Source organism: Sceloporus undulatus, chromosome 5 (genome assembly GCF_019175285.1).
Source record: "Sceloporus undulatus isolate JIND9_A2432 ecotype Alabama chromosome 5, SceUnd_v1.1, whole genome shotgun sequence".
Lineage (NCBI taxonomy): Eukaryota > Metazoa > Chordata > Lepidosauria > Squamata > Phrynosomatidae > Sceloporus > Sceloporus undulatus.
In genome coordinates this window covers 45,390,403-45,534,581 of record NC_056526.1, presented here as the reverse complement: position 1 = coordinate 45,534,581, position 144,179 = coordinate 45,390,403, and the positions used below count along the sequence as shown (strand labels likewise).

The 144,179-nt window shown below is 40.2% G+C and overlaps 4 protein-coding genes across 7 annotated transcripts; 3 read left to right on the top strand and 1 right to left on the bottom strand.

Annotated features, from left to right (window-relative positions):
- Positions 1 to 53,301: 53,301 nt before the first annotated feature.
- Positions 53,302 to 73,591, top strand: NUDT4 (nudix hydrolase 4). Of its 2 annotated transcripts, none has more exons than XM_042470688.1 (5): positions 53,302 to 53,794; positions 65,285 to 65,395; positions 68,616 to 68,660; positions 70,206 to 70,290; positions 71,066 to 73,591. In XM_042470688.1, the coding sequence occupies exons 1-5, from the start codon at positions 53,696 to 53,698 to the stop codon at positions 71,266 to 71,268; spliced, it is 543 nt and encodes a 180-aa protein (XP_042326622.1). In that variant the 5' UTR covers positions 53,302 to 53,695; the 3' UTR covers positions 71,269 to 73,591. The 2 variants fall into 2 exon arrangements, with proteins under 2 accessions (XP_042326622.1, XP_042326621.1); XM_042470687.1 differs by having other exon boundaries at positions 70,203 to 70,290.
- Positions 73,592 to 81,440: 7,849 nt separating this feature from the next.
- UBE2N (ubiquitin conjugating enzyme E2 N) lies at positions 81,441 to 118,428 on the bottom strand. Of its 2 annotated transcripts, none has more exons than XM_042470690.1 (4): positions 118,372 to 118,428; positions 87,907 to 88,153; positions 87,624 to 87,764; positions 81,441 to 85,270 (listed from the first exon to the last, which is right to left on the bottom strand). In XM_042470690.1, the coding sequence occupies exons 1-4, from the start codon at positions 118,411 to 118,413 to the stop codon at positions 85,230 to 85,232; spliced, it is 471 nt and encodes a 156-aa protein (XP_042326624.1). In that variant the 5' UTR covers positions 118,414 to 118,428; the 3' UTR covers positions 81,441 to 85,229. The 2 variants fall into 2 exon arrangements, with proteins under 2 accessions (XP_042326624.1, XP_042326625.1); XM_042470691.1 differs by lacking the exon at positions 118,372 to 118,428 and adding an exon at positions 100,994 to 101,148.
- Positions 106,094 to 111,719, top strand: MRPL42 (mitochondrial ribosomal protein L42). The gene is made up of 6 exons (XM_042470692.1): positions 106,094 to 106,194; positions 106,827 to 106,987; positions 107,094 to 107,154; positions 107,952 to 108,036; positions 110,046 to 110,209; positions 111,584 to 111,719. The coding sequence occupies exons 2-6, from the start codon at positions 106,903 to 106,905 to the stop codon at positions 111,627 to 111,629; spliced, it is 441 nt and encodes a 146-aa protein (XP_042326626.1). The 5' UTR covers positions 106,094 to 106,194; positions 106,827 to 106,902; the 3' UTR covers positions 111,630 to 111,719.
- Positions 118,429 to 130,424: 11,996 nt separating the features above from the next.
- SOCS2 (suppressor of cytokine signaling 2) lies at positions 130,425 to 137,069 on the top strand. Of its 2 annotated transcripts, none has more exons than XM_042470686.1 (3): positions 130,425 to 131,901; positions 132,625 to 132,859; positions 136,044 to 137,069. In XM_042470686.1, exons 2-3 carry the CDS (start codon positions 132,748 to 132,750, stop codon positions 136,499 to 136,501), a joined length of 570 nt encoding a protein of 189 aa, XP_042326620.1. In that variant the 5' UTR covers positions 130,425 to 131,901; positions 132,625 to 132,747; the 3' UTR covers positions 136,502 to 137,069. The 2 variants fall into 2 exon arrangements, with proteins under 2 accessions (XP_042326620.1, XP_042326619.1); XM_042470685.1 differs by having other exon boundaries at positions 132,620 to 132,859.
- The last annotated feature ends 7,110 nt before the right edge of the window (positions 137,070 to 144,179 follow it).

Here is a 144,179-nt window from a genome sequence, read left to right as displayed (position 1 = left end):
CGCGGGGGCTGCTGGAATCGTGGTTCCAGCGGCCTCCTCCTCCTCCTCCCGGCTTGAGAGGCATCCCTGGCTGCATCCCAGGCAGGGAGGCGCGGGGGGGCAACGGGAATCGCGGTTCCAGCAGCCTCCTCCTCCTCCTCCCGGCTTGGGAGCCAGCCTAGGCTGCCTCTCAAGCCGGGAGGAGGAGGAGGAGGCCGTTGGAACGGCGGCGATCGCCGCGATTCTAGCGGCCCCGTGCCTGTTCCCTGCCTGGGATGCAGCCCAGGCTGGATCCCAAGCCGGGAGGAGGAGGAGGAACTCTTAATCAAAGCATCCCCATTTACTTAGATGGCCATCCAGCCTCTTTGACAGCCGCTGGAACTGCTCCTCCCCCCCCACCACCCATACTCACACACTCACACACACACACACACACACGTAGAACCGGGCATTGCTAATTTGTTGCAAGGGAAGGTCATGGTAACATTAAAACCAAGCAGGAATGTAGAGAGGAAACAGTAATGGGCACGTTGTATCGCGATTGTTAATGTGCATGAGCTGGCTCTCCAGCTGTTTACCAGGCTGTCATGACGGGACCTCCCCTTTCACCCCGGAAGCATTTAAGGTCGCAACCCATGCAGGGCACCACTGAGCATGTGCGAGGCGGCCGATACGAATCGGCCAATCCTCATGTTGAGCACCGGTGTGACAAAACATTCTGCACTGAATGCACTTCGCGCGAATGCAGATTGGCCAATTTGAATCCTGCCAATGCGGAAGGACTCCCAGGTATAATAATAATAATAATAATAGGTTTTATTTATATACCGCCCAATCACTGGGAATCCGAGCGGTTTACAATAGAGGGGTTAACAGACAGTTCCCTGCCCACAGGCTTACAATCTAAAAGACACGACACAAAAGGAGAAGGGAATGTCATACTCCCAGGTATGACAGTACTTTGCGAAATAATGCGAATTCGAATCGCCCAGTGCAGAAGACCCCCAGTTCCACACTCATCTGATAAGGGCTACTGTATGTGGCCACATAGCTGTGGCTGCTCCAAGTTTTTTTAGTCCATCCCCATACATGTGAATGTATGTATTTCTGAATTCCTCCCCCCTCCCTCCTCACACTAATGTCACTGTGGAGCACAGTCCACACATGCACACATGCCTATCTGGATTTTCCAGTCAAAATCGGGATAAATCACCCCTTTTATCTCTGGATTAAAGTCCTGAGGTGATGAAAAGGCCCAGATTCAGCACCAATTGTCCAATACATTTGGATAGTTCGTTGTGAAAAGTAGGTGAAGCCTTTTTTATTTGGCCCATGTAGATATGCCCTAAGCCGCTTTATAACTATTAAAGGTACAAGGCACTTCCCTCTTTCCCCCCCATCTGATCACCCTTCTTTTCAAATTACAGGGGATTAAAGTTCTGCATAAAATACTCACTCTGCCTTTACCTAGAGCAGAGGTGAGCAACCTAATCTCTCTGAGTATACTGGAGAGTAATGTCTCCAGATTGAAGGAATGCATTAATGAATGAATGACTGGACCTACAACCCCTATCATTTCAAATATCTGGAAAGCTAAAGGTTCTCCCATCCCTAGCCAAGGCTGAATCTGCACTGCAGAAATAATCCAGTTTGACACTACTTTAACTGACATAGCTCAGTGCTATGGAATTCTGGGAATTGTAATTTTGTGAGACATTTAGCCATCTCTGTCAGAGAAGTCTGGTGTCACAAGAGACTACAATTTCCAATTCTATAGCAATGAGCCATGGCAGTTAAAGTGGTGTCAAACCGAATTATTTCTGCATTGTGTATGCAGTTCAAGAGCCCCAAACCATTCCAAGCTTTGCCTAGATCAGGGATGAGAATTGTCTGGCCCTCTAGATATTGTTGGACTTTCAGTGCCCCTTGCCAGCAAAGCAAGTGGTCAAGGATGCTGGGAGTTGCACTCCAGCAACTTCTGGAGCACCGGATGATTCCCCACAGACAAGCTAATAGACAGCTGACACTACCTGTTTAGCCACCTGTTTGCTCTATTTTACGTGTTCCCAGCTTCCCCTTGCTGGACAGGAAAGGAGAGGCCCACTGTTTCATTCCCACGCAGTGGCTGTCCTGGAGGAAAAGTCTGCATATGCTCCTGCTTTCCAAGTGGACACATTGGAGCAGACAACAATGGAGCATTCCGGCTGTTTTGAATGCACTGGCTGCATGCATCCTGTAGGAAAAGAAGCAACAGCTTCTTGTAACAACTGCAGGGAAGCTTTCTGTGGGAATAGGGTAAAATTTTCTTATAGAAATAAACAATAGCCATTTAAAGATACTACAAGAAGGACTATATGTGGAAAGGACATTAAAAAGAAATGTAATATGTAAGACTGTTGAGTTGTTTTACAATTACATGCAAATGCATGAAGACTCAATGCTAAGATCAGGAACAGGATAACAGGGACTGAGCTAGTCAGGATGGTGAAAAGCCCTTGTAGCATTCATTATCTCTACAATGGCCTCTTGAGTGGAATTTCTTGGGGCCAGTCTCACAATGGCCAGGGTTCCTGACCATCATGAAAAAAAACCTGAGGATGAAATCTCACAACCACAAGAATAAAGCAATATCACAAAATTTTGCAGCGAGACTTGGGGTGAGGCTACATATTTCTTTGCCCTGACAGCTTCCCAAGCTTATCATTTGGCTAGCAGGGAACATCCCTGCCCCCTCTTCCTTGAAAGAAAGTCTGACTCAAGCAATTGCTGTCTACCTTTTACAGGACCAGGAAGGATTCTTTTTTATGTTAATTATCCTGCTTTTTCCATGCCTGGTGTAATCTTGATAGATTTATGGTATGTTGCAGATGTAATCAGCTACACATAGACCATAGTTCACCCAGTTCTTGTGATCCATTTACATCTCCCTTTAAATACTTACAGCAACCAGGAATGGGGAGGAATTATGAGTTGGAAGGAACGCCAAAGGCCATTTAATCTATCCAGCAATCATCCCTGAAGGTTAGCCATCCAAAATTTGCCTAATATCTTCCACCAAAGAAGAATCTATCACTTTCTGAGGTGATCTATTCCACAGTCAAGCAATTCATAATCACCGTAATCATATTCATCACTGTTGCTAACTGCCCTCGAGTCAACCTTGTCTCATGGCGACCCTAAGGATGAGACATTTCCAAGACCTCCTGTCCTCTGCGGCTCTGCTAAAGTCTTGCAGATTCATGCCCGTGACCACCCAAACTGAGTCCAGCTATCTGGTGTGTGGTCTTCCTCTCTTTCTACTATCTTCTACCTTTCCAAGCATTGTTGTCTTTTCTAATTAGTTGTGCCTTCTCATGATTTGGACAAAGTATGAAAGCCTAATTTGATCATCTTGCTTCCAGGGATATTTCAGACTTGATCTGTTCAATGAGCCATTTGTTTGTCTTTTTGGCTGTCCACAGCATCCTCAACACTCTTCTCCAGCACCACATCTCAAATGAGTTGATTTTCTTTCTATCCACTTTTTTTACTGTCCAGCTCTTACGTCCATACAGACGGATGGGGAATACCATGACTTGGATGATTCTAACTTTAGTGCTCAATTGTATATCTTTGCTCTTTAATATATTGTCTAGTTCTTCCATCACTGCCCTTCCCATTCCTAGTTTTCTTCTTATATCTTGACTGCAATTTCCATTCTGATCAATGTTTGATGCAACATATGAGAAAGCTTTTACTATTTCAATTTCTTCATTGTCTAGATTAAATCTGTGTAGCTCCTCCATGGTCATTAGTTTCGTTTTGTTTATGTCCAGCAGCAAGCTTGCCTTTACATTTTCTTCCTTGACCTTCCTCAGTAATTGCCCCAAGTCCCTGATGTTTTTAGATGTTAATATGGTTCCATCTGCATATCTTAGACTGTTGGTGTTCCTTCCTTCTATCTTCACCCCTCCTTCTTCTAAGTCTAAGCCTGCTCTTTGTATGATGTTTTCTGCATACAGGTTGAATAAATAAAGCAACAGAATGTATCCTTGCCTGACCCTTTTGCCAAATGGGAACCGCTCTGTTTCTCCATATTCTGTTCTAACAGTGGCCTCTTGTCCTGAGTATAGGTTTCTCATCAGAGCTATCATAATTTTATTTATGGTCATAAACCAAAATATTAAAAAGATACAAAAATAATACACAGAAAAGACTAGTTTTCATACAACAACTAGAATTCATAAAACATACAATAAATACTAAATACACTAAATTTATGTCAAGCAGCTCTTGCCATCAGGACGTTCTTCTACATATTTATTCCAGGGATGGGAACCATATGGCCCTTTGGCTGTTGTTGAACTGCAGCTCCCAGCAACCCTAGCCAGCCTAGCAAATGGTGAGGGATACTGGGAGCTGCAGTTCAATGACATCATTCTCACTCCTAGTTTAGTCAGAATCTCCTTAAAGCAAGTTCTGTTAAATATGGCCAGTTCTGTTTAATATGCCTTTCTTCATAATCAGCTGTGTCTGGGAGCCCCAGTGTCAGTGTGGTGGTGAATCTATTCTGGGTTTCAGTCCAAATTTTAAAGGAGTTATCCATGATAGTTAACTCTATTCCCAAACAGTTTCAGCACCTTGCATAGTAGCTTTACAGTTTGAAATAAAACCTCACTGATAAAGGAAAACAAGAGAGCCCCTGCAGACGGGCAAAGGCTATACAGACAATCTCCACAGCAGTTGGAGGTGCAGCAGCAAAAGTGTTGCCTGTCTCCATCCTGCTTATTATCCAAGGCTAGATGTTTTAAGCTTTAAAGCTTATCCATGGGCACAGCACCCAAAGGACACCCACAATGTGGACAGCTGGGAACTGTCCTTGGGTGCAGAGAGTGAAGAATAGCAGCTCCTTTGTCATCCATCCACCAGACCCCAAGCAGCATTATGCTGGTTTTAATTCATAAAGGTTGCTGCTGCTGCTGCTGCTGCTGCTGCTGCTGCTGCTGCTGCTGCTGCTGCTGCTGTTGTATGCTTTCAAGTTGTTTCCAATTCACAATGACCATATAGCAAACCTATCATGGGGTTTTCTTGCCAAGATTTGTTCAGAGGAGGTTTGCCATTGCCTTCCCCTGAGGCTGAGAGCATGTGATGTGCCCAAGGTCACCCAGTGGGTTTCATGGCTAAGCTGGAAATCAAAAACTGGTCTCCAGGGTTGTAGTCCAACACTCAAACCTCTAGGCCACACTTGCTCTCCATATAGGTTACAGCAGTATTTACGGATGGGCAAATTGTACCTCTCCAGATATTGTTGGACTACAGCTCCTATCATCCCTCACCACTGTCTAAACTAGCTACATCTGCTGAAAATTGCAGTCTATCAGCTTATGGAAGGCTACAATCACCCACCATATGATGTAAACCCAGTTTCTGATGTCTGCCTCTTTATTGCTGCTGCAAATGAAACAGATTATGAAAGGTTCCAAAAGAACAATGCCAGATTGGATTGAATGAACCAAAATAAATGACTAAATAAAGGAGACACAATGCAAGTGAAGATGTAAACTGATTCAGATTAAAAGGGATGAGGGAAATTCTAGTATCACATATATGCTGGTGGAGGGTGAACTGGAAAAAGATTTTCTATGATGATGAATAACTTGCTAATGGAGTTTAAATTTTATTTCCTGGATTTTATGTCTCTTTGTCTCCCAGGACACACTTAGCCAAAGAAAGGAGTGGCCTCTGCCTATACCTCTGTACCATCTTAACCGAGAACAACAACTTGACAAAATCTAGGTCTGTAATTCTAATATCATTTTCCCTTCCTGGTTGATTTTTGACACCTTTGCCTGATAAAGAAGCCAGTGGAGCTTCAAAAGCTTGCATCGTGTATTTTGTGCATGTTGGTAGATCCCATAAAGGTATCTCTGTTTTGTATATTTTGGATGTTATTGTACTTTGCAGCTCAGTTAAAAGGTCAACATAGCTGCAATGAAAAAGGCAAATGATACAGATTATAATGAAGGGGTCTGAAAATAGACCAACAAGTATCATAACATCTTTATGTAATCTGCAAGGGAAACAGCATATCATTTGGTTTGCACCATCTCAAAGTTCATAATAGAGCTGGAAAAGGCATAGAAAGGGGAAATCAATTCAGTTGCCTTGCCTACAAAGCCTATGGCGTTTTTAGTTTTTAAAAAAAGATGGTTAGGGGGGATATGGCAGAGGTTTATTTTAAAAATAATAATAATACATTATGTGGAGTAAAGAAACAAAAATTTTCTTCCTCTTTCATAAGACTGGAGCCCAAGGTCGTCAAATGAAATTGACTGGTTATAGATCCAAAGGAAAGTACTCCTTCACATAACCCATAATTAACTTATGTAATCAGGATATGGTGATGTGATCATTGGTTTATATGGCTTCAAATTGATAGGTTTATCAATGCTTTTTAACCAAGTAGAGCCTTTCCTCAAAGCCAGTGTACTGTAGTGGTTTGAGTGTTGAACAATGACTCTGGAGACAAGGGTTCGAATCCCTGCTTACTAAAGGAAACCACTGGGTGACCTTGCTCAAGTCACATTCTCTCACCCTCAGAGAGAGGCAAGGGCAAACCCCTTCTGAACAAATCTTGGAGGGGGACACCATGATAGGGTTCCTTTTTGGTTGCTAATGGGAGAAGGATTTTAGCCCCATACAAGGCCTAGGTTGGAAAAAGCAGGCTAGGTGAAACATCCATGTTCTGAGTAAAGCTTGGGAAAGTTATTTCTTGGACTATAACTCCCAGGCAGTTTCCTACTGCCTTCCGCCTTTCCTACAATCATCAACTTTTCTAATGAGTCATGGTCATTCTAAAATTCTGGGAACTGTAATCCAATAACCTGGTTCAGAGAAGGGTGCCTGGGAATATTGCCTGCTGGAATAAAGGAAAGCAGCCTGAAACTGAATGAAATCACTGTTCAACTAGCCCACCACTGTAATCCTCAGCAGCAGCAATAGCTCTGCAAGATTTGGGTGTGGTGTTTTTTAAGCCTTACTTGATATTTCTGATTCCTGGTACTCTCTGTAGTCTACCATCCAGGTACTAATCAAGTCTAATTGTGATTACCTTCCCAGATCAGAGGAGACAGGATGGCACAATAGTCAATTTACCAATATAGGTACCAACATAAAGGGCAAGAACTACTGCTTTTATGGTTTGCATATGGGCTTTTTGGGGGGAAATGCTGTTAGAAAATGTATTATATTGATTTAGTTTAAAAGATATTTTTTGAGCCAGAGAGAGAGAGAGAGAGAAAGAGAGAGAGTTGTACAGCTAGGAAAGGATTAGCTGACGCTAGCTCCAATCTCTCTCCCTCAGAGTGTCTCACTTCTATTCCTATCAGTCACAGCCAACATGATCATCAGCTAGGGTGGATGGAGATGACAGGAGTGCAATGAAGTGCAATGTATCTAGAAAGCACCAGGCTGAGAACTGGACTACATCTTCTAGTGAACCTGGTGACCAGAGGAAAAGGAAAATGATGACATAACAACCCTACTGATTACCTGTGTTGCATCATCTTCTGAAATTACATAGCACTAGAAAACTCATCCTCAACTTTTTGATCTGGGAAGAGAGCCAAGGACTCTCCGCTCTACATTCCGTGTCTTGTTTGTTCACTCATTTCTGTCCCATTTATTTCCATCTTAAGTAAAATCTCCCTGAATGTCATGGGGCCAGCCTTCTCTCCCCCTAAAAGAAGGATTCAATGTTAATTTAGTTAGACACCCATAATTAATGACAGATTTCTGAAAGGACAAAGTAGCTGTTTTTTTCCTCTATGGCATCTGTGAGAACATCTTCATGGTCAGTGAACTATGGCCAAAAAACACAATGACTCTAACACCTTTGTCCTTAGGCATCCCATGTATAAGGATTTACAGAAAACAGTGGTGGTGGTGGTGGTGGTATTCTCTTGTGCCATGACTCCATACATAACCAAGTAGAGTAGTCTTAAACAGTTGTTAACTGCCCTTGGGTCAACCTGAACTCATGACAATCCTGCGTATGAGACATCTTTAAGATTATGTTAGCACACCCTACATACCCTGTGCTGTATTTGGGGTCCCCATATTTCATATTTCATATCTGGAACCAGCATGTTCTTGAGAGATCACAATGACCTTTAGGAACAGAAGGTCAGATTCCTAGGAGAAAAGAAAAGAGACCGGAGGCATGTGAACAATCCAGGTAATAATACAATCAAAGCTGCTAAGTGCTCCTTCCTTCCCCCAAGTCATCTGCATTTCCTCTTGCACCTTGAGACAAAGCATCTCCTTGCACCCAAAGCAATATGCCAACTTCTCTATCCCCTTCTGTGTTCCCATCCACTTCATCTTGTCTAGTTACCCTGGGGTTGTCACACTCCAATCACTTTTTTGTTACTCCAAAGTGAAAGCCATCAACCAGCCCAGAATCCCATTGTCAATTCCTGGGAAAGCCACCAGGTCTTTTTAACAGTGCTAGAGATCATCAAGCACACCCCCAAAGGCTAGTTATCAGATATAAATATTGGATCTCAAGATGCAGCCTCTTCTCACCCACTGTCATACAATTCTGAACACACAATATTAATATAGTTGTCCCAGGCTGCATTCCGCATTATGTTTTGTGTTGCCCTCAGGTCTCCCAGTCTGAGTCACCCCAGCATTCTGTGGTCTACTCATCAGACAGGTAATTATCAACCCACTCAAACCCCCTCAAACTCTGCTAACCTGTGAAGTCGAAGGCTTTCGTGGCCGGCATCCATAGTTTTTTGCGCGTTTTTCCGGCTATGTGGCCATGTTCTAGAACATAGCCATATAGCCCAAAAAAACCACAAAAAACTCTGCTAACCTGTTTTCTATATTTCCATTTTGCTTATCTCTGAATGCTGTGTCTGTGAGGCTTGCTATTGTGTGTGTGGTTTCATTCTGCATATTTTTTAAAGAAAATCCTCTTAATTTATCTAAGTTTGGAATTCTCCTCGGTTATTACTGGTATACAGGTGCAAATAGTCATCCACAAACTCAAATTCCTCAACAGTAGGCTGAACATAAACAATAGTTTCCTGGCACACTACACATAACACTAGTCTCGTGTTAACAGCTCAGTCTCACATCTCCTTTCTGGTTTCCAGACAGCATCACATACATTCCAATAACCCCCTCACCTCATCTACTTATCTTGGCTTTAGGCAACCTGCTTCTTTTTCTTTGTCCCCCAAAGAACACTATCACCTCATCAGCATACCACAAGTTTTGCATTTCTATTGTTATTCACACTTATAACCATCTCATTCATAGTTATAAAGGTCTGTTCCTATGCACCTCATGCATCTGATGGAGTAGACTTAAGTCTATGGAAGTTTGTGCTACCAACTTCTTTCTCTCAATTAGTCTCAAAGGTGCTTTTCAATCAGAAGATACTCTAACCATTTCATTATCTCAGTCTCCATGTTCTTCACATCATGCAGCAGATCAGGAGATCCTGACCATTGTTCCTTAGCCATTGCTATCTATTGGAGATGTTTTACCACTTGGTCTGTCCTGCAGCCTCTAAACTAGCCCTCAGCATTCCAGTCCAGCAGAAGGGACTGTCCTATCAACAAGTCTGAAGTAAAATTAGACCTTCAGTCCAGTTCATTTCTGTACACTGAAGGGAAGAGAGGTGTCACCTTGTCCTTTGCTTCTATCAGCAAAATACCTTGGCTGTCTCTACATAATTATAGCACTTTGATACCACCATGGCTGCATCCTACAGAATCCTGGAATTTGTAGTTTTGTGAGTCATTTGTGCTCCCTGTCAGATAATCCCACCAAAGTACAAATGCCAGGATTCTGTGGGGTGAAGCCATGGCAGTTAAAGTGCGTCAAACTGCTATATTTATGTAGTGTGAAAAAGACCTTGGACTGGCCTATTTCTAGTTCTTTTATATTTCCTTTTGAATCATTTACTATTATTCTTCTCATGCATACTTCTTTTTCAGTCATCAGAGCTGTAGCGTTTTTAAATACCAAAAGAACCCATGTAGTATTTGATCCCTATGGACGTCAGGCAGGCATATCCTTTGCTTTTTGCCCTCCCTGAGGAATATACTTTTAAAGGGGGTATTAAAGCAGTTGGGCTTGAGGGAAGAGGAGTAATCTAGCTGAATTTGAGAGGATGAAGACAACCTGTGTTGTACTTCATGGTTTGACCCACATTTGGCCTGAACAATTCCCCAAAGGTAATGTTTTAAAGCACTTTGCCATAGTCTGAAATATAAGCTAATGTAACATAAGCCACACCAACTGCACGCACAGTATTCATGGATCAGCCTTCTCAAGTGTGTGACTGGCTGGGATAGGCTACATTCGTGTCTAAGTGACAATGTTTGTTTCTGTCAGGAGTTCAGCAGTTACTCATCCAACTAAAAATGGTGCATTGTTTGAGTGGCAGCTGCTAGGTGGTTTTCTACAAGGATGTTCATGAACTGTTCCGGGCACATGTGCACACAGACAGACACATTGCCTATGCAGTGGGCAAGTGTTCATGATCAAGTTGACATCGCTTACATGCCAGAGCATTATATATCAGAGGAACACTTAAGAAGGCCACATGTTAACTACTTTTCAATGATAAGCAGTTATGATACCAGAGAAAGCCTTTGGTATAGAAATCTCAGTTACTCCCCCTTCTGTCCCAGGGTGAGGATTCAAATGACCAACAGGTTAGACTGAGAATTTGGATTTTGTGTTGGATCCATGTGGAATGTGGCTTCGAGAGAGCAGTCATGTGATTGTAACACCACTGCATCCAAGCTTTGTCTTGGAGCTCTGCATATGCTATGAAACTGTGAGGTGAGGTGAGCTGAACACCAAGTCTTAACAGAATCAGTCATGAAAGTCCTTCAGCTGGACCTAGAATCCTTTCAGATTAATATTTTCTAGTCCTGGGAACACATTTTGTTCTTGGCTAACACAATGGTTGTGCAGAATCCAGATGTTAATGACCATTTCAGTATCACTACTGAAGTAGGATCTCAGTGGCTTTTCACCACACACATTTCCCTTCAAACTCCAGGTTTCTGTTGTAAGGTACTGTATTGGAATATCACTCCCAGGAAGTGCTATCATTTACATGTCTCAGAGCTGCATAAGTTAAGAAGAAACAGTTGTTATACTGCATCTCTAGGATCCAACAACAGACTTCCCTAATGTCCTCTATACATCTTGCTAGTCCACTTGAAATTAAGTGATGGAAGTGTTTCATTTTTGTTGTTTTCCCTATAAGTATAAAAACATCAGAAGGCCAGAGGTGAGGGATACTTGGTATGTCTGTGAACATTTCCAGGCTAAAACATGCTGTAACTTCTCAAAGCAGGGTTGCCTAACTTGAAGAAATCAGGCTGATCACATTTTTTCCTGTACTGTAATGTTATCTTCATGCTTGAAATGCCAATCCCTGCTTAATTTCATCACGTACTGTTAAATACACAGGAACAGGGAAAGAGAAAATAGTGAGTGAATTTAGGAGATTATCGCATTGACAAATAACCCAACTGCTCCCAATCAGGAGCTTTCCAACTTTGAAAAACAGCCTCCAAAGCATGGCTGGGACCTGGGATGCAGCGTTGGCGAATTATGTGCGGTAATATCCGCCTGCATCCCACAACCCGCAAATAACAGTCGAATTATTTGTCAATGTGATAATCTACTTAGTGTGAAGAGTGTGAACATTTTCCAATGTAATCCTGTAAGGGAAAAAATATTTTTTAAAAAGTATTATTATTTTAGAAAGATAGTGTTCTATATTCCCTAGAAGAATTTATTTCATGAGAACATAGGAAGCTACCTTTTAGCATATCAGAATTGGTCTATTAAGACCAAGGGACCATTCACACTATAGAATTATAGTACTATTATGCAATGTTACCTGATTGCCATGGCAATATCCTATATCTAATATCCATGGCAATATCCAATATCCTAGGACTGGCAGTTTAGGGACCAGTATTTAGAATGCTCAACCAGTGCCTCAGCAAATTACAAGTCTCAGGATTCATAGGCTACAGCCATACAATTGAATGGCTGTATCCTATAAATAGTGGAATAAAAGTGGAATAATAACGACATAATTATGTATTGTGGCTGGACCCCAGGACAGGAGTGAGCAATCCCAGCAGTTAGGGGAATGTGGAAGAAAATGCAGCAATAGCAATACCTTCTAAATTACCATTTTCCCTTTAGGCAGGAGCACAATTTGTTTTAAATTGCATGTTCCCTACACTCCCTATTTTAAAGTAAACGTGTTCATTAAAGGATGGGATTTTATTTGTTTCCAAAGCATTTGCTGTAGCGCTACTGGATTTTATCAGTGCAGCAGAGCATTTAAAAGCAAAACTGTGCTTTAAAAAACACTCACACAGTGGAGCAAATTTGGCAGTAGCAGGGATCACTGGAAGTAGTGGTGGCAAAAATCAATGTCACCAAATGTCTACTGGGATGTGCACCAAACCTTAGATCTGGTACAGACTATTTCAGAAGGCACTTGATTCTAAATATGAATTCAGGAATCCAGATTTTCCACGCCTCCTGCACTGTGTCACTAAAAATCAACAAACTGCTATAAATTTGTTAACAGAATTGGTTATTTCAATCTTAATAATCCCCCAAGAAGATTATACCTTCTAAGGTTAGGGGAGTGTTTTGCAGGCATTTAGATTAATAAAGAAAGAACTATCAGGTAACTTTTTCATTTCTTGGTAGAACTGAATGAAATTTGCCAAGATACTTGTCCTGCCAAAGTGCAGGAAGTTTTGTGCAAGAGTAGCCTTTAGAATATGGATAAAGAGTCCAAAATTTCACACTTATTCCCCACTTCTTTTTGTTGTCTGTTGATATGAAAAAGATATACAGAATAAAGATTCTCCCCTGCCCCCAAATTTAAGAAACCTGAAAAATTTCAGAAGGATAGTTGCAGAATATGGAGTACAAGTGGAGTGTTATTAGTGTTTTGGCTTATTTCTTTTCATGTCCAACAAGGGAGGGTTAGGCTATTGTCAAGCCCTGTTTGAAATGATCTAATATTTCTTCTTTCCATAATAAGACTTGTATACATTTACAAAGCAGTTCTGAGTGCTATGAATGCTAATTGACTGAAATGTAGTTTTGTATTGAAGCAAATATAATGTTGCTGCACATAACAGCAAGTTTCATGTTGCTGCACATAAGTATGCTTCACTCGAGTCTCTGCCAAGTTGGTATTTACACTTGTAATTCCTGTAGAATTCATTCATGAGGAAAACTGTACAAGCTTATGAGTTAATTATTGTCAGAAATAGAAAGCCCCTGGGCAGCATAGGGTTCATGTTGGTAAGGTTGCAAGAGATGGGAAGGTAGCAAGCAAAGTCATTCTCTAATATTCCTGTAAATCCTGTAAGATTTTAAATACTTTAAGAATCTTCATCTCTTGGAAAAAAGATATGTGTGATACTACTGAGTACACAACATAGGATTTCAAAGTACAAAATAAAATAAATCATTATATATTATTTGCATATTTAGGTTGTATCTTCAGGATTCTGGCTTATTGTCAGTTCAGTATGTTGTGCACAGTACACCATTATGCAACAAACTGATAAATGGTTTTTCTGCACAAGCAAATAGTGTGTGTATGTGTGTGTGTGTGTGTATCTTTGAGTTTCTCAGTTTCTTAGACACACCCCACATGCCACAAGCCAACTGTTGCCACTGCCATGGATCTCTTGCAGAACTTGGAAGCAACACTTCACAAATAAAGATGTAAGGCATTATATTTCAGGGTAACAAGGAGGCAACAATGTTACTTTGACAAATAATATAACATCAACTAATGTTATTAGGTGTGATGGTATAATGAGTACTATTTATTCAATACGTCACAATATAATGATGAGGGAGACATTTAGATAGAAATTGTGGGCATGTTTGTATTTTAATGTGATTTTTAAAACACAATGTAACATTAATAAAGTATTGCTAATGAATGCTATTACTTAGCACTCATTAGTAATGAAAAACAAGCAATTTTTTTTTTAAGAAAAACTAACTCTAACATCAACATGTGTGCTTTAATAATAATGTTTCCTGGCTGTGATACCTTGCTGTTCCTATGCATCTTTAAAAGACCCAGATTTTTTAAATGTACCTACTACTATCATATATAGTTAATCATGCTGCTTTCTTGGAAAGAAAAGAACAAGACAAAATATGACTGACAAAAGAGGCTACTTTACATTCAGAATTAATGGTTTGGGTGATATTCTTGATGTGTTAAGGTTACCTAAAACTTGGCTGCCAAACTGGTTTAAAAACAAAAATAATGACCATAGACCACTTGCATAATTTAAAGGAGATGATGAGGGCATTAAAATAGTTTATGATGTTCCGTATCTTAGATCAGTCACTAATCAGAATGGACACTGCAGTCAAGAAATCAGAAGACTAGGACTTGGAAGGGCAGCTACAAAGGAACTAGACATGATCCTGAAGTGGAAAGATATATCATTGAATACTAAAGATAGGATAGTCCATGCCATCCTAGTTCCCATTTCTATGTATGACTGTGAAAGCTGGAAAATTAAGAAAGCAGATAGGAAGAGAATCAACTCTTTTGAAATGTGGTGCTAACAAAGAATTCTGCAGATACTATGGACTGCTAAAAAGACAAATAAATGGGTCCTAGAGCAGATCAAGCCCAAACTCTCTCTGGAAATACAGGATGACTAAACTGAGACTGTTGTACTTTGGCCATATCATGATAAGACATGACTCACTAGAAAAAGTAATAATGTCTATCAAGGTACAAGACAGCAGGAAAAGGAAAGACCACATTCCAGATGGATAAATTAGTCAACGAAGCTATGGCTTTAAGCCTGAAACATTTGAGCAGAGCAGAAGATGATAAGGTGCCTTGGAGATCTTTCATTCATAGAGTTGTCATAAGTCAACAGTTGACTTGACAGCACTTAACAACAAAATGGTCCAGACAGCCAAACTAGCTGGCCTCCTACTGAATGTCTAAAAACTACCGGCGTGAGCAGAAATGCAAATGTTCCAACTAGCTCTGGTGTATCTAATATGAAACAACTGTTTTAAAGTTCAACCTTAATTATTTTCCCAAAGCACAGGGCTTGTAGAAAACATGTTTTGAGAAGGACTCCATGTTAGTAGGAAGTTATCTCCCTTCTGGCATTAACGGTAGCTTTTTTGCTGTTGTTTTCATTTTGATTGCTTTGCTGATAAAATGAAATGTCCTCATTGCTATGATTTAATGCTGTTTTCTCATTAGATTTGATTGCAGTGGTAGATGTAATTATGAATAGTTTCTGTAGACCAACCCCACACCACCACCTCAATTCATACCCTGCTCCACTTTTTGGAAGAAGGTTGGTTTTGCAGGTGAAATAAAACTGAAGAATATTTGCTAAATCCTTCCATTAAAGGAATGTGTTCTGTCATCTAACCATGTCCAGAAGGTAGACTCCCAAACACACAAATATTTGAAAATCTAGGAGCTGGGCAGAGTACACAGTAGCCCTTCAAACTGTGTATTTCCTCAGCTAGCCTACAGAGACCTCCATCATTCTCAGGTTCCAACATAATCAGAATTTAGAAAAAAGGATTCTGGGAGTTCTAGTCCAAAAAAAAGTAACTTTTCCTGGCTCTCAGCTGGAACAAAATGGGAGTGATCAAAGAGGCACATACAGCCTTTAGGCTGCTCATTTCTTACCTCTGACCTATGCATACCAGTTTTTCCAAAAGCATTGTGCTCCTTTAGGCAAGCATCGGTCTGTGGCCTAGGAAGCTTCAGTCCTATATTCCTGATTTTGTTTTTCAAACAGGGGCCAGATGAAGCCTTAGTCCACATATAGCTCTCATTTTCCAAGCCAACATAGCCAACAACAAGGGATTGTGGGAGTTAAAATTGAAACATCTGGAGGGTCTCACTTTCCCAATCCCCTGCTTTAGAAAAATGAATGTGTTTGTAAGAAACCTTAGCAGAAGCATTATTAGAGGTAATACATATACACTGAAATAGCAGCTTCTCATAACTGTTCTGAAGTTTAACATTACCACTGAGAGGAAGGAGAGCATGGCTGCTTGGTCTGGATCTCAACACAGACGAAGCCCTGATTCACGAGCTAGCTGATCGACAGACAATATATTTTAGCAGCTTGAAAAGGTGTGACAAAAGATGCATGGGATAAAATCTGATAAGGATGTTAAAAGGTTTTTTTATACACACAAGATCCAATACAGGGAGAGGCGGGATACAATTATTATTATTATTATTATTATTATTATTATTATTACTACTACTACTACTACTACTACCACTCTCTGAGGAAGATGGCACCCCGTTCTATGTATAGACATGAACTGGTCTGTCAGTTGGATTATATGTCAACACTGGTTGGTGGAACAATTGTACTCCCTTATAATGTAGCAGCAAGCTAGTTTGGAGGGTGTAGAGGAGAACAATTGCTACATACAGCTCTGTCCAACAGAAAAGAATTACCAGTTACCTCTGGAAAAATGGCAAATGAACTGTTTGCTTCTCATTTTCTGCTGTCTGAATTAGTTGCCTCATACTAGTAGTACACCAGCCCTTAATCAGAATGATTAATTATTCATTATTCATCAGAATGGAGACCACAGTCAAGAAATAGAAAGAAGATTTGGAAGGGGAGCTATGATGGAACTAGATAAGGTTCTGAAGTGTTAAGGTATATAACTGAATATTTAAGTTAGGATTCTCCATGCCATTTTATTTTCCATTTCTGTGTATGGTTGTGAAACATGGACAGTGAAGAAAGCTGATGGGAAGACAATCATCTCATCTGAGATGTGGTTCTGTGCAGACTGCTAAAAGGGGAAATAAACGAGTCCTAGAACAAATCAAGCCTGAATTCCCCTAGAAGCCAAGATGACTGAACTGAGGTTGCTATACTTTGGCCATATCATCAGAAGACATGGTTCATTAGAAAAGACAATAATGCTTGGTAAGGCAGAAGACAGTTGGAAAAAGGGAAAGACCACTTAAAAGATGGATAGACTCACTCAAGGAAGCCATGGCACTGAGTCTGAAAGACCTAAGCAAAGCTGTTGCACAGCAACAATTAAACTGTACTCTGAGCCTGTTGACTGGATTTATTAAAGTAGACAGTGACAGATATGAACAGCTGAGTCTTCAGTTTGAATGACTGAAGGTCATCCGAACAAAGTCAAAAAGCCCACCCAGACTATGCTAAAGCTTGCTTGCTAGAACATAACTATCTAAAAATGCACAGCAGCACTTGACACATAGAACAGGTTAGTTTACAGTCCTGTTTTAGGATTACACAGAAGGCATATACTTACATGGACATATATAGTGACAAAATAAAACCCAAAGATACTGTCAGAAAAAGTGGTTTTTAAAATTCTAGTCTTGTATCAATAGCAGCATAAACTCTCTGTGAAACGACATCAAGGCTCCATTCTCCAGGGAGCCATACCATCCCAAGATATTTTGCTGCCTCAATTGAATCTCAAATGCCTGCCTTCTGCTAGAGACAGCATTGGGGCAGGGGAGGGGGAGGTGGCAAGATCATCTGCACCATTCAAACATCAGTTTTTGTTTTCATTCATCCTCAGCAGTTGCTGGCAGGGGGGTTATGGGAATTACAGTCCAAACAAGTGCCTTTACCAACCTCTGATTGCTCACTGATTTAGAACACATGCTCACTATGGCTCTCGAGGCATCCTTGGTACATATTTAGCTGTATAAGTAACTGTGTACATGTGTAAAGGCTTTGTTCTTCCATTTTTTAAAAAAGAAAATATGTCAGAATTGTTTATTGTGGGTTTTTCGGGCTATATGGCCATGTTCTAGAAGAGTTTATTCCTGATGTTTTGCCAGCATCTGTGCCTGGCAGCTTCAGAGAATGCTTGCCTGGAAAAGAGTTGGATATATACAGTATATATATACTGTGTGAACCTGGGAAGGCAGGAGTGATTTTAATGTGTATTGTTCTGTTGCCAATGGCAGGCCTCAGGGTGGGAGGGTCTGCAAAAGAGGATTAGTGTCTGTTTGATTAGTGCTCATTGTCTGCTGGGAAACCCCTGACCCTGGGAGGTTTCCCCTTTGCATTTGTCCCATGTTAAACTGTTTTAATTGTTGTTTAGTAGTTACATGATTTTTATTGTAGTAATATTGTATTGATGGGAGGATGGGTTGAAGGATTGGGGGTTTAGAGGACTGTTTTCTTGTTATTATTTTCTGTATTTGTATTTAACTCTGCTGTTACTCACCTCAATCCTCAAAAGGGAGAGGCGGGATACAAATAAATAAAATTATTATTATTATTATTATTATTATTATTATTATTATTATTATTATTATTATTATTATTCCAATCTGATGCTTCTATTCTGCACTACTGTCCTGTAATCCAATTGTCCTCCTCATATTCCACATCCAGGCTAGTAATACTGTTGGCTTTTGCCATCTTTATGCTTCCAAGCAGCTTGTCATGTTTCTACCCATCTATGCTATGTTGGTGCCATTTTAAACACCCTGTACAAGCCAAAAGCATACAGAAAATGAATAACCTAGTCTATGTCCAAGGAGGTCCAGATCTGCCAAGTGTCACAAAATACATTGGTGAAGTGGGCCTCTTCTGATGTTCCGGGTGTCTACCAAAGCAATTATCACAAAACAGCAAATATACTAGGAACTTCTCTTGTTCTGACAGATAACGACAGTCTATTGAGGCAAGAACGAAAGGAAGGGAAGATGCTGTTGGTCCAACAACCTGAATGCTATGGGGCTTTGGCCTTCTAGTCTTTTAAAATTTAAATAAAATTTTGCAAAGGGTCGAAAAGGACCACATTTAATGCCTAGGCATACAGTGTTAACAGTGTCTGGAGGCCAATTTTAAGTTTCCCAAATAAGGAGACCAAATTAGACTTAGGAACTGATGCAATCAGTTGGACTTAAATATTGTTTTAAAATGCAACATGGCAAAGTCCTGGAGAGTCTATTAAGCAATATATTTGTGAAGACTCTTGAGATTACCACAGTGACCCATGAATCCCAGGTAGCTACAAGGATTCAAAAACTGCTTTTACCAGCAAAGTTATTTTCTGTTTACCTTAACAGAGATTAACCCAGGCTCATGTTTCCTAATAAAAGCAAGCAAGATGAGGTTGGGTGGAGTCCCTAAGGAATGGTTTCTGATAGGAATTTGGGGGGAAAGTTATGACCTACAGACACAGATGGTCAGAGATCTAAGACTTAAGAGTTGAAAAAAAATACTTTTTAGGCAATTCCTAGAGATACCCCTCCAATAGTGTGACTGCTCCATTTGCTAGTCCCAATGATAATAGACGCAATGGATGAATTGTTGAATGGCAAATCAACAGTTGTGTAAATCCCACTGATTCACAACTGCTGTTTGCTCCAGGTGGGTTTAGCAAATGGATTTAGACCTGAGAACTGCCATCCAAAAAAAGTTACTTTTCAAAGTTCTACTGTGAGTGTTGGCTGCATCCGGATAAGGAAATCAATCCACTTTACATGATTAGTCTGTATACAGAAGATATTGCAGGAACAACAACAAAGAAATCTATGAAACATAGAATGCTCAAGGCCATACTTTTTATTTTATGGGTTATATATTTATGTATTCATGCAATACTAACATCCATTTTAAGATGAGCCTCAGATGTTAAGCCAATAGTCCTTGGAGAAAGTTGCTTGTTGCCTGGAGCAAACAGCATTATGATCTCATCAGCATTAGAAAAAGGAAATGATTAGTCCAGGTACATTCTGTACTGTATTGGCAGTTTACAAGGGTGTCTGAGGATGAACTATAAGTTCAGTCCCCACCCTACAACCACCTGCTATGAACTGTCTGAGCAGTAGCTCTGCAAATCTGTTGCAAAATTTTATTTAAATTTTGAAAGATTAAAATTCAACACTGCATATAGGAAGTAATTCCACATAGAGAGAAAAGATAGGCAGGTAACCTCCAAGTCATGCTGAAATTAACTTTACAATTATTGATTAGACTCATGAATTCAAGATTTAGAAGCAGTTGGTTTATCAGAGCAAACTGTCCCCCAAACTGTTGTACCACACTACAACTTCTATTGTCACAACTGAGACACTGGCTGGAATTGATAGGTAACGTAGACCAACACATAGGGCAATGCCAAGTTGAGGAAGGATGAACTACAACATGCATGACTTATGTTGTTGCTGTTGTTGTGTGTCAAGTTGTTTGCTACTTATGGTGATCCTAAAACTATCTATCATAGGGTTTACTTGGCAAGATATTTTGCCTTTGACTTCGACTTGCCTAAGCCCACCCAGTGGGTTTCCATGGCTGAGCGGAGATTCAAACCCTGGTCCCCAGAGTTGTAGTCAAATGCTCAAACCACCACTACACCATGTTGGCTCTCTGTAAGACTTATGTTCTGTGTTAAATCCACATTCTCCTTGTCCAATTTCTCCGAGGAGTTCAATAAGGAATTTTGGTTTTACAGCAACCTTATAGGATGGATGAGACCAAGCAATAGCAATTTGCTCGGGATTTCCGAATGAGCTTTATTAACTAAACAAAGATCTGAGGGTAGTCTTTAAGCATTTACACCCAACACTTTGACCTATATTCAGAAGTAAAATACTAAGAACAACAGAGGATGATCCACTGCAGGGGGGGGGATCTTACTCTCTTATTTCACAGCTGTTATTTTTCTCTTTCTTTATAATTCAGTTCAGAACCCAATTCAGTTCTGAATCTGATTCCATCTGAATTGATTGAGATCCCATCTGTCTGGCCCAGGGGTAGGCAACCCTTTTGAGCCGGGGGCCGGGTTGCTGCCCCTCAGACAACTGGGGGGCCGAAGCCAAAAAATAAATAATTAAATAATTGTTTAAAAATTAAATAAATACATAAACCAGGACAAATGTAGGACAAAAATTTCAAATGGAGGGCACTTTTTAAATGAAAAATGGAGGACACGCAAAAAATTTGCTGATTTTTTTAAAAAAAAGTTAATATAAATGCATGTTTCTGAGGCTTCTTCAGACAATTGCCCTCCTTGCCCCTGCGCGCGAGACGCCAAAGGCCCCGGTGGCAATCGGCGGCAGGACCGGGCTGGGGCCGGTCCCAAGGCCTCGCTGGGCCGCATCCGGCCCGCGGGCCGCAGGTTGCCTACCCCTGGTCTGGCCCATAGCCCCAGTCTGAATGAAGATTCAGAAATCTGGATTGCCAGTCTTCCTCCAATGTCCTGCACTTGAAAACCAAATCTCTCTCTGTGTATTTTCCTGGTTTATCAGCACAAATTTTCATAGAACCATAGAGTCAGAGGCAGCCACAAATGTCATCTAGTTCAACTCCCTACCATACAAGAATGCACAATAAAAACAGTCCTGAAATTGCCTATCCAAACTCTGCTTAAAAACTTCCAAAGAAAGGGTCCACCACCATCTGAAGCAATCTATTCCACTTTCAAACAGCAGAATAGAATAGTAGAATAATAGAATTTAGTACATTAATAGAATTTGGAAACCTTTCTCTTTTTTCTTATTAAATATATGCATGTTTTAAAATAACATTAAAAGATGATGCAGTACATTAATAATGAATTACATACAGAGTAATGCATAAAACAGTGATACTTGCATTGGACTAGCTAAAATGCACAAAATACTTCATGCAAGCTTTCATTTCACTGGCTTCTTCTTCAGGCAACGATGTTAAAAATCTTACAGGAGAAGAAAAGAAAGCTACATTATGTCTCAGATGTTACTTCTGTTGTCAGTTAAGATGGTTTAGAGGGCAATCAATGCAGGCAGAGACCATTCCCCTTCTTGGACATGTGGAGACTGGGAACAAAAGGCAGTAAAACACAGGAAATATATTTGAAATGACATGGACTTGAAAATTTCAAACTCATTGCCTGTATTTTACTACCCAAGTCAACAGAAAACAGCTAATAGATAATATTTTATCTATTATAAAGTAATTTTATTGGAAAGCAATAGCAAACACTAATATGTACTTTAAAAAATAACATTAAGTTTATAATGTTATTTTTTAAAAGTATATATTAGTGTTTGCTATTACTTTCAAATAAAATTATTTTATAATAGATAAAACATCCAAAACAGATGGAACTTTTATTCCTAGATTGGTCACTGCCTTACTTGGGTGGTTTTCAAGGAGATAACTCTGTCTTCATGTTTCAGCATAAAAGGGAAAGTGGAGGAAATCTGAAAGATGCTGCTAGGTTCCTCGTCCTTTTTTTCTTTTTTATTTAGATGGATATTTTCAAGTATTTCATATTCACCATTTATATATTGAATAAGAAGAACATCCTGCCTGTGACAGATGATTTTCCAGAAGTCAAAACACCATCTCCATAGGAAAGCGGATGTCTTGACAGATATACTGTACATTATTCATAGCCAAAGCATACCACCTGACAGTGTTTGTATAGAACTATACAGAATTATATAAACATGCATGGAAAAATATGTATCGGCCTCAGTTGACATACATTCAGCAAGCCCTCATTTAGAGTAAGGCCAGATTTTGTGAAAGTTTCAGTTTGGACAACAGCTCCAAGACTGCCCTAACCACATGGTCAGTGGACATGCTGGCTGGAGCATTGTGGGATCTGTAGTCCAAAGAATGTAATTTTCCAAGCTGTCACTCTAATAAGCCATGAAACAATGTTCAGGCCCTAACACAAGAATGAAAAAATTATGGGCCTCCAGATGTTGTTGAATTTAACTTTCCATTAGCACTAGTCAGTGGGGCCAATGGTCAGGGATAGGAAGAGGTGTAACTTAACAATATTTGGAGGATCTCAGGTTCTCTACCATACATAAGGATTACCGAATACTGGCAAATAAAGGAACACCCCACTTCTCAACTGGTCCAACCCAGCACCAGCCCATGTTGCTCTTCCATGAAGAATAATATGGGACCTCATCTTACAAAACAACAGATGTTTTTCAAACAGAGGAATCATGCTTTGATACTGGTCATGAGACAGTATCCATCACTGTACTGTACTTGAGGGTAGCAGGCTAGAGTAAGAGGTGCTGGGTACACTGCTTAGAAGACATCTCTGTCCTCCAACATGGGGAATGGGCAAACAGAGGCAAAGAGAAAGGGAAAGCAAGAGAAGCGGGGTTGGTGGGGGAAATGAAAAACGGAGATATAAGAAAAGGAAGATTAGGAATGTAAAGAGGTAAAGAGCGAAAGAAATGACTTGTATATAGATATATGTAAAGGAAGAATGATGATTGTAAAGGAAAATCGAAAGAGTAATATGTAATCTATAAAGGACTATATAGGTTGGAAGTACTAGGATGTGTACAGGGGGAAGGGGAGGGGAAGGGTAAGAGGGTGGGGGGTTTAAGGGGGGAAAGGGAGGGAAGGGAAAGGGAAGGTACAGATAATATGTATGATCTTTTATTGATGAATACTGAAAATAAGGATGTAAAGAAAAGAAAAACCAAATAAAAATAAAATTAAAAAAAAAAGAAAAGAAAAGAAAAGAAAAACGGAGTTTTAAAAAATTCTGTCTTCTTGCCAAAGCTTAAAACAGGGACAAGAGGTCCGGTAGTGAAATAGCGGATGGTGTGTTTTAGTTTTATTCTGGTAAGGCTTCGGTAATTCTTTCCTACTAACTTTCCTTCTTGTGGGCATGATGTCTTTGGCATTCAACCATCATAGCTATTAGTGTTCCCAGATCTCAGATATGGCCCCTCTTCTCCAGTCCTTAGAGCAAGACAGGGTAAAAGTACTGTCTTGAAAAGTAGGTGTGTATTTTCCTCATTTTTAGCCCTGGTGTTTTATGATGCTTATGGTATCATGCTTAATGGTATCACCAGGGGCTGCCCTGTGTAATGTCACTGGGACCCACCCACTGTGTAGTCCTTAGGTCTCAAGTTTTGGTCTTGAAATCTCAAGGACTAGGATGGTACTAACTTGGCAACCCTGGTAGCCATTGATATCTTTATCCTCCATGAGCCCTTCATGGCCTTTGCTTTCAACAGTAGATTAACATTTCAGAAACACACTGAGTGATCCCGTACATATCAATTCAGAAACAAACTTCATTGAATACTCTGGGGTTTAGATACAATAAATGTGCTTAGGAGCACAACCCTAGAAAGAATTTATCCCACCGCAACACCTATAGTATGCCCATTCTAGGGAAAAATACTCCATGCTGGCAGAGGTTGATGGGGCATTTAAAAAAGGCAAGACTTGCCTACTTGTTGTTCCTGAATGAGGAAGTCTGTGTAACACAGAACTCCAATTTCTAGGAGCAGCTGCCATATCTAACACAACATAAAAAAAAAGAAAGTGCCATGAAAAATTTTGTCTGGAGGGGAAAGGCGTGTGCTTCTCCTTCCTGTTTACTGAGGTGTTCCACTAACCTATTTTTCCTTTTCTCTTCCACCTATTAACACAATGATTACCAGCATCAAAGAACCAGTGCATAAAAAATATTCCACTGCAACAACAAAGCTAATGTACAGATATAAAAAGTTATTTGACAGCAAGGCTGCTGAGCACACAGATCACATGAATGCTGTTACTTTCCTTTTAGCAATTTAGAGAATGATATAAAACAGGTACTACTACATACCCTCCAACATTTCACAGATGAAAATGATGACATGTGTGGTAAAATATCGGAGAACTGTCAAGATGGCAAAAGTTGTTAATCAGGGGGACAGAAAAGTTAGGAGAGACTGTGACCATTTGCTTTGCCTAATGGGAAGGGCAAGATTCTCTTCCCTCCTCCCCTGGTGAATTAACTCAGTGCAAACTACTTTTGCACCTTGAACTTAGTTTGGAGCCACTGAAGTATCCAGGAGCGGGGGGGGGGGGGGGGAGTGTGGGAAACAAAGAGAAAGTAGTACACTTTAAAAGAAGGCGGAAAAGTGGGATGACAGAGGATTAATCTGGACTTCACCGCTAAACTGATGGCAGTAACAGCAGTTGATAGGTATGCAAATATTTATGGAGTGCTTCCTAAGGTATGAAAACATTATGCAGTATGTAGGATCTCCATATTTTGCCAGTGTCTTAACCATTTATTGAGCATTATTTATTGAACAATTGTAGCATTGTTTTTTGAACTCTACCATTAAGGAGGAAATTCTGAAGAATCCTCTTCTTTTTTTCCCCAGGCAAACATATGCCTCATTCCTAGAAAATACAGGGATCAAAAGTCTGCATAATAACTAGATATCAAAGCTAGCTTGTTTGATACACATAACCCTTTTCCATATAAAATGACATTGCTAAGAGCCTCTCCTAAGTTTCCATTGCAAAATGAATGTACCATTTGTTACCCCTTTTGTTGCCACTTTCCTTAAAGAAACACTTATTTTGTGGTGAGATCACATGTCCCTAGTGTTCCAACCATGAAATTTTGCCTCTCGTAAGAGAGAGGTGCAAAATTCGTTATGGTTTATTCTAACATATTAAAACAAGGCTGTTGATTAATTTTGCCCCCCCCCCCAAAAAAAAAACCTGACAAGTTATTTTACAGTTACAATTCTACAACATATAACTATTTTTATCTTCTCTATAGGTCAGGTTCTAAAAGTACTGGTCTAATCAATTTTCTTCCTCACCTTCTCCAGTTTCAGGATAGATGATAGTGAATCTGCTAAGCACTTTTGGGATTAGCTATCTGCTGACTGTGTAATGGATGGCATTTGCTTTCAAAGGAGTTGAACATGAGCTCAGTCCTTCTCCATTTTGAATACGAGAAGCTGCTTTCTACTGAGGCAAATCATCCATCCATCCAGTTCCTTGTGGTTTATTCTGACAGGCAACAGCATAGTGTCTACCTCTTGGCTCAGTAATTCCCATCCTAGGGACACCAGAATGCCACCTTCCTTTTATTCCTACAGACTTTTAGATTTGAAGGTTTTTAGGGGATGTTGTATTATTTGTATTGGACTGTTTTTAATTGTTTTTAGTTGCATATTAATATTGTGATTAGTTTAAATTCTGTTTTAAGTATGAGCTTCTGGATGTTTTGTATGTGTTATCATACTTGTTTTAAAATACAAGTTGCTTAGAGTCCAATTTGGGGGGGGAAGAAGCAATACAAATAAAATTAATTAATAATAATAGCAGCAGCAAGGTCTTAATGCTATCCAAGATCCTTTTACCAGGGAATGTTCCTGGGACCTCCTGCATTTAAACAATGTCTGATACCAGGGCTGCCCTATCCTTTGGCAGAGTGAGGTAGCTGCATTGGGCAGCAAATTCTGAACATCATAATAGGGCAGTAAAGTGGCAGTTATTTAGCATGTTATGATTGTGTTTTGAGTAGCAGCAGGAGGGAGAGGGATATTGTGTGACCTTCTTTCTCATATGTCAAAATAAATAGGTTGGCTTTAGGTACTAGGTTACTTGACTAGGAACAGTAGAAATGCACAAAGATGGATTAGAGTGTCCATGGTAGCTGAGAGATTCTTGGAGCTGTGATCCAAACAAGGTAATTTTTCCAAGGTCTGAAAATGCATCATTTGCTGGTCTGCCTCAAAGGCAGCCCTATACACTACCACTGAGTTATGACCTCACCCCACAGTTGCTTGATGTGTAGGATCATTCAAATCTTGGATAGAAAGAACAGAAACTCCCACAGGATTCACTGATATATCCTTCCGTTTCTGTGTACCAGCTCCCTCCTTCCTTCTCAGGTTACCACATTCATGTTAGGACTAGGGCTCACTCCATGTTGAAAGAGTTGATTTCTTTGTGAAAATTCATTACCTGCAGTAAGTTCACAAATAGATGTTTCCAATTTTTTAACCCTTTTATATTACTGACTGCCATAGGATTACCTGAGTATTTAGTATTTTATTTATGGCAGATTCTTTATGGAGCCTTGCCTATGAGTCCAATGTTAGTTTTCTCTGATGTCTAATAGGATGTTTTCTACACTTGTTTTAGGCTTCTATAATTGAAGCCAAGATGATGAAACTGAGGCAATCATACTTTGGCCACATCATGAGAAGGCACGACTCATTGGAAAAAACAATAATGCTAGGAAAAGTGGAGGAAAGTAGAAAGAGAGGAGGGCCATATGCCAGATAGCTAGACTCAGGGCCCAAACAGACAAGCCAAAATAAACCTGCTTTGGCCCACTTTGGAGGTATGCTGTTTAAATGACACATCTTAAGAGGCTAGAAGCTGTGCCAAAGCTGCTCTCCAGTCCTTACGACTGAAGCGTGGCTTTGGCACAGCTTCTGGCCTCTTAGGACGCATGCGTCATTTAAACAGTACACTTCCAAAGTGAGCCGATGCAGCTTTATTTTGGCCTATCTGTTAGAGCCCTCAATTAGGGAGGTCATGGGCTTGAATCTTAACAAGACCTAAGCAGAAAAATGGATGATGCGGGGTTGGAGATGTTTCATCCTTTAGTTAGCAAAGACTCTCTTAGTGTGTATGCAATAAAACAAAGGAGAAGGTCAGAGACAAATGGAGCCTACACGTTAGGAGAATACTTGAATAAGGCTACAAATTCCAGTAGTTGTTCTCTGTTATCCTGCACCTTTTAAAGGCGCAAACATCCTCTTGCCAAAAAAGGTGAATAACTTCATGATGGAGTATTTATTTATTTATTTCAGACATTTATATCCCACTTTTCTCCCAGTAATGGGACCCAAAGCAGATGACGATGATGATCCGTTCCAGTGAGAAAGAAAAACGGGAGGTGTCTCAAGAAACCAGGATGGATGACTAAGGAACTTTCAACCGAGCTAAGTTTGAAACGGAACATGTATAAGAAATGGAAAAAGGGGGAAATCACAAAAAAAGGAATTAAAAGAAATAGCAGGCATGTGTAGAGGTAAAGTCAGAAAAGCTAAAGCGCAGAATGAACTCAGGCTTGCTAGAGAGGTTAAGAAGAATAAAAAGGGCTTTTTTGGATATGTCCGCAGCAAAAGGAAGAAGAAGGAAACGGTAGGTCCACTGCGTGGAGAAGATGGCAAAATGCTAACAGAAGACAGAGAAAAGGCAGAATTACTCAACACCTTCTTTGCCTCAGTCTTCTCAGAAAAGGCAAAGGGTGCTCAACCTGAGGATAATGGAGCAGAGGACAGAATAGGGGAATTTCAGCACAGAATAAGTAAAGAGATAGTAGAGGAACACCTTATTAATCTAAATGAATTTAAGTCTCCGGGACCAGATGAACTCCATCCAAGGGTATTAAAAGAACTGGCAAATGTAATATCGGAGCCATTGGCAATAATCTTTGAAAACTCCTGGAAAACAGGAGAGATCCCAGCAGACTGGCGGAGGGCAAACGTTGTCCCCATCTTCAAAAAGGGGGAAAAAGAGGATCCCAACAATTATCGTCCAGTTAGTCTGACATCAGTACTAGGAAAGATTCTGGAGCGGATAATTAAACAGAGAGTCTGTGAACATCTAGAAGGCAATGCCATAATCACAAAAAGTCAACATGGGTTTCAGAGAAACAAGTCATGCCAGACAAACCTAATCTCTTTCTTTGATAAAATTACCAGCTTGGTAGATGAAGGGAATGCTGAGGATATAGTATATCTTGATTTCACTAAGGCCTTTGACAAGGTTCCCCATGACATTCTTGCAAACAAGCTTGTAAAATGTGGGCTAGACAAAGGAACTGTTACATGGATCTGTAATTGGTTGACCGGCCGAACCCAAAGGGTGCTCAACAATGGCTCCTTTTCATCCTGGAGAGAAGTGACCAGTGGGGTCCCACAGGGCTCTGTCCTGGGCCCAGTGCTATTCAACATCTTTATCAATGACCTGGATGACAGAATTGGGAGCATACAGTACTTATCAAATTTGCAGATGACACCAAATTAGGGGGAATAGCTAATACCCCAGAGGACAGGATCAAGATTCAAAATGACCTGAATAGACTAGAAAGCTGGGCCAAAGCTAACAAAATGAAATTCAACACGGAGAAATGTAAGGTATTGCACTTAGGGCGGAAAAATAAAATGCACAGATATAGGATGGGTGACACCTGGCTGAATGAAACTACGTGTGAAAGGGATCTAGGAGTCCAAGTAGACCACAAGTTGAACATGAGTGAACAGTGTGATGCGGCAGCTAAAAAGGCCAATGCTATTTTAGGCTGCATCAATAGAAGTATAGTGTCTAGATCAAGAGAAGTAATAGTGCCACTGTATTCTGCTCTGGTCAGGCCCCACCTAGAATACACTGGTGCCTCGGGTTACGAAATTAATTCGTTCCGCCATTCCTTTCGTAACCCGAAAATTTCGTAACCCGAAAAGGCTTTCCGTTAGCACTGGAAAGCCTATAGCTGCACTTTGCAGCATTTGAATTTCGCGCCGAAATGAATTTCGTAACCCGAAAAATATTTCGTAACCCGAAACAGTTTTTGCCAATCCAACTTTTTCGTATCCCGGAAATTTCGTAACCCGATCATTTCGTATCCCGAGGCACCAGTGTATTGTGTCTAGTTCTGGGCACCACAATTCAGAAAGGACATTGAGAAACTGGAGCGTGTCCAAAGGAGGGCGACAAAAATGGTGAAGGGTCTGGAAACCATGCCCTATGAGGAACGACTTAGGGAGCTGGGGATGTTTAGCCTGGAGAAAAGAAGGTTAAGAGGCGATATGATAGCCCTGTTTAAATATTTGAAAGGATGTCATGTTGAAGAGGGAGCAAGCTTGTTTTCTGCTGCTCCAGAAAACGGGACCCAGAACAATGGATGCAAGCTGCAGGAAAAGAGATTCCACTTGAACATTAGGAGGAACTTCCTGACAGTAAGGGCTGTTCGACAGTGGAATGCACTCCCTCGGAGGGTGATAGAGTCTCCTTCCTTGGAGGTCTTTAAACAGAGGCTGGATGGCCATCTGTCAGGGATGCTTTGATTTGGATTTCCTGCATGGCAGGGGGTTGGACTGGATGGCCCTAGTGGTCTCTTCCAACTCTACGATTCTATGATTCTATGATTCTATGATCTCACGTCTTTGCTGAGCTGCACTCAGAGCAGCTTACAATTTAAAAAAAAACATACAAAAGAGAGCATTAAAATAGGATGAAATTATTACAGTATTAAAAGAGATCACTTGTTAAAAAAAATAAAATACAGTTTAAAAAAGATAAAAAAACACTCAAAAACACTTAAAAACAGTACAGGATAAAACCATACAATACCCCCAGCCCATTCTTTAAAGACTTTCTGTTTTAAAAGCCTGGCTGAATAAAAATGTCTTAGCCTGCTGCCATAAAGACAACAAGGAGAGGAAGGGAGTTCCAGAGTCTAGGGGCAGCCACCAAGAAGGCCCTCTCTTTTGTCCCCACCAACCCTGCTTGTGAAAGTGATGGGACTGAGAGAAGGGCTTCACCTGATGATCTTACAGCCCAGACTGGCTCATACAGGGAAATATGATCTGCCAAATAGCCTGGACCTAAGGTATCTGTGGCCCGGTACAAATGGGTGCTTTGTGGCATGCTGGTGGTGATTTTAGGGTTCAGGAGCGCACAGCAACTGCACGCTCCTGAACCCTAATACATATGGGCAGCGCCATCCTGACATATTTTGTGCGATGTGTCCAAATGGCATGGTGCACAAGACACATCAACACCATGGCCCAGGGCACAAATGGCACCTTGGTGGTGTCGCGGCATCACATCCATTTCGGAGCTCCTTTTTGGGTGGATTGTTGTTGCGGCCATGCGGTTGCCGTGGCAACGATCCAAAATGGATCCCTTTCTTCTAATCTGTACCAGGCCTAAATAACCCTTTTGTAGGTTATAACCAGAACTCTGAATTGTGTCCAGAAACAAATTGGCAGCCAGTGAAACTGTTTCAACAGGGGCATTGTGTGGTTTCTGTATCCTGCCCCAGTTAAGTCTGGCTACAGTTCTTTGGACCAATTGCAATTTCCGAACACTCTTCAAAGGCAGCCCCAAGTAGAGTACAATAAAGTAGTCCAAACGGGATATAATCAAGGCATGTGACACCATGGACAGATCTGGTGTCTCTAGAAGCAGGCACAATTGCACAAGTTTTATATGTGCAAAAGCATTCCTGGTCACTGCAGAAAACTGTGAACCTGTGTCTTAAGGGGGGAGTGTAACCCCATCTAACACAGGCTGTTTCCCTATTCCCCAATCTGCCTTCCAACTGACCAAGAGCACTTCTATTGTCTGGATCAATTTGTCTGCTTCCATCCTGTCCATTACTGATGACAGCCAGCATATTTAACAACATATTTAAAACAAGACAAGTTTAAAACTATACAAAAATCAAAATAATGGTGTAAATATAATATTTTAAAAACAAACAGCTTATGAACACACTCCCTCGGAGTGCAGTGGAGTCTCCTTCCTCGGAGGTCTTTAAACAGAGGCTGGATGGCCATCTGTCAGGGATGCTTTGATTGAGATTGCCTGCATGGCAGAATGGGGTTGGACTGGATGGCCCTTGTGGTTTCTTCTAACTACAATTCTGTGATTCTATGAGTCAAAACATTAAATCTTAAAATAATTAAAATATCAAAATGCCCTATCTATTTTAATATTTTTAAAATATTTTAAAATATTTAAATAATATTTTAAAATATTAAAATGCCCTGATCATTACAAAGTGCATTTGGGTCATGTGCAAGTGTTCTAGCATGGCCTGACTGTAAAACTATTTATAGCTTTCATATTGGGATTTACAGTGTTTATATTCTTTATATAGTGAGTTGCATGTTTAATTTAATTATCATGTTAACTTCCTGCGTCTGCCCATCATTCTCATCATTAACATATTTTCACCATAGATTCTTTGCAAGCTCTGATTTTTGCATGACAGATACAGGGACCACATACCCAGAGCATGTCAGGAATATTTTTTAATTTATTATTATTGTTATTATTATTGCATATTTTCTTCCTTAGTTTTTAAGAAAAGACTCATGATAAACCTCACTGACTTAATGTTTATAACTACATCTTCTAAAAGTCATATTAAATAAATGATTACACAGTAAGGTCTACAAAACTGCTAAGGGTTTTGAAACCCTGCTCAGTTACTCAATAAATTGTATAGTTTTAAAAGGACATGCTCTACTCACTTGAGCTTTTTCTGTCTTGCGTTAGGAAGAACAGAGTTGTTAACACCTGTTTGCACACAGCAGTTTGGCACTTCAGACTGACTCACTGCACTGTGTTAAATGTAAGCCTGACTGTCAAAATCTTCCAGCATAATGACTTGCTTACCGTGTGCCCCGCTTTCCAAGTACTATCATGAATCTTCCTTGTTGCCACTAAACATAATCTCAAAAGAGAAGGAAACATTTATCTTGAAACCGCTAAATTAAAAGAATCCAGTTCCTGTTCACTGCACAGCTGTGCTGCTGTTGTCAAATTATTTCTCAAGCAGCAATTATCAGATTGAGGATGTAACATTGAAAGCAGGAATATCCAGAAATATTTAAAATATTTGTTATTGTTGGTGGAGCCCCTGATATTGAACACACAATATTCATAATTAACCTTATCAGAAATGAAATACAGTGATCCCTCCACAGTCACTGGTGTTAGGGTTGAAGGATCCCTGTGAATGTGGAAAAACCACAAATAAAAAAAAACTTTATTCTTTTTACTTTTTTTAAATAGTCTTTATTAGAAAAAAAATTCCATATAATTATATATAAAATACAGTTATTCGCTTAAACTGTTGTCTTCCTGGGTTGATATTATATCTTCCTTAGAATCTTGAAGGACTTGAAGAGTACTGTCAAAAAGCAAAGTTGTCTCCTGATCATTGTTAAGATTATTGTTTTACAGGTTATACATACACACACATAAATTAGTTATGATAAGTTTTAAACCAAAAAAAAGTTATTCTTTTTACCTAAGATAACACCTCTCTAGGAATCTCCACGTCCTCCAGTGCAACTCTATGGTCAGCATCTGCCAGATGTTGATCATAGAATCATGCCTAGAAAAGTGTTTTCTTCAGGAACTTCTAGTTTCACAGTACAACCCTATGGTCAGCCTACCACAGAATTGCTCTAGAGGACCTAGAGATTCCTAGAGAGATCATATTAATCAAAAACGCAAATAATAAAATCCGCAAAAGTCAAATCGCAAATGTGGAAGGCCAACTGTGTATCAAAATATATTATTTAGCCATCATTGGTACAGCACTTCGGCTGACTGGCTTCCATTTCTTGTGCTCTTTAAAAGAATTCTAAATTCCGCAGCAAGAAGTGTGAGAACTGAAATCTATATATTGCATATTATGGAAGTATATTATATTTGCTCACCGTTTCCATAATTATTTTCCAAGTGACTACATGAAGCTTAACATGAGAGCATTTTTCTGAGACCCTGATGAAATTACATTTTTGAACAGTCATTTCCAGAATCTCCAAGCCAGCATGGAAACTGGTCATACTAGTTCATGGATCCTGGTAGCTGTAGTCCCAAAATCTGGATTGATATTTTCCATCATCTGATTTTATATACTGATATCTAGGGTTGCCAAAGTGAAAACTGGAAAGGCCTGCTGTACCTTTAAATGTTGTGTAGATGAGGGAATTTCAGTAGGTATTGCTTGTCACTTGGTTACTGACAAGCAATACCTGCTGAAAATCACTGTTCTATACAACCATTAAAGGTACAGCAGACCTCTCCAGTTTGCATATCAGCTACATCAGCTTTCCAGGGTTTCAGAGTCCCTTAGACTAGGGATACCAGCAACTGGATCAGGAACATACAAGTAACAAAATAGCTCTGCATGGGATCCTGGCTGAGTCCAGCACTCTTATCAGTTGAAGAAAGGAAATGTGATTTATTTAAATTCTGTATCTGCAAAAGGAGAACTAAAAATATCTGAGGTTGCACTTTGAAAAAATAGAGATTTACTTGCTGTATCGTCTTGAGGACCAGTGCCTTGGCAAATCAATAGTTGGTACACAGTGCACTCTGTCTTACCTCTCACACACTTGGCATAGAAAGAGCAAAGTAACTCATAAGGTAGGTGTTAAAAATAGCAGGCTTCTTACACAAGATGACCTATTACATCTGCATTTACAAACACACATAGGTATACAATGTTCATCATTTTCATCATTGTCATCAAGCTTCCCCTCTCTTGATTTGTAGTGTAACAAAACTATATAAGACCATAGAACACGATGTCTCCATTTTAGCAAAATGACTCAATAAAGTCTTAAAAGTAAAACAGCAATGCATACAATTTGATCCAAAGGGCCTGAAGCAAGACCATTTTTAAAAAGAAAATTACAATTAGTTTTTCATGAGTTGCCATGATAAGGTAGAAAGGAGAAAAACTGTTAATGCAGAGATCAGTGTAACATCTGAAACAGGATACCCAGGCATCTTGATAGTCAGGGTATATTTTGTCTAGCAGGAAGTACTAAACAGTTTTTGAATCCAGACTTGACCAATAGATTTATCTGCATGAAGACAGTGAAAAGGTTAAATGTGCACACCACTTTTGTTGTAATGGGGAAAGTTGCTTTCATTTTTTCTTCCCTACATACAACCACATTTCCATAGCTAGAAAAGTTATTTTTCCACTGTTGGAAATAGTACACAGAGGCATTTCATCTGTCTAAGTGCTTTCAACATTAACTTATATTCATCAGCTAGTGTTTTCCTTTGGAATAGGAAAATTCCAAATCCGTTCAGTGTTCCTGATTTAGAAAAATATCAGTCAGTACCATAAAATGATATCAAGCAACAATATACCTCAGAGCTGACAGTACAAAAGAAACAAAACATAGACCATATTTAGATTGACTTTGAATTCTTGTCACAGTGATCGGTCTGCCATTCTCACTTGCTAGACTGGACCTCTTTATTGCCATCAGTACCAATACCAATAGCACTATTATGTCTCTGTTCTTTCACAACTGGATTGCAATGGCCTCTGTTCAATCTCCTCACCAACGTTGTGCTGCCTCCACCCCCACTCCATCGCTTTATCTCCATTGTCTCTTTACAAGTTCCTCATCTCAGTTCTTCATTATATTAAGGCCATTTCATGGCAACACCATCACTATGGATCAGAATTCAAAATGACCTAAACAGATTAGAAAGCTGGGTCAAAACTAAGAAAGTTAATTTCAACAGAGAGTCATTTAAGGTACTACACTTGGTCAGGAAAAAAATAAAATGCACAAATATAGGATTGGTGACACCGTTCATGCAAAACGGATTTAGGGGTCTTAATGGACCATAAGCTATAAATGAATCAGCAGTGTAATGTGGCAGCTAGAAAAGCCAATGCCATTCTAAGCTGAATCAATAGGAGTACAGTTGGCCCTGTGTTTTTTTAAAGCATGGATTTGAGCATCCACGGATTGAAAATATTCAAAAAAAAAATATAAATTCCAAAAAGCAAATTTTGGCATTTTATAGAAGGGACACCATTTTACTATGCCACTGTATTTAATGTGACTTAGACCTAGAACCAAGCCCCAGTGGATACCAAGGACCCACTATATAGTGTCTAGGGCACTGATCAGATTGAGGGGGAAATCCTCCTTACTTCCAGGTTTCCTGTTTCAAGAGGATAACCTGCTATTTGCACTTCCCGCTCCCAGAATAGACTAAACACCTACAAGCAATCCACTCAGCCCATTACTGCACCATTATTTTTTTTCTGTTCTACCCCAAAGACATGAGCACATGTGCATGGGTGCACCGCCAGTGACCACTATCACCCCCCCCCTCCTGCCCAGCTGCGCAGTTCATATGCTGGTGAGATAATTAACACTTTCTGGCTTGAACTGGAACTCCAGTGTTTATTCCAGAGCATGGCTTCCACCCAGTTTCCTCCTGTTTGGACTACATGCATCCTTTAAACAGATAAGGCTCAAAATGGAGTGAAACTGTTTCTTTCTGCCCATTCAGACAGGCCCCAGATTAAGGGAAGCAATAGTACCACTATTTGGTTAGATTTCAGCTAGAATACTGTGTACAGTTCTGGGCACCATAATTCAAGAAGGATGTGAACAAGCTGGAGTGTGTCCAGAGGAAGATGGCCAAAATAGTGAAACATCTAAAAACTATGCCTTGTGATGAGCAGCTTAGGTACCTGGGTATGCTTAGCCTGGAGAAGACAAGGTTAAGAGTTGATATGATGGCCATGTTTAAATATTTGAAAGGATGTCATATAGAAGAAGGAGCAACTTGTTTTTTGCTGCTCCAGAGACTAGGACAAGGAATCATGGATTCAAAGTACAGAAAAAGAGATTCTGTATTAGGAAAAACATCCTGACAGTGAGAGCTTTTCAGCAGTGGAATACTCTGTCTTGGAGTGTGGTAGAGTTTCCTTCTTTGGAGGTTTTTAAAGCAGAGGCTGGATGGCTATGTCAGGAGTGCTTTGACTGTGTGCTCCTCTTGCATGGCAGCAGGTTGGACTGGATAGCCATTGTGGTCTTTTCCAGTTCTATAGGATTCTATTATTTCCTTCCTTGTAGTGAACCTTGCATCTTCAACCTGTAGCCAGTACATACCCCCCTCCACCTACCCACCCATCCAAAAGGTAAGATGTGAAATTTACTGGAACTTGGATATCAGTCATAATGGATTCTCCAGCAAGTTGTTAACACTATTTATTTATTTAAGTTACATGCCATCTTTTGCCCAATAAGGGATCTAAAGCAACCCACAACATGAAGGGTTTTTTAATGCAGTTAAAACAATGGGTACTACGAATATTAAAAGCAATTCAATGTGTAATTACATAAAGAACATTAATTTGAAACATCAGTTTCCACAGTCTGGGAGCAGCCATGCCCTCACCAAAAATGCCTGTGGTGACAATGGGATTTAGAGAAAGCCCTCAGAGAAAGCCCTCCCTTGAGGATCTTAAAATTCATGTAGGATCATATTGGTAGATATATGGCCAACTAACATCAAAGTGTGGTCAAGGGGGTAAAAATAATTAATGAGTAAGAAAAGACAAACCAGGAGAGGCTGCAGTTTGCTTTCTGCTTGAACCTACTAGGAAAGGCATGATTCTCCCCCTCCTGTCACACGAGCCTCGGTCTCACTGCAACCGCATTAGTAAAAGAAAATGGAAACATACTGGTTTGGGACTACTCAGTTATTAAACATTTCTGCATTAGTGTGCAGGTGCTATTTTTGCTGTTGACAAGTCCTCACACTTTCTTCCGCACTCCTCCTTAACTTTACCTTTCTACCCTGTAAACTATTCAGCATGCCTTTTGCTTTTGTTATTTTCATTTTCAATTCAAACATCATACTAATCTGCTAATGTGGAGGTATACAAATGTAATTTAATTTTGAAAGAAAAGAAAAGAAAAAAGAAAAGAAAAGAAAGGGGCAGGGAGGAAAACAGCTTGTTTGGGAATAGTGTGGGGGCAATAGGGTGAGACATTGACACTGTGTGACTGCCAATATCAGAACTGCCATAGAAATGACTTATCACTTTTGTGGAGTATTGGAACAGCAGCACATTTAGGAATTTATTGATGGGTTTTCCCCATCAATGAAAAAAGACACATTAATAAAACTTCACTGGCGCAGCAGTCACAACACCTTGCAATAGGTATTTGCAAAGACTCTATAATCCGACTTTAATTGTGGTTTAAAAAACTCATGTTGTAATGTCCTCAGTTGAGAACAAACTACTTTTGTACTTTGAACTCAGTTTGCAGCAAATGAAGTAAGCAAAGGACAAGAGGGAAAACAGAAGGAGAAGAGAGGAACCAGAACATTTTAAAAGTGACTGAAAACGTGGAATGACAGAGAAATAGTTGTTGGGACTCTTCTTGCCAAATCAGTATAGGTGGGGGGTATGGAGACCACCAGCTGTTCAGGAATCAGGCCAAAGCAATTAGGAAATGCTCAGTAAACTACTGTCCTTTTGTTCTCTTTGTATCTATGGTGGCTTATTTCATCAATATCTAGTTTCACTTTCAGTCAAACAAAGTAAGCTTTTATTGCATGCAGAACAGTAGAAAAAGAGTGAGAGCTGGTCCAGAAATCCCCATTCCCACAATAATCAGGTAACTGGTTTTGGAAACAGTACAATTTTCAGTCACCAGACTTCAAATATCAGCTGAGACATAGCTGGGGGTTTTGCAACTGTTTTTTTTTTTAAACATGCTTTTCCCATGCAGTTTACACATCTGGAAATATAATATTCTGTTGTTTAATGTATGGATTTGATTTCTGAGAAGTCTAATCGTTCTTAAGATGTGTGTGAGTCTTACCACCATATAAGGCTTGTTTGTCTTATAAGAGCACAAGAAGGGCTAAATAAGAGGACTATCTCATCCAGCATTTTGTTCCAAGTTGTGAACAAGATACGTATGTGATACCCACAAACAATACATGAATGCTGCACCATCTGCAGTAGAGAGAGATACTGTATCTCATAGGGGAGGTAATATGCTTATCAAAATGTCACTACGGATAGCTTTATCCTTGATTAAATTTGTTTAATACCCTCTTAAAGCCATTCAAGTTGGTGTCCAGCATTTCTTATCTTGGTATTCTGCATTTTGTAGAGCAACATCAGAAAACCAGCTTGACATGCAAAGAGTTCAAGGACTAGTTATGCAGGTGATGTCAAAGACCTCTTTCTAGACTAGATTGACCAAGCAGATGAAAAGCAGCTTCCCATGTACACTCCAAGCCATTTAAATGAATTATTTAAACTGTCATGTATTATTTTGTTACAGAATAAATTTAATCAATATCATGACATGAATAGTCTGTTTCACTTTGTGGTGGGGATGGGAAATAATTGATATCCAGGGAGAGTGAACAGGAGCTAGGACACCTTCCCAGGATGTGTGGAAGAATTCATCTTTAAAATAAGAATCTCTGATGCAAGGCCTCATGAAGTACCCTGCACCTTCAGGTTCCTGCCTTCTATGAATTTACCAACCTAGTGCTTTCCAGTTCTGGATTACAGCTCTAATAATTGAGAGGCCAACTGGCTATGAAACTATGGAAAATGTAGCTCAAAGCCTCTAGAGTCTGTTGTAGGGAAAGTCATGCTAAGAACATATAGTAAACAACCCAACAATGAAGTGGATATGGTCATAATAAAATCATTCATTCATAGATAGATTGATACTCCCAGGCTGCATCCAGATTGCAGAAATAATCCAGTCTGACACTATGTTAACTGCCATGGCTCAATGAGTTAGAATTCTGGGAACTGTAGTTTGTTGTAGCACCAGAGCTCTCTCACAAACTAGGCTAAATATCTCATAAAACCACCATTCCCAGAATTCCTTGGCATTGAGTCATGGCAGTTAAGGTGGTGTCAAACTGGATTGTTTCTGCAGTGCAGATACAGCCACAGACAAATAGACAGGTACTGTATTCTTTCATTAGCTGTTGGCTGGCCCAAGAATCCTCCCAAATAAATGTGCACGAAAAGTTAACAGCAGCAACAAATGGCAATCACTGGAAGAAGGCACTTCAGTTTCAACCCCTTGGAGTTCAGTGAGGTTGTCTGGGTGTAACTGAGATAGGAGTTTAGCTGAAGTAATAGCCATTCTACTCTCACAAGTTTACACATACTCAGGATTGCAACAGAATCCGCTCAAAGGGCAGAGTGCATAGAGTGTGAGGCAGTCCCTGCCAGATAAGCAATTGTTTAAATCAAGCCACTACTTACTCAACCCAGGAACTGTAGGAATAGGAAGGGACTTAAGAAGGGTAACTAAATTGGCTGCCCTGTACTCTGGCCTTTCTGGAGATGACAGTAAGGTAACAGATAATTCCCATTCAGTAAATATGGCTTTAGTTAATCTTTGAGGAGTTCCAGTTTTCTATATCCTTCATCCCCCAAGCAGATGTGAGCCAGCGTGATATAGTTGGAGAGTTGGAATACAACTCTGGAGATCAGGGTTCAGTTACATGCTCAAGTATAAAAACCCACTGGGCAACCTTGGACAAATTACTCTCTCCCAGCTTCAGAGGATGGCAATGGCAAACTCCCGTTGAAGAAATTTGCCAAGAAAACTCTATAATAGGTTTCGTCTTAGGGACACACCGTAAGAAAAAAATGACTTCGAGGCACACAACAACATTAACAACATTCTATATCCTGACACCAAGGGCCTTTTTGCATTGCAATGATAGCAATAAGATTCCATTTTGACTTCCATGCTTCCATTCTGTAGATTTCTGGGATTTGCAGTTTATGCAAGGGTATTCAGGACTGTCAACCAGAGAACTCTAATGTTTTACCAGACTAACAAACCCAGGATTCCATAGGATGCAGCCATGGCAGTTAAAGTAGAATCACAGTGCTATAATCATGTAATGTGGAAAGACCCTAGGAAGACTGAAGAGTGATCTCCAAAGAACTGAATTGTGACTTTTGTAATGTTTCCATTACACAGAGATATAAAAAGAATGTACCATTCTGTCCCATGTAATTATAATGTACATCACTGAGTAAGAGACCCATATTCTTTTTAAATGTTTTTGGAATGAACCACCCTGTAAATATGGATCTGCTACCCCTTATCAGAGAACAAAGCAAAGAGAAGCTGTACACATTTCATTCTAAAACCTAAATGGTTGCAACTGAAAGGGGGAAAAACAAGTAGAGCAATAACCAAAGTAAGGGGGAAATAGCAATTCTGTTGCCGAAATAAACTGAAAAATCTTCCATCATGAATCTGCTCATAACCTGGTGGGTGGAAGCAAGCAGGAGAGGTCTTTTCCAGTTGTGGAATGCTCTCTTATGGGGAGTCCAACAAGGTTCATTATTATAATCTTTTTAGCATCAGGTTAATATGCCTCTCTACAGTTGACAGGCAATTAATTGAATGCACTTGGCCAGTTTTCAAATAACAGTCTAGGGCCAATAGATAAACTTTATAATTTCCATTGGAGGAAGCGCTCTCTCTCTCTCTCTCTCTCTCTCTCTCTCTCTCTCTCTGTGTGTGTGTGTGTGTGTGTGTAATTGTTTTAGTTTATGTATATTTTATCTGTAAAACATCAAAAAATTTTAAGCCATCTGAGAAATAGACAGTACTCTTTCAAGGATGTTACTCTATGGTTCACCCCTTCTGTTAATGACTTTGCAATGTTTATGGATCCCCCACTCAGCTGGCCCTGTTATTGTATTGTTACTGTTTTTAAATGCTGTTTTTATCGTTTTTTACTTCGATGTACTTTTGTCTAATCTGTGCACCGCTTTGATCATTGGAAAAGCGGGATAAAAATAAATTATTATTATTAGTAGTAGTAGTAGTATTAGTATTATTAACAATAGAGGAGAAAGTTCTTGTCCAGGTTTGAGCAGTGACACAAGATTGCACTGTTGACTGGTAAGTGGCTGTGGATTCAAGATGTTATAGGTGAGTTTGACCCCTTACTAACCATGTCCTGCACATAACTCTGGAGAACTCTGAGAACTCTGGAGAACAGTTCTGTCACTGGAATGTATCAGTAGCAGGGTTTTTTTTTGGGGGGGGGGGGGAGGGGATTCCACCAGTATAGCTGGCATACTTGCAGCTCAGCTGTTTTATAGATACGTATTGTGATATATGTATTCAGGGTGGGGAGTGTAGCAAACATATTATTGTTGCATATTCTAAAATTAGAACGATTTACAAGTAAAACACCCAGATCTCTGCAATGGAAACCAACCTCGGGGAAAACTGAATGCCACTCAGCACAAGCTCAGTCATGCCTTAAAAGCATACTGTATTTGGAATGCATTCTCACAAGACTTCACCCTGTGAAAACAGAGATTTGAAGCAGAAAATCTTGTTTTTGTAAAGACAAATACTTAACACAGTGATCTTGGTCTTGCTGGGAGGCACAGTCATCTCACAAAGGAAGACTCTACTGCTTGAGAGTCTTCAAAGATGAGGAATGGTGACACAGTGGCACTGTAAAATGGGTTACACCCTCTTCTCCACACTGTCGTCCCAGTCCAAACTGGAAAGGGGACAGCTGTAGTTGCTTTTTTCCTTGAGAATTTAATATGACCACATCCAAGCACATTATTTAGCACAATCAAATTGACAAGACTTTTGTTTTTACTTTGCTGTTTCCATGCTCACTCGAGTGCACCAAAATGCCAGGAAATTGCAGCCCTGTCCTTAACAATTGTGTTATTTAGGCAAAATGGATAAGTACCATCTGAGAACAAAGACAGCAAAATGCAGGCCTATGACTAACATCTTCCATTCTTTTTTCTCTTGCATGGTTTTTAACACCTTGCCTGATGAAGAAGCCAGTGGAGCTTTGAAAGCTTGCAACGTGTATATTGTGCATTTTGGTTAGTCCAATAAAGGTATCATTATTTGGATGTTATTGGATAAGATACGATATCCAATAATGTGGTGAGTTCTAGCTTCCTCACTGTCTTGGAGCTGGATATCAGCTGCAGAGTTGTGGTCTAAAGTCTACGCCTGAAAAACTTGGAGTGTATACAGCTTAAGCTCCCATTCCATATCACAACTGCTAACCAATACAGCCCACATAGTCATCTAAATAAAACACTGCACTAGTACACTGCATAGGGAGTTACATAATGTGTTCCATTGTGCATTCCAGATTCAGAGTAGTGTTGTTATAATAATTTTCTGAACCAGGGCTCAGCTATGAAACATGTGCAGAGTGGAATTTTGTCCTGAGCCATTAGAATACTTTGCTGAGTAGGTTTTCAGATCTGAGACTCTACCCTCTTTGCACAGTTCTTTAGAACTTTTTCTATAGAATTATTTTCTCTTGTACACAATTTATGTAGTTTTAATTAATCAACTGATCTTTCAGTTGTCTACCATATATACTCTACTATAAGTCAACTTCATATATAAGTCGAAGGCAGGCCAAAATTATGGATTTTGATATGACCTGTAGATAAGTTGAGGGTAAAAACTATGGGCATGTAACAAAGGATCTAAAGGAAAACAATGCCAAAGAACTTACACAATTGCTGAAGGTGTTAACTGTGTTCACATAGAAGGATGGATGGATGAGAGAACAGAGGAAGATCAGTGCTTCCAGGACAGATTACATTCTTGCCTTTCACCAAGGGATGTTTTCTATTTTTATGAGACTTAAGGTACAGTACTTACATTGACTCATGGATAAGTTGACTCAGATTTTGGGGTCAGTTTTTTGACTAAAATTTCTAGACTTATACATGAGTATATACAGTAAAACTAGTGCAACTAAGATTTCCATAACTAACCCAACGCCATCGGGCTTGAAGAGGAAGAGCCCTCCCCTCCCTCCTTCCAACTGTCATCTTCTGGCCTGGGAGGGAGTGAAAGGACAGGCCCAACACCATTGGGCCCAGCCTCAATTAAGAAAAAGAGCCCTCCCTCCAGTCCATCTGCCTTGGTCCAGGCCTCAGAGAGAGAGAAGAATGCTGGACCTGATGCCCTCCCCTTCACCATTCCCTTTTCCTTTTGTGTCGTGTCTTTTTAGATTGTAAGCCTGAGGGCAGGGAACCGTCTATTATACCCTCTGTTGTAAACCGCCCGGATTCCCAGTGATTGGGCGGCATATAAATTATTATTATTATTATTATTATTATTATTATTATTATCTGCAGCCCTAATGTTTTGTATACCCAAGATAGCTGGTGTATGTTGTGTGTATGTGTGTAGGTGGTATATCGCTAACCATTTTCCACTTCATTTTCAAATTACTTTGACTACAGATTTTAGCTTTGAACATGCACATTTATGGTAGGGAATTTGGGGCATAGTTTTTCTTGGAATAAGGTGCCCATACAAACATCTCTAAATGGGGGTGGGGTGCTAGCTACTGAACCATTGAACTATGTTTTATGTGCTCACCAAGCATATGCTTTAAGGGGGATTTGTTTATGGAAATGTATGCTATTTTGCATAATTAATAATAAATTACATGTAGCTGTTCATTCTGGACTGCAGCACTATAATCTTGACATTATATCTTGTTAAGGCTTGTCACACATCATATGTTCCACAGCCAGAAGCAAATATCACATACACAGCAGAGTATTTGTTGTGAAAGTGGTAAGCTGATACCTGTGATGTTGGAATTGTTTTTTATTGTCACAATGTATCTCACAGAATATGATGACTTGCAGAGTTTCATCCTGATCCAAAACAATTACATAGCAGGAGAAATGGTAAAAATGACTATACAGTCACCCCTCCGTTTTCATGGGGGATCCGTTCCAAACCCCTCCCCCCAAAAATGGAAACTTGCAGATATAGGCATAGGCTTTAATGGGGGGGGAGGGCTGTGTGCTGGTGCACATCTGTAACACACACCCCATTTTAACCCCCTCCGTTTGGTCCTCACGAGTAAGTGAGGGTTGCAGATCTGAAGTCTGCAAAAACAGATTTCTACTTCTATCACAATAAAAATGACAATGTGGCATAAACTTGGAGCAAGTTTGTAATATGATAATTCCAATGGGCTGGGCATGCACCTTTATTCACATTCTAGACTCTGGTATCTGTAGAGTCATTGTTACTCAGTTTTAACATTACATCATTTCTTAATATATAAAAGAAAAGTTTATAGGACATTTTATTACAATAATCAAAATGTTTTTAAGAGAAATTAACTTCATGTTGAATATGACACTGAATTAATGAGGAATTGGTTTGATGATCCATGCTGCCTTGGAGTGTGGTGGAGTTGCCTTCTTTGGAGGTTTTTAAACAGAGGCTGCATGGGCATCTGTCAGGAGTGCTTTGTTTGTGTCTTCCTGCATGGCAGGGGGGTGGACCGGATGATCCTTGTGGTCTCTTCCAACTGTTTGATTCTGGGATCTGTTATGTGAAATATTCTTAACCAGTAAAATGGTTCTTAGCAGCATAGTTCTTATAACAAATAACAGGCTTCCTTTTTTCTTCTGACTGTGGTTTAGAATTTGGAATCTAGTCAATGAATAGGAATGGATACATGGTTTAAAATGTATGGGAATTTAAAAAACAACTAGATGTTTTTCTAAGCTGTAAGTGCCACATATCAGTTGTACTTCCTTCTGTGCAGTCTCATGGGAACTGATGTCAATAGAGACAGGATTCAGTTTCTTTTTTCATGAACTAAAAGCAGATGCCTTCCTATAAAGGCTCACCTTTGCGTTTCATTATCTGTCACAGCTTTGATTGGTTGACTTTTACAAAAGTATGCATTTGGCCTTGTAAAGATGGCTTCTGTTTTTAACTTTTTCTTCTCCTTAAGGCTTAAAATAAATACTTGATCATTTTCTGAACTGATTGGATTTAATCATGTATATTTACCCCATCAAAGTGCGTGGAATTGAATACATTTCAAGAACGTTATGTGACAAAACTCCTGGTGTTTTTAAAGGGCAAATCCCTTATTTAAAAAAAGCACAGAAATCTTGAAGAACAGTCACAAATTTTTAATGCAAATTACACATAAGAAGCTACACTTTATTTTTCATATGCTGGTCTGGTATTGTTTAGGTGGTGTTATACACAGCAGGAAAGAGATATCAATTTGCTGTGGAGATGAATAACATGAGCATATTAAATGGGGTAAAAGTCCATGAAATTAGCCCTGTGGCAGGAGAGAATTGGATGTCACAATATCATGACAGCCAGACATACATAACATTTTCTTTAAACTTCATGGATCTCAAGGCTGGATGGCTTTTTGGCTCTGTTATGTAATAGTCCAAACATCCCGATATCGTTATCAATCCAGATACAGTTTGATACTTTCCTCAGATACTGTCCTCAGGCTTCAGTCTGGGTTCATTTGTCTGCTCCGCTCACTTCCCAAAGCTGCCCATTCAAGCCTCATGGACTGATTCTTTCTACTTTCCATGGATTCTTTTTCAAGATATGTAATCGCACCCCAAGTCTCTAAGGGCCCAAACAGACAGGCCAAAATAAAGCTGCTTTGGGTGACTTTGGAGGTATGCTGTTTAAATGATGTATGGGTCCTAAGAGGCTGGAAGCTGCATCAAAGCCATGGTCCAGTTCTAAGGAGTAGAGCACAGCTTTGGCGCAGCTTCTGGTCTCTTAGGACCCATGCATCATTTAAATAGCATACCTCCGAAATGACCCGAAGCAGCTTTATTTTGGCCTGTCTGTTTGGGCCCTAAGTCTGCTATCCCATTTCACTCCTCCAATTGGTTAGTTTTCTGCAGTGGTTGTTTAGATGAATTACGTGTGTGTGTGTGTGTGCACGCGCGCACGCGCTCTTTTATCTTTTTTTTAGTAAACGTTCATACAGTTTCACACGCCTAGGGTCTCTATCAGTTATTACCAGTATAGCTGGTGCTGGATCCTGAATATTATGTTATAGATAGATTGCTACTGTCTGGGAAGGTGCTACGTACTAGCCCCACATGTCTAGGATAACAGTCATTCCATAACTTGGCCATATACATGGAGGGTGTTATATAATTTTTAAAACATGCTCTTTATTATTTCCCTTTCACCCTCCAAATGAGGTCAGATAAAAAAAAAAAAGTTGAGCCAACTGAGAATTATAGGGAAATGTCTAAAAATGACCTGTTTCATGAAACTCAACTATAGTTAGTACATTATTTTTCTGCCAGTAGCCTTGATAAAGAAAACTAAACTTTCTGCAGATTAGGTATTTTAACAGAGGCAATTCTCTCTCCCTGGCTTGGCTAAGAGCCAAAAAGAGTGGTTCTTTCTTGTTCTGAATTGACAGAAGAATTAGATTTGCAGGATTAGTCTTGGCTCCAGTACAAGTATGCTTTAGAGAACCACCCATGTAACATAAATAAGGAGAAGTTGTAAGGTAACATATATATCATGGAGCACTGAAAGCAGTATTTTGTCTTAAGAATTTGAAAACATTAAATATTGTCATTGTATGCATTGTACAGGTATGTACTTCCCCCAACTCCTATAGCAGCATTGTCTGAAGTACAAAAGGAGAGAACTGGAATTACTCTGAGCTGGATTTTCAGGATTTTGCAAAACTTAGGGGCTAAACAGACCTGCTTGAAGCGCCAGAGTGGGGGCAGTGTGGAGGCGCGGGGTTTTGACATCATGCATCCTGATGCCAGTGTTATGCCGGCATCACATCACACACCCAACCACATGATGGGGGACATTACAGCACTCCGTTGGCACAGCATTTAGACAGCTGTGCCAAAGGAGTGCCGAAAAGCCATCACCGCAGCAGCAAGGGCGCCTTTTTGCCAGCACTTAAAAGAGTGGCATTTTGCCATTCTTTTTAGTGCTGGCAAATGCCAGATTGGGGCCGTGGCAGGTAGTTGCCACAGCCCTGATATGGTGAAGAAAGGAGTGGTGGGACACCACTTCAAAGCGGTGGTCTGTTTTGCCCCTTAGTTTACTTTTATTGGCCAATGTCATCATTTCTATAAACAGTTAACAGTACCTGATGAAGCCTGCATCTACAGAGATGTTTCCAAACAGAAGTACTTATGTATCACTAAGTGCTGTAGCAAGAAGACAGATACAATTATATCAGGAAACTGCAATTGAGAATGAAACATGTTTTTAAATATAAAAGAGCTGTACCCAGCATTTAATAGAAGTCACTGACAGAAACAAAAGTAAAAACTCTTGTATCCCATCACTGCTACCTTCCATGTGAAGTTTAGAATTGTAACCAATGTTTTAAGGCAGATATTTTTATGTAAGCCCTTTTGGCAAGACATTCTCAAAACTGTATTAAAATATATCCTAGTTTTGCTTGGCTGTGATTGTCTAGAATTTCAAATCACTGTTTAATCATGCAGTTATTGACCATTTCACATTGCCATCTCAGCTTCAGCATTTCAGCACAACCATCACTCCATCCAGCCCAGTATTGGCTATTTTAACTCGAACTAGTACTTTTTGGTATACACAAATAAATGTACCACTGGTAAACAGACTTGGGGGTGGACTGCAATGCTATTTTTGAGTCCCTCGGAGGCTACTTAGCACCTCCTAATTTATTTTTCATTTTTCTAAGAGTTCATTTGCAGACAGTTGGTGTCTCATGAGTGTGAAACATCCCAGGGAAACAGAAAAAACAACAACATAGCTTAGAGCAAGGGATGGGTGGCAGCCTTCTTTGGACATTTTTTCCTATCTCCCTGGGATGTTTCCCACCCAAGAGACACCTTTTCCCCACTAGTTTGTCAACCAGATTGGAGAAAGCCCCCTCCTGCACATAGCCTGGGTAGAAGGAGAGCCAGAAAGAACAAAAATGTGAATTTCCACTTTACTTCCTGGTTGAAGGGCTTTTAAACAAATTAAAATATTCAGGGGTGGTATGTGAAAGGGAGTGTAAGGTCCTGTATTTGCCTCCCAAACTCAACAGTTGCCCACTTCTGCTTTAAACAGACCACAGCCAAGGGCACGTTCCCATAGTACAAAAATTATTTCAGAGGATTTTTCATTACTGGCATCTTCTCACACTATCATCAGTGCTTGTGGTTCCCAACATAGTTAGAGGGTTGTTTTTACTAGGTTTCCCCCCCCAGAAACTCATTCATATTCGAAATATTTCTTAGATCTGTCTAAACACAATTTAGTCATGGGTGCTGCAGCAGAAAAGACTAGACTCACTGAAATCAGTCAGAGCAAGTATGTACATAAAATAAGTAACAGGCAGCTGTTCCTTCAGTGACCAGCCCTTCTAGTTACCCTTCACTCTGTAGGTAGACCACTTACAGAGAACATAAGCAAGACGGATCAAGGGACATCTGCTTTTTGCAAGATCAAGCAGTGCCTTACCTGCCTTATCTCTGGGCAGTATAGTAAAGATGAGTAGGCCCTGCTGGACCACCAAAAGGAAGGATAACACAAGCCACTCAGGCTTTATCTGCAGTGCAGAAATAATGCAGGTTGAAATCACTTTAACTGCCAAAGGTCAAAGCTATGGTATTCTGGGATTTGTGGCTTTGAGATAGCTTTTGATCAGAGAGTTCTGGTGCCTTAACAAACTATAAATCCCAGGACCCTGTAGCATTGAGCCATGGCAGTAAAAGTGGTATTAGGCTCCATTATTACCACAGCATAAATGCAGCCTCAGTCTGTTGAGGGACCACTTTCTATCTCTGCTGTGCAACAGGTGGGTTTGACCTCAGTTCTCCACAGCTGCACCTAAAGAGAGCAAGCCCAAGCAAATGAGAGTTTTGCAATTATGTGGAAAGACTGAGTAGGTCCTCTACTCCTGAGAAAATATCCAGGGGTAGCAGTGTTGGCCATACAGTACAGTAACATCTAAAATCCACAAAACAGTGATGCTTTTATTGGGCCAACCAAAATGTGCAATGTACATATTGCAAGCTTTCGAAGCTCCACTGGCTTCTTCATGAGGCAAAGGTGTGAAAAATCATATGGGGGGATTACAAGATTAGTCACAGTTCTGCATTTTGTCAAGCTGTTGCGGAGGTTGTTTTCAGTTCAGAATGGTATGGAGGGATATTCATGCAGACAGTCTCCTCTTCCTTCTGGCCATTCTTAAAATTCAGGAAATAAAATGTAAATTCTATTAGCAAGACAAAAAAAAAATACTCTACAGGAAAAACTGCCACCACCTGTCCCTTTTCTCCCTACATGGGAGGGGAGTTGAGTAGGAATTTGGGGCTCCATGGGCCTCTGCACCACCTAGAAGAAAGAGCTGTTGAGAAAGGGAATACCTGCCCAAAAAGTAGCTTGTTGTTGTTAACTGCCCTCTAGTCATCCTCGACTTGTGGCAACCTTGTGTGGATAAGACATCTCCAACGCCCCCGGTTTTCCACTGCTCTGTTTAAGTCTTGCAGATTCATGCCCATGACCTCCCCAATTGAGTCTAGTAATCTGGCATGTCATCTTCTGTTCTTTCTACCTTCAACTTTTCCCAGCATTATTATCTTTTCTGAGTTGTGCCCTCTCATTATGCGACTAAAGTATGATAGCTCCAATTTGATCAGCTTGGCTTCTAGGGGTATTTCAGGCTTGATTTGTTCAAGCACCCATTTGTTTGCCTTTTGGACTGTCCATGATATCCTCAGCACTCCTCTTTCTCCAGCATCATATCTCAAAACCGTTCATTTTCATTTTATCTGCTCTTTTCACTGTCCAGCTCTCACATCCATACATAGTGGTGGGGAATACCACGGCTTGGACAATTCTAACTTTAGTGCCCAGCTCTATATCTTTGTTCTTTAGGATCTTTACTAGTTCTTTGATGGCTGCCCTTCCCATTCTTAGGCGGGTTACAAACCGCCAAAAATACATATGGAATACGTATTAGGGTTAGGAAGGGGCAGTGCTTCTGCACCCCCCTAACCCTAGTACGTATTCCATACGTACAACATGGCGGCGTCCCTTCCACATGGGGGCCGCCATGTTTACGTATCGGACGCATAGCATCCAGACGTTTCGCGGCGCTAATGACGTCGCGAGTGCACCAGTGGCGCCTCGTGCCGTCATTAGGGCGCCGCAGAAAGAAGCTCCATTTTGGAGCTTCTTTTTTGCTCCGCAAGGGAGCCGCGCGGTGTGGCTGCGACGGCTCCCTTACGAAGCAAGCGGTGGTGGCGGCAGACCGCCTCAAAGCGGCGGTCTATAACCCGCCATAGTCTTCTTATCTCTTGACTGTAGTCTCCATTCTGTTCAATGTTTGATCCAAGGTACGAGAAATCTTTAACTACAGTTTTGCCTTCCTCATTTGTGGCTTTGACTTTTGCAGATGTGATTAATTTGTTATCTCTAGGACCTCCAGCGCAACTCTGCCAGAAGTTGATTCCTAGAGAAAATACTCCTTGAGGCATTTGCAGATCCTCTAACACAATTTTGTGGTCACCTTCAGGAAGATGACTACAGAGTTATGCGGGAGCACCTACAGATTTCTAGAGAGGTGTTCTCTCCACTAAAAAATATAGTGGTTTTTTATTTGCAGTTTTTCTGCTTTCACAGAGGTCCTGCACCCCTAACCCCAGGAAATGTGGAAAGCCCACTGTATTTCGACTTCTTCATTGTCTAGGTTGAATTTATGTAGGTCCTCCATGGTCATTATTTTTGTTTTCTTTGTCTTCAGCAACAAACTTGCCTTTGCATTCTCTTCCTTGACCTTCCTCAATAATTACTCCAAGTCCATGATGTTTTCTGCTAGTAATACTGCTTGTTGTTCTGTGTGCCTTCAAGTAGATTCCAATTAGGATATCACACGGGACGGGAGGCTCTCAATTCGAAAATTCACGCAATTATGTGATTACTTATCACACCTTAAATTTTCTGTAATAGCCTCCCTGAACACAACTGAGATTCTGTCCGAAGTAGGCCACCACATTGGTGGGTTCTTAATTGCGAGTTGGCACCTTTGCGCATACTCAGTGAGACTCCAGATGACTGGAGCACAGCATATTTAGGTGAGTGAGAGAGAGGAACCAAGGAACCCCACAATTTACAAAAGAGGTTGGGGGGGGGAGAATGGTTGAAAGAACATGCACTATTCACGTTAAAACGAGCTTATATTCACTCTTGTCACTTTAAAACATGAATATAATGGTTATCCAATAGCTCCCAGTCCATGCCTCTTAATTAGCAGGCAGCAGCCCCCCTCAGCAATGCTGAAGGACAAGCGGAAACAAAATTGAAGCACAATTGCAGAGTGGCTTGATGGGAACCCCCCCTCCGAGAGGGGGGGGGGGGAACCAGGACCAAAGGAGACATGTACATCACAACAAACAGCGCATTGAGTGTTAAGTTGCCTAGGAACAGGGTTTGTGACTTCGCTAGTTCACTGAATTTACTTAACTGTGGATTGACGTGTGATTGCGTTTGGAGTGCGTTCGGACCGCCAGCGATTGCATGTGATAACCTTTTGCACAATAACATGAATATGCATGATTGCATTCAGGATGGCACTGGATTATACTTCCAATTTCAGTCGTGTGATATCCTCCCAATTTATGGTGACCCTAAGGCAAAACTAACATTGGGTTTTGTTGACAAGATTGGTTCAGAGGAGATTTGTTATTGTCTTCCCCGAGGCTGAGAGCATGTGACTCGGCCAAGATCACCCAGGAGGTTTCATGGTCAAGCCAGGACTCGAACCCTGGTCTGCAGAGTCATCGTTCAACATTCAAACCAATCCCCCATGCTTGTAATATTGCTACTCACTCCATATAAGTAAAATGGAGGATTGGGCCCAATCTCCTTCCCATCAGGCTAACCAGAGGTCCTCCTTTTTCCAGGACATGCCCTACATTTCAGCCTTCTGTCCAGGAGGAGTTCCAAAACATCCTCCATTTTGAGCATGACAAAGGCTGCATCTGCACTGCAGAAATAATCCAGGTTGACTGCACCTTAACTGCTATGGCTCAGTGCTATGGAAGTTTGGGAACTGTAGTTTCGTGAGACATTGAGCTTTCTCTGGCAGAGAGCTTTGGGGCCACAACAAACTACTTGTACAAACACCAGAATCTCATAGCATGGATCCATGGCCATTAAAAGTGGTGCCAAACTGGATTATCCCTGCAGTGCAGACACAGCCAAAGATGCATGAATGTACTTCTGCATGAGTGTTTATTAGCTTTTAGTTATGTCTCACACTGATACATGACCATTAAAAGGGGTGCCAAACTGGATTATTCCTACAGTGCGGATGCAGCCTAAAAAGCATGTACTGTATTTCTGTATGATGTTTGTTAGCTTTTATTTGCTCAAGTCCTGCATTGATCCATGGCTGTTAAAGCGGCGCCAAACCGGATTATTCCTGTAGTGTGAAGGCAACCTAAGAAGCAAGTACAGTATTTTTGTACGAACGTTCGGTCCAAAACACACTGCGGAAATAAATAATCCAGTTTGAAACCACTTTATCTACCCTGGCTCAGTGCTGGGGAAATGCTGGGAATTGTAGTTCATTGTGGCACCAGAGTTCTTTGAGAGAGAAGGTTAAATGTCTTATGAAACTACACTTCCCAGAATTCCCTAGCAGTCAAAAACAGCCTCAAACAGGGATTATTGTTTCTGTAGTGTGTCTTCTTGGACCTTCAGTGGAGAAATAACCAGGTTTGTCAGCGCTTGAGCTCTTTCTTTGGCTCTTTGCTATGGAATACTGGGAGTTGTAGTTTGTTGTGGGGCCCAGAGCGGAGCTCCGCTCTGGGCCCCACAACAAACTCCAACTCCCAGAATTCCATAGCAAAGAGCCAAAGAAAGAGTTCAAGCACTGCCTAACCCTCCTCGGCTGAGGAAAACGGGTCTCTCTGAGGCAAAGCCAGGCCTGAGGCCTAGTCAACCCTCAGCCCGCGTGACTCCGCCCCCTCCGAGGCGGGCGTGGCGCATGCGCAGTGTCTGTCGGAGGCCGGGACGCTGCGGGCGGAGGAATGTACGTTACGGTTAAATAGAGGGTTACGGCCTCGGAGAGGAAAAAGGACGGCGCCGGTCGACGAGGAGGACGACGGTGGCCTCTTCCTGGCCAGGGATTCAGGCCGAGGCAGGACGCGGTTGTTCCTGAGGGAGAGGAGGAGGGATAGAGGCTCCATGGCGGCGGCGGCGGCGGGGAGGGTTCGAGGGCGGCCGAGGCAGCAGCATCAGCAGCAGCATCAACCTCGAGGGCTCCTCCGTTGTTAGCGGCGGCGGCGCCGGGTGGCCCTCCTCCCCCGTCTCCCTCCTCCTCCTCCTCGCTCTCCGCCGGCGACTGACTCGTTCTGGGACCCGATTTGGAGCCCTCCTCCTCCTCCCTCGCTCGCCTCTATGATGAAGTTCAAGCCCAACCAGACTCGGACCTACGACCGGGAGGGCTTCAAGAAGAGGGCGGCGTGCCTCTGCTTCCGCAGCGAGAGGGAGGACGAGGTGAGCAGCAGCAGGAGGACCCTTCCCTGCCTTCCTTCCCTTCGGGCGTCCTCCTTTTCCCGGACTCGCGCCACCCACCTCCATTCGTTCCAGGCTCCTTGGTCCAGGAGGAATGGTCAAAGGCGTCCTCTTTTTCCCGGACGCGCTCCCCCTCCGACCTCCATTCATCCCCACCCTCCAAAAAGGCATCTTCTTCTAGCCCCCCCCCCCTCCAACCCCCCCCCCCCCCCCTTAGTCTAGGATCCTTCTTTTCCCGGACGCGTCCTCCTCCATTCATTTCTGGACTCCTTGGTCCAGGAGGAACCTGCCAGAAGCGTCCTCTTTTTTTCCCGGACGCGCCCCCCTCCATTCATTCCCAGCCTCCTTTGTCCAGGAGGAACGTCCAAAAAGCGTCCTCCATTTTGAGCTGAGAAGCATGGATTTACATTTTAGGAGTGCGTTTTTAGCTTAGCTTTAGTAATCTGGCTACACTTTTTTTCTTGGATGCTTTACAATTTATTATTATTATTATTATTATTATTATTATTTTGCGGTGCCTTGTTCTCCTTTGTACTTAGGACCTCTTTTGAGGGTGGCCGGGCACGTCCTCATTTTTCCAGGACGTCGTCCTCCCTTTCAGCCTTCTGCCTGGGAGGAATGTCCTCCAAAGTGTCCTCTGTCTTGAGCAGGGCTGGGAAGGGTGGATTTATATTAAATTTATGTTACATTATATTAGGCCATGTCCTACATGTTTCTTCAGTGTCCTCCATTTTGAGTATGACTAAGAAGCAAGGATCTATATTGTTTCTAGCTTTGTCAGCATCCTCCATGTTTTCTTCAATGTCCTCCATTTTGCGCATGACTGAGAAGCACGAATATACTTCTCAGCTTTTACTTGGTCATGTCCTCCATCTTATTTGTATGTCCTCCATTTTGAGCACAGCTAAGAGGCAGGAATTTACATTTATATTAGTGTTTCCTAGCTTGGTCGTGCCCTCCATCTTTCTCATATGTCCTCCATCTTTCTCAGGCGTCCTCCATTTTGAACACATCCGAGAAGCATGTATTTATATTTACACTGGTGTTTTCCAGCTCATACATGCCTCCCCACGTGTCTCGAATGCCCTCCATCTTTCTCGAATACCCTCCATTTTGATCATGACTAAGAAGGATGTGTTTCACATTGTAATAGGAGCGTTGCTTAGCTTTTATTTGGGGGCAGGTCCTCCCATGTTTCATGAATGTCTTCCATTTTCAGCAGGACTAAGAATTTACAGGCATTTACATTTCTTTGGATGTTTTATTTTTAGCTATTATGATGTGGTCAGGTCCTCCATGTTCTTGAACGTCCTCCTTTCTCACGAGGACATCTGGTCAGCCTGATTGGATTGAGTTTCTCCTCAGGCCCCTTTGTGTGGGGCGTTGCCAAGAAGCGAGTGATCCCTCCATCCATCCATCCCTCCATCCATCCATCTTGTTGTGGTTGCAAGGTAGGGAATGAGAGGGAAGGGGGGGCCAATGCAGAGCGGATCAAAGGATGAAATTAAAACGCTGGAATGCGTGAAGCCTCTCCGCTATAAAAGCCATCCGGTTAAGTCTTTACATGCCCCCCTTTAATAGACAGCAGCGAGGGCATTTGGGGCACGGCGCATCGTCCTGAATAGTCTTGCCAGCCGGAAAGATCTGGCTGCCTCCGAAAACGGCATGGTCTGAGTTCAACGACCTCTTCAGGCCGAGAGAGAGAAAGAGAGAGAGGGCAGATCAAGTTGCTTTTGTGACACCATTTCGCTTTGCTCTCCCCCTGGCCTCGCCCCGCTGGCAGAGCAGACAGGTAGGCGGCATTGGCTCCTGTTTGTGCAAGAGAAGGCTAAATAGTAATACCTTAAAGGCACCAGGTCCTAGAATCACAGAGCTGGAAGAGACCTCTAGGGCCACCCAGTCCAACTCCATTCTGCCATGCAGGATCTCATCTGGCCTCTGTTAAAAACCTCCAAAGAAGGAGAACCCACCTCTCTCCAAGGTAGCATGTTAAACTGCTCTTACTGTCAGGAAGTTCCTCCTAATGTTTAGGTGGGATCTCTTTTCCTCTAGTTTGAATCCATTGTTTGCTCCATCCTTCAAATATTTAAACAGGGCTATCATATCCTACAGTCATAGAGTTGGAAGAGACCTCAAGGGCCATTCAGTCCAAATCTATGCCATGCAGGAAAAAACAGAATCAAAGCACCCCGCAACAGATGGCTATCCAGCCTCTCTTTAAAAACCTCCAAAGAAGGAAACTCCACCGCTCTCCAAAGGAGTGTGTTCCACTGTCAAACAGCTCTTACTGTCAGGAAGGTCTTCCTGATGTTCAGGTGGAATCTCTTTTCCTCTAGTTTGAATCCATTGCTCCTTGTCCTATTCTGTGGAGCAGCAGAAAACAAGCTTGCTTCATCCTCAGTAGCACATCCCTTCAAATACTTATACAGGGCTATCATTTCACTTCTTAACTGTCTCTTCTCCAGGCTAAACATACCCAGCTCCCTAAGTCTCATGGTTTCCAGACCCTTGACCATTTTGGTTGCCCTTCTTTGGACACACTCCAGCTTGTCAACATCCTTTTTGAATTGTGGTGCCCAGAACTGGATACGATATCTGATCCTGTCTGATCTTGAACATTAAACAGGGCCGGGTTAATACTTGGATGGGAGACCACCAATGAATACCAGGTGCTGGAGGCTATATTTCAGTAGAGGAAACTGGCAAAACCACCTCTGAGTATCTCTTGCCTAAGAAACCCTATGAAATTCATGGGGTCTCTGTCAGATGACTTGAAGGCTCATACACACCTGTTTCTGGCTTCTGTCTTGCTGCTGCCACATCTTTATTGCTTTCATATCTATTCAGAACAGCTATATATTTATAATATTTGATTAGGGGTCTACCAATAAGTTACAGTCTTTTTCAACCAAAAGTAGTAGTAGCAACTTTGAAACATCATTGTGAAATAAAAACCACTGCATTTGATGGGATGGTTACAGGTGTGAGTCAAAAAATTGCTTTTAAGGTGAAGGACAGGTAAAAATAGATTGTTTTCACTTTCTTGCACTAGTTGCCTTGTGCTTAAAAAAGTAAAATATAGCATGCATGTGCTATGAATTCCATTAGCATGGAAACCTGCCTGTCCTGCCACCTTCTGTGTAGAGTCTTCCTACAATATTAATGTTTTTTACATATGTTCTTGCATTTCAAAGCAAGATGTAATTATCCATTGATGTCACAAATAGTGCTGTCAAGAAGTCAGCATTCCCCACACTTTGGGGAATGTGTTAATCCCCTCCTGAGACTTCTAGTGCTACTCCAGTTACCTAAGCCAATGACCTAGTCAAGAAGATGCTGCTCTCTGACAGTGTTGCTGATGTCTCTGACCTTAGGCTTTTGAAAATGCAGAAAGCATGAACAGAAGATGCAGTAATATACAAAATTGCTTGAGAGTGGTTGCCTGAGTAAATATGAGTATGTTGTAGGTGGTATGTTAATGTACAGTTGACCCTCCTCATTTGCGGTTTTGACTTTTGCAGATTTGATTCTTTGCGGTTTTGATTAGTGTGTTCTGTAGGAATCTTTTAAGTCTTCCAGCACAACTCTGCTAGACGTTGACCATAAGAGTTGTGCTGGAGAACCTAAAAGTTCTTAGAGAAGACACTTCTCTATGTATTTGTTGATCCTCCAACATGATTCTTTGATCCACTTCTGGCAGATTTTAACCAAAGGGTTGCACTGGAGGACCTGGAGATTCCTAAAGAGATGTTCTCTCAGGTGAAAAGAATAGTGTTTATTATTATTATTATTATTAGTGGTTTTTCCACATTCACAGCGGTCCTTCACCCCTAACCCCAGCGAATGTGGAGGGACCACTAGTTTTTAGCTGTTTGTAGAATGTGGGACAGTGATCTAAATATATGATGTCCAAGAAATAACAACTGCTAGTTGCCTTTTAGAAATGCTTTAAAATTGTGGGAGAACAGCTCAGGCTTCTTGTGCAGTATCTACATCTTTGCCAATGATGGTACTGCCACACAACTCAGAGAGTTCTGCCAAAATCAGACTTGGCTGTAGCAGCTTGTTGGCAAAAAGTATATATCCCATGTTTCATAATTCAATTTTATAGCATTCCAATATACAGTGTAGTTGGATCTTACTGCTAAAGCTGTTGCAAGATAGACTGCTCCGCCCATATGGTGCTGAGATACACAAAACAATTAGAACTCTTTAACTAAAGTGAATTGTGTCTAACTAACTTGCAGGTATAACATTAAAGCTTTTGCTCAGAAGAGAAGTGGTTCTCTCTCCTTTCTTGCCAATACTATGGCATGTAAATATGGTTTGATTATGTTGGCAGCGCCATACTGTATGTTAGTAAAATAGAATTTTCCCTCCTAGTTTCTCAATCTACTATTCTCTCTGTAAATTGAGAGTTTGGTTCTTGAAGTGAGCAGTTGATAAGGAATGTTCTCTTTAATCTCCAGTTGATGTCTAGAGAGTAGATGTGAAAACACAATTTAAAACCCAGATTTGTAAACTTAAAATTGTGTTTACATTAAACATACTCTTAAAATTAGGGTTTGGGCATGGGGGGGGGGGGTAGAAAGCTGCTGAGGTTACAGCTTATCAATGAGGTAAATCATACACTACTTGTATTTGTATCATTGCAGACTTCCTTCTAGGACTGGAACTGAACAGTTTTACTGATACAGCATTTTGAAAGGATAAAATTACTTCTGTAGCCTAGTTAGCATATCTTAAATCAGATTTATTTCTGTAGTTCAACTTCTCACATACTATGGGGGCTGTAGAGGGAGCTCTAGTCATACTGAAAAGAGAGCTACTTCAAATCTTAACATAGATAAAATTGTATACTGTACTTTCAAGAAGATAGAGCAGTAACTATCTTACATTGTGCAACTAAACACTTGTCCAGAATATTTAATAGTTCTGAATTAACTAACTTGGCAGATCCAGTACTTTCCGAGAAACATATGGACAAAGTTTGTCCGTTGTGAACTGAGTTGTGCTTATTTAAAAGACTTAAAAGATCTAGTGATGATGGAAGAATTTGTCACATTTTCAGGAAGAGGAACAATATGGGTCCCATGATATTATCCTGGAACAACCAAAGCATTTTTCTCTTTAAAAGGATCATTCTTCTCCCTTTCTCAAAAGTATATTGTATGTCACAAAGTTGTTGTTCAAAATTCATGCAGACTGCAACTTCATGTTCTTGCAAAATAGATTTTAACAGACATAATGAAATCAAAGAAATTGCAGATGCTTAGAAATATGAAACAAAATGTTCTGCCAAAAAAAAAACATTCTTGCAGTTCCCGTACCAGGTACCTGTTAATATCTTGGTTTTCTGTGTAAGGATTAATACTATATAATCTATCTATCTATCTATCTATCTATCTATCTATCTATCTATCTATCTATCTATCTATCTAATCGTATTGCCAGAAAACTATGGCCTGTTACAGACTGCCAAAATAAAGCTGCTTCGGGTCTCTTTGGAGGTATGTTGTTTAAATGATGCATGCACCCTAAGAATCAGGAAGCTGCACCAAAACTGCACTCCAGTGCTTAGGAATGGAGTGTGGCTTTGGCGTGAACTCCGGACTCTTAGGACCCATGCATCATTTAAATAGCATACCTCCAAAGAGACCCGAAGCAGCTTTATTTGGGCAGTCTGTAACAGGCCCATATTGCCAAAAAACTGTCAGTTGGTAGAGGCTATGTGTAATTAGCTTCTGCAGGGCTAACCAGAATCAAACTTATCTCCAGTAATGAGGAAGGGAAATGGCATCTGCATGTCTGTGAAGTTTCAGATAGCTTTAAAAAATCAGCTACTAGTAAGTAAGTGTATTCTGGTTGGTGAGTTCACCTGACTGAGGCAAATTTTTGTTAAATAAGGTTTCCCGAACTTCTAACCTTGTGGAACCAATGGGGTCCACATACTATAGCAATTCTGGCACCACAGTTTGATGGCAGGAAGAGTGATACTTGTAGTTCCAAGTACCTTTTTTAAAAGGACATAGATCTTGTGCAAAACAAAAAATGGAATTAGTTTTTAAGTGAAAGCAACACTTTTTACCACTCTGCTGCAATAATTTGTGGCAGCAACATTAGCAGTGAAAGCAGGGGACCCACATATAACTGCAAAAGTGGGGCAGGGATATCATAAGTTGTAATTGGTAAAGTGCTCTGTTTTCAAGCAAAAGAGACAAAAGTAGCATATAGTCAGCCCAAATGGGCAAAAGCCTATTCAAGCAGATGGTTATTCAAATTAGAATTCAGTTCTTCGTTTTTCTCCTACCTTAGACAGAACCTTGGATGATTTTGTCTATCTGATCTGAGAATATAATGCTATAGCGAATACAAAAAGAGAATGGGGCTATGTTCTGAAACATTTGGGACTTGGTTATTTTTCTGTTTTGTAACTTTATTGTATGATTGCTATCTGCTTTATGCACAAAGGTGTCACATAGATAGCATGAAAGTAAACAGTGTGAATGGGCTTTCTGACTGTCCTTGCCTTGGCTAGCATATGGAACACTTTGGCACCTAATACATGGAAGTAGAAATCGTTCTGGTAGGTTTTAGCTTACAAATGCGAGTTAAAGGCTGAAGCAAGTTTGGAACAGGCTCGCATTAAGGTTTATGTGGATGTCTATAAAGGAGTGGCTGATAAAACATATATTGAAATGAGTGATAAGAATATTTGGGAATGATCTTTCAAATTCAACCTTAACTCGGTGTGGCTGATTTCACACTGCAGAAATAATCCAGTTTGGTCCCACTTTGGACCCTAACAGACAGATTGTTAAAGATGCCTTCTAGGCATCTTGGGAATGTAGCATTTATACACTGCATGCTCTGACAATGCCCGGAAGCCACCCAGACATGGGCAGCTTCAAGACAATCGTGTGGCATGTAAACGTGGATCGATGCTGGAGCGTCTTGAAGCCGCCCTGGGGCTGCAGTTGGGCCAGGAAAGCTGGCTGTTTCCCAAATATGAGCAGATCTTTTCTGCTCCTATTTAGGCCGGGGGTCAGGGCAGATTGGTGTGCTTGCCGTGGCCCTAATCTGTCTTGGACAGGGGCAGCTTCAAGCTGCCCCTTCTTGCCTGTTCTGGCCCTTTAACTGCCACACTCAATGCTATGGAATTATGAGAATTGTAATTTGTTGTGGCACCAGAGCTCTCTGATAGAGAAGGCTAAATGTCTCATAAAACTACGTTCCCAGAATTCCATAGCACTGAGCCATGGCAATTAACATGGTATCAAACTGGATTACTTCTGCAGCACCAGTGCAGCCTGTGTATATGGCTGGGCCAGACACATTGCTGGAGGGTAATCATCCGTTAGGGAAGCAATACTATTGAGAGATAATAAAATTTTCACTCAGTAATTTTACAGGGCAGTACGTATCTTTTATAAAAACTTAAAAATATCTAAGCAACTAATATGGCATTCTGTGGTTCAGTTAAAAAAAATGAAGTTCTTGATAAATACAACAGTTGCCTTCTAAAATTTGGTTTACCTATCTGTGTCTAGAAAATTGATTTTAGATTATATAAAACTAAAATTTGAGTTTATATAAGGTCTTGGAGATATTTTCTCCTCTAATGCTATCGCCAGTCATTCAAAACAGTGTCATGTTTTGATATGTCATGGCTCTGAGTCTTATGTAATGGTGCAAAGCCATGCATTTAAGCTTCAGGCAAGCAAAACAATGACCCCTTCCTCCCTGTACTAGTAAACGGGATCACTGATCAGAAGTTAGACAATGCAAATGCTGATTGAAACAGTTTCACTAAGCTAGTGTTTTTATACGGAAGAATAATCTAGTTCATAATTGTTGGTGGTCACTCACTTGCTACAAAAGCGTTGAAAAAGAAATAGAAATAAAAACTAATTGAATTAATTTCCCTCACTGAAAAAGAAATAAAAACTAATTGAATTAATGGTAGCTGCAAAAACTATTTGGCATCCTTGACGTCTAGAAATTTAGTTAAATCCTTGCCTAAGAAAATGCTGTGAAATTCATGGAGTCACCATAAGTCAACAAGTGATGTCAAGGCACATACACAGACACACACTGATGTAAGGGAAATGGTTTATACTTAGTTTGTCCTATAGGAAACCAAACATATTTTTAAAAGGCAAGCTACATCCCTATTGCATCTCTGTACTTGGTTTGCTTGCATTTGTAGGTTCCTTTTTCTTTGTAGCTGCCCCATTGGAAAGTGCAACAGATGCTCATATGCTTCAACGATATGTATTGCCTGTCTTGCTTTCAAACCACAGTAAACTGATCAGACATGAAGAAATCATGCAAGCAAAATAAGGAATTTTGAACTACAAGGTCAAAAAATCTTGTGCAGTGTGTGTTAATTTTGGTCTCTTCTGGATTTCTTTTATTAAAGTCTTAATAGAAAAGAGAGTTCTGCAAAAGCCTCTGTATTTTCCTCAGTAAAGCAAGAATATGTTTGAATGAAAGATAATTTCAGGTACAGCTTTACATTACTGAAAATATGCTGGGTCTTCCTCACTTTGTTGGAGCAAAATCATACACTCTGTGTATTCTGAATAATTCTGCTTAAGTGGTGATTGCAGTTATGGTACCATGCACATAAGAATACCCAATTGATAAGCTTGAAGTACAGTATAGTACTTAAAGTACAGTAAATACTTTTGAAACATTTATATCTACAAGCAGGGTGCTATTGTTCTGCATCTGAAATGTACGTGTGCTTCAGTAAGTGAATGCAAAACTTGCTTCAGCTCACACATTATGTCAAGAAAAATATTGCTTTCAGAATGAAGAGAAATTTGACATATTTGTAATTTTCTTATTTTTTTTTACTCACAACTGGATTGACATTCTGAATTGGATTCTTTTTCTGCTGTTAAATATAAATTGTGATTTAAAAATGGAGTTCATTCGTGTTCGCAAATTGGATCTCCCTTATTCTCTATGGTGATATAGTGACATTGCATGCATCTTTGAATATGTGCATGGCCTCTGTTGTGAACTATATACTGTATATGATTCCATACCTATATTTCCCATCAACATTTATTGTTCTGGTACTCAGAGCATAAGCAAGATAATGCATGCTGTCCCTGCAATTAGGAGAGCCTTTTATTTTAAAAAATCTATAGAATAAGCATCAATTGGAATCTATAATGATGGTCTCATATGCTTTGAATAAAGTTTTTTTGTTTGAGGGATCAGCTTAATTTTGTAGTGTTAAAACTGACAGTTTTGCAGTAGACTGACTGTATCCTACCATGTAAGACAGCATACTTGAAATGTGGTGATTAAGGTCCTGTTCACACCAGCCATTAATAATAATATAATAAATTTTTATTTCTATTTCCCGCCTCTCCCTATGGATCGAGGCAGGATCACATCAATATCGAAAATACCAATTGCAAAGTGCACAACAGATTAAAAACAACATTATATAACAATACTATACTATACAATACTAACCAGCCAGCAGTGTTGCGATAAGGGAATTAAAGCATCTGAATCGTCGTCTGTTTTCCATATTATCAAAGCAGAGTGGGAGTATTCAACTATAGCAGGTCAGGTGGATATGCCCACCAGAAGAGATCCGTCTTTAATGCCTTCTTAAAGGCTTCTAGTGTGGTAATAAGACGGATCTCTTCTGGTAAGTTGTTCCATAATTTTGGGGCCACGGCAGTAAATGCTTTATGGGAAATAGTGACCAGTCTAGTTTTTGTGTATTCCAGCAGTTTCTTCCCTGAGGTTCTAAGAGTGTGGGGCAGATTGTGTAGGGAGAGGTGTTCCCTTAAGTAACTCGGGCCCGAGCCATGTAGGGCTTTAAAGGTAACGACCAACACTTTGTATTGCGTCCGGAAGCTAATCTGCAGCCAGTGTAAAGATTTTAATATTGGTGTAATATGGTCTGATCATGATGTTCCCGTGACCAATCTGGCTGCAGCATTATGGATTAACTGAAGCTTCCGAACTTGTTACAAAGGTAGCCCCATGTAGAGCGCATTGCAGATATCTAAGCGAGAGGTTACCAGTGCGTGCACCACTGCTTCAAGGTCTCTCTGAGCCAGGTAGGGGCGCAGCTGGCATATCAACTGAAGTTGGTACCAAGCACTCCTGGCCACCGCCTCCACATGAGATGTCAACTGTAGTGACAAGTCCAGGAGCACTCCCAAACTGCAAACCTCATCCTTTAGGGGAAGTGTGACCCTGTCCAGCACTGGTTGACAAACCTCCCCACCCGGTCTAGGGGTTCCTATTGCAAGTACCTCCATTTTCTCTGGATTCAGCTTGAGCTTGTTTTCCCTCATCCAGCCCATTACCAACTCAAGACAGGGATTTAGAGGAGAGATGCCATCCTTGGTCACTGCAGCAGTCGGGGACACGGAGAGATGGAATTGGGTGTCATCACCATACTGATCACACCGTGCCCCATGTCTCCAGATGATCTCTCCCAACGGCTTCATGTAAATATTAAACAGCATGGGAGACAGGATGGCACCTTGAGGGACACCCAATGTCAGCTCCCGTTTACGAGAGCAACTGTCTCCCAGCATCATCACCTGGAATCTACTCAAGAGATAGGATCTGAACCACTGCAACACAGTGCTCTGATACCCAAATCTCTCAGGCGTTCCAAAAGGATACCACGGTCTATGGTATAGAAAGCCGCTGAGATGTCCAAAAACACCAACAGGGTCACACTTCTCCCGTCGATGCCCAGTTGGAGATCATCGACCAAGGTGACCATGGCAGTCTCAACTCCGTAACCTGCCCTGAAGCCAGTTTGAAATGAGCCTAGATAATCGGCCAGCCTGGGGGCAGAGTCGAGGCATAGTGTCCTCATGATGCACGTCCGATTCTGTCCCCTGGTCACCCTGATGCTGTGCACTGCTCCAGACGGTGCACAGCATCATAGCGCTCCTCAGGCCATACAAGGCAGTGCTGAAGGAGCGCCGTATAGCCATGGCAAAGCAGCTATGCCACCCTTTTGGGGGGTGAAAAAGCCACTTTTTGCGACTCCTTTTTGCACCTTTGAAAGGCCAGTTCAAGGCTGTGGCGTGAGGTTGCTGCAGCCCCAATCTGGTTAGGAAAGGGGTGGCTAAGTGACTCTATGTTTAGCCCTTAAGTGTGACTTGAACACTTTTATAAATGTATATGTAAATTTAAGTAAGATTACAGCAAGAGGAATAGTGTAGAATCTTTAGATTTATAGCTTTTCATATCCAGATCTTTTACCTTAAACTTAGTGACCTAAATCCAGTTCTTCACCCCAATGAGAGTAGACCTGTTATATTAATAACATTTAAGTATTGGATGTAGGCCAGCGTGCCTTGCTTAGATAGAATTCACAGTGTGCTGATTTTGCAAAAGGTTGTTTTTACAAAGTCCCCCATCAGGTTTTAAATTTCCAAAGTCATAAGAAAGTGCCATATTTTTTATTTGTAGGTGCTGTTAGTAAGCAGCAGCCGGTATCCAGATCAGTGGATTGTTCCAGGTGGAGGAATGGAACCAGAAGAGGAACCAGGTGGTGCTGCTGTCAGAGAAGTCTATGAAGAGGTAATAATTCAGAACTTTCCATTTGAAATAAAATATAGATGATTTCTCTCTGGATTTTATCTAATACTGTATCAAAGCAAACTTGGAGAATGTGACACATAAAAAGTTACTGGCTGTTAAAGACAGAAGGTACATCAGCTTTCTGTACATCAGCTTTTTGTGCAGATGGCCTAGGTGGATTCATTTTTGACTATCACTCAAACTATGGTTCCAGCCAGCAACAGTGCTTAGTCATCTATATGCTACACTTGAAAAAATCAGTGCTTCTTTGGGAATAATTGCTATTCTTTACAAGCAGGCATGCGTTGAGCATACTTTATGTAGCAGCAGCAATCTTCTGATGCTGTTTTCGTGTTCAAGTGCAGACATTTTGTTGCTTGTGGGAACTGTGGTGTCACTGAGGGGGTGCAGACCACACTAGCTGACAACCAGAAGAGGGGTGATACCTGGTTGGTTCCTCCTCCCCCTTTAGGGTAGGGGAGTAGACACACACCCTTCCTGGCTTCTCTGGCCCCAGGCTTCCTCACAGGGAGAAAGCTCAGGGCTGAAAGAGTGTGCCTTTTGGGCCACTGCTGCTCCCCGCCCTTCAGCCACCAGGTGATGAGGCATGAAGACACTGCTGTGTAAGAAGAGGTTGGATGGCACTCCCTGACAAACCATGTATACACAAGCCACCCAAACAGAATAAAATGCCCCTACTATACTTGAGGGCAGTAATCTAGCCTAGCTGGTAGAGGGCATGTGGTGCACACAAATCTGCCCTCTCAACAGCTTGCTATGACCTTTGTAGCAGAGCAGTTTCACTAGAAATCCTGCACTTTCAATTTGACAGTTTGGAACTAGGCACATTTCACCATTACTCATTTGGATTTTTTTAAAGTAGAGATTCCAATAACTAATGCAGCCTGGAAAGCAGGAGACGAGTATAGTCTTTCTATTAGGCAACAAGCCAGGATAAAAATTCTTATCATATGTGATGAATAACAATTTTTATAAAAGCAAATCCCATTTCCTAAGAAGGAGTTAGACCTGCAGGAATCATGTGGGTTTGTGTGTAATCATAGTTTATATAAATCTTACCTAGAGCGAGCCTGGGTGAAGTAACCTGCTTTGAGGCAGCACCACTAAGACCCAAGGTTCTCTGTGATTTCTCCCACACCTCTCATACAGTATGCAGGAGCAGTGCTATGGCAACTCGGGGCAACCTTTTGCCATTAATAAGTAAGATCATAGACAGATAATGCCACTAATAACTAAAAAGTTAATAAATAATTTAAATAAATAAATTACCCCAAAGCTAGCTTTAGGCCACCCCAAATCATATATGTACACTTCACAAAGAATGGCCTCTAAGAGAACTCTGTTGGGGCACAACACACTCTTAAGCATGATTTCATACCAGTAATAACCAATGTAAATATAAACGAATGTGATAGTGGAGGTGTATCCGGCCTGTTTTTTTATTTGGATACAGGATAATGTCAAGCCTGCAGGCCTTCATCAGCTGGTTATGATAATGACCTTGTGCTTTGCTAGGAACAGCAAAGATACTTCAAACACATGCAGAAACAAATCCCTAACAGTTTATGATGGTGTCTGAAATGTTTGCTGCTGTTCAGTGTGATAAAATGTGGTTTGTGCAAAATCAGTGAGGCACAATACCATTTGTTTTTTAAGGAAGTTATGATTTTTGAAGAATATTCCACCAGCCATCTAACACTATATGAAGAATCCATCAAGGGCACATGTATGCGAAAGGATATTTCAAAGAGGCCCAGATAACAGTAATGGCATTGCATACTCCCCATTGAAGTTATACCACAAAGAGGACAAATATGTAGGGGGTGTGTCTAGACTTATAAAATTTTAATTGGCCTCACTAAAATCAGTGCGATAAGTATCAAATAGCTGGTTTATAAATAGATACAGGACCAGGATTACATTTGTCCAATAAATGTCACATATAGTAAGATGCTGCAAGACTGTGCTCTTGATTTTTGGTGTTACTGCAAGATAAAAAGAGCAAAAGCACAAAGGAGGTTTTTTGGCACCTTTAAGTGTTAAACAAATTTTGAGCATAAGTGCATCCCACTTATTCAGATACGTGGATAGTTCTGAAAGAGGTAAACACACTGTATGCACACACATGGTGGAAGAGGAGTAATATGGCATGTAATGTTGTTAACTGCTGTCAAGTTGACTTTGATGGCAACCCTATGAATGAGACCCCAAGCTATCCTGTCATCAGGTCTTGCAGGCTCAGGGTTATGGCTTCCTGAGTCTATCCACCTGTAATGGGATCCTCCTCTTTTTGTATTGCCTTGTACCTTACCAAGCATCATTGTCTTTTCTAGTGATTCATGTCATTCCATGATATGGCCAAAGTGCAACAGTTTCAGTTCATTCATCTTGGCTTCTAGGCAGAGTTCAGACTTCATTTGCTCTAAGACTCATTTGTCTTTTTAGCAATCCTCATGTCTGTAGAACTCTTCTGCAGCACCACATTTCAAAGGAGTTGATTTTCTTCCTATCAGTTTTCTTCATTGTGGAGCTTTTCCAACCATACATACAGTGGGCCCTGTATGTATTACAGAGGGGATGCTATTCAACCAGCAGGGAAACACATTACATAACCAAGCACAAATAAAAAGCCAATGGAAACAATACACCAAAGAACTACAGTGGACCCTTGTTATCCGCTGAGGTTTGGTTCCAGGATCCCCCATGTTAATTTTGTTGAGACCTTTCAGTCACCTTTCAAACCATTTTCTGGGCCACAAGAATGTATATAAACCACAACAACAAAAATCAATTGTCAGACAGTTGAGCAAGAAACTGTTGCTAATTTGCAGCCCATCACCCAGTCTAATTCACCTACTCCTGCATTAAAATCAGCCAAATGCTCAGGACTAGAAGCATCTCTCAATTTTACAAGGGTCGTATGTAATCCTTATGTATACACACGAACATATCTTTGCCTTGTTAGTTGCTTGTCAAATATAAGCTATTTTAAAAGTATAAGGCTACTAAAATTTTGTCAAGTGTTATACAAACAGGTTTTTGGGTGATGCTTGAATTGAAAAAGATGTACACAATCTAAATGTTTTAGCATGCATTGAAATTGTAGAGGGTCAAGATAAGGCACAAAAGAATATGAAACTAGTATCATATGTGTTGAGTGCATTTAATTTTGTTTCTGATTATCTGTATTTCTTTGCAGGCTGGAGTGAAGGGGAAACTAGGCAGGTTGCTGGGCATATTTGAGGTGAGCTGTTCGTGAAAAAAAAACTTAGATGTACACTCTGGAAAATGCTATCTTACACATCTGTTAACACAGGATGGGAGGAGAGTACCTAGAAACATATCCTTGCACTAAGGACTTATGCTTTTCTGTGGTTCTTTTAAAGAACAAGACTACATTTGGATATTGTACAATGCTGCAATATCTATGCAGAAGAAGTTCATAGGTGTGGAGAAACCGATTCAGTATACACTTGTCCCTCCATATTCACTAGGGTTAGGGGCACAAGACCCCTGTGAATATGGAAAATCTGCAAATAACAAAAACACCATGTTTTTACCTGCGAGGACACCTCTCTAAGAATCTCTAGGTCTTTCAGTGCAACTCTGTAGTCAACGTCCAATAGACACTGACCATAGAACTGCACTGGAGGAGCTACAAATGCCTAGTAAGGTATTCTCTCTAGGAATCTCTAGGTCTTTCAGTGCAACTTTTAGTTAGAGTTGCACCGGAGGACCTAGATATTCCTAGAGAGAACATATTAATCAAATCCGAAAATTTCAAAGCCGCAAATATGGAAGGATGATTATAGTGTGAATACTACTCCAGTATTTGATATTTGTTAAAGCATGTAGATTACATGATTAAGAGGTGGATGAAGTGGAGACCTGTTTTTAACATGACAGTTCTCCTGTCAAGTAGAAGACAAAACCAGGGACAAAGGCTGGTCAGAAGAGGACAAGGCTCCTGGGCAGCCAGCTAGCCAGTTACTGCAGGCTGACTGTTGTGCTTCCCAAACCTTGCCATGGAAGGAAAAGGGGGGGGGGGACGAAGAACACACCACTGTGTCACCTCCTCCTACATAAGTATTGCTTATACACTGCTGAATAAAAAGAAGGCAGGGAGATGTGAAGCCTGGCTATTGCTTTAAATGGTGGTTAGAACAAAGATATTGGGAGGAGGCTAGGAAGATGGCATATGCAGTGGTATTAGTGATGTTCCCATTACCCCTTGCCATAGCTGCTTGGTTCCAGCAAGCAATCAAAACAAAATCTAAGCTCCATATTACCCCACCTTCTCTCAGTAGTGTGTGAGCAGAACTGGGGGACTCACTGATGCTGCTATTATTCAGTCTACCTACAAAGGCAGGGAGCATGCAGACAGAACTGGGGCATGGGATTGTTTGTGGATGGGAGGGGGGCAAGCACTGAAGAGTTGATAACAATGGCTGCCTGCTCTTTAAAGAGAGAGGAGGAACAGGACTTCTTGGGATAGTATCAGAGGGCATGGGTGCATTTCTCCTTCTTGATCTGGGGTCACCAGCTCCTAAGCTGCCACTGGACAAAATTACTATCTGCCTCAAATCTCAGCAAGTACGTTGGAGGTATGTTATATGCTTAGTTCCATCTAATTGATTACTTTGCCTTAATATTGAATTTTGAAATATTTTTGTTAACCACTTTGAGCAGTGTTTTATAATGGAATGGTTAAAATGGAAGTGATTTTAATATTTTAAACTGCAAATGTGAATTAAAAGGTTTGTGTTTTCCTTTTTTCACACTGAAGCAGAATCAAGACCGAAAGCATAGGACCTACGTTTATGTTCTTACAGTGACTGAAATCCTGGAAGACTGGGAGGATTCAGTTAATATAGGCAAGTGTTTTTTCTCCCTGCATATGGTAGCCTTGTAATGTAATAACAGAACAGTGCTATTTTTAGGACAACTCTGATACAGCTGGTGTCTAACTTGCAGTATCATGCTAAATGGTAGCTGTACTTTTAAAAGTTCAAATTAAAATTTTAACTCAATTTCAGCACCTTTGATAGTAAATAAATCCATTTTACTGCTCATTTCTGAACACTTGAAATTCCAAATTTATTAAAAGAATGTGGGTTGTAATGAGAGTTCAGTAGTAATCAAAATGCTCCCTGTTTTAATTAACCATCATAGCATATAAGCTGAGGAGAGAAAAAGACGTTAGATAAGTAAGAAACAGATGAATATACTAACTTGTGTTTTCATTGCACATAATACATTAGAAACATTAATTTTTCACACTGAAACACCCAGCCAGCTGTGGTAATTAGAAACCTTTACTTGTAGCTCCAAATGCTCCAGATCCTTATTCAGTATCCAAGGTCACAAGACTAACTTGTAAAATTCATGAACAGAATTGACTGCCTTAGCTTCCTAATACTCTTGCTTTTTACTGTTCTCTGTGTTATTACTAAGAGAAGAAGTATGCTTTTAATGAACAGTGCATTTCTAGGATATTTCTTGGAGTATTGACACTACTTCTGGCTACTGTGGCATCTTTTAGGCTTTAAAAATTAGAGTAAGTTAAGGAGTTGCAGTAACAAATCCTGAAGTTAAGATATTTGAAGGGCCAAGCCAATTTTTGAAACTTTTATTTTTCCCTTTTTATAGGAAGAAAAAGAGAATGGTTTAAAGTTGAGGATGCAATCAAGGTCCTTCAGTGTCACAAGCCTGTACATGCAGAGTACCTGGAAAAATTGAAATTGGGGTGTTCACCAACCAATGGAAATTCTGTAGTCTCTTCTCATCCTGATAACACCTCTCTCTATGTTACTTCAGCACAGACTTCTGGGCTGCCCTCTACTGTAAGATAAACTTGGAAATAACTTTTTGTTCACCGTCACAAGGGCAGGTCTTTTACTGGTCATGTTTATAGTCATTGAAATCTTGAATGAGTGTTCTTTATGTTCATACATACACTTTTTTTCTTTTTTAGCAATGTGTAATGTTTCAGTAAACCAAAGCCATATATGGATTTTTTAAAGATGCCTTAAATGGCCCTCTTTATGGGTTTTTTAAAGCATAGATAATTTAAGTGCTGAATTAAAAATAGTAAATTTATAATTTGGCATTTTGTTTGGCCTAACTTTTTTCTTTAAATTCCTAAAATTAAGTTAATTTGGGGGAAATTTGGTGTAGTATAGACACTTTTACTGGGTAGGCTACCAATGTCTGTGGACTCCAGTCCCTTTTTTAATGTCTGCAACTAAAACATGGATGTATGGATTCTCTAAACTGTCCAGAAACCTCTGAAAAGCATTATTTTTTCCCTAAAGTCAGAACTGTGATTGAGGTAAAAAAAAAACTACCTCTGTTGTGAAAGTTGTCTTTTCTCATTCTTTCTATGTAACATAACCAACCCCACTGTAAATAATCAAAATAGTGTATAGTGTAAAGTGGAAACTAAATGTAATGTAAATATTATTGCTTACACAACTTGGTTACCACCTAAGACTTTAGTGTTCTAATAGCTACGTAACAGGCAGAAACCTGAATAGCTGAATATTTTCCAGTCACAATATCTTCATCTATAGAGTTTCTGCTTATGGTAAGTTGTTATAAGGCACAAGAGCACTAGTTGAAAAAGGTGGCCATCATACACACTAATTTCAACACATTGTGTAAAAAATGCTGCTGAAAATCAACCCATTTGCTGTTACAATTTGCAGAAAATACTGGTGCCATAAACTTTCTCTCTAATGGGGGAATAATACTGTGCCATATAAATGCATTTGAATAAGGAACATCAGTCAAAAGTTTGAATCATTCCTTCAAGGGTACATTAAATACAACTATTAGGGGAGACTTGAACATCTGCCACAGATTAGAACCAACAGGTGGTATTGGCTTAGACAGCTGAGTGGACAGTAGGTCATCAGTTTTGTATTTGAAAACCTTTAATTTCCCTATTATGGTTTAGGTGAAGTCAGAAGAATGTTAATAGTACAGCGTGATGGCAGATCCATTAATGTGAAATGTTACACTAATCATATGGAAAAATGGGTGGCTCCTACTATATATGCATTTTTGTCTTGAGTTCTCAGTTGGCTCTTCAACCCACACTCCTATGCATTATCCAGTTATAATTTGCTGATGACATGGTGGTAAGATAAGAAACATCTGTTGGTTTTGATAGTGACAAACATATGAACAAATGGGTTTGTTTCCTACCGCTACTTTCATCTCAAGTTTGCTTTTTGGAACATAAAACCCAGCCATGCTTATAGAAACTGTATATTGATAATGCATGATTAGTTTGGTTTCTATCATTATGTATTATGTTAAAAAAAATGTACAGTTGTCAATGCTAACCCAAATCAAAGGTGATAGCTTATAAATACTCTAGGCTGCCATGCCACATAGTTTTAATTATATTGGTGTACAGATCTCTTCAGCCTATGCAACTTAAGATGAAGACCCTTACTGAGACTGACTTCTAAAATTAACATTTGGAATGACAAATGGCTATCATTGTTGCATTTCATTAATATACATGTGAGCTCAGCAAAATGTTTGGAGGAACAGGCAGGCAACATGACAGCAATGATCTCTTTTGCCAAGATTAAAGCACAGAGTTGTATAGCCCCAGAAAGGAGGCTGGCATCCCCCCGCCATTAAACATGGAAAGGTTCAAGACATGGGGTGAAATATTCTTAGAGTAAATATTTAGGACTAAGTTCCGTATGGGTGACCTTTAAACCTGTAGTTGGCTTCACAAGGTGCATGGATAAAAGTTGACTTGGACCAGATGGGCTTACTTATGGCAAGGTCAAAAGGATCATTATCGAACATCTATAGACAGGTCTTGATTTAATGTAGCGAGAGCTTGTTACAGTGAATAGTTTATTGGGAACATGCCATCCAAACACTGCAAGAGTATTTACGCAGCTTATAGAGGCTGTTAAAAGTGAAAATGTCACCCTGAATGCTTATTGCAAACTAGCCGGGACTATTGTCAAAATGTTGGGAATAATTGCTCAGCATACTTCTGAAAAGTAACAAATAACTGAAGAAAAACTACAATTTAAGTTGTAAACATTTTGAAATGTGCATGGCTTTCTTTTAAGACTGATGTAAGAATTTTGACTTTTTATATCTGGAACAAACCTCCAAAATAAAAAAATAAATAAAACATAACCTAAAAAGACTAAGGCTCCTTTATGATGTAACTTTTCATACAAATACCTCTGGGTGCAGCAGATAAGTTTGAGCATGTGTGGATAACCCTTAGAGGTGCACTGCAAGTGCTATAAGAATCTCTGGTAGAAAAAAAAGTTGAATTATACTACAGCATGACAATTACTCTTCCCCCCCCCCCTTTTTTTTTTTTTTTCTTTGCTGTGGGGTGGTGGTTTTCTACTTTTGTAATTCAAGGGAGAAATCACAGTGCAATGGAGAGCATATGCCATGTATGCAAGAAATCCCAGAGATCTTTCCCATCACCTGCTACATGATCTTCCTGGAGTCTTGGACTGCTACCACCAATCTGAGCATTCTGGTTCTTCCAAAAAAAGTGTCCATACTGCAAACTCCTCTTTGTTCAGAAGTAAACCTCCCTATGTTCAAGGCGGTAAGTGTGCATAGGATTTATGCCTTATGGTGTAGCTTTCTACTGTGGTCCTTTTAAAATAAAACAAATCACTTTTATCCATTAATATGTACATTGCTGAAGGCAATTAAGTAGTATTTGATATTTCCCTTTACGCTAATATTACAAATGTGACTCAAACAATCTACACAGCAGGCCAAAGTATCAAATTAGCACTAGATAGCACTGGATGCCCATTTTTCCATAAGAAAGCAACCATCTAGTAGTAGCCATCTGTGCAGAAATACAACTAGCTGTCTCATCAGTTTGCATTAATCTAGAGTATATTGTTTTTAAATGTTTTATATCTCAAGATTTAACTTAACTGCTTAAGTCTCCTTGGGTCTGTTGTAAATATGGCACAGTTCAGATTTAAACCTTTATCTCTATTTTGTAGTTGGTAGGGATGAATATAAGGCTAAACCTGCCTGTAACCCAGCAGAAGTTGGGTCTTGAACTAACATGACTGAGGCCTGTTACAGACAGCCAAAATAAAGCTGCTTCGAGTCACAGTGGAGGTATGGTGTTTCAATGATGCATGCGTCCTAAGAGTTCAGAAGTTGCACCAAAGCCACGCTCCAGCCCTAAGGACTGGAGCGTGGCTTTGGTGTGGCTTCTGGACTCTTAGGACGCATGTATCATTGAAACACCATACCTCCACTGTGACTCGAAGCAGCTTTATTTTGGCTGTCTGTAACAGGCCTGAGTTGTAAATACATTCCTGCTTTTAAGACTAATTAAAGCAGGGTTTGGAATTGTAGCCCCTACAGATGCTGCACTGTAAGTCTTATCAGACTAGTGTGAGAATTACCAAGAGTGAGAAATGTTAGGAGTTATAGTCCCAATAACATGGGGAAGAGTTCCACTCTTGGATAAAAGGTTTGATTGGAATTTGGGAGATCCATGTTTAAGCTCCAATTCAGCCATGATCTTGCGACATCTGCTCTCAGATGCTTATTGTGAGGCTAAAGTTTAAAAAAAAAAAAGTACATTGTCTTGAAATCACTGAAAGAAAAGTGTGTATATAATAACTACATCTAAAAATCCAGGTTCCAAACACTCTAATTATATTAAGGGTCCAAGTGAAACAATTTTTCCACCCATTGCTTCAGGAACGCACACTGAAGAACATTATCTCCATTCAACATGCTTTCATAAGAAACCAAATAATTCCAAAAGAAAATCAGCATGTGCTTTATAAACTATAGCAAGGCTTTTGACTGCATAGATCATGAAAGACTATGGAACGGCATTAAAGACATGGGAGTGCCAACACATCTGATAGTCCTAATGAGGAATCTTTACTCAGGACAGAAGGCCACTGTCAGGACAAAACACAGAGAAACAGAATGGTTCCCAACTGGCAAAGGGGTCAGACAAGGCTGTATCTTCTCACCCTATCTGTTCAACTTGTATGCAGAATCATGTACATATATGATTGTATGTACAGCACTGTAAATTTACAGCGCTATATAAATAAAGGTTAATAATAATAATAATAATAATAATAATAATATGCAGAACATATTATACGAAAAGGATGATTGGACACAAGAAGGATGAGTGAAAATAGGAGGAAGGAATATCAATAATCTAAGATATGCAAATGACACCATACTACTAGCCGAAAACATCACAGACTTGGAACAACTACTAATGAAGATCAAGAAGGAAAGTGAAAAAGCAGCCTTATTGTTGAACAAAAAGAACACAAAAATATGACCACAGAAAATATACACAGATTCAACCTAGACAATGAGGAAACAGAAATAGTAAAAGAATTTTCATACCTGGGATCAAATATTGATCACAACGAGGACTAAAGTCAAGAAATCCTAAGACTAAGAATGGGGAGGGCAGCTATGAGAAAACTAGAAAATATCCTATATAAAGGCATACAACTGAGCACAAAAGTTAAAACCATACAAGCCATTGTATTTCCTATTACCATGCATGAATGTGAGAGCTGGACAGTTAAGAAAGAGGATAGGAAGAGAGTGCTTAGGTTACCATGAACAGCCAAGAAGTCAAAACATGGGTCCTAGAGCAAATCTAACCAGAAATCCCTCTGGAAGCCAAGATGACTAGACTGAGGCTGTCGTACTTTGGCCGCATCATGAGGAGGCATGACTCACTGGAAAATACAATAATGCTAGGAAAGGTGGAGTGAAGCAGAAAGAGAGGAAGGCCACATGCGAGATGAGTGGACTCTACTAAGGAGGTCATGGGTATGAATTTGCAGGACCTGAGCAGAGCAGTGGAGCATAGGGAGTTTTGGAGATGTCTCACCTACAGGGTTGTCACAAGTCAAGATTGACTCAAGGGTGGATAACAACACCACCACAAAAAAACTAATCTCTCATTTATGTGGTACTCCAGATAAACATGACTTAATTCCCACCAGGGGAGTCTAATGCATGTGACATGCAGCTATAAGTGACAGCTGCAGGATCGTCACCTCTCCAGCTGAAACTATGCAGCTTGGTTAACAGCTTAGTATATGAGAAAATAGACTTTACTCAGGAGAAAATCCCATAGAATTCAGTATGTATAGAACTGCAGCCTAAATTTCTCTTGTGTACAAATGAATTCTCACACTTACTCAGCCATTACAGAATTGGGTGTATCTTGTCAAAAAAGGCCATTTGCAATGTCAGTGCTACCACTGGGCAAGGTGTTACATAACAAAGCTATGTGTACCATGTATTGTGCCCTGTCACTTAACCCAGTCATCTGCCCTCAGATTATGTCCTATAGTTAAATGCTGGAAGTTCAATGGCTTCTTGTTTATGGGGAGGGGAGAGTTCATCTTGTCCTTTGCTTCAGGCAATCGATTGTTGGCTACTCATCATGCAGTGTAGAAACTGTACTGCTGTAGTTTCAGCGGATTTATATTAACAAATATCGTTCCATTTTAGGGGGATCATTTACTAAGTGTTTTTGACAACAGACATGCTGCTCATTGGGTGAGTTAGTGACAACGTTACAATTTTAACCAAATCCATTCAGCTGTTTTTTCATGCTCTTTTAAAATATTATGCCTTATTCTTCCTTCTGCTATACATTGTTTTGTAGGGAGTTATTGAAGGCTGACTGAATCAAGGGGACATATTTTTGCCCCTTATTTACTTTTCTTTTCTATGCATGTGATGTCTCTAAAAATTTGGACCCAGAGAGCAAAGCGCAAAATGCATATTGATATCTCTACCTGTCCGAAAGAGAAGTATTTATCTCTCCCTCAAAAATAACCAGATTTTCTCACATTTTAAACAAGGAATGTCTGGTTTCCACTGCTCAACTTCTCATTTTTACTACCCATCCTGTCTGTCAAGGACACTGCTCCTTTGTCTTCCTGAGCCCTCTTTCAGTTTTACAACCAAGGGTTCAGAGTTCTAGATAGCCTTTGCTAAGTGTGGAGAAGTTTCCTTCTGAAATTTCTAGCGGTTTCCTCCCCATCTAAAGAATTTGAGGCAAAGTATAACAATGAAGCTTTGGGTACAGCTAAAAATTGGAGTTGAACCTCCGAGGGTGCAGTTGGCTTTGTGCTTGCCCTGCTTAGCTCCTTCAAGGTAAAACCTCTGTGGATGTGGAAAGATATCTTTCTGAATCCTCTCTGCCTGGCACTTCCAAAGAACACCTGCTAGGCTAAACCAGTTCTTTTACTAGCATCTTAAATTCACAACTGGGGATCTGCTTCGATATATTCCCATCTCTAACGCAAGTGCTTTGGTTCTATGATCTAGATAGCCAGGAAGAGATGTATAGTATTGGTTGTATCTCACAAAGAACACATTTTCTTCTTTTTCATAACCTGAAGCCTTTGCTGTCCAGTGTAAAAGAGTTCAGAATCAGGCCTGGTTGCTGGCTCTGAATCAGGAGAAATGAAATATTGGCGATTTCTTAACATTATGGCATGCTGTGCCCTCAGTATCACCTTCCATGAGGTAGAAGTTATATTTACTGTATTTATACCCTCCTTCACACACACACCCCAGTTTGGAACTGAAGGCAGCTTACAACAGTTAAGGTAAAAGATAAAGGTAGTCGTTTAACATGAATGTCTAGTCGTGACTGACTATAAGGCACGGGGCTCATCTCCATTACTAAGCCGAAGAGCCAGCATTGTCCGAGGATGACTTCGGTGGTCAAGTACTGTAGCTAGCATGACTGCACTGAACACTATTACAACAGTTAAACATAGCTAAAAATTCACAGCATATGAAAGTTAAAAATACCATGTAAGTACAATGTAACCATCAAAGAATTAAAACCTGTTAAAAACATTAAGAAGGGGGAGCAAACTGAGTGATCAGTCCTCAGAGTTCCTGAAACAAAAAAGGTCTTCACCTGCTTGCAGAAAGACAACAAGGAAGGTGAATGTGTAGCGGGGAGTTCCTGGGAGCAACCACTATGATGGCCCTCTCCTGGGTCACCATGAGATTGGTTGGTGAGGCAGAAAGAAGCCTCCTTCCCAAAGATCTCAAAGCACAGGCAAATTAATACAAAAGCATATAGTCCTTCAGAGGATAAATAAGCTGCGAGTCTGATCCCTGGAGGTCACTACACCCTATCCAGAACAGGAAAAACACTTTCAACTGGACTGAGTGATAGATTCAATGATTTATGATAACTTATTTGAAGGATCAAATAAAGTAATGCCCTCTTCCCTGTACAGTACTTTCTTTTTTGCACCGACACTTTCAGTATTTCACAACTAAACTGCCTTCAACCTATATTGCTTCCCTAGAAGTAAAACCCATTAATTTCAAAAGATTTTACTCTGGGAAGGTCTGTTTAGGATGGGACATGGAACCTACTGTCTTCCAAATATTTGATCTTAAAACTCCCATCAGCCCCACTCAGCCTGGCCAGTGGTGGCAAATGTGAGAACTGCAGTCCAAAACATTGTAGGAGGTCAAAGATAACCCACCCATTTTAGAATTACATTTAATCAAGGAATTCTGTCTGCCAGTATCTTTAGTCTATCATTTCCCCCCCCCCCCCCCTCTTTCTTTCCAGGTCTAACAGAATAGTTTAGAGAAGACAATGGAAAAACAGGTTTTAGCATAGCTTTGGTTAGTCTATAATATCACCATCTCTCAGCCAAAGGCAGCAGCAAAAATGTGGTTCCTGTTTTCTGACACTCAGCATAAACCTGCAAGTCCCTTCAAAACATGAGGTAAGTTTTATAGTGCTTTAAGAGGGCTAGGTTGCTTCTGTGTCATGATGTTGCTGTGTTATACACTGGTCCCTCAACATTCCCTGTGGTTAGGGGCACAGGACCCCCATGATAATAATAAAAACACTATTCGTTTTACCTGAGAGAACACCTCTCTAGGAATCTCTAGGTCCTCCAGTGTGACTTTGGTTAAAGTTGACCACAGAGTTGCACTGGAGGACCTAGATATTCCTAGACAGAACAGATTAATAAAATTCGTAAATAATCAAATCCACAAAAGTCGAAGCCGCAAATGTGGAGGGACGAGTGTACTTCTTTAAAACAGCCTGGGAATTTCACAGTTCATTCAGATTGGAATAATAGATAGGAGCACATGATTGCTAATTAGAACTGGGTACTATACTCAGTCTAAAGGCACCAGATCCTGTCTGATCATGAAAGCTAAAGTCAGCCCTGGTTAATATTTGGATGGGAGACCACCAACAAATACCAGGTGCTGTAGTCTATGGTTCAGAGGAAGGAACTGGCATTCCTCTGAATATTCTGAACTGGCATTTCTGAGTATTCCTTGCCTAAGAAAACCCTATGAAATTCATGGAGTCGCCCTCAGTCAACAGACGACTTGAAGGCACATATGCACACGCAATAAGAAAAGAGAACCAGGGTTCAAATCCCCACTCAGTTCTTCAATCAGTTCTTTAATGGTACTGGTAGTTCTGCCTTCTCAAATGTATTAACATGTTTATATTCATTCCACTGCTATCTGTATTACTGACTCGTTAACTCTCTTTAGTACATTGCTTAAAACTGATTCAACAGTTTTAAAACAGATGCTGATTCAGGTCCAAAACACTGTAGTTAATGTGGGACCACAGCTCTCTGACAGAAAAGACTAAATGTCTCACAAAACTACAGTTCCCAGAATTCCCTAGCATTGAGCCAGGGCAGTTAAAGCAATCTCAAACTGGATTATTTCTACAGTGTGTTTTGGACCTCAATCACAGCTTCCAGTTCCATAGTAATCATGTCTCTAATCCCAAAGTTTATGCCTTGAAAACCAGAGTTTCTACCAGATTTCATTAGAAATGCAGGGAAAGAGTACTTCTACTGAGGACGCGCTTATTTAGCTGCTGAGGAGTTGGGCCAAAAAACAATATAGCTGCTTGCAGATTTTAGATTTTGTTGTAATTTGCTAAACAGCCAATATGCCTACCCCTGAATATTTCTTTCATGAAATGAAAACAACTATAAATACATAATAAAATGTTTGGCTGCATCATTAGGCAAAGTGAGAACATGCCAGTTCTCTTGAGCCCCCACCATCAACTGCAATGGACTGTTCTAGCCACTGAGATTCTGCCCAGCTTTTTTTGGTAATGTATGCTGCTGTGTCTGATATATTGGTGGGTTTTTTTGGCCGATCTACAGCCTAGCTCCACCTGCTACCTCAAAAAACCAGTCCTTCGCTTTACTCCTCTCATTTCGCATCTAATTCTTTCAAACCTCCTTTCCATATCTTTCTCCTTCTTCTCCAGAGTAGTGCTTTTAAGCTGCTGTGCAGACAACTTATTTATTTATTCACTTCATTTCATTTATATCCTGCCTTTCTCCCCGGAGGGGCCCAAGGAGGCTTCCACACAACTGAACCAAGCCTTCAAAATCATTCTCACTGGAGTTAATTCTGCCTTCTCACATTCTGTTTTCTGCTACCAAAGAAAACAGGAAGAATAGAGAGAGAGATGGAGGAGGTTTTAAGGAAATAAAAGGGGAAATAATAAAATAGGAAGGAATCGGCATCAACAAACCAGAGTAGACAGAAATAATTGAAAAGCTAGGGTCAATTCAGAAGTGAAGGAAGAAACACTGAACATGTCTAGATGGCAAGGCAGCATAGAAAAAAAAACTGACAAGGAAGAATGGTGTCAATGGAAACACATCTGACATCTGCCTCAGCAGTGAATTGTTCCTCTACATCCTGCAGAGAATGATGGCATGTAGATATCCAAAGCAAATGACACACAAATATTTAGTTATTTAAACACCAATATTAATCAACAATAGCATATATGGTTAAAAGGATGAGACCATTTGAAGAACAAGCATTTAGTTATCTTGTGAGGAGAAATTATTTCCAAACATTTGCTTTGTACAAAATGTTTTACTATGAGCCTTAATAGTTGTTTTTACGTGGATTTTTTTTAAATGAGAAGCTCACTGTATAATGAATAATCACTCTTCCTTTTATTTCAGTGTCATAACATTACAGTCAGAAGATGTCAAACAGAATCTATCAGGCATTTTAAAATAATTCTGAAAATGACAGGAATGTACATATGTTTGGATATACAAAAATCTGATTCAGCTAGCCCCAGAAATATTGTACAAGAACCATAATGTACTGGAAATATGCTTTTTCCAAAGCAAAAAATCCACATACGATTTTAGGATATAATTATGCAATATTCAATAGATTTGTCAGAAACAATTTATCCATGCAAAGCATGGACGTGTGTTATTTGCATTTCTTCCTTTCAAAACCATTACTCACAGAAACAAAACAAAAAACCCATGATTTACTAATTTCAGAAAAAGAGTGTGATTGCAAACATGATTTTAATTTAAACTTAGGCTTCATAAATCAGTATATACACCAGATAATTTTTTTTCAAATTTGTGAATTATTAGCACCCAACATTAATATGGAACACCTGTACTGTAATTCAGTAAAAGAATCCAGTCTTTCTACCTAGTATACACTATCATATTGCAAACACAGTTCCATGTAGTGATTATGGAAAAAAGTGAAGTCTGCTTATCAGTATAGTACAATGGATCAATTCCAGCCAGCTGAGATGTATCAAAACTAAAATAAGTGACCTATTTATTGTAGAATATTTGTACCACAATTCTATATACTCAGAGGGGCTGTTTCAGATTATACAGGATGTGAATTGTAGCCCAAGTTAGTTAAACTGGGTTTGCTAGAAAAGAAGGGTAAACACACAGTTTTAATCAGATATCAAGTCACTAGTTCCATCAAATTACACAGAGATAAGATTCAAGTACACTCAATGACTGTAGTTACCTTCCTAGATTTAAGATGGATTTAAAAATAGGACAGAGATATTGAAGTCATTTAATTATCACTCTTAACAGGCAGAGCTAAAATCTATAGGGTTTGGGCTGGAGGGGGGGGGGCATTTTCACCTTAACTACTGTCAAAGAATACTCAAACTCCCTAATTCAGAAATCAGTTCAAGGGATTTGGCACAAGAACTGTTTTTCAGTGCACTTGGGAAAGAAACAGCATGCACAACACTTAATCACAGTCCAATTAAGCAGCTTTTGCACCAAGCTCCAAGACTATTTTAAGCTTAGTGAATTTCAAATGCAAAGCGGGATTCTACTGAAAGTTGCTTTATCAAATGTTTGAGTGAATATAGCTTTCTCTGAAATATAGCATCAGTTGCATACTGCTGCCAAAGTTTAAGACCATGATTTTTTTTTAAATGTTTAGCAATATTTGCTGCATGCAAGAGTAAAAAGAGACATCATACAGTGTCAGACACTGTTAGGTCCCATTTATTTGAACAGGAAATATTTAAGCATGTGCTTAAGATTGCAATCCTATGCACACAGAGAGAGAAGTAAGTTCCACTGAACTCAACAGCACTCACTGCAAACAAATACCCTTAGGATTAAATATAACCCTCCCATTAAGACTGCTGCTTAACTTTGGTTGAATTATGCACTAGTTTGGAAAGTTAAACAAGTCTGTAATTATACAACCATCATATCTATATCATACTTCATCATGGTGCTGGGTTGTTGTTGTTTTTTAAGAACAGCTCTTAGATCATTTCTCTAGAAATATATTTCAGTGGTTAAATACCAGAGTGAAAGGTACATAATAAATATGTTCTGCTGTGAAAGATGTTTAAAAAAAACAGGTATAATCCCACAGTAGAAGCATTCTTAACATCACAGAAAGGCCAATATGTCCTTCTGAACTGCCAGACAGACAATTAACAATGAGCATCAAAATACACAATAAAAAGCTATTTCAATGTGGATAGCTAAGTAAAATTAACTTTTTCCCCAAGTTAAAAAAACAAACTAAGCAGACTTTCTAGGGAGTATGTCTTGGTAACTCAGTGCAGCTTGCTCCTATGTAAAACATTCTTGCAGTTACAATACAAAGTATATGTACCTGTTTATGTTCATTCAGTGAAATGCTTGACAACTTACATATTTATATTCAGTCAGTTAAAATATTTGTAAAGGTTGAAAGAGCATATTAACAATTAAAGTAGTGTGACATAAGACTAGCTACAAGCCCAGCTACCACTGAATAAAGAATCCAGAAGCATTCTGGAGTTGCTCTCTCCTATTGAGGATAAATATGATAAAAGCCTGATAATAATGCAAGTAATTTGAGGGACATACCATCACTAAAACATTTTGTCTGTTGAAAATGTGATTTTAATAGATATTCTTTATCTTACATAAGAGCACAATACATACACCACATTCTATAGAAACCCATACGATGCTAGAACAGGTATGATGGGCAGAGAACTATGGAAGTCAAGTACTGTCCTTCTGAACTGCCAGACAGACATTACCCATGGCAAGCTGGCATTACACTGGCCACATTGAAAAGAGAAATTTTAGAAGCTGGTCAAATGTAGGGTCAGAAAAGTAAGTTTGAAATGAAATCAGAATATGCTCCCATAAATTATTTATATTTTAATATGATGGCTTTAAAAAAATCAAGTGATCTCTGTCTTCCAAATGAAGAAACAAGTCAAAAAGAAAACAGGAGTTTAAGGATAGCAGGCAAGGCCAGAGTTAGCAAGGCTAGCTTTAAATACTTTATCATCCAATTGACCTGTACTGTAACATCTCATTTTATGCAAATATCTTCTTTTTAAAGATGCAAGTTACCTGTAAATGTGTAGTCTGATATCTGGTAATACTTAGCACAAGACAGACAAGTTACACATACACCCAAAATTGCTGTTTGTTTTGCTAGCTTCCTGGTTCAGTGGTACTTAACATTGCAAGTACATATACATCAATGATGCATCTAACCTACTTAAGACTCTGATAAGCACTTACATTTACCAGAGGTTTTTTAAAAAACACAAAATCAAAAATATATATATATATTATGAACACTAATGAGGCATGGCCTATGAATACAAGTCAGTAAAAGATCCAATGTTTTACTACATCCATTAGGTTGGTGAAAATCAAAATGTTCCAATCTGGTTTCATTTTCTTTTAAAAAAGATTGTCACAATTGAAAATTGAGGAAAAAACACAGCAAAACAAACTGTACAAAGGCAAAGTAGAATAACAAAATATTTTACTAAAACAGAAGATTTACAGAAGATTTTCCAGACAAGCCATACAAAATGGTCACAAGCTTTTATTCCTTGAAGGGAGGGATTTTTACATTTGACAGCAGAATCACAATATTATTAGTGAATGGATGTTTAATGTTCCCGTTTTTGTTCAAACAACCAAGCTTGTCCATCTACAGTGTCTAAGTTAGACTTGGCTAGATGGCATATTCTAGAGTATAACTGGTTAGCTGCTTTAACCAATGCAATTAGCATCACCATAAAAAAGGGAAAAGGAGCTCACACAATTAGAACAAAATATGCCTGCAGCTAACCCTGACTACTTTCATTCACAGTGCTCACACTTAACTCATGATGGGAAAAAACTTATTAAAAGCAGAGATGTGTTACTGCTTTTAAACAATTTCACAAACAATCCTGATGATGCTTCTAGCCTCTGCTCATGCAGAACAGGAGTGAATTAGGACAAGACACAGATTTGCTAGTGTGCATTTAAATCACCAAAGAATTGATGTCTGGTTTTGTTTCTGTTTTTTAATTCTGTAATGTTTTCTAAGACTGTGTCCATTAAATGCAAACAAAAAGGAAGAGGTCTTGGCAGAACAGGAAAAAGTGATGCACACTGATTCAGAGCACATTTTAAATATTATTCATGGCATATAGCCTAGTCCATGCTCTGGCTGTAAATAAATAAAAAAAAACACAAATTAGTCAAATTTGAGACAGTAATCTCTAATCGCCCCTCACCCGCCCTTTTTTGTTTATCTCTGTGAACTGTGTAAAACCTAGTTTTCAATTAGTTCTTGAGGACAACTCATAATAAAGAGGACAACTCAAAATAAAGAAGTCATGTGTCAACTTTTCATTAGCTTTGTGCCTTCATTTTGCTTAACTTAAGTGGCTTTTATGAATTCATACCAACCAAGTGACAACTGCAACCTTAAACAAACCACTGGCTGCATGAAGTTTATCATGCATCCATTTACAGGATAAGCCTCCTTTATGAATATATCATATGGGACCCATTTATAGAAGACAAGTAATCAGCCCACATTCTGTATATAAATAAGCTGTATATATAAACTTTTTGCATACATATATAAACTTACCACTGGAAACTTAACAGGTCAACTGAGGGTAACAATCTTAGGCTAGAAATCAAGCTTCCAAAAAGCAGAAGTTGCCATGGCAAAAGTATTGCTGTACAACCATTTGTTCATTGCATTTGTGAGCATATATAATGAAGATGCACTTTTTCTATACCAGAAAACATTGCCACTGCTGCTAACTGCTGTCAAGTTGACTTCAACTTATGGTCACCCTAACATTAACAGCCTTCCTCAGATCTTGCAGACTCAGGGCCATGGCTTCCTTGTTTGAGTCTATCCACCTGTAAAGCAGTCTTCCTCTTTTCCTAATGGCTTCTACCTTATCAAGAATATTGTTTTTTCTAGTACATCATGTCTTTTCATGATATGGCCAATGCAGAACAGTCTCAGTTTACCCTTCTTGGCTTCTAGGGAGAGTTCAGGCTTGATTTGCGCTAGGACCCATTTATCTGTCAGCACAACATTTCAAATAAGTTGATTTTCTTCCTATTATCTTTCTTCACTGTCCAGCTTCCACAACCACACACTGAAATTGGAGATGGCATGGACTGCCCTAGCTTTAGTTTTTCAATGGTATCTTGAAACATCAGGAGCTTGTCTAGTTCTTGTCCCAGCAGCCTTTCCAAGTCCAAGTCTTCTGATATCTTGTCTACAGGCTCCATTTTGATTGGCAGAGCCAAGGTATGAAAATGAGCCAAGGTATAGAAAATATTTTTTTTGTTGCTTCAAGTTTTTTCCCCAAAGTTTATTTTGTTTATTTACTTATTTAACATTTACAAATATAAGAATTGTAAAAACAGAACAAACTAACAAAAAAAGAAGTCTCGTTGACTTGTGACCAGAACAAAGGTTGACTTGATATACATTATCTACCTTCCATCTATTCTTAAACCCAGAGTTCCACTACTTTCTCCCATTTTTTCTTGTGCTGTTGAAATGAATCTCCTTTTTCGATCACAGAGAGCATGTCCATCGTTGCCAGTTCATGTACTTTTGTGATCCATTCTTCCATGGTGGGACCCTTATTACACTTCCAATAACACACATACACAATTCGTGCCACTGTTAACATATAGATCAAAATGCTAATTTCTTCCCGGTTCAACCTTTCATTTACTGTTTCTGTTCTATTTAATAAGTATAATTATGGTACAAAATATTGGAAAATATTGAATGATTTCAATGTCTTCATCATCTAGTTTAAAGTTATGTAAATAATCTGTTTTTTGTTTTTTTAATCTTCAGCTGTAAATTTGTATTTGCACTTTCTTCCTTGTCCTTCTTCGGTAATCATTCCAAGCCTTTGATATCTTTTCTTAGTAGTATAGGGTCCTCTGCATATCTTTAATTGTTGATGTTCCTCCAATTTTCAAGCCTCCTTCCTCCAAACCTAATCCTGCTTTATGTTCAGTACCTGCCCTAAAATAGCTACCAGTATACATTTTTGAAATTCAAGAGCAGACCTGACACTTGTGTATGTAACTAATGTTTATTATGAAAGCAGCCTACAAAGGGAAGCTAGAAAAGCCTCCCATTGCCATGGTCCAGAATGAAGATATTATTTGCATGTCAATGAAACTCTTCAGTGGGAATTTTCCTTGAAACGCAAATAGTGAGATATTTTTGTCCATGAGAATAACAGGAAGAGTTAAATTTATCTTTCTCTTCCCCTCCCCAATGGCAGCTCAAGCTTCCTCTTGGCTGCTAGTTAAACAACAAAAATATGCATTAGTTATGTATAGTAACTGCACTCATCCAATTGCCATCATATCTAATTTTGTCCCAGGCTCAATCAAAAGCATGGCGGCATTGTGTCTTAATTGTATCTGTTGGCACAATATGTACTAAGTACAAGAAGCAGGGTAATAATTTATATATAAAACAATTAAAATTATCCTAGAATAAATTATCCTAGAATAACTACCTGTTTCTATGGCTTGGGCTTCATTGGTCTTCCACTGCTCAGCTACATCATTTGCTAGTGGATCATCTGGGTTGGGAGCACTTAACAAAGCCTGGATTGATAGCAGAACTGTACGGATCTGCAATGCTGGAGACCATTTATCTGAGAAAGCAAGTTAGAAAGCACTAAAGCAAATATTTACAGTACAGAGAATTTCCCCCTTTAGGAGATCACTTGAAATCATCCTACTCTTAGAAATCTGGTGAAAAATATTTCATTCTTATTTGGATTCCAAGCTACTTACCTTTCAAAATATCTAAACATATTCTTCCCAATTTGTCTACGTTAGGATGATAAATTTTGGTCATGAAACGTACTTTCGGAGCTGCCATTGGGTATTCTTCTGGAAGGAATAGTTCAAGTTTAAATGTCCCACCCTCGAAGGGAGAATCCTGTGGACCTGCAATGACCACATGAAAATAACGTGCGTTGCTTTCATCTGGCTCTGCCTTTATTCCAGGAACAGGTTCTGCCAGCAAGCGCTGGGTTTCCTGAAAAAGAAAGAACACATCAGTGGCACACAAACAAACTATTCCTTCCTCCAAACATGAGGGCATATGGAAGTTGTTCTTCTTACTGCACATTTTACAAAAACTACATACAGTTAAATCCCCATTTGGTGAGTCCTTTAATGTTATAAATTTTCAAACAAAGAGGACTGGGGAGGAAGGGAAGGAAGTTGTATTGACTCCTGCAGCAGGAACTGCAATAACCATTCCCCTTTATAGTACTATTATGTAAGTAAAACAGATTCAGCTACCACTTATGGATCATTCACACTTACTTTTTTGAACGAAGAGATTTGCATCTCCATGCCAATGTAGAATCGATTCAAAATCGGTTCGGTATTCCCACTATGTTTACCATGATCAAATCTCTCTGTGTCATTTTAAACCTGTGGCCGTTTATTTTTGCCACTGTATCAATTTAAAATGGAGGCAACTCCATTTCTGGGAATGATACAGTGCAATCAGATTCAATTTGGTAGCGTGGTCACTCTACAAAAGATGTGAATCATTGTGACTCTTGCCCCCCACCAACTGCATCAATTGCAGTTGGGGTGAGTGCGAACAGCATAGAAATAAACCAGTTCCAAACTGATTTATTTCCCTAGTGTGAACAACCCCTCAGTAAACTCAGTTCCACAATGCTATTATTTAGATGAAGCTGAACAACACTATCATCTTGACATGTTATGACTGGTCTGATCAGGAAGAAAAATAAATAAGAAGTATTACCTGCCTAAGAAAACTATGAAATTCATAGTCACCACACATGCACGTGCGCACGCACACACACATATCAGAAGAAAGATGCCAAGGTACGAGGTATCTTCATTTATATATTTGCATTAGGAAACAAACACATACTGGTTGCTGTATTTTGGATGAGCTGACATTTCTGAAAAATATTTCTTATGCAAGGTGGAGAGGCCAGAGGGACATTTGGTATGCTCAAGCCTCCATGGCTAACATGCCTGGTCAAGTGTTACTTTAACACCTGCAAGCCTGCCCAACTATGAAGATCAATTCAATGTCTCCTCTGGTTAAATCTATCATGTGGCTTCTTGGGGTTGTAATACTTGTTTCCATATAGCTGATGTAACTTGAGCTGCAAAAGCAGAGGTGAGCACGCTTTTTGCAATCCAGAGGCTGGTTCCCATGCCAGGATAGACTGCAAGGTACCATCACCCTAACTGAAAATCCCACAAGTCTACTTCTGGTTCTATATAAAAAAAAAACTTTCTTAACTACCTCACAAGTGCACTGGAGGCACAAAAGAATAATCCTTACCAGAATCTTCTATGAACAGCAGTTCTTTTTTTAAAAGCACAAAGATGGACTAGGGGGCCATACACAGCCCATGTGTTGCCCATTCTTGTCCCTCTTTCACATCTCTCAGAGAAAAGAGCTCACTGGCAATTCATGGTTTGATCAAATAATTAAGTTAAGGTTAATAATGAGGTGAAAATTCTTTTCAAATCCTCCAATTCATGGATTGGAGCAGCCTCTTTCTATCTGATTCCCTGCAATAGCATTGGATTAATATTCCCAGCTTCCCCAGCCAGTATGGCCTTTGGATGTGCCAGATGGGCACTATATTCCAACACCAGATTGAGGAAGGCCTGTTTGGAGGACAATCTGAACCCAGGGTATTCCTAATTTGGAAGTTAACATCAGTCCATAAGTAAGAGGCCCTTTTGGAGTGCCATCCCAGTTGTTGAATTCCTGAAACAATCCTAGCTGCTTAACATCTTTTTTAATCTTGTTTCCTGAGATTTTTGACATGATCTAGTTTTCTTTTATGTAACTGTCTTTTACTTTAACTTTAGCTTATATTATTAAGAGGTGTGTGGTATTTTATAGTTGAGAAATGGACCCAACAGAAGGAAACTGCCCTATGTCCCCATCACATCAGGAAAATGCTGCAGTTCAAGGTTAGCTGGTAATAGTAAAATCCATTGAAATATTTACCTTATTTCCTCATCTTCCCCCTTCACCTTAGTTACAAGTCTTAAATAGTAGTATAAGTTGAAAAGCTTCTTAGTGAAATACTTGAAGCAGCAATTTCAATAGCATTGTTACAACAAATATATACTTCTTCAAATATTTCCATCAAAATACAGTGCTGATAAAATTATTGTTGTGTTTTATTGTATTACTAAACAAGAAAGAGACTATGAATTAGATATTAGGAAAATAAGAGACTCCCCTATTTGGTGATCTGGGAGACTTGAAAGCATATTGTTCCTTTAATGTGTGCTAACAATATGCTGTCAAGTCTAGCAGGAGAACCACCATGGTGTCGTGGTTTAAGCAGTGGACTATGACTGGAAATCAGGGTTTGAATTCGGCCTCAGCCATGGAAACCCACTGGGTGACCAGAATAGAGAAACATCTATGCAGATTGTATTCTGTCTTTTAATGTATGATTGTCGCTTCTGCAAAAGATCAAGCTGCTTTGGTATGTTTAGGATGACAGACCAGGACCAACATTCACTTAGGGTCATATGCATGCATAAGTCACTGTACACGTGTGGGGCCAAAAGGTCACCATTATGCAAGAGTTACTTTGCTGATTGCAGCAAAAGTAGAGTTGCAAAGGCAGCATTTTAATGTGCATTACCCACTGTGGTTTTTCATCATGTATTGTTCATTACACAATGGCATCCAGTCATTGACATGTGTTGTGCAATGTTGCTATGTTACATGGGGGTTCCCAGTGCTGTTCTGGTGTATGTCCAAATGGGGATATTTATGCAACATTAAAGGGATGTTGGACTGAGGCCAAGGTATGGAAGTATACCAGTGAAGAATTAAACAGCATTATGGAATTACTGGATATAAAATGTACTGCCAATACTCATTCAAATTATAGCAGTATTTTCCAAGGTTTTCTTAACTTTCTTGGTGTCCTCATACTTCTGAGACCTACATCTGTTTCTAGGTCTACAAAGTAAAACCCTGCTTTTGTTAGTGTTTGTGGCAGCCCTCCCAATTTTCCCCATGTTCAAAACCCAAGTTGTACATAAGATACAATGGACCACAAGTTGCTGGTTCTGTACCTAACACAGAGATCCAATGAGCTGCTTACATTCTAACAGCTTGTACTAGGCCCAAAATATTTTTTATTTATCGTTGGACAGCTGACTTACTGTGTCACAAACTATTTTAGAAAACAGCTCATGTTTCAAAATCAGATTTCCCAGTTGCATTTGAAGCTAATATTGGGATGGGAGGGGAAGAATCTATAGTCTCTGAATGCACCAGAATCAATTTTGTAGTTTTCTGGGTCACAAGCTACGTACGTTTGTAGTTACTAATACTAATTTAGTCAGTGATTAGAAATATATCAGGCTGTTCACAATATATTTCATCTTCTTGAAAGTAGTAAAATTAAGTTTAATAAGTTAAATTAGGTTTAATAAAGATATTGTATAATGAAGCCTTAATTAACCAAGTTAATTAAACAAGCTCTAGTGGTGCAGTGATTAAATGCAGCCACTCACTCACAAACTGCAAGTTCAATACCAGTCAGGGGCTCCAGGTCAACTCAGCCTGGCATCCTTCTGTAGGTAGCTAAAATGAGTACCCAACATGTTGGGGGCAATTAGCTTACACTTTGTAAACCACTTAGTGTATCAGCAAGTGGTATAGAAATGTACTTGCTATTGATATATTGTATAATGAAGTATTAAGTAACCAAGTATTACATGCATTGCAATTTCCAACTATTTCAAATCTGAGGGAAATGTTTCTCTTCCATTTCTCTAAAACTATTTTTTCTAGATTCTCTCATTCTTTTTCTCTAGCTCATACACTATTCTTGTTCTCTTTTTATTGCCTTGTTTACTAATTTAATCCTTTCCCTTCCTTCCAGTCACAACTTACAATGGCTTTCCTACATGTGTTTGGTTCAACAGATTTCTGTTAGTATCCCCTTCCTGTTATCATTGCTTTATCTACTTCAGACTGCAGGCCCTGTAAACAGTGACTGTACCACTCAGATTCCATATAGCACCAATAGATCGGTTTTGGAGCCGCAGGAAGAAAAAAAATATCTTTTAATATCCCATTGATCATTCGTTCCCTCAGTTTTGCTCACTGATCATTTGACATTTCATTCCTTCTTTCTGCAACTCTTTGTAACTTTGTAACTCTTTGAGATAGAGTTATTATTAGATTTCAGTCAGTAGTCAAGATCTTGAGATTACCAAACACCTGTTATAGAAGGGTAGTCACAGTTGCTTGCTCCATCATAAGCACATTTTACTCCTCCTTGCCACTTCCGTTTGAGCCATGGGCCTGTACACCTTGGCTCATTTCCTGTTGTTGATTTTCTCACTAGTCTGAGTATTACTTGAAGACTGACCTCCTACTTCACAGCATTGGTGAGGCATTTAACTTTTATGTATCTGAGAAACATTTGTGTTTATTTTGCTTAATCTTATAAAATAACTTCATTATTTCAAATATCTTATTAAAGACATAAAACAATATGGCAAGAGAGTTAATGTTCTTCTATCGCTTGATTCATATATATAGTGAAAGACAAGAGTTTAATCCAGGGGTGGGCCGCATGCTGGCCCCAGCCCGGCCCTGCCACAGATTGCCGACAAGGTCTTTGGCCTCCAGCGCAAGCGTACTGGGGCTTTGCGCACGGGGCAAGCAGCGGGCAAGGGGGGGCAAGGTGGAGGAAGTAGGGGCAAGCGGCGGGCAAGTGGGAGCAATCGTCTATAGAAGCCTCAGAAACATGCATTTATATTAACATTTTTTAAAAAAATCAGCAGGTTTTTTTATGTGTCCTCCATTTTTTATTTAAAAAAGTATCCTCCATATTAAAATTTTGTCCTACATTTGTCCCTGTTTATTTATTTATTTAATTTTTTTAATTATTTATTATTATTATTATTATTATTATTATTTTTGCTTTGGCCCCCCAAGTTGTCTGAGGGACAGCAACCCGGCCCCCAGGTCAAAAAGGTTGCCTACCCCTGGTTTAATCTGCCCTAGAAGCACTGACCCCCTTCTACTCCACAGCCATCCAGCCTTTAGTATGTTATGCCTGCTGGAATTTTGTAAGTTCTTTAGCATTGTTTTCCTTTGCTTCGTCCTTTACATCCTTCAATACATGCGCCTACATTTTACCCTCGACTTATCCACGCGTCATATCAAAATCCAGTATTTTGGCCCCAAAACTTGCCCTCAACTTATATATGAGGGCGAATATAGTCAAGTATATACGGTAAGCAGAGCATTGGAGGACTGCGGGGTCTTGGAGATGTCTCATCTACATGATCGCCATGAGCTGAGGTTGACTCAGGGCAGTTAGAAACAACAAAAGACAGTCTCTGTGGGACAGGCAGCAAAAATGTCTACGAAAATAACACATTTTAGAATCCTAGTTAAGTAAATGACAGGACAACCCATCAAACTGGCAGCAATAACTGAATAAAAGCTGGGATACAGACGCCACTTCAGGAACTATTTATCTTCCTCTGTTGCATGGCTGGATGACAGTAGGTCTATTTTTTTCTAATGGCAAAAGCCTCTTCTTGAGTTTCACACAGCCTCCTCCACAGACTGCAACCCCACCACAGGGAATATTAAAATGAATGAGCACTGTGAGGCTACAGTTTAAAACACCAGAGAAATTGCATGCTTCTGCACACCTATGCAAAAGGCTCCGAAATGTTGCAACAGGTAGGACATAATAAAGATGGAAAAGCCATATATATATATATATATATATATATATATATGCACTTTATATTATATTAAGAATTACAGTAAATTGTAGACATTTATTATACAATTAATTTTTAAAAGAAAGGTTTTGGAAATTCAGCAGAGTGAAAAAGTAGGATCCAATGCCTTCAAATTAATTAGTCATACAGTAGCAGTATTGTATCTACTATTATATCTACTATCTGCCACTGAAATCAAATATTTAAAAAATATTAGAAACTAAAAACTATAAAAGTTCAAGATATGTCTGTGTCATCAATGCTGGCGGTTGCTCCAACAAAAACTTGCTGTACTCATGTGAACAAAGGAGATACTGTCCACTGGGGCAATCCAGCCAAAGGCTTGAACCTACTTACTCTCAGGAGGGTCACACCAATGGAGCAGGCACCAGAACAGCCCTTGTAGGAAGCTCGGTGCACTGTCTCTATCAGGAAAACTGGCACAAAGCCATTACAGAACACACAAAAGTGATCAGCGAGGGCTGTGGCACATCTAAGGGCATTAAAAAAAGATACACAATCTATTCTGGAGCAAATTTATCATCTGTTATATTTTCTGCACCGTTCACCAAAATGGCCAGAAACTAAGACTTGCCACTCAAAAGTCAATTGAGTTATCTTGAATTATACGCAAACTATAGCAGTAAATTGTAGAAAGTTGACTTCTACAATATGCCTTTGTAATACACTTTCAAAATGACTTGGGGGAATTAAAAAGCTGTCACATTCTAAGTACTAAAATCCCATTTGTAGGGTCCTATGAATTTTCTAGCCCTGCTTTAGGCAAGAAAGAGAAAGATTCAAGCTTGATTTAATTTGATATGAGCAAGGCATAATCAGACTCCTATTTATTCTGTAGTTCCATACAAGTACAGCAAAAGCATGATGTTTGTATAAATTAGAATGTGAGTTTAATATAAATTTAAATGAAAATTTGAGTTTACTTTCCAAAGAATATCAGATTTAATTTTCAGTTTTTTAATGATTTGAAAGTAGTGTACTTTACATTGTAAAATCTCAGTAAGCATAAAACTGAGGAGTCTACTGCCAAACTTTCAGTAATTTCGATCTCTATTTGCTCCTCCCGATGACTAAAAGCAGCTTACAGTCTCGTCCTGTTCATACTTCAGCGTTCAACTCAGTAGCTAAAAATAAGCTAAATGTGCAATATATATATGTCCAGACTGCACACTTCCTTCAGTACACTTATCAAAGATTATGAAATGTTACTCTTTTGATAAAGCTGTAGTAAATCAATGCAAAGTCAAAAAGACCCTTGATGAATCACACCAACAGTTCTATGTTAACACTATCTTTCCCACAGTGGGTAAGGAGATACTTCCAAGAAGCCCATAAGCAGGACATGAGGGAAATAGCCCAATGCCATTATTGTGCATTCACCTATTTTATGCTAATGTTTGTAAACAAGACATTGCATTTAAAGTCCAGTGTTACAAAGCCAATTCTAAACTTATTTACTCTAAGTTTCAATGAGCTAAGAAGGACTTGACATGCAGCTTAAGTCTATTTAGGGTGCAGTTAGTGCAAGCTTTCATCAGTATCACTCATACTACTGTTTATTTATTTAATTTATATCCCACCTTTCTCCAAACATGAAACCCAAAGCAGCTCATAAACGAGACTTAAACAAAACACCATTCAACTATCAGTAGTGCAGATAGATAGATAGATAGATCACATTTGAAATAGTTCTGTAAACCAGTTGAAGGTAATAATAGTGATGAAAATACCAATACAAACATAACACACCACAGTTGAAAGACCTTCTGCAACAGTCAGCACTCAAAGGACTGAGTAAAAAGAAAGTTCTTTGCCTGGAAGGAGAAAGTCAGAGGCCGCCAACCTAGTTTCCCATGGTAGGGAATACCACAGTCCAAGAGCAGCCACTGTGAAGTCTCTCTCCTGTGTCCTCACCAGGTGCTCCTGCAATGGTAGTGAGCCCAAGAGAAAGCGCTCCCCCAAGGATCTTAAAACACCAACAGACTCATATTGGGAAGTACTGAACAGTCTTTCAGGTAGCATGGACATAAGGCTTTATCTAGCGCTCTGAACTGTGCCTGGGAACAAGTCTGTAGCCAGTAAAGCTGTTTCAACAGGGGAGTTGTATGTACAGTGGGCCCTCAGTATCTGCAGGAGATCCACTGTAGATCCCCCCTGAAGATACCAAAATCCATGAATGCTCAAGTCCCATAGTACTCAATGGTGGCACAGCCATGCAGCCACATCACCATTGAGGACAATGGCACTTTGCCCCCCCCCCCCCAGCCAGCCTTGCCACTTTTACAGTGGCAGGCGGCAGGGGGCTACCTTTTCTTCTTCCTCCTCTTACCCCCTCTGTCACCGCTTCTGCCACTTGTCCTCCTTCCTCCTCCTCGTCTTCCCTGACTCCTCCATCACTGCCATCCCCACAGGCTTGCCATCCACGGATTCTCAAATCCACAGATGACAAGTTCGTCAATACGGACTGTATGTTCCCTGTAAACAACGCCAGTCAGCAATTTAGTCACAGCCTTTTGAACCCATTTCTGTTTCTGAGCAGTTTCCAAAGGCAGCCCCACATAGTGTGTTATAGTACAGCCAACCCTTCACATTTGCAGCTTTGACTTTTGCAGGATTTGATTAATATCTTCTCCCTTGGTAGCTCTAGATTCTCCAGCAAAACTCTGCTGGAAGCTGATTATAGAGTCATGCTGGAGGACTCAGATTCCAAAGAAAACACTTATCAAGGCATTTGTAGGTTCTCCAGCATGATTCTAGTCAATATTCACCTGATGTGGACCAGAGTTGAGCTGGAGGACCTCAAAATTCCTAGAAAGATGCAGTCTCAGGTTTTAAAAAAGTGATTTCTTATCTGTGGTTTTTCTACTTTCACAGGGCTCCTGTGCCCCGAACCGCAGCAAATGTGGAGGGGCCACTGTCATACAAATGAGATGTAATCAAGGCATGAATCACGATGGCATATTCTGACACCTCATCCAAGGAGCAGCCTTAGCTGGGGCAGTAGCTTTAACTGTGGAAACACACTACTGGCCACTGCTGAGACCTGTGCCTCCACACTTTCATAAATCAGAAAAAAAACCGTAACTCCTGCTAACTTAGACACTATCAAAACAAGAAAAAAGTATAGACAGCTATAAAAGATATGATTTTACATGAGCAATTAACAAGGCTCTATGTTAGAGAACATATATTAGAAAACATACATAACCAATATATTTATTAAACCAAAGAGCGAACAGTAAAAAGTCCAGCTTGCAACAAGTCCATGGGAAGTGCCCAGCAGCAATGTTCAAAGGTGAAGTTGTGTTGGAGAGTCCTTAAATTTCATGCAATTTCATGCTGTAGCCTCAGTGGTGTAGGCATCATGTATTACTAAAATGCTCATAACAAGGAGTTAGCTGAAGAAATCTCTCTCAGATGAAACAGAGACTAGAATTTCCCAGAGTCTTTCGTCCTACTATTCCTCATCTTTGATTTATACACACTGGTTATCTTTTACGTAATAAATCCAACTAGCAGCAATTTGTAGCTTTACAACTAGAGGAAACTAATGACTGTTCAAGAATTTACGGACTCCCCAACACAGCTTTACCTTTGGACACTGGTGCTGGGGACTTCCCACAGACTTAATATTAAGAACACTGTCATGCAAATACAGGTGGCCCTCTCTATCCATGGATTCTTTAACCATGGATTCAAGCATCAAATGCTTGAAAATATTCAAACAATATATAAATTCCAAAAAGCACACTTTGACTTTGCCATTTTATATCAGGAAGACCATTTTATCATGCAATTGTATTTAATGGGACTTGAGCATCCACAGATTTTGATATCCATGGTCTGGTCCTGGAACCAAACTCCAGAAGTTACCAATGGCCCACTGTATTGCAAGAACCCTTCACCTAAGTAACCAAACAGAGTTATATATGAAGACAGGGCTACTGCATTTCCCTGGTGAACAGAGGAGCACAAATCTACAAATCCTCTATCTTTTCCAAAGCCCTTCTGGGTCACACTGGTCAGGACAGGAAGCAACTTACTTTCCCATTTTCCTTGCAAATTAGTGACAAATTTTCTGAGGGGCCATTCAGACTACCTTTTACCCCGGGTTCAGAAACTGGATTAACCATGGGAAGTTCATATTGGCTCCGATTCTTCCACAAGCAAAATTGAGGCTTCCACACCCATTCAGGGGCAAAAGCCCCTTGAAAGCAGACTTTAAGCTGTATCTTTTCAGAAAAACTGTGTCTGGCAAATATGAACTTCACCCCAGTCATGATTGGGTCAAGTTCAGGGGAGGGATTTAGGTCAGAGGGAGGGCAGACAACGGAACAAGCCTCCCTCTCGCAAGCAACTTTTTCTCTCCCCCCCCCCTTTTTGTATTTTTATTTTTGACAATGCAAATGCTTTTTGCTACAGAGTGATACATTTTGACAGAATGTGTCTGCTTGTGCTACATTTCCCTTTCTGCTTGCTCCCGCCACGGCACCTCACTTTGCAAGAGGCTTTTTTTAAAAAAATGTGTAATATGCGAATGCTACAAATGTTTCCCTTTCAATTTGGCAAATTGATTCAATATGTGAATGTTTGTGCTACATATTTTTGTGTCTGCATTCTGGGGTCGCAAGGAGGAAAAAGAAAGCAAGAGGATGCAGAGATGGCATTCTGGGGCAAGGAATTTGTCTTCTGTTAAACTGTAGGACATCCCAGCACTGTCTAATATCAAAATATACCTGTTGTTGTTGTTGTTGTTTTTGGCAAATGGAAGTGGACATCAGACACATCTTGGTTTGTTTGTATTTGTTGGCACCTTTATGACCCTGGAGGGTCCTTGAGGCAAAAAATTCGTCCCAGGCTCAATGCCATTCCCAAAACCTAATCTAGAGGAATGGAAGTTTTCCAGTTTTATTTAATGTCAAGTCCTTAACATTTTTACCTTTCAGGTCACGTTTGCACATTTTCACTTCATAGCTGTTACAGTGGGTCCTTGGTATCCACTGGGGTTTCATTCCAGGACACCCTCCTATGGATATCAAAATCCGTTAATGCTCAAGTCCCATTATATACAATGGCAAAGTACAATGATTTCCCTGATATTAAACGGCAAAATCAAAGTTTACTTTTTGAAATATTTTCAGGGGGCAGATGGGCGAATCCATGGATAAAAACAAATCTATGGACACGGAAGGCAGATTGTATTTGACTTCTACAGACAATGAAAGAGACCAAATATGGTACAGTCAGCCCTATGTATCCACAGATTCTTTATCCACGGATTCAACCCATGGCTTTAAAAATGTCAACTACGTACGCAATTCTAAAAGCAATCCTTGATTCTACCATTTAAAATAAGGGACATCACTTTACTACCCCGTTGTTACTTAATGGGACTTGAGCATACATGGGTTTTGGCCTCCACAGTAGATCCTGCCATCAAACTCCACCAGATACCAAAGGCCCACTGTACTACTACCCAGAGTAGAGAACAACATTTCAGTCTTTTATTTTTTAAAGAGCAGGAATCAGTAAACATCTTCAGTGAACAATAATTTATCACAAACTGGGACCCATGGCACAGATTCATCGCGATGGAGATCTTGGTAAGCAGACTGGCCACACACCTCCTTACACTCACTCCTGAGTCATGGCTAAAACCAGCCACACCTCTCTCTCCTCACTCCACAGGAGCAGAGAGATCCGGAGAAACCCGTTACACTCAGGAGGAAACCCAGAGGAAGTTGCTCTCAGTAATAACTCCTTATTGTTTTGTTGTTGTTGTTTTAGTGGGGTTTTTCAGGCTCTGTGGCCACGTTCTAGAAGAGTTTCTTCCTGAAGACGCCAGCCACAGATGCTGGCGAAACGTCAGGAAGAAACTCTTCTAGAATGTGGCCAGAGCCTGAAAAACCCCACTAAAGAAACCCTATGGATGCCGGCCAAGAAAGCCTTCAAACTCCTTATTGTCTTTGGCATATTCAAAAATGGTCTAGATAACACAAGTCCCACGGTTAACCTCAACTTCCTCCATTCATTCACTCAATATACAGTACAGTACTTTGCTTTACAGCTGAGGACCTCGGAAGACCAGACTAAACACTGGTTTATTATTATTATTACTACTATTATTCTCAAGGCAGCCCTTTGCAGGATAAAGTTCTTTTATGCCATCTCATTGTTTGTGTATATCTATCATCTCTTCCTCCTTCTCACTTAATAGATGGGATATACACTGCCTGGGAGGCTCCTTCTTTGGAAGTGTCTCCACTTAAACTGGGGGCCCTGTGTCCAAGGGGCTGTTCTGATGACCCTCGAGGCCTCTTCCAACCCCAGGGTCCTATGAAGTATAAAGTGTCTCTATCATCTTCCTCCTTCTCACTTAATAGATGGGATATACACTGCCTTGGAGCCTCCCCCTTTGGAGGTTGATCAACAGATAAAGTGTCACGGACGGAGGCTGGGCTGGGTGGCCCTCCAGGCCTCTTCCGACTCAATGATCCTACGAAATATGAACATGCCTAGAAGCAGGGTCTTACTGGGAAAGGCTGAAGATGGTGGCAGTCCTTGGCTAAGTTACTGCTATAGTTGCTCTTGCGGCCTAAGCGTGGAGCCTTCCTGGGGGACCCAATGGCGATGAAGGAACACAAGGTTCAGTAGTAGTAGAAGTAGTAGTAGTATCTAGGGCTCTTCCCACTCTGGCCCTGGATCCCTCCCTCCCTGCCTCCATGGGCCCAGCTCCTTCCATGCGGCTGCGAGGCCGCCCTGCGTCCCTGTCACAGCCGCCCCTCCTTTGCCCGCAGAGAGGGCAGGCGAAGGGAAAGGCCCATTCCCTCCCTCCCGCCTCCCTTCCTCCTCCTCCTCCTCCTCAAATGGCGGCCTCTCCCGGCTCCTCAGGGCAGCGCCAGCCCCGGAAGCGCCCCGCTCGCTCCCTCTCTCTCCTTCCAGCTCGGGCTCGGCCCTGGAGGCCTCTCCGTCTCCTTCCCCCGCCGCCGCCGAGGAAGGAAGGGAGGGAGGAAGGCAGGGGGTCCGAGGCGGAGGGCGAGGCGACGCCGGAGGAGGCGGGTACCTTGATGATCCTGCGGGGCAGCCCGGCCATCTTGTCTTGTCGGGGTTCAGGCTCCGCTGGCTCTCGGCTCCGCTCGGGCTCACGCGCTACCGGAAGGAGTCCGACCTCCGCTTCCGGTGACGTCACCGCCTCCCTCCTCCTCGGCGCTTTTCCCGGCGCCTCCAGGGAAATGTAGTTCTCGCCAAGACGGAAACCGTGAAGGAAGGAGGAAGAGCTCTTTTCCCCCGTGCCCTACGCTGTTGCTGCTACTACTACTACTACTACTACTACTACTACAACCTATTATTATTATTAATAATAATATTAATAATAATATTTTTACTATTAATATTATTTACAGTCAAAAACACAACATCAATAAATGAATGCGTACAAACACAAACAACCAAATATTTCCACAGCCAGGCGTCCTCCTTTTCCAGAACGTGTCCTACTACTACTACTACTACTAATTTGCAATAAAAACATCACAACAGCAATCAATCAACAAGCACAAATACGTATAAGTAAACATTTCCACAGCCAGGCGTCCTCCTTTTCCAGAACGTGCCCTACACTACAACAAATACGACTACCTATAATTACTACTACTACTATTAGTATTATTAACAATAGAAACATTACAACATCAATAAATACAAACACATATAAGCAAAAATTTCCACAACCAGGTGTCCTCCTTTTCCAGGACATGTCCTACACTACAACTACTAACTATTATTATTATTATTAACAATCAAAAACATCACAACATCAATAAATAAATACATACATACAAATACATATAAGCAAAATTTTCCATAACAAGGCATCCTCCTTTTCCAGGACATGTCCTACATTGTAATTATTATTATTATTGATTTTTTTAATTAGTTACAATCAAAAACATAACAAGTTATGGAAATTGTTGGGATCTTGCAGTGCTTTTTGAGACTAATTGACAGGGGTTGGTAGCATGAGGTTTTGTAGACTTGAGCCTCCTTCCTCAGCGTTCGTATTATTTTATTATTACACACAACCATAGATAACACAGAAGTGCTTAAGCTGGGAACCTAATTAACACACATTGTGTGATCATAACTTAAAATGTTTTACCCCAATTCAGGCTACAGGTTTTAGAACTGAATCCTTGGGAGACTGTAATTCAGCAGTTTTGTTTTGTAGTGATCCCTTGTTTAAAGCATTTCAAAGTCCATTACTCATCTGTGTATAGATAAACACACGCACTTGTTACTCAGCATAATGTTTCTTGCTTGTGATGAAAATTTATTGCAATTTCTTTATTACATTAAAGCTTGCCATGATAAATGTGTTATCTGCCACGAGAGATAGTTGCTGCTGACTACAACAAACTGCCACTGTTCTGGAATGATGATTTTCATGACACAAAACAAAAACGCTGCCTCCGCCTAATAGATGGCAATCACATTCTTGCCATTCTTGGCCCTTTCTGGAGCTGGCAGCCCTTTGCTTTCTGTCATCACCAATTCAGCATCATAGCTCCAACATTGCACTTGCAGAAGGAATGGTGTCACACTGACTTGGTGATCGACTTTGCATTAATACAAACTAGTCAGGTTTATGTATTTGAGTTGAACAGTCAAGGGAGCAATCTCAATTATCCACAATTATCCCCTCCAGATAATTTCCTGGCAATTATCCCATCCAGATAATTTCCCTAGTAAAACAGAGGAAAAGCACTATAACAATATGTCTGTACAACTGAGGCATTTAATATGTTTGCCGTGATAGGAACTGTCACCCAACCAGAGCTACGAAAAGTAACTTTTTGGATAACTCCTATAATCCTTCCAGTCAACATGGCCATTGTCCATGCTGGCAAGGCTACATTGGAGGTTATCTTAAAAAGTAACTTTTTCAGGCTCTGACCCCCCAACATCTTACGTTATGTCTTTACCTATAAATATGTTATCCTTCATTACCTTTTGCTTCCCTGGTATTACTACTTCAGTTTAAGTAACATGGATCATTCCTGGCCTTGCTCCAGTATTTAATTTTAAGATCCTCCCAATTGCTTTCATAACTTTAAAAAAATAAAATCTAAATTTACGTAATCATGATGAAGCTACTAAGTGAGAAGTTGTCACTGAGAAGAAAAAGATCTCCTTCTTGAAGCAGATTCTTTTCAGAGCTCCTGCGGCAGTCATTCCTGTAACTCAACTCGCTGCCCTTCACAGTCACAAGTTGTGAAATTATCCGCCAATCCCTTTTCCAAGTACACAAAATTCTACTTGCTCCAACTTTGTTTCCTGCAAAGGTCTCTTATAAGATGCCAGCTGTATCTTATCTCATGGGCATGGCCTTTGGAAGTCTAATCGTAATAAAATAGCTCTGTCAAAACGAAACTTCCTCAGAAGCAGAGGCTTTAGGGTTGCCTTCCTTTTACCATCCCTTGCATGAACCTGCAACCACGAAGCCCAACATAAACATTGTGCATTCTATCATGTGTTCGTGACAGCAGATATTTTATATGGAAAATGCCTATACATTGAATGATGCTGAAATTATAGGTGGGTTCCCTTTAAAAGGGCCGTTTTTAAGCTTTGTGGCCAGTTGGTAATCATGTCTAATTACATGTACCAAGACTGGACAATCTGAATGGGTCTGGGAATCACCCCCATGGGGCAGTGGAGTCGCTAAGGTTGGCATCACCCAGTGCGGGTAACTCATAGTGTCACACACACACACACACACACACACACACACACACACACCATTGACCTCTTCTCCTACTACACCATACAGAATCCTTAGTAAAATTTTTGGTACTCCTTTTGGTACTCCTTTCTCCTCCAAATAAACCTCACCTCTACTCACACCTCACCCGGACAGGGACACAAGAAAATGCCACAGCCCTGTTTCTGCCCAAAGGCAGGTAGGTGTCTTGGAAACAGTGGTGTCACACTCCCCTAGGGTGTCATCTGGTGTGGGCATTACACCCCACACACCCCTAGTGATGCCCCTGCCCTGGGATCCATCATAGGCCACACAAACCCTTATGGTTGCTGTGCTGCCAGAATTCAGTGACAACCCATGTTGAAAGCAAGCAACATGATTGCTTAAAACTGGGGCTTCCTGACTTGTCACTGAAACCAGCAGCAAACAACCCATTTAAAACAAGTACACTCGTCCCTCCCTGTTTATGGATTTGGGATCTGTGGTTCTGGTCCTTCGGGGAGTGACAAAATGGGGAGTGTGCCCGCAGCTCCAGCACACAAGAGCACATCCCAATTATAACCAATAGGTCTTGAATATCTGTGATATTTCTGATTCGCGGGGGGGGGGGGGTTGTCCAGAATGGATGCCCCGCAAATCAGGAGGGACGAGTGTATTTTATTTGTTTTAAATAAAGTTTTCCCAGTTTGCTGCCAGATTTTGGTGATATGGTTTTGGTGTGTGGCTTCTGTTTGGATTACTGTAATCTGCTCTGAGATTGCATTTGAAGAGTATTAGGAAACTCAGGCAGGTTCAAAAAGCTGCATCCAGATTGTTATCTGGAGCTGGCTACAGGGAGGACACAACTCCCTTGTTGCAACACCTTGTTGCAACTGGCTGCCAGTTTATTTCAGTTCAAAGGGCACAATTCAAAGTGCTGATTATGACCTAAAAGGCCCTATATGGTTCAGGTCCAGTTTATCTGAAGGACTGTATCTCTCTTTATGAACCTGCCTATATCTTGAGATCTTCCAGAAAGGCCCTTCTCTCTGATTGATCTGGCTAACTCAGTATTGTCTATGACAGAGGCGGGTAGACTTCAGACTTCAGTCTCTGTGCATAAAGATCTTTAATGCAGTGTGGGGTGATAAGAGAGAGCTAGGCTTCATCTGCATGGCAAAAATAATCCAATTTGACACCACTTTAATGGCCATTGTGCAATGCTGTGGAATTATGGGAATGGTAGTTGTTTCCACTCTGGTGCCCCAATAAACGACCATTTGCAGAATTCCACAGCATTGCGCCATGGCTGCTAAAGTGGTATCAAACTGGATTATTTCTGCAGTGCGGATGCAGGGGTGGCTGATGGGTGGCTCCCATTGCAGTGGGGTCCATGAATCAATTCTGGGTTCTACTTTGAACTTTAAGGAAGACATCCCAGGTGTCAAACTGTATCCACAAAATAACTTCCACATAGTTAACATAGTTAAGGTAATCTGAAATTAAAAATGACTTGGAAGGCTAACAGTAACAGTCCTGCTCAAAAGGGAGGACATTTTGGAATTCCTCCTGGTTGAAATGGAGGACACGTCCTGGGAAAGGAGGACATGTCTAGTCACTCTGCTTTGAAACACACTGTGCGAAAGAAGTGAGTCCCAAAGGTCTTACAAGAGCCCTTGGCATCCTGCTGCACAAATGACAGTACAGGGTAACCAGATGCCATCATAGCCACAAAGGAGGACAAGGCACCGCAAAATGGAGGACATCCAAGGAGAAAGGGAAAGCATTACCACATAAAAGCTAAAAACACTCACAGAAATGTAAATTTATGTTTCTCAGTCATGGTCAAAATGGAAGACATTCTAGCAAAATGGAGGGCATGACCAAAGGCTGAAAGCATTCCTATAAAATATAAACTTATGCTTCTTAGTCATGCACAAAATGGAGGACATTTAAGAAGGGCTTGACCAAAGAAAGCTAAAAACACTCATAAAAAATATAAATTCATGCTTCTCGGTCATGCTAAAAATGGAGTGTTCAAGAAAAATGGAGGACATGACCAAATAAAGATAAAAACATTCATAGAAATTCATACTTTAGTTATGCTCAAAATGGAGGGTGTTCAAGGAAGATGGAGGGCATGACCAAAGACAAGCTAAAAACAGTAATATCAAATATACATTCATGTTTCTTAAGTCATGCTCAAAATGGAGGGCGTTCATGGAAAAAGGAGGGCATGACCAAATAAAAGCTAACAAACAGTCCTAGGAAATATAAAAAAACATGGTTATTACTCCTGCTCAAAATGGAGGGCTTTTTGGACACTCCTCCTCCTTGAAGAGAAGCTTGAAAAGGGGGCGTGTCTGTTCCCACTGTGTCAGCGCCAGCTACCAATGGGAGAGGCGGAAGGCGTTCCTGCAGGGACTACATTTCCCAGGGAACTTCCGGTAGAGCGCCACTAATGACCGGAAGTCGGTCTGAGAAATGCTTTGATTGCACAGGGAAGCGAGTGAGTGCCTTGAACGGTGAGTCGTACCTTTCTGCACCCACCTTTTGCGGGTCCCGTTGGGCTCCTGGCTGAAACGATGGCTGGGAGCCAGGAGAGGGAGGGAGGGAGTCCTTGGCTGCATCTGCACTGCAGAAGTAATCCGGTTTGAGACCACTTTAGTTGCCATGGCTCCAGGCAATGGAATTCTGGGAATGGTCCTTTGTTGTGGCACCAGAGCGCAGCTCATGCTCAAAATGGAGGGCAGTCAAGGAAACAGGGAAGGCATCCCCCATTGCAAAGGGAAAGACACTCATAGAAAATGTAAGTTCATGCTCAAAATGGAGGACATTCCCCATTGCAAAGGGAAAGACACTCATAGATAAATTCATGCTTCTTAGTCATGCTCTCTGGTACCACGATAAACTACAATTCCCAGGATTCCCTAGCACTGAGCCAGGGTAGTTAAAAGTGGTCTCAGTCTGGATTATTTGTGCAGTGTCTTTTGGACCATGGAAATAGTGTGTGCCCTTAGTAGATAGAGGATGAGAGGACCTTCCTGTGTGCAGAATTAGCTTGGAAGAGCTGTTAAATACTGTACAGGTTGACTTGTAAAACTTAATACTTTTTTGACAAATGCACTTTTTGACTAATGCATTATCTTCCAAACAGTGATTAAACCAAGACTGAACTATACACATTTGCTCCGAACTCAACTCTGAAGCGACTTCAGTTTTTGTTTGCCAACATGGCGATAGCATCAAGAAGGGCTGTTTTATCCAGTACAATGTGGACACGTTTGGCAGCTTTCACCAGGCAAGATCTGGTACCTGGTAAGCCTTGCAATGGGATTCAGGCCTTTGCACACCCACGTTCTAAGAAAATGCACATTTTATTGTATATGATATCATGCTCACTGAGGGGGTCTTGTATTTTCAGGTTCAGTTAACTGTTCTTGTCCCAAATCTACATACTCAGCACTTCCTGATGACTATAACTGGTATGTATTAAGCTGACTCCTCCTAATGACTATCACTGGTTTGGAATTAAGCTGACCCTCCATTGACTGAGTTTTTTTTCCATGAAAAGAGGATCATGTGCCTGTGCGATTCTCTTAAAGCAAGATGGGCTGCACCTTTTTTTAATGCAGCCACAAGGTTGTGAGTTCGATCCCAGGAGCTCCAAGGATGATTCAGCCTTCCATCCTTTCATAGAGGATCGGTAAAATGAGTACCCAGCTTGTTGGGCACAATTGGCTTACGGATTGTAAATGGCTTAGAGAGTGCTGAGTTCACTGATAAGTGGTAAATAAATGTAAATGCTATTGCTATTAGTAAGAAAGAAAGTTGTTAAGGTTGCAGCCCTGTGGGAAATTTGGGAAGACCAGCCCACAGCAGGTATTCAAGGGAGGGAAAGCAGCCCCCACAACTACTATAATAATAATAAATAAAATCTTTATTTATATCCCGCCCTTCCAAGAAGATCAGGGCGGCTTACAACAATGCAATACTGAACTTGCCCACCCCTGTAGTCAGCCATTTAACATTTGATGTTCAGCTTGCCATTCAACAGGCTCCAAATGTTAAATAACTGACTACAGGACTACAGCCTTGGGGAAAAAGTTCTGAAGAAATAACATATAAAAAGCTGCTGTTTGCAGTAACATCTGTCCTGGATTTTTTCAATGTCTTGATACTGTTTCATCATGGGAATAAATTAAAAGAGAAGAAAATATTTTCTAATGTCATCTCTTCAGTATAGCAAAAAAAAAATACTGATTAATGCTTTATGTTTTAGCAAAGTGGAGCTTGCATTGACATCAGATGGGAAGACAATTGTTTGCTACCATCCTTCAGTGGACATTCCATATGAGCACACACGCGTAAGTGGGTCTGAAGAACTGTATCCTCCTCGCCTTATTCAGGAAGTGCAGTCAATGCCTGTGTAATTCTCTAGGTTTACGTTCTTGGGACTTATCCCTTAGCAGGAGTGTGATTTAAATGATACAAAGAGGCTTGTACTCAAAACAGATGTTATGTTTGGCTCAGTAATGTTGCTCATCCCTTATGCACTACTTTACAAAATGCATTTTGTGAATTGTGGGATATTTTATGAAGGGCCTGTCTGAGATTTCAGGTGACAACCCCATCAGTGTGCTGGAGGCTAAGATGTAAGATAGACATCTTGTGTTGTTATTTCCAATGGATATTCTAGTAGCCCATTCACACACATCTCCAGTAAGAAAGACATTTAAATTTCCCCCAAATGCCTACTTATTGACAGAGCATGTCACTTCTGTTTCACTACACGATAGCTTGCCAAAAAGTGGCATAGGTCCCACCACCTCCTCAATTCATTACATTGGCTGGACAAAAAGTAAACAATGGAGAAAAATTAGTAGATTTGTTGGAATACTTTTTTTGTTCAAGCTATTTTTTTCTTTGTAAATCCCTACCTCAACCCAAACTGAAATGTGAGGACATTGTCTACAATTGTGCAGGTTGAGAATGTTGAATGTCTGCATTGTAGGACTAGTAGCATGTGGTTTCTGCAACAAAACACAACTCTGGTAGCTGAAATCTTAGTGCACTATCCTAGTGCAAGAACATTAAATCCCAGCTAGCTCTGTTACTATAACCACCAAAGGAGAGACAAGTTTAGCTGTTGGTTTGACTACTGGGGAGCAGGGGGAGGAAGCATGACAATATGTGTAGCATTTTCAGAGGAATATGTCTTAGTCCTCAAGACAGTATCTATCACTTTACCTTGCTGTCTTTATTTTCCACAAATTTTTTTAACCCTGTTCATGCCATCAAATAAAGATTATCTTGTACTGTTTATTTTGGAGCAAATAGGGTGACCATCACTTTGATTCTCACAGTACACATTAGCTGGATAATAAGACACTAGAAATTCTGAAATGATTAGTGGTGATGATGTCTTCTAGGGCTTTGATGTCAAAGGAGCGTTAAAAACTAAGTGTATATGTTCAAGAGGGGATTTGTTGAGTTGTCCAAATGAGTTTTTGTGGTGCCTGAGGAAGGTGGCTTGTTTGGAAAGGAGGAAGGTTCTTTGGCTGTAAAATGGAATGCAAATACGAGAGGAGGAGCAGGAGCCAATGGAGGCTAATGAGATTGTGTGGATGGTTAGCATTTCCACCACAGCATTATGTGCAGGATCCAAGTGATATTTTTTGCTTGTTCAGTGAAATATTTGGCTCTTGTTACTTTAAGTGCAGTGTGCTTTATTACCATTAACTAGATCCCAGGTTGCTTTTGAAATGTCCTAAAAAATGGATGGACAACTTCCCAATTTTGGAGGCTGTAGACACCCTTCACAGGGCCTCACAGGGCCCCCTCTGATTTTGGGGGGGGAAAACCACTTGTTCTTGCTGTTTCATATGGTTTATATTTTGTCCAGCCATAAGAAACTTACATTTGAAAATTTCTAATCTCAGGCTAAGATCCTGTACACTTCTGGCATAGTATAAATTTATGCCAGCTATGTTACATTGGATCCCATTGTCAAAGAGGTGTTTGATGGGCACCATGAGCTCATTTGTTGCACAATGGTTCAGTAGCTCCCCACCTACCAAACAAACACACACACACACACACACAGAAACTCTGTTCACATTTGGAAAATAATTTGCTGCACCAGCGAATGTTTTCATGCTGCCTCTGAGAAATTACAATCACTTGTGCAATTATTTCTGTTAGCATACAGTCCCATCAGGATTCTGGCCTTAATTGGCAGTTAAATGTACTGCAGTCTTAGATTCTGCACTTGTGATAGGTGTACTATGGATTTATGACTTCTCTTTGAAGAAATAAAATATGCTTAGTTTTTCTTAGTCTGCACTTAAATATTTGTGGTAATACTCTTTGTTAGCCCGTTCCACGGCGAGATCCCTTGGATTATAAAGATGAAACACATGATCAGGTGCTGAAATCAAGACTGGAAGAAGAAAAGCTGAAAAACCAGAAAGGTCCTACTATTGAACAGCTTAGTAAAATGTTTTACACAACAAAACATCGCTGGTACCCTGTGGGGCAGTAAGTACTTCTTGAGACCATTCCTTGTGTGGAAAGAGTGCTGCCTTTATTGAAAATTAAACCAAACAAAGTTTATATCTGGCAGTGATCTATAAGTAATAGGAGAAACAAGTATATGTTATAAAAATCAGTCAGATAGTAATACTAACACTTATTTGATTAAAACTTGTGATCAAAGACAATTATTAAATCAAACAAAGTATTAGTTGCATAACATCTTAGGAGAAAAATCATAAGGATGCTTTTTTCAAGATCTTATGGGATCAGCACCAAAATCAAAGTTCATGATGGTCTCCCACTCACAGCTTTGCCAGACAGAAGCAGTCAATAAGAGATCTTTGTAGGTCTGGGGGAAATGGACTTTTGATATTAGAAAACAAAGAGGGCTGAAAGCTCTAGCTTTGTTGGGGTAAGAAGGGTCATACCTCTTCTCAGGTATCAAAGGATCTTGTAGCAGTGAGTCAGAATGCCCTCTGCCTGAAATCCTGGAGAACAGAATAAATCCTCTAATCTGTGTAAAAGTTTTCAAGATTTCATATAAGGAAGTTTCACGATAGATGTGGATATATACAACTGGTTCACACTAGGATTGCACCGAATGACCTCTGCTTGGGTCTTGTGCTGTTTCTTGTACCATTAAGGTGAATGCTTAGAATGTACTAAGAGCACTCTACAGCTTCTTCAAAGATGACTGCAATCTCATGAACTCCTTGTCCGAGGTCTCTTCTAGCCTAACAGTCAAGAAAGCTGAGGAACTAAGGAAACAAATTGTAGAACCCAATCCATTACTATACTGTAGTGAGGACTTCTAGGGAAATATTATCCTTTTGTACACTGGAAAATTTCAACTGGTATAATAGCGACATTACACCTGCATTTTGAGAAGTATTTCACAATGCAGAAAGGCAGAAGGGCTGTTTGTCACTTTTCTGCAAGTTAGCTGAACTTGTCCTTGTGCAATTTTTTTTAAAAATTGACATCTCATCTTTGGGCTACAGCTTCTAGACTCCTCTAGCCATCATGATAGTCTCATCCTAGTTTAGGGATTCTGAGGGTCCTTTTTAAAAAAAAAACATCTCTTCCAAGTGTGAACCAAAAAGATAATTTTGCATAGTGCAGAAGATGGCACAAAATGTTTGGCTTTGGCATTTTGAATTATTGAGATAAATAGCCTCTTATTCATCTTTTTAAATAATATACAGAGACTCCAGGTATCGAATTATGAAGAGTAATTGTAACACAATGACAGGCAGCAGCCTTCTGAAAATCCCCAGTACCTTAAAATGTTTTAAATTATTGAATCTTTAACAAAATACACAGGTATTTAATAAAGTTATTTATTTCCATTTTGTTCTGTTTTCCATTTGCTTCCAGATACCATACCAGACGTAAGAAAACCAATACCCCCAAAGATAGGTGAACATGTTTCTCTGTCATCATTACTGCAGATGTTTCCTTAAACATACTTGTATATTATCTGCTTCCATTAAAGTACTTTTCTTAAACTTTTCTTTGTGGCTCAGATCATTTCTGTAAGATGGTTGATTTGTCATGCCTAATTTAAAGCACAAAGATTTGGACAACTAGTTGCTGAACTAATAAGATACATACCTTGGAAAACAAGGCAAAGTGCAGCTGATGTCATAGTTGTGTTAATGTACAGCTGGAGTTCAAGGCATCTTTATAGTGGGAGCAAGTCAAGAAATAAATGCCTAGCAAACAGAACTGGATGTCTCATATGTCTAGGAGACTGACATTAACTAACTGAAACATGATGTTCTATTTGTGGGGGAGGATTAGGCCACTGCTGCCAATCAGGATTTTGTAAGGAATATCTGCACCTTAAGGGTCCTTACTGTATCTGCCAACCACATCCAGTCAAGCTGTGTTTCCAGGAATGATCTGTTCATCAGTTCTACTGATGAACACTATTTCTCGCAGCTAAAAAATGAAGATGGTTAAAAAAAAACCCATTGTATAATGATAGGTACTTAGACAAACAGCTGTACTTTACTTGGGTAATAGTGTGGGGGGATTTTTCTGTGATAAGTATGTTTTACAAAACACTTTTTCATTTACATTGTGTGCATAAGATGTTCTGTCTCCTGCCTGTGTTGGAAAGTTCCATATGAACAATTATATCATGATTTATCTTGGAACACCTTACACAAATAAACAGTCCCTCCCCAAAATATCAGCTCCTCTAGGTCTTGGGAAAGTTTAATGAAGCTCAGTAGTGCATTGCTTGGTACCACTCTTATGGGCTTTTTTGTTAACAGGAGGCAACCTGTGGACAGCTGATGCACTGTTCTGATAATGGGACAGATTAACACAACTCCCACAGACCTGCTTTTTAAAAGCAGAGGTTGAGGTAGGGGCATTCTGGGCTGATGACATAGAATTGGAAGAGACCACAAGAGCCATCCAGTCCAACCCTCCAAGGCAATGTATTCCACTGTTGAAAAGCTCTAACAGGAATTTTCTCCTGTAGTGTGAATCCATTACCCTATGTCCTAGTCCCTAGAGCAGCATAAAACAGTTTTTTTCCATCTTCAATATGAGTTATATTATATAACCTGTGTAGATTATATTTGTAGTGTTTGTGTCTTCAACAGTATGAAGGAACATTGTACAATAACAAGGGGACCATGCAGCCCTGTAAATGTTAGACAACTCCCACTGTTTCTCTCCACTGGCTATGCCAGCTAGGGCTCCTGGAAGTTGCAGTCCAACATCATCTGTAAGGCCCCACAGTTTTGCAATTCTGATGTAACTGGCGGGAAAAACAGTATGTTTAGCTATGCTGTGAGAGCAGCAAGTACACCACCAAGAGTTTCAGATTCTGTGACTTTGTAGTAACTTTGTACATGCACATGCTTTTATCCTGCTTTGATTTGTTTAATATAATTTAGATGGTAAATTATACTGCTTTGCATTTTAAATTATTTACATTTTATTGTACATCATCCTGAGATATTTGGAAGTAACACTATGTACATCCCCCCCCCCCAGTAAATAAGTGATATGTTGATTCTAGTGGCATCAGCATTGTGCCCACAGCAGAGCAGCTCTTTGCCCCACCTGGTACCCTCTAGGTATGTTAAGTGCAGCTGCCATGAACCACACCACCAGCCTACCATATTTTAGAACAGGGGTAGGCAACCTTTTTGAGCCGGGGGCCGGGTTGCTGTCCCTCAGATAACTGGGGGGCCGAAGCCAAAAAATTAAAAAATTTTAAAAAATCAAAGATATAAATAAACCAGGACAAATGTAGGACAAAATTTTCAAATGGAAGACACTTTTTTTAAAAAAAAAATGAAGGACACACGAAAAAATTTGCTGATTTTTTTAAAAAAATGTTAATATAAATGCATGTTTCTGAGGCTTCTATAGACAATTGCCCCCCAAAGGCCCCGGCGGCAATTGGCGGCAGGACTGGGCTGGGGCTGGTCCTAAGGCCTTGCCGGGCCGCATCCGGCCCGCGGGCCGCAGGTTGCCTATCCCTGTTTTAGAAGCTATGGGTTGAAGGGGAAATCCTGTGTTACTTTCTGAACCACCAGGGGGCACTGATACACAAACATTCAGCCTTAGTTGACTGTATTGTTAATCATGTGGCTCATATGGAGAAAAGGCAGTATTTTACTGGACTTTCAATGTTGATAAAACTTGAACAAGGAAAGAATTACTTATTTACTAACATCAGAGTGGTGACTCATGGATAGTGTGTGGTGACTACCAAGGGATGGTGAAAGTGTTTCCATGGGTACAAAGCCAAACCTAAACATTTTTAGTCAGCAAGAAGTAAGTTTATTTGATAACTGTACCATCTGCCCACCTCACAGCCTTTGTGGGTTATCTTACATCAGATGCTAATAGCGGAGCCGTATAATGTGTATCTTGGTAGTGAAGTACACATTTAGCATACTGGCGAAACCTCTGTTAATAGTACAGTACCATTTCCCCGATCTTAATCAGTGCATTAGTTGCAGAGGACAAAACAATTATCATGGGGCAACCTGAGAAAACTGGCCCATTGTTCTGTGCATATTTGGTGAAAACACTCTTAACAGCTGCATATGCTCTGAACTGAATGTAAGTCTTTATGCATAGGAAAGTTTCCAGTCACTGTAATAGTATATCACTATATGTGAACACTTAACTTTTAAAGGGACAGGATCTATCTAACAGCAGATATCACTAGCCTACTAACACCTAAGTTGAGATACACAGGACTCATCTAGCTCATGTAACTTTGGTATCTTAGAAAGGGAAGTCTAGCAGGAAAGGAAAAAAAATCCTAAAAACCTAAGAAGTTGCTACCTTTCTTGACACTCAGCTGTCCCATTCTGTCTGATGGTAGGACTGGATCTTAAAAGGTGCAGTGGTCTTTCCCATTAGAAAAGTAAAATTTCTTTAGTTTGTTAGGGCCAAATATTCCCGTAATGGAGGAAGAGGCACAAGGTACCATTTTAAAAATACTTTCTTCAGTGCTTACCTTCCTCTATCTTGCTTTGCAAGTAGTGTTGCTATAGCAGCAGTAGTGATGAACTAGCAAGAAACTGGGGAGGGAAGGGAAGAGCAGATTCTTCCAACTTCTGATTTCTGCCTCTCTTTTGCTGTTTAATAAATACAGAGCCTGTTGCACTGAAAAGACCCTTGTCTGGAATTGTAGAGAGCTGTTTCATGGGCAATACAAAACCTGGAAAAGTCATTTTTCTGAACTGAACTGAGTTTCCAAGCTCTGTTAAGACTAATTTGATAATTAAGCAGTTTCCACTGTTCCTACAGATTTTATGTACCTTAGGAGTATCTAACTTTGCATGGGACAGGGTGGAAATTTTGATGCAAACTTATTTGGGAATACATTCCATTGATTCTGTGGGTTTCCTAAGAACTTAAACATACAATTAAGCTCTACACTTCATCAAATAAAGTGACACTTTTGCTGGTAGTAATTCCTTTCGTTTTCTACTAATGTACATCATTTTGAGGAGCCAGCATGGTATGGTTTGAGTGCTAGACTGTGACTCTGGAGAGCAAGGTTCAAATCCCCACTCAGCCATGGAAACTCATTGGGTGATCTCAAGACAATTCACATTCTCTCAGCCTCAGAGGACAGCAAAGGCAAACCCTTCTAAACAAATCTTACCAAGAAAACCCTGTGATAGAATCACCGTGGGGTTGCCATACGTTGGAAACAACTAGAAGGCACACACACCCCAAATCTAAATAGTTTTAAAAGAATGCTAAAATACTGGTTTCCATCTTTTGTACTTTTTAGCAATATTCCTGTTGCATGTCTCACAGGCTATCAGAGAAACAATTTCAATATAAGTCAAGTCAGGAGCAGCTTACCTTCCTACTCTAGAACCTGGAGGTCTCAGTTTTCCTTTAATATGTTATTCTCTGAAACATGTAAAATTGAGTGCTCTAATTTGTAAAGAGTTTAAACTTGATATTTCTCATTTCCCAGCCTGCAGGCTAGACAGTTTGTTTACTGCCAGTGAATGGAGCAGTTGTAATAAACCTAACTCAATTCTACATTATAATTAGCAACTAGCTGAATTTAGGGAATAAGTCTTAACATGTCTTAAGCAAAGTCTTGTGTTTATCAAAGACTACACCTTATGAGTATTGAAAAATGTATTTAACAAACCTATTATGCTTGACCATGATGGTGGAATGGACCAGGGCCCATATAATCCATTCAAGAGGGCTGTTCTGTTGGTTCATATGCCTGGCCTACATAGCATCCACTCTGATAAAACATATTTGACATTTGGGAGAACTCATTCCTCCATTCTTGAGCTCATGGGAAAATAGCAGATTATAAATTAAACATTTTTGTTACTGGAAGTGTACATTGTCTCCATGGCACAAAATGATTCATGTATCTACTACCTAACATGATCATCTCAGAATGAACATCCAGCATCAAGAGGGAGTCAAATTACTGGGACTTAATAATAATAATTTGTTTTATTTATATACCGCTATTCCAAAGATCATAGCGGTGAACAGCAAGTAAGCTAATTTGCCCCCAACAGTCTAGGTACTCATTTTAGCGACCTCTTCAGAAGGATGCAAGCCTGAGTCGAGCTTGGGCCCTTTGCTGGTCTTGAACTCGCAACCTTGTGGTTTCGAGTGAACGGCTGCAGTACAGGCATTTAACCACTGTGCCACCATGGCTCCTTTGTCATTTTCTACTTCCAAAAAAGAAAAAAAAATGTTTTTATTGGACCACAACTGGCAGGTTTTACCTATACAGAACCTAAACATTTTTTCCAGATGTAACAGTACAGAGACTTCTTGAGAAATTCAATCTTCTCTGCCTAAGATAGGGGCAGCTACCTTCATACAGGACAGGTACCACTGGATCTTAAGAGAATTTACATTTCTGCTGCTAATAGAATTGAAATTTTACTTTTACAGTATTTCCATTTGTCCTTAGTCTCCAAATGGCGAAGAAAGGGAATGCCCTCTGCCTGCATTGATATCCCTCTAGACTAGACCATTTTTACTGACATCAGTAACGTCTGAGTCAAAATGCAGGCCTGTGACTAAAATTGTCACCTGTCTTCTCCACTATGATTCTTACAGCCAATGACGTTTCAAAAGCTTGGTATTTGGAGTTGACTCAATAAAGGTTCTTATTGAGCCCTGCTGGCACAGTGGTTAAATGCCTGTACTGCAGCCACTCTCTCTTAAAACCACAAGGTTGTGAGTTCAATACCAGCCAGGGCCTTAGGGTCGACTCAGTCTGGCATCCTTGCATACATCTCTACCCAGCTTGTTGGGGGGAATTAGCTTAAACATTGTAAACTGCTTAGGGAGTGACTGAGAAGTGGTATTGCTATCACTGGCTTGTGGATTTTGTTGTATTCAACATCAAAAGGCCCTTCTCAAATGTCTATGACTAATAGCCTAACACCTGTAAGGAAAAAGTGGAACTGTGAGCACAAGATGATAAAGAATTCCATCCTTCTCCTGCAGCCACTTCAAAGGCAAGGAAGAACGAACAGCTCCTTAACCTCCCAAACACTTATGGGTCAAGCTTCCTTGACGGTGAGGATACTTGGTCCCCGAGATAGCTCTCTCTCAGATCCATCATCACCCCCACAAAGAATCTGGTGCTGGTTAATGGAATAAAAATACAGAACATGTCATTTATCACTCTGACATCGTACCTTCTTTACTCCCTTATGGATCTTCATTTATTCTTATTATTTCACCAAACCCTTTCCAGGGTGCAAAACAAAAAGGTATACGTTCTGGATCTTGCTAAACAGGAGGCTGGGACTGTTCAAAACCGTGGCAAGGATGGGAAGTTTGTAACCCCAGTGCTGATCATTTTTAAATTAGACACAGAAGGTGAAATTACACATAGTTAAAAAGGTTAGACCTGACTCTAAACAGACAACACGTGGTGTTGTTTGAGACTCTAGACAACCATATGAGGCGAACCCTATACAGTGGGCCTTTGTTATCCGCTGCGGTTTGGTTCCAAGACACTCTGTGGATAACAAAATCCATGGATGCTGAAGTCCCATTAAATACAATGGCATAGCAAAATGGTGCCCCTTATATAAAATGGAAAATCAAGGATAGCTATTGGGGATTTATAATTTTTTGTAATATTTTCAAGCAATGGATCCTTGAATCCGTGGATTAGTCAGTCAGTCAGTCAGTCAGTCAATCTTTATTAGGCATAGAAAAAACATACGTTTACAATAGATTACAATAAAATTTACAATAAAATTTTAAAATAAAAATTTACAATAAAATTTACACAAACCTCAGGGTTGTTGTTCGAATTTGAGCCATACTCTTGTTGCCTCCACTAGAAAACTGGCCATTAGCCTGGTTATATATGGGTTTCAATCTTCTAATAGAAATTCCACTGTTAGCCCAATTAAAGAGATATTCATTTCCACTAACCTTCTTAACAATTTTCCCCTCGGAGTTATATACAGTGGACAAAGCAATACAATGTGATGGAGAATGTCTGGAGCTTGATCACAGTGACATACATACTCCATACCGTGGATTAAAAAGTCCAAGGAGGGCCAACTGTATATACTTTAGAAAAGAGATGAAAAACAGCTTTATACAGTACTTGACTTGTTTATAAGAATTGTGCTTGGAAATTAAATTATCCTTACATTAAGAATCTGGAGGGAGATGCTAATCTTTTCAACATACATCCGATCTCACCTCTGGAGGATAGACAGGAAATCAGTTAGGTTCCATGTTCAATTCAAGATATCAACTAGCTGTGGTGAATGAAATATTTTATTATTTGTTTATGATCATCTTAACTTGCATCAGTGTTACATGTAGACATCAGAGAACTGTAATGAAATTCTTTTCGCCCCTAATGTTGTTACTTTCTTCTCAGTATATTAAGCAAGATACTGACTCAGAAACTAAGTGTAGCTACTTTTGTTGTTAAGTTTGCTTATTTATTTCTTTATTTATAGCCTGCCTGTCTCCTGACACATGACCCAAGGCAGTTAGCAACAAGTTAAGAACATCTAAAATACATACAAAAGATAAAAATGAATTACTGAAAGATAAAAAAAAGTTACTATATAAAAGATGAAAAACAATGAAATAAACAATTCTGTTCAAAGCACAAAGTTAAAACAGTTTAAAACAAGTTTAAACACAGAGCCAAAACACACTGCAGAAATAATGCAGTTTGAGACTATGTTAACTGCCCTGGCTCAATGCTAGGGAATCCTGGGAACTGTAGTTTGTTGTGGCACCAGAGCTCTCTGACAGAGAAGGCTAAATGTTTCACAAAACTACAGTCCCAAGAACTCCCTAACCCTGAGCCAGGGCAGATAAAGTGGTCTCAAACTGGATTATTTCTGCAGTGTGTTTTGGTGCACAGTTCAAAATATGTTCACAAATATTACCAATACTTATCCAGATAAATGTTGAGCTAGAAAATGCCAGTACAAAATAAAGATGATTGAAAATCAACACAGCACTAAGTTTGCCTTCTATTTCTAACATTCCCTTCTGACTGGAAATAATCCGAATCCTCTATAAAGACAAAAAACAGGCCCACCTATGCCAGCATTGATTGGGGGAGGGAATGGAATACACATGACATCTACTAGATCTTGCTATAGTTTTTCTTACCAGACCAATAAGGGTGCGCAGGGATGCTTCCTCCCACCCATTGAGCCACCCAACCTAATAGTTTACACTGGCACAGGGAGCCCTCAAATCTGTATGGGTGCCATTACGCAAAGCCTGTCAGGATCTGAATCTCAAGAGCTGTGTTGGCTCATGGGGGAGGGAGTGGCATACAACACACATCCTGAATTCTTAGAACTGCTCGTTTTCTGCATGAATTCTTAGAATTGCCCATTTCTTTAAAAACAAAAACAAGTTTCCATCGAGCTCTCGGATACACACCAAAATGTTACGTCTCTAAGTGCTAAAGCAAATATCGAAACAAGCATGAACTCACAATTCCTTCCCCCCCTCCAAACATCACTTTTTAAGGCAATTATAAATGGCTTGTTCTCAATTTTTCATATTTGAAATTATTTCCAGGATATAAATAAATACAGCTGTAGTTTAGGGTTGATACCCTTCATGAAGGTATTAGCTGCAGAGTTTCTTTCATCTACACAACAAACCTATGAGTTAAATTTATAAGACTGCTTTGTGAATAAAGAGTTTAATTTTACAAGCGGAGAATAAGTGATAGAGGCACAGTAACATACTGGAAGACACCCAATATGTAAAGAGATCTTGTAGCACCTTTGAGATTAACTGAAAGAAAGAAATTGGGAGCATGAGCTTTCATAGACTTACATCTTCAAAAACTCATGCTGCCAACTTCTTTCAGTTAGTCTCAAAGGTGCTACAAGATCTCTTTACAAAGACCCTAAAGAGAGTTCAAGCGTCAACTGACAGAATACAAACTCAGGTTTGTCGTTTATGTTCAAATATTAAGCCAGAGTTATTCTGATTTTCTGATTTTCCTTCCAAATTCACTAAAGCTAGTGAATTAGAAATTTTGCAGGATAAACCCAGCCCAGCCTCCTGCACAAACACAAAATCCTCCTTACACTCTTGGTAGATCCAGCTCCTACTTACTCCTATACTTCACCGCCTCATGAACTCATTCTCTTTTCCCTACAGACTTTTAAGTGCTTCCGCTACAGGCTCCATCTTATAGTTCAGCCACTGCAAGCATTAAGCAGTCATCTCAGAGACATCAAAACCTTTAACCTTTGAAATATCATGACTGTTTGCTGTTGCAGTTTGCCTTCAAGTTGTTTCCAGTTTATGGTGACTCTAAGGCCAATGTATCACAGGGTTTTCTTGGCAAGATTTCTTCAGAGAGCATTTGCCTTTGTCTTCCTCTGGGGCTAAAAGAGTGTCACTTGGACAAAATTATTATTATTATTTTCTTATATCCCACCTTTCTCCCAATATAGGGACTCAAGGCCTTGAAACTCAGGGGGGTTCCATGGGTGAGCAAGGATTTGAACCCTGGTCTCCAGAACCTAATCCAACACTGTAGTTTACAGTAGTTTACACTGCTATTAACAGTACTATGTGATATGTAAAATAGTGTTATTCCTATGCTATTCCCAGAGATGTGAAGGAAAACTGGCAACTGGTTCCCCCCCCCCCCCCCCCGTTTATTTTCCAAAGCCATTTCTTTCCCCCAAAAAATGAAAAATAAGATTATGGAAATTTTTCTTTCAGAATGGTGAATAAAACACTTTAGAAAAGGTGTTCTTATGTCTAGTATGCCGACATTATTTCTAAAATGTCACAAGTAGATTTTTAGGTAAGACTATGTACAGAATTTCACATAATTGCAATTCATGTTGTTTGATTCCTTTTCTCAGTTCTTTTTATGGGAATAAGTGTTTGTGTCTACTTGACACTAGTGGAGGACTTCAGGAGGCACAATACTGTCTTTTGCTTCATTAATATTGATAGTTTCTTGTTTTTAATTGGGGTTTTTGCCTGCTTATAAACTGACAAAATCAAGGACTCTCATAGATCAGGTGTTCCTTACAGCTGAGGCACCCCTAACTCCACTTTAACAAAAGACCACATAATTTTAAAAAGTAAATTCAATTTGTAATTATTTTGTTTAAAAAACCCTGTACTTTTCATATATCATAAATGATAATTTTATGCCAAATAAAGTTATACATCAAGTATTTTATGTTCCTAAAACAATAAAATCACTTTCAATCTGTAAAGAATGCTAATAGTGCACTTTTCCCTATGCCCCCGCCCCCATTCATTTTTTTTTCTGGAAAAAAACTGAGAAAACAGGTTTTCCCCTTGGCTTCAACATTTTCAGAAATTTTATACCAATGCAACAAGTCAGTTCATCAAACGACGTATCACATATTCCTTTCAACAAGCTTCCTCTGCAAGGATGCTGCATAGCATTAGACAGCATGCTTTGCATGTAGAAGTTCCCAGGTTCCTTGTATCACTACAGCTGGCCCTCCACATTTGTAGCTTTGACTTCTATGGATCTGATTACAGTATTTGCAGATGTGATTAATATGTTCTCTCTAGGTTCTCCAGTGCAACTCTATTGGAAGCTGACCATAGAGTTGTGCTGGAAGACTTAGAGGTTGTTAGAGAAAAAAATTCTCTAGCTGTTCAACATCTGGTAAATGTTGACCACAGAGTTAAACTGGAGGACCTAGGCAAGGTAAAAACATAGTAGTTTTTTATTTGTGGTTTTTCCATTTTCACAGGGATTCTGTGTCCCTAACTCCACTGAATGTGGAGGGCCAACTGTACTTATAAGGATCTTAGCTAGTAGGCCTAGAAAGAACAGTGCTGGGCTAGATTAATCAAGTCAGACTTGCAACTAAACTAGATATGAGGTTAAATGCATCTCTGCATTTAACATGCACATTTTTAAACTATGCAAATAGCAAATGTACATGGTAGTCTACAGCTGATGACACTATGGCAGACATTTTCTTCCCTTGTTTTGTGACTGATGCAGATCTCTCACACAAAGCAGCTGTTTCCATTGGAAGGAAATTCTCCTCTGGTGTCATTGCAGGATTTCCTCTTAATGCGAGTAGCAACTTCAGAGAATTGGTTTTCATCAGGACTGTAGCATGGCAGGAAATGGTTTATCCACACACTTTCTTGCTGCTTTCCCAACTGCTTGCTTTTTTCATTTTAAAAAGAGACACAACACCCTAAAGGCACCAGATCCCATCTGATCTAATCCATCGGGTTTTACTCCCATGGGACTACATACTTGGGAGTTTTATGCTAGCAAACCTGCTTTTCTTGATGCTGTGTAAAGACATATCCAGTACCCTTTTATGTGACTGTAAAGAGAATAGGACAGAACTCTGGTGCAATTCCACCTCCCTGAAGAGCCACTGATTGTTTATGCGGGTGTATCATAAAAGCTTCCTAGTGTCACTACTGGGCTGGCTGGCTGCGTTCATCCTCCCTCTCCAGAGATAGGACCTCCACCTAAGAACTCTGATGGAATGTTACCTTCTTTCCAGCTTCAGTCACGGTTTCAGCTTCACTCTTTAGAGTGACGTTGGACAATTTTTGCATAACTTGTAAATCTTTCTTAATTTTGCTGTCTTACTAAAATATATGTCTGATTAGCCAAAATCTACACTGCCTGATATTTTGAGGTTTGTATCAGAAAAAAAGTCCTAAACACCCTAACGGCACCAGATCCCATTTGATCTTGGAAGCTAAGCTGGGTCAGACCAGGGTAGTACTTGGAGGGAAGACCACCAAGGAATATCGGATGCTTTGGACTATATTTCAGAGGAAGGAATGGCTCAAACCACCTCTGAGTATGCCTTGCCTTAAAAAAAAAAAAACTATGAAAATTCATGGGGCTACCATAACTTGACAGGTGACTTGAAGGCACATATGCACACCAGAGGGAAACTGGTTAAGTATTATTTCATATAAGCCCAAAATAATCTGTGTGTGAAAAGGGAAAATACTAAATAATTTGAAATGAGAACAGTTATGAAAAGCTGTGGAATCAATCCACAGACTAATTTAAAAAACAACATTAAATCACCAACCTCTACGAAGGCTGAGTCAAAAAAAATGCATAAGATAATACCTGTGTCAATAAATTCATATAATATTGCTATGTTATCACATTAGGGACTGACTTCACAATTGGTTAACAGAAACTAATAGTGCCATCTTATGCATGCCTGTTCAGAGGTAATTAATTTTAAATAGACATCAAGTTCCAGAGTAAAAATGTAGTGGTATGTAGCATTACCTCCACTAGCAAGTCTAGCCAAAATTTGTAGATTCCCCAGACTGTATCCCTAGTTTAGACATTCTCTTTTCCTCATATTCTTTGTATAGTTGATACTGTTGACTTGTGTAGTAAGATCATTCACACATGCAGCACAAATAGTCATGGTCCAGGACATAAAAAGAATGATTTCCAGATTGACTGAATTTTTTAAAAGCATTTTTGGGAGGGCTTTGGACTTTTTGTTACTCTCTCTTGCTCTGTCTCTCTCTCTCTGTCTCTCTCTCTCTCTCTCTCACACACACACACACACACCCCAATCCAATTACTTCATTTATTTATTTGTCTATCTATTCTTTTAGAAATGTCTCAATTATTCAAATAAAGGAAGCCACCTCATGACAACATAACTAGCCTTGCAGGACGGGGAAATGCTTAAGGTTTTAGAGACTCTGGGAAAAAATGCAGTAATTCTTCTACCAAAGTTTGGCATTATAGCTTTTGCTACATCATTACAGAAACAAGCCAAGTGTGTGGGATAAGAAATGAAAAGATAAAAAGAGTGACTAAAGTTCTACAAAGGAAAGGAATCCTGCAGAATCTTCCTCCTTACTCTCAACAAGTGAGGTAAAACATGGTAATCACCAATTTCTAGACTCCATGCCAATGGAATACATTAAGCAGCATCCCTGGAACAGGAGATTTCAAGGGGTTCAAGTTTAAAAGCAGGTGAGGGCAGTGCCCCAAGTTTGAGAAATACTATGTGCTTTGTAAAAATCCTACCCTTGGACACAACAGCATCAGTCACAAAACTGTCACAGAAATCTAAATGACTATTATTCTCTTGTTTTCTGTTGACCACAATTGTTCTCTTGTACCTGTTTTTTAAACTCTTCAATTAAGATCTTATATAAAAACAAATGAAAGGAAAAAGAACTAGATCTCCTAAAGCTGTTATCCTGGAGTAAAGCCTTTTGTCTTGTGTTCCAATTATCTACAATCCTTACTGAAGAAGAAAATTATATCCTGGGACTATAGCAATGAAAAACCTCCATTATCCCATAATTTGCTTAGTATAGACTCTAGATGAAAAAAGATCATGCCAATATGGCAATACAGTTTATTCTATGTTTAAAGGTAAAAAACAGCAACAATCATCTTACAACTTCATATGTGCTTGAGATCAACAATCATCTTTTGAATTCTCCTTTGGTACCACTAAAATAACTTTCTCAGAAGCTAGCTGGAAAGGTTTCTTTGAAATTTAAACAAACAATCATGATACTCTAATGTGCAACATCAGAGAAAGTCTACAGACACCATTTGTATCTTTAAAAGTAATTAATAAGCCAAAGCAGGTTAAATTAAATGTCACAAATACTTAAAAAGCCCAATTTTAGCTCAGAATATTTTGCTGAGTTTTTTCAAGAGGAAAGAGAAACACTTATGGAAATATTAAAGAGTTTAGAACAAGATCATATTAAATCCAGTCTTAGCCAGAAATAGATTTGTTCTCATTTTGGGAGTGCAGAGTTTTATCCTCATTTTAATAGCCAAACACCAGGTTTCTTTTTTTACATATCCTTGTGCTGGTAATACTTGTATTTCAGACAAATGTACTTCTGAAAGAGCAAAGAGTTCTCAGACACCCTACAAAAAAGAAATTTAAAACAGCCTGAATTTTCCCAGTCACCAGAGAGTGATTCTTCCAAAAACCATTCTACGGTACTTAATAGCACAATAAAACACAAAATGTAGGCAGTTTTATGAGGAATATTTTAGAGCTAAATTATGCTTTTATTACAGTTTTGTTATTGTTGTTGCTATGTGCCTTCAAGGCGACCCCAACTTATGGAAATCCTATCATATGGTTTTCTTGGAAAGATTTACCTGTAGTACTGAACAGTAATCCAAATGTCAACACACTACCATTTATTTGAAATTTAGTATAAGGTACATAATGGTATACTTAAATAACAAGTTTAAAATCTGTGCACCCCAAAACCAGTTCCTTTATATGTTTATTAACATGATTTAGTTTCCAAAAAATGCCATTCTCACCAATGTAGAAATAATAGCCATTTTGTGGGAGGCAGGTGGGGGGAAACTACATCGAATGTAAGAAAACAATATTTTGTTAGTTATTTTTATTTCATATGATTAACTATATAGTTAAAGCTCCTAGGATTGCTATTATCAATAACCAAACTATCACAAAAAAGCGTATAGGCTTTCACATTTTATTTTTGATACTTTATACCATCTGGCCAGAATGAGATTATAGACAACTCAGAAGTTTAGAGTTTGTGATACCTTGGTTGGTCCTACAACAGGATATTGCCCAGATATCACTACATCTCACTGATATAAACTTGTGTTATTCAGCCTGCCTCTGTGCAGAATAACTCTCAAAGGAAATACTCAAAGGAAAGACACACAGAATTAATTGGCACTATTTTCCAAGGAATAATGTACATAACTTGAATCCTAATCTGAACACAACAAGCACAGAATTTGGTTAATAGAATGACTAGATGAACAGAGTTCACAGGTGGTTAGAAGGAGGACTGTATTTGTGTTCTTTTATGTTGCTTTTAATTCAGTTCTGTAACATTACATAAATATGAATATTACAATTTAATGAATTAATTGCATTTTAATATTGTAAATTATTCCAGTTTTATTTGTACAGTACCTGTTTTTAATCGTGTCTTGATCCAATCTGAACTCCAGTTTGGGATGGAAGTCAGGATACAAATAAAAGAAGCAAATGAACAAATCAGTTTTAGGGAGACATAAAACATATGGATGAGAAACCTCCAAGTCACCCTAACATCAGGTCTTCCAGACTCATAGCTGTGGCTTCTTTGATTGATTCTATCAATTTGGAATGTGATTTTCCTCTCTTTCCACTATTCCCCGCCCTTCCTAGCATTATTTATTTTCTAGTGAGTCATGCCTTCTCATGATATGGGCAAAGTACTGAAAGCAAATGTCTTTCAGATACATTTATCCAGATCCTGATTCAAAGCAATTTCTTAGGGGAGGCTGAAGTACCCTAATTTTGAACATACATTCCCATTTTAATTCACCTGTTTGTATTTTTTAAAAGTATTATTTTACTTATTTATTTATGAAATGTATAGCTTGCCTATACATAAATAAATAAATAATATTTAATACCACTCCAAGAAGAGGAGAAAATGAAAACCATGACACTACTGAAAACTAGCTGAAAGAGATGATACAACCAAACAGACCAGTAACTCACAAAATATTTCTCTAAACAAACATGTCCCTACACTTCATGTGAAAGAGCCATAGTACCAAGCAAATCTGGCAAAATCAAATATGCAACTGTTTCCAACAGTTTGGGAACTGCCTTTAAGAAGATCCCCTCCATAGCAGCAACCAATTTGACAGGAATTTGGAACTGTTAGCAGATTATCTTGCCAAATCATAAAGAGTGAGACGATGTGCATGGAAAAAGACATACCCTTAAATATCCTTGACCAAGACTATTAACAATTATAAGGACCCAAAAGAGACAGAGGAGAACGATGGCACCTACATTTTCCCTCTGCAGTGGCTGAGCTATGTTAAACAAGCTTAAGCTTCATTAAATATCCTAAAGCAGTGATGTCCAAACTCTGGCCCTCCAGGTGTTTTGGACTTCAGCTCCCAGCATCCCAGACCATTAGCCAAGGTGGCTGAGGCTTCTGGGAGCTGAAGTCCAAAACACCTGGAGGGCCAGAGTTCGGACATTACTGCCCTAAAGGAAATAGAAGCTAAGCAGGTTCTTAGAAGCTAAGCAGTTTCAGTCCTGGTTAGCACTTGGATGGAAGTCCACCAACAAATACCAGGTGCTGTACGCTATATTTCAGAGGAAGGAACTAGCAAAACCACCTCTGAGTATTCATTGCTTGAGAAAAGCCTATGGAGTTCATGGGATCATGATATGTCGACAGGTAAACTGAAAGCACAATTACACACACACACATGCGCCACTGAAGACAGCAGGATAGTATTATGAGTAAATGTCCATAGAACTGTTCAGTAAGAACTGTAAGAGCCATGCTACTTAACAATGGAATAACATGAGAAGGCTCAAAAGGTCTGTCTAGTCCAGCATTTCACACAGTAGCCAACTACTGCTGACAGGAAGCCTTCTAGGTGAGCATGAATACTGTAGAATTCACCTCATATTCTCCAGCAACATATACATTATAGCGGCCTCTGACATAGTAGCTGACAGATGAACACCTTGGCCTGCAACTAGTGATTGTACTGACATCCAAGAATGTGTCTTACCCTTACTAAAACTCATGTTAGTCTGGAATATCAATATGCAAAACATTTTGTAGCATCTTTAAGACTACCTTATATATAAGTCAACCTCATGTATAAATCAAGGGCAGGTTTTGGGGCCAAAATTATGGATTTTGATATGACCTGTGGATAAGTCAAGGGTATGCAAAAAAAGGATCTCACTAATGAAGCACATCAAAATGATGCCAAAGAACTTACAAAATATCAGCAGTTATAACTGTCTGTGGACCACATCCATCTCTGGATGGATGAGAAGGTAGAGGGGAGGGGATCAGTGCTTCCAGGACAGATTATAATCTTCCAAAACAGATTATATTCTTGCCTTTCACCAGGGGATTGTTCCTTTTTTGATAAGAATTAAAGTAAAGTACTTACAGTGACCCATAGGTAAGTCGATTCAAGCTTTTTGGGTCAATTTTTTGACTATAAATTTTAGACTTGTACATATACAGTAACTGTGCAAAAGAAGTTGTAGCAGTCATAGACTCAGTTTACTTTCTTTTGAAACTGTCCAAGTTGAGAACCATCACTACACCTTGTGATGGCCATGGTAAAACACTGCCACAATGCTAACACACATAAGACTACCAGCCTTGGGCTAGAAGTTACGAAGCTCAGCTGATAGCCTTAACTATTTAGATATAAATACAGTGAATCCCACATATGCATGTCCTAGGCACTTACACTACACTTTTGTTCTGCTCCTACATGTGTATAACATTATTATTATACGATGCATGTTTTCAACTCTTGGAAACACTTAATGTTAGCTTTAAGGCTGTATTTACATCCAAGCAGCTAAAGGCTACAATTTTGTAGATACTTATTGGAGAGGGAGTATCACCAGAATAAAGATGGCTAGAATTAACATGGCAGTGTGTCACAGAATCATAAAACAATAACAAGCTTGACTACAGCCCATATACTTTTAAAGTGTTTTTCTCTTTCTCTCCATCCTTTTTTAAACTGATCGATGTTCAGAGGGGAGGAAATCTTATAAATCAGATATAGTTGTACTTAGCTGAACAGTTACACAGATTCTAAAACCACCACAAGCACAGCCTGGAAAGGTGTTTTTGTTGTTGTTGTTGTTGTTTGTTTTTTTAATGGATGGCCTTAATTATGACTGTGTACAAGCCAACACAAACTGTCCACATCTATGTACTATGTAAGAGGAATTCTATGGGTGAATCCCTTCAGAAAAAACCCACAACAAACTCCAACTCCCAGGATTCCATAGCGTTGAGCCAGGGCAATTAAAGCGCTGCCAAACTGGGCTATTTCTCCAGTGTGGATGCAGCCAAAGGTGCACCAAGTGTTTGCTGCATTTCTCACTGGAGATGGCCTGGCCCCTGTCCAGCAAACACCTTGCCAAGGCGACCAGGGGCACAAAGCCCAACTCTTCTCCTGCTGCCAGCCACAGGAAACCCCTGGCTCCTTTCCTTGATGTCATACAGAAGAACATGCCACTCAAACAGGTGGGTGTCCCAACCATGGACTGAGGCATAAAGAGACAAATCCCTTGCCAGCCTCCCATGTCTATTGGAAAGCAAGCAGGGGCACCTTGGGCTCACCCATCTGCATATCCTACATCCAGGGTGGCCAGGGGTCCTCCTTTTCCAGGACATGTCCTCCATTTCAACCTTCTGTCCAGGAGGCATCGCCAAAATGTCCTCCAATTTGAGCAAAGGCAAGAAGCAGCATGCATTTTACATTTTACATATGAGTGTTTGGAGTTTTTTTTTAAATTTGGTCACGTCCTCCATTTTCCTCCAACGTCCTCCATTTTCCAGAGCCTACGTCCTCCTGAGCGGTGAGGACACCTGGTCACCCTCCAGGAAAGCATTCCTGGTGGTTAAGAACCAGGACCTGCCAGTCTGGGGAGGCATCCGGATCTGTCCCAGGCAGATCCCTGCAGAGCCCCCCTTTCCTCCCAGTCCCTCCCTTCCTTGAAAAGGCCGCCATTCCCCCCAGGGACCCCGGACAGGCAGCCCCTCCCTCCCCCAAAGACCCCCCACCAGCAGCCCTAGTCTGGCTGCCCCTCTGCCGGCTCCCCTCCCCTCCTCTCTTCTCCTCTCCTCTCCTCCAGGGAAGAAGGCAAAGGGGCGCCAGAGGGGAGCAGAGAGGGCCCTTGGCCTTCACCTTCCGCCGGGGGAGAGGAGACTAGGCAACCAGCCGGAGGGGCAAGGAAAGAAGGGAGGGAAAAGGGAAGGGAAGAGAAGGGGGAAAAGAGGGAGGGAAAGAAAACAAAAGAGAAGGAAGGGGAAAGAGGGAGGGAAGGGGGGAAAGGAAGGAAAGAAAGAAAACAAAAGAGAAGGGAAGGGAAGCCAAAAAGGAAGGAAGGAAAGAAAGAGAAAGAAAGAAAGGAGGGAGGGAGGGAAAGAAAAGGGAAGGAAAGGGAAAAAGAGGAAGAAAGAAAGGGAAGGAAAGAAAGAAAGAAAGAAAGAGAGAGCGAAGGGAAAAAAGAGGAAAAGGAGGAAGGAAGGAAGAAAGAAAAGGGAAAGGAGGAAGGGAAGAAAAAAGGGAAGGATGGAAGGGACGAAAGAAAGAGGAAGGAAGGCGAAGAAAGGGAAGGAAAGAAAGAGGGAGGGAGAGGAAGAGAAGGAAGGAAGAGAGGGAAGAAAGAGAGAAAGAAAGGGAGGGATGGAGGGAAAGAAAAAGGAAGGAAAGAAAGAAAGAAAGAAAGAAAGGGAAGTTAGAAAGAAAAAGGAAGGGTCCTCTCCCTCCGCAAAGGAGGACAAGAGACCTCAAAATGCAAGCCATCCAAGAAAACAGGCAGGGCATGGCCAAACAAAAGAGCTCACACCAATGCAAGTGCCTCCTCCTCGGCCAGGCTGAGAAGGGAGGACCTGGTGGGCAGCAGGCAGAGGGAGGGCAGGGGAAGGGGCGAGAGATGGTCGCCTGCGGAGGAGGAGGAGGAGGAAGGCGGAAGGAGAGGAAGGCCAGGGCCAGAGGAGCCCGCTTTAGGGCAGCAGCAGCAGCAGCAGCAGCAGCAGCAGCTGCACGTGACGCGGTTCCTGGAAAGTTCCTGGAAAGCGGCCTCTGCGTTGCTGCTGCTGCTGCCCTTCCTTCCTTCCTTCGCCGGAGAGGAGAGGAGAGGAGGGGAGGATGCTCCCAGTCCAGCAGCAGCAGCTCCGCTTCAGAGCCCGACGCAGAGCCTCCTGGAGCTGAAGCGGAGGAAGGGGAGCGGTGGCAGGGGCCTCTTGCTCCGGGGGCTTCCCTGGGGCCCTTGGGTGGCATGGGCTTTGCTGGACTGCAGCCTCTTCCCTCCCTTCTCAGGTGCAAGTCTGGAGGAGGAGGGCAGGATCCAGACCTGGAGGACAATCCTTATGCAAAGGGCTCTTGTTGGGTGGCACCTTTGAGACTGGAGTGAAAGAAAGAAAGAAGCTGGTGGCATAGACTTTGGCAGACTCCAGACTCCTTCCCCAGATGGACGTTTTTAAGGTCTGCAACTAACTGAAAGAAAGGAGACCTGGAGCTGCTTCCTCAGATGGATCCTTGGAGGGAAGAATCCAGAGAGAGAAGCCCACGGAAAGAAAGGAGCCAAAAGCCTGAGCTGCCCTAGGCTTGAGGCTACATTCCTCGAAGGAGAAAAAGAGAAGGAAGGTTTGGAGGGAAGAGAAAAGACTTGTTTAAGGGAAAGAAAGAAAGTCATTTCCTCTGACAGATGACCCAGAGGCAGACCTTTGAGAACCACTGAAAGAAAGAAAAGCTGATGGCATGAACTTTGGTAAGGCTTGAGCCACTTTCCTCAGATACATATTTGGAGAAGAGGATCCAGAGGCAGACCTTTGAGACCCACTGAAAGAAAAGCAGTTGGGATCATGAGCTCTGGCAAACTTGAGGCCACTTCCTCAGATGCAGGTTTGGAGTGGAAAACCCAGAGACAGGCCTTGGAGACTCGCTGAAAGAAAGGAGCTGGGAGTATGAGCTTTTGTAGTCCTTTCCTCAGATGCCTTTCTGGAAGGGAAGATCCAGAGACAGACCTTTTGAGACTCACTGAAAGACCGAAGTTGGGAGCATGAGCTTCCATAGACTGAAGGAGCCTTAATTTCATCCAGTGCTTGGATCCAGAGACAGACCTTTGAGAGTAAGTAAAAGAAAGGACTTGGTGGCTTGAGCTTTGCCTAGACTTGGATCTCCTTCCTCAAAGGACTGTTTGGAGAGGAGGGTGCAGAGAGAGAGACCTTTAAGGAAAGTTAGGATCCAAAGATGTCTTCTTGTAGCACCTTTGAATCTGACTGAAAGATAAGAAAGAAGCTTGGTAGCATGAGCCCTGATAGACTCCAGCCTCAGTTTGAAGGAGCCATAACCAAGGGATCTTTCAGCAGTCTCCATTCCTCAATAAGAGGACCAGCCCAGGACTGGTTTTGGTGGTCTTTTTTGATATCTGGAATAGGAGAGGAAACAGTCTGTGCCAGACTTGAACTCGCCTCCCTGGCCAAGAGCCACCTCTGTTCTCTACTCTCTTTGTTGTGTTGCTTTCCCGCCTTTCTCCAAAAGCAGCAAAGCCGGTGTATGTGTGTGTAGGCTGCTTCTGGCTTCCATCGGAATCCACTTGCACACGTGTCCAGACAAGGAGAAAGAGAGAAGGAGAGCATCCCTTCTGGGTCCTTCTGTCTGAAAGAAATCCTTTGTTTCACCTCACCAAGAAGGCTCCTTCTCTTCATTTTTCCCAGGTGCTTAGGAAAAGAAGCAGAATCGACCCGGGTTTTCGTCGCTTTTTCTTCCTCAGGAGGGAAGAATTATTATTATTAATTATTATTATTATTGTTACTTTATTGGCTTTTATCCCTCCTTTCTCCCAGTATAGGGACTCAGAGGAGAGGGGAGCCTCCTCTATCCCCCTTCTTCTCTTCCAACCTGACCAAACCTAAGGCTTGGCCTCCATGCTCCTGGCCCAACGTCGAGGCTCCTGGGCCCTAGCTGGCCCCCAATGACCCTCTCCTCGGAGGGCAACGAAAGGGCCGGAGGAGGGACCCACTGGACAGAGGCCCCTGACCAAGTGGCGGGCCTGGACTCGGCCATGAGGGAACTCAGGTGCACAGGTGAGACACAGACAGAGAAAGAGAGAGACCCTTGTTGTCATCCACACTGGAGAAATAACCTGGTTTAGCAACGCTGTAACTCTTTTCTGGCTCAAGGCTATGGGATTCTGGGAGTTGGGGTTTGTTGTCGGCCCAGAACGGAGCTGATAACAACACAAAACAAACAACAGTGGTTTCCCAAACTTTGGTCCTCCAATTGTTTTGGACTTCAGCTTCTAGAATTCCTGATTGCTGGCCAAGCTGACTGGGGTTTCTGGAAGCTGAAGTCCAAAAGACCAGGGGAACCAAAGTTTGGGAATCACTGATGTACAATCTTCATTCTGAATAGTGGGGAAAGTGCAGGGAGTGCAGACCTGACCAGTAACACCCTAAAGTCGGGGTGACACCACTGCTCCCCAGACACCTACCTTTGGGCAGAAACAGACTGTGGCATTCACCTGCTTCCCTTTAAAATGCTTTCAGAGACGGTGGGAGTGGGGTGAAGTTCAGCCGGAGGAGAAAGGAGAGGCCTCAGATTTTTTAAAAATTAAAATTTCAAATTTAGATTTTTTTTTAAACAAAATGTAAAAATAAATTTTAAAGAAATTATTCTTTTAAAACTTTATTTAAAAACATCTCATTTTAGCCAAATCTTCACTATGTGTATGTAAATACATTTAGGTTGAGTGTATGATAGTGTAATTTGGAAGGTGTTATTATTATTATTATTATGCTTTATTTATATAGCGCTGTAGATTTTGCTAGTTGTTTATGTCACAACTATTACCATTACATTCAGTGGTACATAGGAATTACGATTTATAAGTAACGTTAGTGCAGAAAAGCAGGGCTAAGGATTCTGTATGGTGTCAAAGGGGAGAAGGATATCAAAGGGGGAGGGTGACACCATGCGTTACTGCACCAGGTGACACCAACCCTAGGGATGCCACTGAGGTGGAGGAGAAGTAGAGGCTCTCTGGGCACAAGTGTGTGTGTGTGTCTTGTGTGTGTTGGCTTTGTTTTGTTTGCACACTTCAGTGGCAAGAAGGAAACAAAGGTCTAGGTCACACTGTGGAAATAATCCAATTCAAGACTGCTTTTACATTCCTTTTTTTAATATTGATGATGATCATGTACAATCATGGTTCCCAAACTTTGGTCCTCTGTGGAAATAATTCACTTTGATACAGCTTTAATTGCCCTGAATCAATGCTAGGAAATCCTGGGAGCTGTAGTTTTGTGAGACATTTAGCCACCTCTGTCAGAGGCCTCTGGTGGCCACAATAAACTACAATTCCCAGGATTCCCTAGCATTGAGCCAGGGCAGTTCAAATAGTTTCAAACAGGATTATTTCGCAGGGTATTTTGGAGTTAAGAGGCACGGCTGTCTGAGGCTGGAAAATCAGTATGCCAAAGGATCTTGTGGCAGCACCTTTGAGATTTAAAGAAGTTGGGAGCATGAGCTTTAGGAGATTCGAACCCACTTCCGCAGATGCAGAGTTTAAAGTCTGTATCTAACTGAAAGGAAGGAGCTGGTGGCATGAGCTTTCCTAACTTGAGCCTACTTCTTCAGATACATGATTTGAAGGGAGGATCTAGAGACAGACCCTTATGGAAAATCAGTATACAAAGGGATCTTGTGGTAGCACCTTTGAAACTTAATCAAAGAAGCTGGGATCATGAGCTTTGGTAGACTTGAGCCTACTTCCTCAGAGGCATGTTTGGAGGGGAGATGCATGTTTGGAGAGAATCCAGAGACAGATCTTAAGGTCTGGAAGTGAATAAAAAGAAATTGGGAGCATAAGCTTTGGTAGACTTGAGCCTTACTTCCTCAGATGCATGTTTGGAGGGGAGAATGCAGAGATAGACCACTTAAGGGGTCTCCAAACATGCATCTGAGGAAGTAGGCTCAAATCTACCAAAGTTCATCCTACCAGCTCCTTTCTGAGGAAGTGAGTCTTCTATTTAGTCTCAAAGGAGCCACAAGACCCCTTTGCAACAAGAAGACATATTCAGGGTAGCCGAGTATTTTTTTCAGGGTTTTATTGCAATCATTTGAGATTTAAAATCACCGAAGAAACAAGGCAGGAGGACACTCTGTTTATACTACCATGGCAGTCGGAGGAAAGTGAGTGATCCATGCTGAGTTTCTAAAGCTTTAAAAAAGGATATGTGAACACTTTGCAAGTTCTTGTAACTTTTCCCGTCTTTCAGAACTGGAAACATAATTACGTCTGGATTATGTGATATGTTGTGTAATTCTGGAGTAACAATGACTGAATTACAGGGCTAGTAAAATCTAGGACAAGCTCTTATACTACTAGTGAGGGCTTTGTAGGGGAAAACACAATTGTGCTTCATAGAGGAACAATTTAATTTGTTTTGTGTTAACAGTTGAGTAGAATTTTTCAGCCCGATAAAAAAATCTTAGAAGTCTTACAGCTTCCTATACCCTACAGTTTTCCCAACTAACGCTTTCAAAAAGTGTTTAACTAGAATTTTGTTACATTGCCGTGGTAATTAGACTGACCTTCAAGAATAAATCAGTCATACTAAAAAGGTACAAAAGCCTGTTTCTGTGAAAAAAGTCGAATGTTATGGATGTGTTATAGAAGTGGTAGATAAAAATAAATGCTCAGCACATGGGAATGTTTAAATTTACTGCAGGGAGGAAAGATATTTCCCTCCACATAGTTCATACTGGAATTTTTTTCTGGCCTAAAATAAAGATAACATTATGGTTTTCAGTACTTTTAACTACTGCCATCATCTATAAAGCACTTGTACAAACCAAATCTGCACATGTTGACTCAGAAGTAAACGTACAACATTAATTGGCACTTACTCTCAAGTAAATGCATGTTAAAATTGCAACCTAAATTGCAAATAAATCATTTTGTTTTGTTTACTGTAAATCACTTTTACTCCTATTTTAGAAACTTGGGCAAATGAGAGACAGTGAGTTCTTGGAAGTCACCAAGTAAATGGTTGCTCTAGGAGTCATTTCATCTGCTGTATTTCTAGAACAATCCCTGGTTTCTATTCATAGATTAAAATAGCCTTGCAGTAAAATTCTGCTGTGTGCTCAAATTCTTAGCAATGTAACACTTCTGATTTTCTATTGAATTCTATTTATAAGCATAACTCTTTTTTTAAAAAATGCTACGATATTTAAGTACTGTAATTTGGTTTCCCTTTTTTCTAGGTTGGTACTGGGGTAACATGAGTATTGCAGAAGCCAAAGAAAAATTACAAGATACATCTGAAGGAACTTTCCTGGTCAGAGACAGTTCTCACTCTGAATACCTGCTCACTATTTCTGTGAAAACATCAGCAGGACCTACCAACTTGCGCATTGAATTTCAAGATGGCAAATTCCGATTGGATTCTCTTGTCTGTGTTCGATCAAGACTTCGACAGTTTGACAGTGTGGTTCATTTGATTGAATACTATGTTCTTATGTGCAAGGACAGAAGAACAGTTTCTGAAATGCCTTCCAATGGATCAGTTCATCTTTACCTGAATAAACCCCTCTATCATTCAACTCCGTCTCTACAGCACCACTGTAGAATAGCTATAAACAGATACACAAATGAAATCCAGGAACTTCCTCTACCAACAAGACTGAAGGAATTCTTGAAAGAATATCAGTATCAGGTATAAGTACACCATCTACTCTGCCTCATTTTTTAAAAATAGCAACAACAACCTTGAATACAATTGTATGAAAATCAAAATCTTCAGCATTCAGCTACATAATGCAACACATAGGTAACTGAAAGATACGATGGATAGATGGGGCAACTGCGTTTAATGTTTCACTATCAAAACTGGTACAGAATAATGACCCTGATGGTGATTGAGTGGCCAGTATCTAAACCTCACTTTGGGAAAACTGCCTTCAAGGGGACAATGACAACAGAGAGAAGGAGAAATTCATTGCCCTCTGAATTTGTCCACCACAAATTGTTTTATATGTGATTAGGGCAGAACCACATCTAAAAATGTGTTTACACATACAGTTAGCCTGCCATATCCACGGATTCCTAATCCACAGTTTGAAAATATTAAATATATATCTATATAGAAAAATTTCATTATGGGCCGATACAGATAGGCCAAAATAAAGCTGTTTCGGGTCACTTTGGAGGTATGCTGTTTAAATGCTTCATGCCTCCTAAGACTCCGGAAGCCACACCAAAGCCACGATCCAGTCCTAAGGACTGGAATGCAGCTTTGGCACAGCTTCCAGACTCTTAGAACGCATGCACCATTTAAACAGCATACCTCCAAAGTGACTCAAAACAGCTTTATTTTGCCCTGTCTGTATAGGACCTATGTAAACTTTTGCCATTTTATATAAGGGACACCATTTTATTATGCCATTTTATTTAATGGGATTTGAACATCCATGGATTTTCGTATCCACAAGGGTCCTTGAACCAAACCTCTCTGCCCAAGGGCCAATTGTATTAGGCTTTAGATAAAATGCACATGGTAGACTTTTTGTAGGTGTTATCTAAAATATGTTGATAAGCTACATATGACTGAATTGCCAGTAGTGATCTGAGTGTAGGACCAGCGTGCTGGAAATCAGGTTCAGTTCCCCACTCAGCCATGGAAACCAGCTGGGTGATCTTGGGCGAGTCGAACTCTCTCAGCCCCAGAAAACCTTGTGATAGATTTGCTTTGGGACTGCCATAAGTCATAAATGGCACACAACAACAACAAATGCATTTTCTTGGAAAGTATTCACAGTGGAAAAATATTGTAGTTTGAGAGCTATATCCTCACATTGGAAGGGCTAGTCTGACAATAGACATCTGGATCCCATGCAGCAAATGACTAGTAGTGTATTTATGTCCGTTTAAATTTTTTATAAAGGCCCTTAGGGAACAGAGATGGTGGGCAATAAAATTCCAGTTTAGATAAAATACTAGCATGGAAGAGGTTGATGGGAACTGTACCTCTACAGTCAGTGGATTAACTCTCTAAGATCTGATTTAAGATGACTGGGGGTCCCTGTGATGTATTCTTGCAATCTTAGGACTTATCACACAGGGGGGAATGGGGGTTTAAACACCGATTATCCTGTGAAAATCGCACAATCGCAATTAACATTTTCACACGACGTCATGATTAAAATGCCACTATCCTGGGAATAAACAGGCAATAAACAGCAACAAATCATTCATGGGGAAATCCCATGAATGATTTGTTGCTCTTTATTGCCTGTTTAGTCCTGGGATAATGGCTCTTTAATTGCGATGTGTGTGAAAATGTTAATCACGGTTGCATGATTTTCATGGGATAATCAGTGTTTAAACCCCCAATTTCCCCCATGTGATAAAGTCTTTAGTTTTATTTTACACATTGGGTTAATAAATTGCTCATAATTTATGACAGAACATTACAGCTCATAGAACACAGTGAGTACTTAAAAAATTACAAGGAAATAGTGCCAAGGTTTTTTTTAAAGCTGATCTACTTGTGAATAAACTCCACTTGTGAATAATGTATGAAATCTACAGACCAAAACTATTCTCTTTTACTCAGACATAATTTTGCTTAAGGTTGCAGGCAAGTCCAGTTTGGATAGTGTGGGTGTAGTTTTCTCAGCTTATGTGTCCAAGATCAAATTGTAAGACAACTAACTACAGTGAATTAAATCTAATGAATTATATTTACTTAGTGTTGAGCTACAGTAATCTTTCTGTGCACAGGTGCTGTAGCGTGTATAGTAATCTAATTAAAAGAAAACATATAATTTCAAAACTAAGTTGAACAGGCAAACATTTTACTCTTTTATGAGGACCCAGTACATACATTAGGATAGCATACCTAGATTTTTAGTTGGTGTCAAAAGCCACCCTTTTTCTTATAGATCCATTTATTGCCTATAATAGGCCTCCCTTGAATGCGGCTTTATAAATGCCTAGACTGCAATATTGCAGTTGTGGTTTCCATGGATGAACATGGAAAGCAGCAATTATGACTACCTTCTACAGTGTAGAATTTTTTTTATTCTTATTTCCTTGAAATGCAAGTGAGTTTGCCTGTTCTAAATATTGTTGGAGGCTGTAACTGTCTGATTTCAGATTGTATTCAATAAAGTAAAGTGCAGAGGCTCTGTGTTGTAATGCATTTTGTGTATGAAGAGAAACTTTGTATGGTTTAAAAATGAATTTTTTTGTTTACTTCACTCCTGCCTTCCTTCATTTGTTTTGAAAAATACCTGATAATTACAGTGGCTAAAATTCTAATGGTAGCATTAGTTGTGTGATCCAGTGTGATATAGTGGTTTGAGTGCTAGATTAGGACTTTGGGAGATCAGGGTTCATATCCCTGCTCAGACATGTAAACCCACTGGGTTACCTTGGGAAAGTCACAGTCTTATCCTCAAAGGAAGGCACTGGCAAACCCCTCTGAACAAATCCTGCCAAGAGAACCTGTGATAATGTCATAGCTCAAAAATTATTTAAAAGCACACAAGTGTACAATTTCAGCCTTCTGTAATTCTTTGCTTATTTTTCTCCAGAACAATATTAAAGTGTAAAAGCATCAAATACTTTTTTGAATTGCTAATCCATAAACTAATGAAACAAATTAAGTGGTGCCACAATGAATTGGGACCTCTGATGCTATAAAGGGTAATCTTTATAAAGGTGGGTAATCTTTAGTGATCTATCTATTCCACTGTTTCCCACAGTGACCAATCAGACTTCTCTAGAAACCACAGACATTGGCAATGAAAGGAATATCTTCCCCCATGATTCTTTTTAGCAACTACTATGTAAATGTGGCATACTGTCCCTGAACCAGAAAGTTCCAAATGCTTTCCATTATAAACAGACACTGACAGTTTATCCTCTATGAATCTGTCTAATCTCATGAAACTATGTAGTGGCTATTACTCCATCTTGTACTGAACTGAATATATTCAGATTCCCTTCTGTTTGTCCTGATTTATTTCCCAAACATTAATTTGAATTTTCATAATATGACTGACGGAGAAAACTTCCCCCTGCACACTATACATAATGTTGGCTACATTGCAGGTGAGATTTTACTGTACAATTCTAGACATGTTGGTTGACATCCTGTTAGCTAAATAAACCAGTGTGATGCTGACATGTGTCTTTTTTCAGTCATTGTAGAGCAAACAGTTCAGTACCTCCCTCACACAATGACTCTTGCCCCTCAAAGCATAGGTTGTCTCTTGTCCCACATCCTGGTCACAGTGATTTAATGGCCAGTGGATATCAGATCGTGGTGGGGAAGTATCTGGCTAAAGTCAGACACACAATAACAATGGTACACCAGCATAGATTAAAAAAAAAACCCCTATGATTTTTAAAAGAGCCATCCATAACAGAAAATATGTGTCATTTTAAAATTGTGGGGTATTTTTCTATTTGGTAGGTTTATGAATTGTTCATTCAAACAATATGTGCTGGAGGAAGGGACAGAATAATAACACACAGTAGCTCAGTTTAAGCAGTGTCTTTATGATCTTTACATTTGGGAGCTCAGAATCCTAATCACAGGTTGACTTATCAAGTTTTGGGAAATAACTATTCTGGCCCAGAAAAGTTTGTAGTTGCAGCAACATGATGGTACCCAAAATCAAAATGCAACATTGTGCATAATTGGTATTTTCTTCTGCTACTCTACATGCACGTATTATTTGCCCTAACACTCTTTTCTGTGTTCAGTTTAAATTCACTGGTTAGAGGGAGAGTACTATAGTAAAATGCCTGATAGCAGCAAAGGTGGCAATAGTGGTAGAAGCCACATCACCCCTTTTCCTGTCTGCAGTTGGCATGAGATCATGTGAGAGGAATGAAGGTAGACCGATGGGCAACAACAGGCTAGGGATCAAGTTTCTGGTGCTTCTTCTGTAATGAGATGGGACATTAACCATTTTTCCTTTAGTACTGATTACTCCAATAGTACTCATATATAAAGATACCTCCCTGCTGGCTTAGCCTAACAATACTGAGAAACTCTCTCATCTTACCCATCTAGGGATTGGATATGTTAAGTGTAGAGATTCACAGATCATTCTTTTTGTAGTATTCAGCCTGTACTGCTTCTCTATAGCCAGCTGAAAATTAAACCCAGCCCTAACAGATTAAATCTGGTTGCACACTGTGTTTTTGTTGTTGTCTTTAAGAACATTTACACAGGTTCATATCAATTTCAAGCAAGCAGAAAATGAGAAAAAGCATTTACTGTTATCAGAGATCTTTATTATTTTATGCAATTAAAGTCTTGCCATTTAAAAAAAGTTAATTGTACAATTTATTTAATATGTCAAAGCCTTTGAAGTTTTGTGGTAAATTTTTGAAGATAGAAAGTCAGCCTTTGATGTCTGGCATTACTTTCATTAATGAATCTAGGTTTAAAAGACAGCAGCTACCTGCGAGTTTTGTTTTGACTTCAAGCCACGGGCAGCAATCCTAAATGTACATGTGCAATTGATTACTAAAAACTGATTCCTTTACAATCAAAATCTATCTTGGGTACTAAGACATATCCAGTAAATATTCAGATTGTCACCCTTTTAGGCAAGGACAGCACTGAGCAGCTGTTGAATTAAATACACCAATAAAGTTAATAATCTGGTATGTAGCCTGTAAAATTCACTATCGGACATAATATAAACTGTAAAAGATGGATAGTTATTTCAGCACATATACATTTAATTAAAATGAGTTATAATCCTGATCTCTTAAATGAATTATTACTATAGTTTTTGGACATTTTGATCTGAAGCTGGGAGAATAACCAGCCTCTCATCGCTTAGTGACTCAGATGACACAAATCAGAACCACTGGTACACACTGCTCAACTGCTCCCACTTGCAACAGCAATGGCTAAATGTGCTTTATATGCATGCTTGGGTTTTTGTGTTTTCCAAGTGTGAGCTAGAGCAATCATACAGCATGAACCAGAACACTGTTCTCACCAGTTCCCCACTGATCCTAGGCATATCATCTCATCCAACTCTACCCATAATAGGTCAATGGTTACATCAGAATTTGACATCAAGCCAAATTTCAGTGAGCCATGTGTTTATGAAAACCCTGCGTTATTGATTGGTCATTAAGTTTCATAACTGCAGCAGTGTATATTATGTACAACTTACTGGCAGGTCATCAAGCTCTATACAGACTGTGTTTTGAAGAAGTACACTGTATCTGTTTTGAAATCACAGTTTCTTATGCTGACATCCATGAGGTTAAGAATATCTACCATTATGTCCATATCCGCCTTCTGTTTCTAGCGTATCTTTAAGATTTAACATCTAAACACAATCAGTTCTCTGCATCCATGGAATCAACCATCCACAGCTTGAAAATATTTTTAAAAATCGAAAAAGCAAACCTTGATTTTGCCATGTTATACCGTACAAGGAACACCGTTTTACTACACCATTGTATATAATGGGACTTGAGCATCCCAAGATTTTGGTTCTCATGGTGGGAAGGGTTCCTGGAACCAAATCCCAGCAGATACCAAGGACTCACCATACTTTCAAAGGGTCACTAATATCAGCCCTATTTCAATTAAATCTAGTATATACTTGTCTGGAAAGGCAATGTTTCCCCAGTTCTGCCACATGTTCTCCTTCATGCTGATCTTCTTCCTTCTCAGAAACAGCACTGGGAAATGCTGACGCCATAGTGCATCTGCCTCCCCCCCCCTCAGCCCTCTGTGACTTGAGTAGAATATGGTAACTTCAATTGATTCAAAAAGCTCAAAGGACCCAGTTACCAATTCTGCTTTCTTGAAACTATGAAATGGATTTCCATCAAATGACTTGAAACCAAGATGAAATTATTTATCCTGATATTCTATATTTCTCTGCATACAATGGAATACTAAGTATATATGTCCTAAATTCAATTACAGTGCAACATAGAATTGTTCAAGAATGGGAGAACCAAAATTCAAGCCTTAAACTGGTCTTGGTGTAAAAGGTAATGAGGTGACTTGACACAAAACAGCACTGAAGAAAAATTTGTGAGACTACAGGATGAAGATTTCTTTAGCAGGCTGCTGAAGGTGCTGAGAAAGTTCCTAAAATAGCCAACGTGAACAAAAAAGCATTGCAGGTTTCAGTAAAGCTGAGAGTAATTTTGGAATAATACTGTACTGAAGCCTATGTATTTGTTCCCAGTTCTTTTGTTTGAAAAGTTATTAATTACATTGATGGTAACTAGTAGCATCCCTGGGCGCGGGGCAGGTACAGGCTGCACTGTTTGACACCCCAGAAGGGGGTGACACCCAGTTGACCACGAGCGGGTGCTAGGCCGATGTGGGGCCTACTCGGCACCACTGTGGGAGGTGCTTGGACCTGTGTGGGTGCTCCTTGAGGCCATGCATCTGCTGCTTTGGACCATACAGCTGCTCCATGGCTCTGCATGGCTGCTCCCTGGGCCCGCACGGGTGCCTCTCGGGCCCACATGGGCACTCCTGTGTGGCCTGCACCTCCAGAAATCCTGTCCCCCTCCCACACCAGGTGTCACCCAGTGCACAAACATCTCCAGATGTTCTGGAGTTCAACTCCCTAAACCCCTAGGCAACACAGCCAATAGGAATTCTGGAACTTGGAGCCCAAATCCCCTGAGGAATAAAAGTTAACAACTACTATCATTTAGATGTCTTATACATTATTTTTTTCGCAATGAAAATTGTAACTTCTAACTAGTAAGCCTAGAAGAATATATTCTAGTAGCATATCCATCAGCAGGGTTTTGTGCTGTGTTTTTTCAAAGGAGGTAAGCAAAATGTAGTCCTGATGACAGTAAATTTGTCTGCTTGAGTGAAGAAAGTGAGATACATATAATAAAAACACAATTGCATAGCTTTTTTTCTAACTTTACTACCATTTGCAGATACTCTCTCATGTTAGCTTATCAAACAGGCATGTTCAGCTAGAGCAAGTAATAACTAATGTGACTCACACACGTGACATCTGACACATTTTTGACATTTGATATATTGTCCTGGAAGCAAATAGTGCCATGAGTTATGAAAGGAAATAGCATGTAATCATACTGTGTGTGAGTCATAATTCTGTAATTTATTAAATAACACACTTTTAAATAGGAATATGAAGTGAATCTCCTTGACTTACACCAATCTTCCTAAAACTGGTGCTATTCTCACTGCAGATTCTTGGAATTTTAATGCAACACATCTAGAAAACACCAGATTGAGGAAAGTAAACTTATGCCCTTACTCCTTCTGTCCATGTGTTCAGATGAGCTTTCAAAACCTCCCTTTCCAATGCCACCATTAATCATCTTTGTATTTCAGGACAACTTCTCAG

Coding starts and splice junctions, on each gene's coding strand:
- NUDT4 (XM_042470687.1), top strand. CDS start 53,696: ATGATGAAGTTCAAGCCCAACCAGACTCGGACCTACGACCGGGAGGGC. Junction 65,396..68,615: donor TCAGAGAAGTCTATGAAGAG/GTAATAATTCAG, acceptor ATTTCTTTGCAG/GCTGGAGTGAAGGGGAAACT. Junction 68,661..70,202: donor GGTTGCTGGGCATATTTGAG/GTGAGCTGTTCG, acceptor TTCACACTGAAG/CAGAATCAAGACCGAAAGCA.
- MRPL42 (XM_042470692.1), top strand. CDS start 106,903: ATGGCGATAGCATCAAGAAGGGCTGTTTTATCCAGTACAATGTGGACA. Junction 106,988..107,093: donor CAGGCAAGATCTGGTACCTG/GTAAGCCTTGCA, acceptor TTGTATTTTCAG/GTTCAGTTAACTGTTCTTGT. Junction 108,037..110,045: donor TTCCATATGAGCACACACGC/GTAAGTGGGTCT, acceptor ACTCTTTGTTAG/CCCGTTCCACGGCGAGATCC.
- UBE2N (XM_042470690.1), bottom strand. CDS start 118,413: ATGTATGTTGAAAAGATTAGCATCTCCCTCCAGATTCTTAAT. Junction 88,154..118,371: donor TCTCCCTCCAGATTCTTAAT/GTAAGGATAATT, acceptor TTTCTTTTTCAG/GAAACCCAGCGCTTGCTGGC. Junction 87,765..87,906: donor ATGTTTAGATATTTTGAAAG/GTAAGTAGCTTG, acceptor TTGCTTTCTCAG/ATAAATGGTCTCCAGCATTG.
- SOCS2 (XM_042470686.1), top strand. CDS start 132,748: ATGACCCTCTCCTCGGAGGGCAACGAAAGGGCCGGAGGAGGGACCCAC. Junction 132,860..136,043: donor GAGGGAACTCAGGTGCACAG/GTGAGACACAGA, acceptor CCTTTTTTCTAG/GTTGGTACTGGGGTAACATG.